The sequence below is a fragment of the Diceros bicornis genome, chromosome 15 (genome assembly GCF_020826845.1).
Source record: "Diceros bicornis minor isolate mBicDic1 chromosome 15, mDicBic1.mat.cur, whole genome shotgun sequence".
Taxonomy (NCBI): Eukaryota; Metazoa; Chordata; class Mammalia; order Perissodactyla; family Rhinocerotidae; genus Diceros; species Diceros bicornis.
Window position 1 is genome coordinate 31548265 of NC_080754.1, and position 131521 is coordinate 31679785.

The 131521-nt window shown below is 39.6% G+C and overlaps 1 protein-coding gene across 1 annotated transcript; it reads left to right on the top strand.

Moving 5' to 3' along the window:
- Positions 1-2426: 2426 nt before the first annotated feature.
- ATP13A4 (ATPase 13A4) lies at positions 2427-119630 on the top strand. The gene is made up of 30 exons (XM_058555563.1): positions 2427-2489; positions 37617-37790; positions 48220-48366; positions 52343-52413; positions 52509-52589; positions 54109-54178; positions 55923-56057; positions 59697-59766; positions 66057-66191; positions 68582-68752; positions 69596-69753; positions 70337-70549; positions 73044-73105; positions 76743-76893; positions 78912-78998; positions 79229-79382; positions 80543-80654; positions 84979-85103; positions 90053-90216; positions 91283-91405; positions 92653-92732; positions 94702-94744; positions 95147-95256; positions 97156-97252; positions 98975-99047; positions 107949-108120; positions 108800-108993; positions 110101-110189; positions 113747-113827; positions 119418-119630. The coding sequence occupies exons 1-30, from the start codon at positions 2427-2429 to the stop codon at positions 119628-119630; spliced, it is 3618 nt and encodes a 1205-aa protein (XP_058411546.1).
- The last annotated feature ends 11891 nt before the right edge of the window (positions 119631-131521 follow it).

Genomic DNA, 131521 nt, shown 5'->3' on the forward strand with positions numbered 1-131521 from the left:
ACGTCATGCTGCCACAGAGCAGCTGGATGTTTCACCATTAGAACTCCTTGAGAGACATGAGGAAACTCTTTCACTACATATTTCAAACTCCTCCGTTCTACTGGACCATGTTGTTGAAAATGATTTTCTATGGACTCTGAGTTTTTACAAAAGTTTATGTTCTTAGGGACTTATTTTGCTATTCAAGTTTAGCTTAAATATTGTTATGGCATAACCAGATTTGTATAATGGGGTAAGTTTGTGTGCAGTTTTTCCTGTAACTCTAAGTCAGTTACACACTCATCTTAACCCCACAATGGTGCATGAATTGCCAAATGTATTCAGGAACCTAGCCAGAAGGAAACAGTACAAGTATCGCCAATTATAGACAATAGAATGAAAGACTTCTGTCTCACCTGCATGCCAGCAGTGGTATAGTTTTACCACTTCACATACTAACACCCTTCAACCTCTGACAGTTGAGATAATGTTTGAAATTTTCTTGTTTTATTTTTTTTCTGCTAAATATTTAAATGACTGCCTGCTAGATCTCTAAAATGTTCACTTACTTTTTTTGAAGTATAGTTTTTTATTGAGACATAATTCACATTCATAAAATTCACCCTTTAAAAAATATACAATTCACTGAATTTTAGTATAATCACAATGTTGTGCAACCATAACCACTAATTCCAGAAATTTTCATCCCCCTCAAAGGAAATCCCATACTCTTCATCTTTCAATCTTGTGATAAAATGTTCATTTTATTTTTATTTATTTGGTTAAATTGTGCTAACAATTTTTAGAAATTCAGAGAACAGCACATATATAGTTTTTAATTACCATTACAATAGCTTACTATTTTTTATGTTTGTCTTATACTTTACCATTTGCTCATTGTTTTACATACACACCGCACATACACACTTTATTCTTGGTCTTGTTAGGGTTACTAGTGTCAGGTTGGGGATATCAATGCCAACAGTGTACACAGCTTGAAGGAGAGTGGGTGACCACAATGAATGGAAAAATAACTCATTTATTGAACACACACTTTTTCCCAGGTGCTATTCTTCACACAACAGGAGTTTTAGGAGGTAAGTTCTATTATTCTAACCTTTTTTTACATGTGAGCAAATGGAGGCTTATGAAGTTTATGAAAATTGTTGTCTTAAGGTGGCATAGCTAGTAAAGCCCAGATGTGAACACAGGCCCTCCAAATTCACAGCACATACCGTTGACCACTATGGTCAACCGCCTGCTGTTCAATTGGACATTTAGCTTAATTATACCAACAGCATTTGATCAGTGCTGTACGATACACTTTCATGAGTCCACATTCAATTCCTTCGATTACTGAACGAGAAGGGCTAGCTCCTGCAGGTTAAATGATCACACAGCTTGACCAGTGCAGATGGGCAGCTGGAATCCAGGTTTTTTCCAGAGCCAAGGTGGATGTGTGTTCCCCTCCACCACATTGGGATTTCTGCCATTTATCTTGGACTTCTGTTCCAGCTTTCATAATAACAAACCACCTTCTATCATATTTGTTTGCATATTTGGATCCCCATATCCGCAAATATGGCTTGATTTATATATGCCATCCCTGTGCTCAAACAATGTGTATTGAATGAATGTGTGAAAAAATAAAAAAAGGAGTCTTACCATACAGTCATTTGAATATTTTATTTCTGGACCCTCTTAAGAATTTAACCACCAATATTTTAGTGCAAGAAGACTACATAAAATAGTTTGATTATACCTTTGTTCTTTCCCTACATGTTTTTAAAAAAAGTAAACTTAATTCCATGTATACATTAAGTAGAAAGTTTTTTGCATACACAAAGAAATGTGATTACAAATACCTTTTGAAGAGGATTAGTCATAATTTGTACCTTTTGCAAGCAAAAGGAATGAGCAAAACTATGACAAGCCGATGGATTGGGGCTTTCAGTAACCAAATCTGCAGCTCTGTTATCCTCCCCCGACCCCAGTTCCTCAGCCTCTGGGAATGAAGCAGTGACCTGGGAATTCTTGTGCCTGCTCCCCGCTCTTCAGTAGGGTCCTGCCAACTCTGCATTGTCCTGTTGGATTTGCAGTCAGATGTCTCACGCTGGCAGGCACTGGGAACGCAATGAGTTCTGTCCCTGTAAGTTGGGCACAAAAAGATCAGCATGGGAGCAGCCTCCTTTGGGACAGCTGCTCTGAGAAAATACAGTAAGCAAGGGGCAGGCAGAAATTCCTCTGAGCAGAGGGTGACTCGTGGGAGGAGTTCAGTTTGCTAAGTATTGTCATTTGCTGAGAGAAGGTGTGTGCTCAAGAAGGAGTTTTAACCTGGAGGATCATTAACTCTTTCAGTCAGCTGGCGAGCGGTGGTGGCTCAGCGAGTTCGTCCTGGAAGCGTCTGCTCGGGGAAAGTCAGGGAGGAGGCGTGGAATCACTTTTTCATGGGGGAGCACTTTGAGAAGGGCCAGCACGCTTTGCTCAATGAAGGAGAAGAGAATGAGATGGTAAGATTCTAGCCACCTTCCCCTCTTCTCGTTCCCGTTCCCCAGCCTCCAACACACGCACACATTCTCAGACACACACTCACATACTTCTCTGCAATTTGCTTCTGGTATTAGGTGAGAAAAGATAAGGTCCAAGAAATCTCTCTGTCCCACAAATGTGACCTCCAACAGCAGAAATTTGCTAGAATGAAAATATTGTTTTAATTTTATCAAGAATGTTTTCTTTTTAAGTAAAACAGAAAGGGAGAGAAGCACAGTGCCACTTCATGATGTGTTTTTGAGCCTCACCACATAGCACGTTCTGTTCAAAACTTCTAACAACTTCAGCAAATCCCTCAAGGTGGGAGCAGTGTATTCCCTGATAGGATGAGGCAGAACATTAACAGTGGAGGAGTGCGCCTGGATCTTTGACCTTCTTCTCTTCTCACATATCTGTGTTCACAAAGACCATCGGACAGGGAAAACATAAAATATTAACAATTATCAGCCTACACACACATTTCTGTTTACTTCTAGAATTTTACTTGTAGCTCCCTAGTTATAGAGATTGGTTACAGAAAACTTTCTGTAGTTCACTGTCTCCTTTATTTTAGATGTGTTCCCATCTGGGGAACTGTAGGAAATTCAAAGATGATTCTTATGCTCTTGCTGAATTTAAAGCTGTATTTGTCAATTACAATGTAATCAAGAGAGAGTTAGAAATGTGTACTCTGTTTAATAAGGCCTTTCTGCTAATTGTATAAGCGTAGTCTTTTACGCCAGTAATGGTCTAATTAAAATGTTAAAATGTGATGCTATCATTCTATAATAGCATTTTATCTTCCTGGAATTAATATATAAATAACAAACCTAAAAGATATTTACTTAAAATGTTTTCTTGGTTAATTGTGTTAGCCTGACTATTAAATCTTTGTTCCTAAACTGGTCTTTCAAGTCTAATCTGCTTACCTGTTCCTATAGCAACAACATATTTTGGACCTTCAAGAGTAGAGCCCTTCTGCTATCAAAGCAGAAAAAATTATAGGGGAATAAAAGGCATCCAAATTTAAGTGGCTTTCTTAACCAAATGACAATTGCCTTCAGGCCTTACACAAATGTCACCAGAAATGACCTTCCGACCTCATGCTCAATATCATCCTTATTTCTCCAAAGTGTTTTCTTTAGAGAGTGAATATTCCATTACTTTTTATATTAAGTTGAAAATTTGATTCTCATCTTGAATACTCTTCACCAGAAGGCAGGGTCTCCTTCCTTCCAATGGTTTTTTATTCTCCCTCAAATCCTCAGATCGAAATACACCTACTCTTTTCTCGTACACTCATTTCTGCTCTTCAACAATTTGTCATTCGAGAATTGAGAGTCGTTAAGAGTCATCTACTTGCTAGCAGATGTTCTTAGGTCTAGGGAAACTACTATCCCTTCTTCAGCCTACACATTCTAGCGAAGCAATTTTGTTAATAGTTCATCTGCATCATAGCACCATCCAATGCATCAGGGTGTCAACTTAGTTTTGTACGCAGCTGAAAGCCTGGTTAGGAGAGGGCCTGCGATATGGGAAGGTACACTGTGTTTTCTTTTCTGGAGAGGAGTCATTTGGCCACTCGCCTCTGAGGAGGTGCAGCCATTAGTATGCACTCTTGAGCTCTCCATCCTGCTCCGCCTGGACAAACCTGGCCACCTGCCTGCTGCTATGTCTGACACTCTGTTCCTTTTCAACTCACTACTCCCTCCCCCTCGCCCAGAGCAGTAAACTTATCTTAAATGTATTCCACATATTTTCATAGTGATTCTTACTTTACAAAATATTTCCTTGGCCACTAGCTACTTTAATTTCCACTACACCCTGTGTGGCATGTGCTATGATTCCCACTTTAAGGATGAGGAAATGGATGCACCTAGAATTTGCTTGTCTAACGTTACATAAGTCCAGGAGCTCAGGCGGCAGGCATGTAGGTTAGTTTAAGTTGGTAGCTCTTTTATCTCTGAATCTGAACGTAGCCCACTGATACCTTTTTCAGTTCTTGGGGAGGAGAGTTTACTCTTAACAGGAGAACACACTTCCTCCCTTAATAAAACAAAGCTAAGGAGATTATCTGCTCTTCTTAGATTCCCCAGGATCTGTTCTGTTATATATGATTTGTATTTCCTGAGTAAGTCTGTCTCCTCTCACTTCAATGTGAATCCCTTTTAGAATACCAAGATTCTCTAGAAATGTGTCACACCACAGTGTTTACAGTATCTTGCTTTATAATATATACCGTTGGGACCTTTGCAGAAGTCATTCCTCCGATGGCAGGGATGACTTCAAATTTCAAGAGAAAACAACATTTTAGCATTTAACCCTCACGTCAAATAAAGAAAAAGGAATATTTCCAGGCCTAAAGATGTCTGGGACTATATTCCATTCTAGAATCAAAGAAATCAGAACTAAAGAGCAATTCTAAGTGATCTGAAAGTAATATCTTTACGTGTAAAATGAGATTGGAGCCAATGGAAGAAAGAACGTGTTGGAAGGCCAAGGAAGGAAAGGGGAGGAGAGACCTTCACAGAAGTTCACCCAGATGACTGCTTCAGAAAGGCCTCAAAAAGGAGACTGACTCCCTCCCATACAACACCATGACCGGACCAGATGCCCGGCTCTCAGTAGCCACTTGCCTGCTCTAGCCTCAGTTTTCATAGCTATAAAATAGGAGTAGTCTTTCTTACCCTGCGTGTCTCACAGGACTCTTATGAGAATCAGCTGAGATAATCTGTGTGGTAGTGTTTTGGGAAGTATAAAATTCTGGAGAAGTGTGAGCTGCTATTATCTAAACAAAGATAGGAGTCAGGGCTTTGGCAATTAACCAATTGAATGAATACCGGCCCCCCGAAATGAAGTCATCGCTTCTCATTAAATAATGACAAGTGAGGAATATATACTTTCATTCACAAGCTATAGAGACGATTTACAAATGGAGAGGAGCTGAGTTATCTTATACCCTGCCTTGTAGTGCTTACTTGGAGAAAACGTCTACCTGTCTTGGCACTCAGTTTCCTTATTTGTGAAGTGAGAGTATCAGATGGCCTGGGAGCTTAAATTCCTTTGAATTCTGATGTTACCTCTTTGTATTTTGAAAGGCCTTAGAAACACCGAGTGCTCATTTCCTTACACTGTGACTGATCAAAGATATCATGGTTTAATTGATTCCGACATTGCTCACCATCATCTTACTTACACCCTAATGAAATCATACTCTTTTGGGGAAGTGTTTTGTTCCAGTGAGACTTTTTTACAAGTAATGTGCCCTGATTTTTCTTATTTCCTAGGTTTTAGCAAATGATTATAAAGGTAACATGTTTATTATAAAAACATTGAAATGATATATAAAGGTCTAAAGAATGAAGTAAATATGATTTATGAACTTTCCATTCCGACTCCTTCCAGACTTACAAAAAATGCATACACAAAACTCGTTACTTTCTAATTATTTACTACATTTTAATATTATCTATACTCTTGCAATCACTTACATCTAATGTGTCTGCATCGAGGAAATACTATGTAATGGTGTGCTACTGTACATCTCATCCCAACTCTGCATTCAGTGATGTCACATTATTAGCTGGAAATGAATAATGTTGGGAGTATTTATGCCACAGAAATTGGTACATGCTACACAGGACTTCCACCCTGCCCCACCTGAAGGCTGGTTGTTAAATATTTACCAGCATACCATTGAGCATATTTCTTTAAGATTTCCCTTTTCTTTCCCCTATACATTTCCAAATATAATATCCTTATTGTATTTGGATATCATTCATTTGTTTGCACTATGCATCATGCCAAAACAAAATAAAATCAATCGCAATCTATTCTTTTTCTTTTCCTTATTATTATTATTTTTTTTTGGTGAGGAAGATTGGCCCAGAGCTAACATCTGTTGCCAATCTTCCTCTTTCTGCTTGAGGAAGATGGTCCCTGAGTTAACATCTGTGCCAATCCTCCTCTGCTTTGTAGGTGGGATGCTGCCACGGCATGGCTTGACAAGCAGAGTGTAGGTGTGTGCCGGGATCTGAACCCAGGAACCCCAGGCCACCAAAGGGGAGCAAGCAAACTTAACCACTACACCACCAGGCCAGCCCCAATCACCATCTACTCTTCAAAGAATGCACACACATACTTGTAAATGTTTTTTTTTTTTTTAACAAAAAATGGAGTCATTTCATCTATACTCTTTTTTTAAGCTGACCTTTTCATGACACCTAAAAATATATTATGGATTTATTTCCCTTTTGATAATTGTAACTCCACATAGTTATTTTAATGTGTAAATTGTGTTTAGATGAATTGTGCTATATTAAGCAAATCTCTCATGTTGCACACTTATGTTATTTCTAAATTTTTATTGGCTATGATGGACAACTTTGTGCATGTATTTTTACATATTTGTCAGATTACTTCTTTAGGATAAAGTTCTAGAAATAGCATCACTGCATCAAAGGGGATGTGCTGTTTTAAATTTTGATTGATACATAATGCCAAATTTCCCTCTATAAGATTGTGGTGGTACCAGTTTATACTCTGACTAGCAATCTTTTGAGAATACTTGCTTTCTCTACTAAACTTACCAATGTTGAGCATTATCCATCTTTTTAACTTTGGCTCATCTGGCATGTGAAAATGATACTTTATGGCCATATTATTTTTGTATTTCCCTAATTTCAAGTTGAACAGATCTCTTTATATGTTTATTGGCATTTATATTTTTTTCAACTAAAATCTCTTAATGTTATCACTGATGTTATATCAACTAGTAGACTGGGTCACTAACAGTTAGTGAATGTAGAAAAGCAAGCAAAACTCTTTTTGAACTTCCACGTCATTTCTGAGAACAGCAAGATATTAGTACTGCAATGGGCCCTCTAACATGGCAGGAGGCTGGTGTGTAGTCTTTACCACATTGGAAGTCCTGTCGCGCCTTCAGCATGAGCCAGGGACATCTGTCCTCACCGATTATTTGGCTCACTTTGATAGCTGATGTTTATCTTTTCTTCTCTAACACCAGGGAGCAGAAACACCTCCCCCACCTCAATAGCCACTTATTTATTATGCTCCATGAGCACCTCCGAGTTGGTTGCCAATGTTAACTAGTGAACCCACAGATCTCATAGTGGAGGAATTGTGTTCAGACTGAGACATTTTGTCAGTTGAAATGTTCAGGAAGCTGGGCCACTGGCCAAGTCTAGTGTCTTTATTCTGGATTCATTGCTACAGAACTCCCATGAAGTCAACTCATCTTTGATAATAACTCTTGAAGAGTAAGATTTAATTGTTCTGGAGGACAGGGCCACCTCTTGGTTCACCTTTCTATGGCCTCCCCCTCTCCTTTCCCCAGAATTTAGCACAGTGCTTGGCACAAACACTCAGGGCGTATTTGATAGTGCAATCGCAAGCTCCGTTAACCTGCAATTTTCCATTCTGAGAAGAATAGAGAGATAGCAGAGCTCAAAGAAAAAAAACAGTTTGAGCAATTTAAAGAGAAACCTAGGAAATTTTATGTTTATTTGGAATGGCCAATCATCTTGTGAATTTTATCAACTGACTCTTCCCTCCCTCAAGCATAAACAGACCTTATTCTTCAGAGTTAATTAGCTATATTACACTATTTTTGCACGAGATACCTTATTGTCTCCTTTCATCCGTTCATGTATAAATTCAACAAATGTTTACCAAACCCTTACTCTGTGCCAAGAGTCCTCTGTGCTAACCAAGGAGGATTTCAAGTGAATAGCAAACAGCTTCTGTTTTCAAGAAGTTCACAGTCGAGTGGGCAGGACCGAGTACATAATTTGTGGGGCCCAGTGCAAAATGAAAATGAGGTGCCCGTTGTTCAACAATTGTTAAGAATTTCAGGATGGCTCTAGCAGAGCATTAAACCAAGTTCGGGACCCTTCCCAACTGCACAGGCTGCACACTCATGAAGCTGGCTGTACAAATGGAGGAACGAAGCATGCAAACATAATGAAAGTATGATGAAACAGGTGTCATTGTGGGAGTCATGCAGACAGAGCTGTGGGAGCACAGAGGAAGGAGCAACTCAGTCAAAGAAAACTTCAAGGGGAAGGATGGCATTTAATTTCCCTGGAGGGGTAGGTGACGGCCAGATTGTGAAGGACTTTATAAGACATCCTAATGAGTGTACATTTTATCCTTTCCAGTGATTCCCAAACATTGGTCCATGAATAACCGTACTAGAATCAAATTGGGGAGTATATAAAAAATAGATTCCTAGGTCCAGTTCCTGACTTACTGAATTCAAATCTTTGATGGTGGAGCTGGACTTGGTCGGAATGATTGTGATGCCAGGCTGGAGGACACAATGGGGAAGGCACTGGAAGATTTGAAAGAGGGAATGATATGGTAGGATTTGCCTTTCCAAAGGATGTTACATCATGGGGTGAAGAAGGTTGGTTGAAAGAGGAGAGACTAGGAAGAAGGTGTTCGAAATAGTCCGGGTGAGAGATTCAGGATGAAACTACAGCCTTGTCAGAGAGGATGCTGAGTGGAGAATGGATTTAAAAGATATTTAGAAATTAGAATTAAAAAGACTTCGTAATCCATAGACTGTGGGGTAAGAGAGAAGGGTGAACAGGATGAGTGGTTATTAAGGATGTCTTTAAGGTTCCTAGTTTGTCCAGTGGGAGAAGATGATGCTACCACTTAATCCCATAGGGAAAAATAGGAAGAGGTTGGGAGTGGGAATCGCTATAGTCATGGTAAATACTTATATGGTGGTTGCTCTGGACTAAGAACTTTACACATGGTAATTTATTTAATCCTCTCAGCAACCCTATGAGGAATTATCATTCTCCTCTGTAAATGAGGAAACTGAGGCATAGAGAGGTTAAGTGACATGCCCAGGTTCATTGGCTAAGTAAATGATAGGCTATGGTTTAAGTCCCTGCTTTAAACATAGTGGTTTACTTCCTCATGGTTTTGCTAAATTCTGGATGCACTACTTTGGTTGTTAATGGTGGCTAAAACAGCAGGAAGTAATTGAAAGGAATACAACATTAGGAGGCTGGAGACCAGGGTTGTAGTGTTGGCTCTGCCCTTATTTATTCTTATAACCTTAAAGCAAATCCTGGTCCTCTCTCTTTGACTTCATCTCATTTACCAGGTGGAGATAATAATACCTTATTGGTTTGAAACAGAGACAAATGCAGATAGTTTCTTGAGGTCCTCTCCAACACACACAAAAAATATGATTTAAAAAGTTTTAAAACAGGTGGATAAAATCGCTGTGAAACATCTTAAGAAATTTAAGTGATACTCTTGATTTTTCCAAAGCACTGAGATTTTTTTAGTCAAAGAAAGGAGAACATACCTGGTGACATAACATTAAGTGTGAACTGGAAATTTATGGCAGTTGCTCTGTGAATTAGTCATGAATTAAGGAATAAAGAGTAAATCTATCAGTAAATGATCAACCAATGCTGAAGCCTATATGGTCCTCAGGCCCACAGAAGACAGAGAGCACAGAGACTTGGCCTTCAAAAGATTTAGTTGGTGATTTGGTGACAGATCCAGAGGAGATTCATTCCTGGGTGCCAGTTTCAAGGCTTTGCGGCTATTTCAAAGCTTTGTGAAGACTAGCCAGAGTGGGACCACCTACCTAAATGGCCTACAGCTATTTCTGGATGCCCATCATGTAAACCTTGGTGAGTTGCCTGAAACCACCACCTGGGCAGAGCTGAAAGGCAGCTCAGAACACTGCCTCCTCAACTCCCTCCTCAGCCTAAGGCTATTCTTATGGACAATGAGCACAGCTGTGCCCTAGATGCCCCCTCAGAAAAAGAACAGAGAGGAGACCCAAATGTGCTATGTGCTTTCCAGAGAAAAATTATGTCCCCCAGGCCAGAACACTTTCTGATTTAGTGCTTACACACACAGGGCCCTGGCTGAGACTATAATTATCTTAGCATTTGCAGAATCTATAAGCTTCTTGGGGAAACCACGGCTGCAGGATTCTGAAACTCTGGTTCTCAAGTCTCAGAAACCATACAGAGAAGATGATGTTGTGAGGAAAGATCAATATTTTGAGGCCAGTTCGAAAACACAAGTATCCAAGAGTTAAGTTTAGGTAGATAAGTGGTTACTTCGACTTGCTTTTTAATGGAAAAATAAGGTTGATTTCTATGGCACATATTTATTTCAACTTTGCTCTCCTTCACTTGGTATCACTAAGCATAATAAGGATCTTTTAGCTTGAAGGCCAAGCCACCCTGTGTAGGTTTTTTCTTTGGTCAATTGTAAGATACAATTTTTTACTTTCCATTTTCTCTGATCATCCAAATGTGGTCTGCTTGCCCTTCTCAGAATAAATTATATACTGTCTTTGCCAGGGACATACCTTCACCCTGATATCTGGCCAACGGACTCCTTTCCATCCGTCAGAACCCATCTCAAATTTGAAATCATACCACACAATTTTATGTTGTTTTTCTTTACTTAATATTATTACATATATATATATTTCCCATGTTATTAAAAATACTTAATAAACACTATTTTAATGGCTATGTAATATTACTTAATGATTACCCTATTCTTATATAAATATACTGCTTTGTATTTACTACTGCTAATAATATTGCGGTAAACATCTATGCATATAAATCTTGTCTACGTTCTGTATAAGTTAGAGGGATTTTTTGTTAAGACAGAGAGTTTTTCTTCGTGGCCTAAAATCATACCCCTTGTGGGTCTGCACATTTGTAAGGCCAGATTTGCCTTTAATACCCCTCTCAGGAGTAGAGATCTATACCAATACGGAACTTCCATGAAGGGATCTGATTTTGATGCTCAGAAATGCCATATTTGCCAATTCTCCATCCCAGAGAACTATGAAGAGGGAGTGTGTAATAGGAAGTTGTGAAGCTTCTATTTATTTAAAGGCTTTTCAGGCAAAAGGCATCATGTGCATATAAAGGATCAATTCTGACCACAGCAGACACAAGTTGCAGAGGTGAATAGGGCTCTAGAAACAAATTGAGGGGCCCTTCGTATTTCATTTCAGAGAAGTTTCTATGTAGATTCCTCCTGCTGTTTCTATCTTAGGAGGAATAAATAAAAGCTAGAATTCCTGTTATCTTGGTATCAAATTCTATTCCCTGTGGTCACAGCTATAGTATCTGTTCTTTAATAAAGGTCTGATTGTGGGGGCTTTCAACCTCATGGAGAGAAAAAACCAATCATCTTCCTTCTGAACTCCTACACAATATCCCAGAACAGAAAACAATTTATTTTTGAGTTTTATCATTATTGAAATAATTGCCTGGAGAATGTCCCTGTATAAATTAATTGGCCAGTTGAAAATAGCAAAAGAATATGCAAATAAAAGTAGAATATTTCATTACCCCAAGGAAGATATACTTTCTATTTAATTTTTAATGGATTATTGATCGACTATTTTAATGGATCGACTACTCACTATTGTATCTCGAATGCTTAGACAAATGCCTGGCACATAGTAAATACACCATATATATTTTTGGAATAAATAAATGGATGAACAATGGATGAATGTAGCTAGTTACAGTTACACTCCAAAATTATATGAAATAGCATACAAATTCAAAGGTAAATAAGGATTAGAATTTAGAGAAATAGATAATTGATTTACTGCACTCCATTTACTCTATTCCACAGAGTCATAGATTCTCAGGTCAGAAGCTTGTTCAAAGTTGCTCTGACCTTCTCCTACCCCTTACCTCACCCATCCGACCTTTCCTTAAAAGCCCTCAGAGAAGGAAACTTACCATAAGACAAATCATTTCGTTGTAAGACAGAGCTGAGTATTAAAAAATTCTCTTCCTTATGTTGAACTAAAATATGGTTCACTCTGAATTCATTAGTCCTACTTCTTTTGCCCTTTGCGGCCACCTGTCAAAAATCAGCTTCCATTTCTACAACTCAGGTATTTAAATCTTGTTCTTCTCCGTCTGTCATCCCCACCATCTCTTCTCCAGTCTAAACACATTCAGTTTCTTCAACCACTCTTCATGTGGCATAGTTCTTTGAAATTGACCTCAGAAAGTCTTGGAAAGTTATCCTTCATGGTGGTTTAAAGAAGCCACCCTTTCTTAGTGTGATTCTGTCTTTGAAATCCACAGAGATTCTGCCATAAAGGGGCATCTAGAAGGAGGATCACAGAGGGACAGCTGCCACTTACTGTGTCACTAAGTTTGTTAAAGATAAGGAGTTCAGACCTGGCTGTTCAGATCCAGACAGGTCTTAGATCAGTACGATTCCTGCCTAACAACAGTAATAGTTAACATTTGTTGACTACCTACTAGGTCCTATGCCCAGTGCTAAGCACTGTCACGTGGTACGTCGTTTTAAATTCACAATACCCCATTAGGTAGGTACTATTACTACAGATGCAAACACTAAATGTTTCTGTTGTTTCTCTATAGCAGGGGTCTGCAAACTATGGATTGTGGGTGAAATCTGGCCCACTGATTGTTTCGTAAATAAAGTTTTATTGGAAAAACAGCTCCTTCCATTTGCCTGCAGACTGTCTCTGCTTTTGCAATACAACAGCAGAACTGAGCAGTTGTGAGAGAGATCGTATGGCCCACAAAACTAAAAATGTTTTCTGATACTTTACAGAAAAAATTGGCTGACTCTTGCTCTTTTCCTTTCCTTTCTGGTCTCATTCCATTTTTTTTTTTTTTTTTTAACTTTTCCTTCATTGCCATAGTAAAATGTTACTTGTTAGGATTGTTCAAGTTTTTTCATCTGTCAGTGCTGGTTTAGTAGAACTCTGAAAAGACTTTGGCTGGGAGGTACTTAAGGGTTTGGACAGGCTGTCAGCGAGGTCAGTAGCTATTTGCTAACTGCTGTGGTGGAAAGCGCCTTGTTTAGAAGCTTGGGTTCTTTCTAAAATATATTCTTCCATTAACCATTCATTCTGTATGGGGAATTTCCCCTTGCCTGGCCTCTGTTTTCTCCATCTCTGATAGATGTAGATCTGTAGGATCTGTCTGATTTAGTTACATACCTGTCCTCATTTTGAGGTTGCCCAGACCCTTACTTACTAGCATGAATATTGGTGTCCAGATCTGTAAGAAGCTTCACCTGCTGGAAATAGTGCAGCCATTTATAACCAAGAGCCCATAGATCCTTAGACACCCCCACCCCACAAATAATGGAATTTCAGATATAGAAAATCACTTAGTGATAATCCAACCCAACATATAAATTTTTTTTAATTTTCTTCTTTTGGTAAAGATAATTGTAGATTCACATGCAGTTTTAAGAAATAATACACAGAGAGTCTGTGTACCCTTCACCCATTTTCTCACATTGGTAACATCTTGCAAAATTATAGTACGATATCACAATCAGGAAACTGACATTGATATGATCAAGGTACAGAACATTTCCATCACCAGAAGGATCCTTTATCTTGCCTTTGTATAGTCACATCATTTTCTCCCTACCTGCACCTCCTCCTTAAGTCCTGGAAATCACTAACCTGCTCCCTATTTATATAATTTTATCATTTCAAGAATATTGTATAAATGTAATCATGCAGTATGAAAACTTTGGGACCGATGTTTTTTACTCAGTGTAAGTCTCTGGAGACTGATGCAGATTGAGTGTGTATCAATAGTTTGTTCTTTTCTATTACTGAGGAGTGTTCCATGGTATTTCATGGTGCCATGGTTTATTTAATCATTCACCCATCAGAGGACATCTGAATTGTTTCCAGTGTTTGGCTATTATGAATAAAGCTGCTGTAAACATTCGTATATAGGTTTTTGTGTAAATGTAAGTTTTCATTTCTCTGGGATAAATGCTCAGGAGAGCAGTTACTGGGTTGTATGGTAGTTACATGTTTTATTTGTAAAGAAACTACCAAACTGTTTTCCAGAGTGGCTGTACCATTTTACATTCCCATCAGCAATGCATGAGTGATGCAACTTCTCTACATCCTCTCCAGCATTTGCTGTCGTGACTATTTTTTATTTTAACCATTCTGATAGGTATGTAGTGATACCTCATTATGGTTTTAGTTTGTGTTTCCCTAATGGCTAATGATTTTGAACATCTTTTTGTGTGCTTATTAGCCATCTGCATCTTCATGTCTTTTGTCAATTATTTAACTGAATTGTTTGTTTTTTAATTGTTGAGTTTTAAAAATTCTTTTTGTATTCCAGATACTTGTCCGTGCAAATATTTTCTCCCAGTCCATAGTTTTTCTTCTCCTCCTCTTAACAAGCTCTTTCACAGAGCAAAAGTTTTAAGTTTTTATGAATTCCAATTTATCAATTTTCCCTTTTATGGATAGTGCTTTTGAAGTCAAGTCGAAGAACTCTTTTTCCAGCCCTAGGTCCCAAGATTTTTTTCTTAAAGTTCTTGTTTTATATATAAGTGTGCTGCTAATTGTAAGTTAGTTTTTGTATAAAGTGTGAGACTTAGGTTTGAGATCCATATTTTTTGTCTGTGGATGTCCAATAGCTCCAGCATGATTTGTTGAAAAGGCTATTTTTTCTCCATTGAAATGTTTTACACATTATTCAAAAGTCGATTGGGCATATTTGTGTAGATCTCTTCTGTGGCTTCTCTTCTGTTCCACTGATCTATTTGCCAATGTTACACAGTCTTGATTAAGGTAGCTATTTGATAAGTCTTGAAATCAGGTAGACTGGTTGCTCCCACTTCATTCCTATTTTTCAAAATAATTTTAACTATTGTAGTTCATTACTTTTCCATATAAATTTTAGAATAATCTTGTTCTAGTCACAAACAAATCTTACTGAGATTTTGATAGGAATTTTGTTAAATTAGTATTTCAATTTGGGAAGGATTAAAATCTTTACTATATTGAGTTTTCCAAATCATGAACAAGGTAATGTCTCTCTGGTTATTTAAATCTTTGATTTCTTTCATCAGCATTTTGTAGTTTTCAACATACAAGTCCTGTATGTGTTTTGTTGGATTTACTCCTAAGTGTTTCATTTTTTGAGTGATTGTAAATAGTCTTGTATTTTTATTTTCAGTATCCCGTGTTTATTACCAGGATATAGAAAGAGAACTGATTTTTGTATGCTTATCTTGTATCTTGTGACCGTGGTGAACTCACTTACTAGTTCAAGAGGCTTTTTTTTTTGTAGATTCCTTGGGATTTTTCTAGATAGAAATCATATCATATGCAAGTAGGAACAATTTTATTTCTGTATGCTATTAATTTCTTTTTCTTGTCTAGCTACAACTCCAGTGCTATATTGAGTAAGAGTGGCAAGGGTAGACATCCTTGTCTTGTCCCTGATCTTACGGGGAAAACATTCAGTCTTAAATGTAATGTTACACATGTGTTTTTAAAGATGCTCTTTAATAAGTTGAGGAAGTTCCGTTTCATTCCTATTTCTTTAAGAGTTTTTATCATGAACAGGTGTGAAATTTTGTCAAATGTTTTTTCTGCATTGATTGATATGGTCGTGTGATTTTTTGTTTTTAGTCTGTTAACGTGGTGGGTTACATTGATGTTTGAATGTTGAAGCAGCTTTGTATCCCTAGAATAAACCCACTTGGTAATGGTGCATAATTCTTTTAACATATTGCTGATTCTATTTGTTAATATTTTGTTGAGGACTTTTGCTTCTGTATTCCCGAGAGATATTGGTCTACAGTTTGCGTGCTTTCTTTTTCCTTCTGTCCTTCCCTCTTTCCTTTGTCCCTTCATTCCTTCGTTCATTCATTCCTTCCTTCTTTTTTTATACTGTTTGTCTAGTTTTTTTATCAGGGTAACATTAGCTTCATAAAATGAATTGGGGAATGTTCCATCCTTTTCTATTTTCTGGAAGAAATTGTGAAGAATTGATGTTAATTCTTTAAATGTTGAGCAGAATTTTTCAGTGAAACCAATTGGGCCTAGGAATTTCTTTTTTGGAAATTTAAAAAGTATGAATTCAATTTTCTTAATACTTATGGGTTTACTTAAATTATCTTTTTCATATGGAATGTGTTGTGGTAGTTCGTGTTTTGTTAGGAACTGGTCTCTGTCAGCTAAGTTGTCAAATTTATGTGTGTAGCATTGTTCATAGTATCCCCTTATGTTTTCTTTTGATGTCTTTGTTCCTGATATTGATAATTTGTATCTTGTCTCTTTTATCTTTCTCAGTCTTCCTAGAGGTTTGTCAATTTTATTGATCTTTACAAAGAACCAGCTTCATTGTTTTTCTGTTTATAATTTTATTGATTTTTATTCTTATCTTTATTATTTCTTTTCTTTTGCTTGCTTTGGGCTATTTTTCTCTTTTTCTAGGTTCTTGAGGTAGGAACTTAGATTATTGTATTGAGAATTTCCTCTTTTGTAATATATGCAGTTAGCGCTATAAATTTCCCTTTCAGTTCCACTTAAGCTGTGTCCCTCAAATCTTGATATGTTGTGCTTTTATTTTCATTCAATTCAATGTATTTTTAAAATTTTTCTTGAGACTTCCTCTTTGGCGTATGAATTATTTAGAAGTGTGTTGTTTAGGTTCCAAGGTTTCCTGCTGTATTTCTGTTAGTAATTTCTGGTTTTATTCCATTGTGATTAAAGAATACTGTGTATGATTTCAATTCTTTTAAATTTGTTTAGGTTTGCTTTATGGCCCAGGATATGGTCTATCTTCATATATGTTTCATGAGCACTTGAAAAGAATGTGTATTTTGCTATTGTGGATGTAGTGTTCTATAAATATCAATTTGACCCTTTTTGTTGATGATGTGCTTGATGTCTTCTATTTCCTCGTTGATTTTCTGTTTAGTTGTTCTATGAATTGAGGGAGAGGTGTTAAAGTTTTTAATTATAATTGTGGATTTGTCTATTTCTCCTTCTAGTTCTATTAGTTTTGTTTTATCTATTTTTCAGCTCCATTGCTGGGTATGTACACAATTTTCTTTGTTCTGAAGTCTACTTATCTGATGTTAATACAGCCACTCCTGCCTTCTTTTGACTAATGTTTGCCTGAAACATTTTTTTCCATTTTTAATTTCAATCTGCCTATATTGTTATATTTGAAGTAAGTTTCTTGTAGACAGCATACAGTTGGATCATATTTTTAATCCACTCAGATGATTTCTGTCTTTTAATTGATATATTTAGACCATTTACATTTAATGTAATTATTGAGATGTTAGAGCCTATATCTGCCCCTTTTTAAATTTGTTTTCTGTTTGTTCTCATTGGCTTTTTTTGTTTGTTTGTTTCTCTGTTTTCTTTTTTTCTGCCTTCTAGTGGGTTACTCAAATAATTTTTAGAATTCCATTTTGAGGTATGTATAATGTTTTTGAGTGTATCTCTTTGTATTGCTTTTTTAGTGGTTGCTGTAGTATTACATTATATATACATAACTTGTCACAGTTTACTGGTGTCATCTCTTTATCAGATCAAGTAAAGTTTAGAAATCCTCACAATCTTTTCACCCTTTACCCACCTCTGTTTATAATATAATTTTCTTAAATATTCTAAATACATTTAGAACCAACATTTAGAATCAAATAGTGTTATAATTTTTGTACAATCATTAAACACAATTTAGAAAACACAAAAGAAGAATAAAAGCCTATTGTATTTACTCTTATTTTTGCTTACCATATTCTCTCTTTTTTCTTGATGTTCCAAGTTTCTTTCTTTTGTTTATTTTCTGTTTAGAGAATATTTCCTTTAGCCACTCTTTTATGGTTGGTCTGCAGGCAACTTATTTTCTTAATTTTCCTTTATCTGAGAATGTCTTGATTTCCTTTTCATCCCTGAAGGATATTTTCACAGGATATAGGATTCTGCATTAACAGTTCTTTTGTTTCATCACTTGAAATGTGTTGTGCTACTTCCTTCTGGCCTTCATGGTTTCTGATGAGAAATCTGCAGTCACTCAAATTCCACCCCCCCCATAGGTAGGTATTATTTTTTTCTGGCTATTTTCAATAAGTATTTCTTGTCTTTAGTTTTTACAAGTTTGACTATTGTGCTTCTTTCTCTGCATTTTTTTGGGTGTATTCTCTTTGGAGTTTGCTCAAATTCTCAAATTTTCAGGTTTATATCTTCTGCCAAATTTTGGAAGTTTCAACCATTATTTCCAGTCATGCCCTCTTTCTCCTCTTGTTCAAGGATTCCAATGATATGAATAATTAATCTCTTATTATAGTCTCATAGGTCCCCAAGGCTGTAGTCACCATTTTTTTAGACTGTTTACTCTCTGTAGTTCAGATTGGACAATTTTTATTGTTCTATCTTGCATTTCACTGATTTTTTCCTGTCCCTCCATTGTACTGTTGAGCCCATTTGTTGAGTTTTTTTTTTTTTTAAATTTCAGATATTGCATTATTCAGCTGTAAAATTTCCATTTGGTTTTACTTTACATCTTCTATTTCTTGCTGAGATAATCTATTTTTTTAATTTTTTTAAGTGTGATTGTAATTGCACGTTAAAGTATTTTTATGATGGCTCCTTTAAAATCTTTATCAGGTAATTCTAACATTTCTGTTATCTTGGTGTTGGCATCTATTGATTGTGTTTCTTCATTCAGTTTGAGATCTTCCTGTTTTGGGTATGACTTTTTAAAAATTAAAACATGGACATTTTAGGTATTATGTTATGGGACTCTGGATCTTATTTAAAACTTGTGTCTTAGTTGGCTTCTGTTGATGCTGCTCCAGTAGGGAAAGAGTAGGGTATCACTTCATTACTAACAGTTGGTGGTGAAAGTCCAGGTTACCTACTCAACCTCCATTGACACTTTAGGAGGAGGAGGCTCCTAATTTTTGCTAGTTGAGAGGGGGAGTTCCAGCTTTCTACTAGGCCTCCACTGATATCTCTCTGGCTTGGAGGATTAGGAGTGCCTCACTACTGCTCCCCACATGGCCGCCACTGATGCCATGAGATGGGGCCTTGTTACTGCTAGATGGTAGCTAAAAGTCTTGACTCTCCACTAGGCTTTCTCTGACAACAGCTCAGCATGGAGGGGGAGGGGAGCCTTATTTCTGCTGGTTGAGAGTGGATTCCAGGCTCCACATGGTTTCCACTGACACCACAGGGGAAAGGGTGCTTGTTAGTACTTTGTGGGGATGAAAGTCCTGGCTGCTGCCTACTTAGCCTTATCTGACATCACCCTGAAGGGGGTTGAGGTGCCTCTTTACAACATGGTGAGGAGAGCAGTCTAGACTCCCCACTTGGCCTCTGCTGGAGTAGGTGAGGTGAGGACACAGCTTTTTTGGTGTGTGTGTGAACTTTGGACAATTTCCCGGTCATTTGGCTAGAGAGATCAAGCTTGTGGGGGGTGTGTGTGTGTGTGTGTGTGTGTGTGTTGTTGTCTTTTGTCTTCTCCCATTTCCAGGTTGCCACCTTCTTTTTCTCTAAGCCATAGATGAAGCAAAAAGAAAACCCAGGGACTCATTACTGTATCATTTGTTCCTTGGTTCTCAAGTTCCCTAGCCAATATGCCTTCTCTTCACCCTTCAGAATCTTCTTATGTTTGTTTTTTATATAATGTCTAGGGATTTTAGTAGAACTTATTGAGAGGAATAGAAAAACATAAGTCTACTCCATGCTTCTATAAGTAAAAGTCTCATTTATTTTTAAAAATAGTATGACTTTGTGACTTTATTTAAAAATATATTTTATAAATTTTCAAAAGCACAGAAAAGTATAAGAAAATAAATAAACATCACCATGGTTCTATCATTGTTAACATTTGGTATATTTTCTGCTAGCTTTTTTTCTATAAATTTCCTTCTACATTATTGGATTCAAACTATAAATGCCTTTGTTCATTTAACACTTTATAAATATCTCCCTATGTCATTAAAAATTTATTGTCAACTTTAGGGGCCAACCCAGTGGTGCAAGCAGTTAAGTGTGCGCACTCTGCTGCGGCGGCCCAGGGTTCGCCAGTTCGGATCCTGGGCGTGCACTGACGCACCGCTTGGCAAGCCATGCTGTGGCGGTGTCCCACATAAGGTGGAGGAAGATGGGCACGGATGTTAGTCCAGGGCCAGTATTCCTCAACAAAAAAACAAACAAACAAACAAAAAAACTAGGAAGATTGGCAGATATTAGCACAGGGCTGATCTTCCTCACACACACAAAAAATTTATTGTCAACTTTAATTTGATGACTGAATAATATTCCATTTTGTGGAGGTGTCATGTTTAACTAACTGTTCTCTTAATGTTGAACATTTAATTTCTTTCTACTGCATTTTATACTCTTGTGTATAAAAATATAGAATTTTACCTTTCACTTCAGATTATTTCCTTAAGACATATTCCTAGAAATAATAAGTGTATTACTGGAGCAAAAATTATGAATACTTTTAAGACTTTTGATGAATTTGCTAAATTGCTTTCCAGAAAGTTTGTGCTACTTTATGAAGGATCCTACCAACTTTGTACAAAAATGCCCTTGTCACTCTCTTTGGTCAGCTTTCAGCACTTTCCAAAAATATCTTGGTCAGTTTAAGTAAAATTGACGTCCTGTTGAAAGTTTTTCCTCCAAGCTTATTCAAGGTTAAAATTTGGTGAAATTCCATTTGTTGGGGGCCTATTACCTGTAAGTTCCTATACTATATACCAAAATACCAAGGTGAATACAAAGATGAATAAAGCATGTTCTTTTCACCAAGGAACTCAAAGTCTAGGAGCAGTACACACTTGCCATATGTCAGGCATTGTGTAAGCACCTTATAGGCAAAATGTTATTTAATTGTCATGTCAACTCTATGACGTAGTTACCATTGTAATATTCATTTGACAAAAGAAATGTTGCTTGTCCAAATGACAGAGTCTCCTTCAACGTATTGCTCAGCAGTTCCCAAATCCCAGTTTGTGTAAGAATTGACTGGGATACTGAGCCGGAAATGCTCTGGCCTCTGGTCCTACCCTCAGAAATTTGGGGTGGTGGCCCAGGAACCTGCATTTTTAAAAAGTGCCCATGTGATTCTGATGTGTGTGGTCAGTAGTCCCACATTTAGGCACACTGGTATATATATTCACTTATGGTTTGGAAATAGGGGCTATCTGATCATTAAGCAAGGAATAATTTTCTCTCAAGAGGCAGAAAACCTAGTTGAGAGTAGAGCTGTTGGAACTATTTCCAGTGCCTAGTTTAGATGGGAGATTCCAATTCTCTACACTCTGATCTATTTATTGAGCAATAAAGAGGTTTCCCCCTCAGAGAAGGAGTGATTGCTGTTAAGGTAAATACATGGCAGCTACACTCAGGAAGGGACGGCACTCAATTACCTTTGGACCACACTTACACATCCCTGCAGTCCCTCTGGACATGTCCTCAGCAAAGACCTTCGTGTCACCCATCTTTTCTCAGGCTTAGACAATAGCCTGGCCGTATCAACCGAGCAAACGTAATGAGCCTCTGCAGTGTGGATGCTGTAGAGATAAACTTGGTTCTTGCCCCCAAGGAGCTAACACTTTATGGGGAGGAGCAAACATTTTACTCAACTAACTCAAACATAAGTTCTATTCCGAAGGCAAAGTGATCTAGGGAAATACGTTTCCTCCCTCCCTTCCTTCCTTCCTCCTTCATTTATTGAGCACTTATTATGCGTAAATCATTGTGCTAGGTATTAGGTACACAAAGAAAAGTCTTAGGTCTGAATATCTGTTGGAGGATAGAGTTCAGTAGGCTACTGTGATGACAGCAGTGTATGCAAAGTGCCATGAGAACATTTAGTAAGCTACAGCCAATTCCTGCATGATTTCAGTGAAAAAGTGCCGATTGAAAAGAATCTAGATGGATGAATAGGAGTTTACCAACAAGCCCAGATAAAGTGAAGGACATTCTAAGTCAAGCAGACACGATGTACAAAGGTACTGAGATGTAAAGGAACAAAGCACATTCCATTCGGAGAACTGAATGTAGCTTGGCAGAGTTGGTGCGCGGGGTGCATGTGTGTGTGTGGTGGAGTGCGACGGGGAGAACAGAGTTGAGGCAGAAAAGATAGCATGGGAAAGATTAGGAAGAGCTTTGCATGTCATTTAAAAGGGATTTAAGGGTTTTAAGTAGGTGACCAACCATCTTGGTTTGCCCGGACTTTCTGGGTGTTAGCACTGAAAGCCCATATCCTAAGGAACCCCTCAGTCTTGGACAAACTGGGACGGTTGGTCTCTCCAGCAAGAATTGAAATCAGATGTCTGTGTTAGGAAGGTAACTTGGTAGCAGTGTGGACAACAGTGTAGACAGGGGTGGCACTGGAAACTGGCTCTTGCAGTGATTCCAGTGAGAGTGCAGATGAACTAATAAGGCAGTAGCATCAGTGGTGGAGCAGAGGAGACCAATTTAAGAAATATCCAGGAGACACAATCAGTAGAGCCTTGACTCATTAGATACTGAGGGAGGAGGAGGAGAATATTAAAGGAAATCCCTAGATTTCTTAGTCATATAACTGGATGTGTAGTGGTTGTGGTGGTGATTCAGAGAGGAGGATGAATAATGAGTTCAGTTTTAAACTTGTGATTAATTCTGATTAAGGAGGCTTCATAGAGATAGTTTTATTTGAATAATACTTTAAAGATTGCTAGGATGTTTTTTTCTGGGAGAGAGAACAATGAGGTTGGGGCAGGCACTTGCAAAACAAAAACAAAAGCAGAAACAAACAAATCTGCTTGAATAAACGCATACTGATGGGTAAGATTGAGTATTTCTAGGAATGGTGAATAGTTATAGGACATAATACTCATTTTAGGTGAAACTTTGGCCAATATGGCTCTGATTAGACTGAGGGAAATAAGAGAAGAGAAAGGTATTATTTTGCTATAAACGTAGGATAAAGCAAGGCTACCCAAGGCGAGCTATGAATGGCACTGGGGTGCTACAGAGGGATTACAAGGGTCCTTACAGGAACCTTGAGATATTGATCCCCTCCAACTTTAAGCAGCCTCATCTTTTTTTCACTTGATCTGCACTGTGTGAATATTGTCATTTTTCTATGGGTGCCATCATACAATAAAGATTCAGAAGCACTGTGCTAAGGAATCCCTTCCTTTGTTTGGTTGAGTCAAACAAATTGACATAAAATTACACCTAAATTTTTATTAGAATGCAAAATGACAAAACAAAAATTAAGTATTTTTTTCTTTCTTGCTCATAGACTTTATTTTTTTTTCAGCTTTATTGAGATATAATTACATATAACATTGTGTAAGTTTAAGATGTACAAGGTGATGATTTGAAATACATATATAGTGTGAAATGATTAAGTTCTTTATAAACAAAAACTTTGGATTTTTTTTTTTCACCATTCCCTTGTGGGATAAATGTTATTTCTTCTGAAACAAAAAAAAAAAAAAAGGAAAAAACATTAAAATAAAAGAAGCTGAAGGTTAGGTTATTTGTCTTTTGTCTTTGCGTAACATCTGAAATCAGTGGGAGTGTAGCTATTAGCATGTCAACTCTTGCAGAACTACTGGCCCTTCCATAAGTCATTATCATGAAATAGAGAAGGATCTAGATTAAAAGAACCAGCAAAAGTATAATGATAATCATCTAAAAGAATGTGACATTTTCCCTTTTCTTTTATTGGGAAATATCTTATTGTATGTATTAATATTACATATTATACCTACATAAAATTGCGCAAAATATTTCTGTGCAGCTTAATGGATAATTATAAGATGAATACTCATTAACTATCATCTAGGTTAGAAAATAGAATAATGCCAAGCCAGTTTGGAAAAACCAGTTGTAGTGAACATTAGTGGGTCTTTTGGTGAAATTTGAATATGGTTTGGGTATTAGTTGAATTAAAAACTCACTGACTTGGAGAAATGGAAGCCATTGAATGAAAAAGCAAATTGTAAAAGAGCATTTACAGCATGGTTTCATTTTGGTAAAAGAAACAAGATGTATGCAGCAAGTTGTTAATTGTAGTGATTTCTGGGTTGTGGGTTTGTAAAGTTTTTGTCTGTATTTTCATTTTCTGATCTTTAAAATGTGCTTGTATTGCTTCTGTAATAATAAAAGCATAAAAAACCCTGAAGTGATGTCATAACTATCTGGGCCAGCATTTCATGTCCTGAATTACCCTGTATCAGTTGGGTGTGGGATCCCAGGATATTTGAAATAGGTAGAAATCCTGGTCTCCCTTATGCCTCACTATTCTCACAAACAATTTTCCATTCTTAGCAAATATTCATTTCCCTATCATCCTGATTTCACCATCTGCCACATCAGTCCATTTGCTTGAAATTCTCCAGCAGATTAGAGGGCCCATTTTCTGTTAGTCAAAACCAGAATCATGCATCATAGCTTGATGATACCATCTTACAGAATTGCGAAAAACCTTCCCCAAGGCCATGCTCAAGTCTGAATACCAGTTACGAAAATGAGTCAGGTAGTCTTGTCAGACTGGTGATTTCTGATGCTCAGTTGATTAATGTGGCACAGTGGTCAGGGAGTCACACAGTGGCATGCTAACTCCCATTCTTAGGGCCAAGCACTGGGCTTCCTGCATATGGCATTCTTCCTTCTCCAGAGGGCTGTCTGATAGTTCTCAGGCAGGTGGTCTGTACAATATGTTGGGGCCAATTTGCACAAATGGCTCAGTAGAAGCCACCCTTTACTGTTCCTTAAAGTGAAGGAAGTGAAGGCCACTTGGGCTGCTTTGAAATGGAGGCAGGCATCTCCACGGAAGGGATTTATGACCTTACATGTGCACATGTAGGGGACTGCAAACTGTCACAGAGGATGGTATTCAGAAGGTTCCTATTATTATAAGAATTACAAGTATTGGGGCCGGCCCGGTGGCGCAAGCGGTTAAGTGCGCGCGCTCCACTGCGGCGGCCCGGGGTTCGCTGGTTCGGATCCCGGGCGCGCACAGACGCACTGCTTGGTAAGCCATGCTGTGGCGGCGTCCCATATAAAGTGGAGGAAGATAGGCACAGATGTTAGCCCAGGGCCGTCTTCCTCAGCAAAAAAAGAGGAGGATTGGCGGATGTTAGCTCAGGGCTGATCTCCTCACAAAAAAAAAAAAAAAAAAAAAGAATTACAAGTATTAAAATTTAGAGGGATTTAAGAGATCATATGATTCAAACCCCTCTGTTACAGATGGAGAAACTGAGGCCCAGAAAGGGGAAAGGGATTATTTAATAGGACCAGAGTTCAGCCTAGAACCCAGGCTTCCCCACCTCCAAACCAATGCTTTTTCCCTCCTACACTAGTGGTTGCAAACCTGTGGGCCACAATTCTTGATATGTCTTAGGGTTATTGCTACAAGTCCAAGGACTCATGCGCCCAACAAGCATTGATATAACCTCCGTTAGCAAAAGTAGAACTCAATCATTTGAGAGTATGGGACATTTGTTTTTTTGAAATGTCATATAAATGTGCAAGAAATGTATACAACCAATTTCATAATAAATTGAAACCTATATGATCATTGCCTAAGTCCCCGCCAGCATTCCAGACGTTCTCCTGGGGCTCTCCCTAACTACACCCATCTCTGTCATCTTCTTCCAAAGCAAAAGTAACCTCTCACCTGACTTTCATAATTATCATTTCCTTGCCTTTAAAAAAATATTTTTTCTAAATTTGTATGCATCCCATAGCAATATTTCTGATATTTATATGATTGAAATCACCCTGATTATGTTCTTTTGTGTTTTTCTTCTTCTGCTTATTATATTTGTGAGATATATACATATTATTGCATAAAATTGTAGTTTATTCATTTTCATTGTGTCAGAATACATCACTGTACGACTATACTTTAAAAAGTCAATTTCATTGTTGATGGACTTCCGGATTGTTTTCAGCTTTAAATTTTTCTTGTTTGCATACCCTGGTGCACATGTGCCAATGTTTCTGTAAAGAACATACTTATGGGCAGCATGCTGGATCACATGGTGTGCATATCTTTAACCTTACCATGGAATGCAAAACTGCTTTCCAAAGTGGTTTCAACAGTTTATCTCTCACCAGCAATGTTAAGAAAGGGCTTCTCGTTCTAAAAAAGGGGGGTAACCACTGTTCTATAGCATGTTTTCCACCCACTTCCGTTATATGGAAAAGATTTCAGGCCGTCTCAACAAGAGAGCTTGGTAATATGGTGATTTTCAAAATGATTTTTAACTACATAGGCCCCTGTTTAGGCATAAACTTATAATGGATGATCAGTAGAGTTATGTTGATTTTATGTTGTTTGAACAGATAGAAATGGAATTGTTCTGGTTGAAAGGGAAGTGTTGTGTGTGTGCATGCTTGTGGTGAGTGGGAGGGAGCTCTGAGTACCACACTCTGGTCTCTAGCCCAATGTCTGGCACATGGTATAATTACTAGCAGGGTTGTCTGAAAATGGAACAGGCTTCCCAGGAAGTAGAGTTTGCTTCATTGGAGATGTGGGAGTTTCACGTTGTGAAAGAAATGCAGGATCAAATCATCTCTGATCCTTCCCTCTCTCAGAGTTCACGATAGCATGCTTCTCTCTCTCTCATTCTCTAAAATCCTATGGAAAGTGACAAATAATAATACCTGGGAATACAGATAAATAACACTTGGGGATGCAACTTATTGTCAAGATAAATTTGCAATTGATCAAAGAGTGGAAGCCTGACTTTGGAAGGAGATCACTGCTTTTCCTATGTTTTCTCTCTCTCTCTATGTCCCTATTTGAGAATTCTCTTAAGACCTCAGGTTTCTTCTCTGAAAAATGATGCTCGCTAAGATTCATCAGGTGCTAACAGTCTATGATTGTCATTTTTGGCCTCTCTGTTTACCAGTCTAGTAATATTCCAATCTACTTCCTTAGATTGGAATCCCTATAATGTAAACTGTGCCATTTGTTCACTCAAAAAATATTTACAGGCTTATTTTGTGCTAGGAACTGTTCTGCTATGTGCCAGGGATCCAGCAATGAACAAGACAGACTGAAGCTCTGCTCTTACGAAACTTACATTCTAGTAACAGATCATAAAAATATCAACAAATAAGAAAAATATCAGATAGACATAAGGGCTTGCAGAGGTTTAAAATAGGATGATGTGCTAGAGAGTGACTGGGTAGCTTCTTTAGACTGTGTGGTTAGGGAAGCTGAGATCCAAATGATAAGGAGGGGCCAGACATGTCAGGTCATCCCTGAGGTTTTATCAATCAGCCTTAAGTCTAATTGCCCTCATAATAAGAACAGCTTGTGTTTGAATAACACTTTCATCACTGTAATCCCATCTTATTGTCATAACAGTTTTGTGAGGTAGGCATTAGTATTCTTATTTTTCAGGTGGGGTAGTGACTTCCAGATGATAAAATTAATAAGTGGCCTTGAACCCAAATGTTTGATCTTTACCTGTGGCCTCTTCCCTTGCTCTGCTCTGTTTTGGGTCTTTATTCTATGCAGTGAGTAGGCTCCCAGGCAGGATGGAAATCTCAGATACTGACCTGTCTGTGCTCTGTCTTACACCACTCAGATGACCCTAGCAAGAGAAGTTTTAATTTCAGCATCACATGAGAACCTAGAAAATGTCTCTTGCCCAAGATTGGTAGACCAAGAGATTAGGATGTTGCCTGCAGAAACCACCATCTGGGTACTGGGTGGAGTCCCTCCTGCCTATTTCCTCTCACTCTGCAGTTTGAAGCTTGTGAGAACTTGCTTAAGGGGAACCCAAGAACTTGTCTGGGCAGCACATCCCTTAGCTCAAATGAGAGCAATCAGCAAGAGTTGAAGCACCCTCCAGATGAGACTATCAGAGAGCTGGGGAGGGAGTGTCTTCATGAGAGGCAGCCTAGCTGGGTGGAAATAACTTTTAAGTAAGAAGGACCTGGCTCTGTTACCTACCAGCTGGGTGACTCTGGGTACACCCCTTAACCTCCTTGAACCTCACCTTATTGCTCACCCACGGCTGAAATTACCTTCCTTATAGGGTTGTGAGGATTAAGGTAGAATATGGAAACATATGTATCTATAGTGACTAGAACATAATAAGACATTATTATTCACCTGAACTGTGTGTTTTCATGAGCTTTGGCTGAGTCTGGGTACACAATTATCCACAGGGCAGGGTGTTACTACTCTGTCTGCCACTAACGGGTAGGACAGGTTGCTTTTCTCCCAGCCAACCGGTGTGACAAGGAAGAGTTTCCATAGTCCAGCTGGCAGCATCCTGGGCTGGAAAAAGGAAACCCTGATTAGTCAAAAGACACTAAAGCTCCCAGCGCGTCTGTTCATCCTGCTTCCATAACCAGCCTGCGGCCCAGCCAGAATGGCCAAAGGCTGAGGCCTCTAACCTGACTTTGCCTGAGGACATCAGTTTTAGGGAAGCCATGAGAGGTCCACCTGCTGCTTGTGGAGGGGGAAAGATGGAGGTGCAGTTTTCAAGGGTTCAGCAAACTGTCTCCTGGCCAATGACTAGCTGGAGTAGAGCACATGTCCTAGAATCCCAAAGCCCCACCCAAAGGTGCGTTATCCTGCCATACATGGCTGGATTAATTGTAACACTGCAGGACACTGACCTAGGATACCTGAAACTGCCATTTTGTCCCTAAATACACTCCATGTTTCCAGTCTCCACACCTTTGCTCAAGGCCAGTTCCTCCACTTGGAGTACATTTTCTCTCACCCTCCTTTCCCAACTAACGAAATTCTAACAGTTCTCTCCAAGTCCACCTCAAGTAATAATTCTCCTGAAAAGCTTTTCCTAATTATCATCTCAGTAGGACATCTTCAGCCAGCCCTGGTGGTCTAGTGGTTAAGATTCTGCACCCTCACTGCTATGGTCCTTGTTGGTTTTCCGGTCAGGGAACCACGCTACCCATCTGTCACACTGTAGTGGCTGTGTGCTGCTGTGATGCTGAAAGCTATGCCATCAGGATTTCAAATACCAGCAGGGTCTCCCATGGTGGACAGGTTTCAGCAGAGCTTCCAGATGGAGATAGACAAGGAAGAAGGACCTGGCCACCCACTTCCAAAAAAATCAGCCATGAAAACCCTATGAATAGCAGTGGAGCATTGTCTGATATGGTGCCAGAAGGTAAGAGGATGGTGCCGAAAGACCAAGCAGGGTTCAGCTCTGCTGTACACAGGGTCACTAGGAGTCAGAATTGACTCGATGGCACTAACAAGAATTTCTTAATCGTTTGAACCTAATAACATTTCCTCCCTTGTACTTTTCATATGATACTTAAGCCCTGAATTATAGTTATTTTTAAATTCACCACCTCCTGTCAGCCTCTTGAGGGTAGAAAATTTATCTCTGGCAGACCTACCTTACCCGTGGCCTTAGACACAGTAGGCAATTTGAATTGACCTGAAGCGAAGACACCTTGAAGACTTTATGCTGGGGATGCAGCACCTACACATTTTTATGATGAGTTGCTCAGTTATGGGGCCTGACGCTGACACAGGTGTCATTCCACTCTTTCCCATAGCAGTCATGTGGGGCAATGCTGTGACAAGAGAACCAGGAGTCAATGGCCAGAGAGGTGGCATTCCAAAGCTAGAATGAGAGAGAAGTGAAATTCCAACACCAGGAATGAAATTGATTTAAGTGACATCTAATTGTCTGCTAAGGGACAGTGGATGGCAGCTAGGTCACTAGACTCCTAAGGATCCCCTCAATGCTCACACTTGCCACCACTCAAATGGATATTGTTCCTGAGGCAGGTTCATTTTTGCCCGTCTCCCAGAAAGCCAAACATGGAGATGAAGAGACTGCAGCAGAGAGTTTTAATCACAAGGCAGCCAAGTGAGGAAATGGAGAGTGAGTCTCAAATCTGCCTCCCCGAAAATGGGGACTCAGGGATATTTATAGGGTAGGAAGCAAGGTGGTCTGAAATGTGGAGATAGATGATTGGAGGTGAGGAGAGGTGAGGTAATTGATGATCTGTACAAGCGTAGTCAAACTTCATGCCTCTTCATAGGACGTGTGTTCAGAAAATGGTGGTGTTAGCATGATCTGAGGGTGGAGTTTTCAGCCTCTTGCCGTCAAAAAGTCACTTATTGGGTATCTGCATGGGTTCAGTTGATGGGATGGTGGTCTCAACTGGCCTGAACTGGACAAGGAGTCTTACTTCCTGAAAAACAGCTCAAATACCCATTACCATGCTGACTCAGGTACCAGGGAGATGTTATCTATAGGAACCTAGTGAGAGTCAGATAGCATATTGCCTAAGCAGGACAGTTAACAATGAGTGGATGAACAACTAAAAGGTATAATCAGTAATTGCAAAAAAGAAAAAACACTTTAGTTACTAGCTACCTAATCATCAATGGCTAACTGTTCACCGGGTTCAATGTTAGGGTTGTTAATGGAAATTGAGACTCAGGTGTTAAGTAGTCATTGTTGGAGAGTATTTCTTTATATATTTTTAAAATAATTTTTCTTGTGAAGTAATTTCCAGGATTGGGAAATAAGCACAGGTCACTCAAAGGTAACTGTGGACACACCTTTTGGTCCAGAGTAGGAGCCTGGGCAGCAGATGTCCACATCAGTTTGTCCCTTCCAACCCAGGCCTTTCCTTGGTTTGGCTCTGTTGAAAGTAAGAAGTTCATGAAACTCAGCCTTACCTTTAGCATCTTTTCAACTCCTGGAGACAGACTATGAGAAAGAAAAAGAAAAATAAAAGCACTTATTCAAGAAACCTAGCCTTAAAGATTAACTTGAGTGTAATGCAGGTGATAAGATAGCTAACATTCCCTAATGACCAAAAGCACAGAGCAGTATCTGCAGGTTGCATATGTTTCCTTTCTTTCCCCCCAAGTGGACTGATTTAATTTTTAGGGTGTCCTAGTTATAGGATATAGTTACACTTGTTGGGCTAGGAACAAGGAAAGTGTTTATTAATTTCCATTCCCTCCCTCCCTCTGTTCTTCCTTCCTTTCCTCTTTCCTTTAGTACAGTCACTCATTTATTCATTCATTCATTCAGCAAATATTTACTGAGTGCTCACTACATGCAGATAATGTACTAGGTGCTCGGTAAACAGTACTGGAGGAAATAAACTTGAATGAATCCTAAACCGACAGAACTTAAAGTCTTGTTGTGGGGAGCAGAAAGGAGGAACAGTTACAAAAGTAAGCAAAAAATACGAATCACAAATTGTGCAAATGCTAAAAAAAGATATTACAAAGGGTATATGAGATCAGGGGCTTATAATTACATAGGAGATTGGCTAAAATCTCTCTGAGAAGGAAACATCTGAAGGATACTTAAAAGGATGAGAAGTAGCCAGCCATAGAAAGACTCTGAGTCAGGAAAGGGCTCAGTAATTTCAAGCAAATGTCCTCGTGGCTGCGGCAGAGTGAGATGTAGGGAGAGTGGCTCAGGTCATGGAGGGAGGCAGAGCATGGACCACATGAGCAATTTGCTTTCTCTCATTTGCAAAATGCGTTGCTGTGACCACTACTGACCTTAGTGATCATTTGGCATTAAGTGCAAATCCTTTTTTACCGTAGATTTCAATATCAAAATGCTCTAGTTCTCCTCTGGGTGCTGAGGATGACCTCCTAGGCACTAGGACCTAAAGACCTGCTTAGGTTAGGTGGGGAAACTCAAATGCCTACAGTGGGTTTAACCTCAGCACTACTTTGGGCCAGATAATTTTTGTGGAGGTTGGAGGGTAGCTGTCCTCTGCATTGTGGGATGTTTAGTAGCATTCCTGGCCTCTACCCATCAGATGTCAGTTGCACCTCTCACCCAGTTAAGAGTGACCAAAAATGTCTCCAGCAATTGCCAAATGTCCCCTGGGGGTCAAAATCACCTTGGTTGAGAAGCATTGGCCTACAGGGTGAGGCTGTAACTCCAATGAGCAGGCCTGGTATGAGATGAGAGATGAAAGCAGACATGTGGCCTCAGTTTTGGGGAAAAAAGAAAGCATGGCAGAGACCACAGAAAATGGGGTGGGGGGGCACCTGCTCATTTGAAGGGGGGCGCATCTCTTAGTCCTTCTGGCTGATTCTTTCTTCCTTTTTTTCCTAAGACTGCCTGTGCTCACAATTAGATTGTCCATAATCCTTGGTTCATGACACACTCTTGCCCATGCATTAATTTAGTTAGTTATTTAATTTGTTCTTTATAATAACATGATGACCCCACCACCCCAAACTAAAGCTACAACCTTAACAATAACCTCCATTTGACAACGTGGTTGCTCATTTCCCTGCCTCATCCTGATGGAGGTAACCATTGCCCTGCAACATGTGTTCATCATTCCCTGGCTTTCTTTTCTATATAGTTTTCTTTTATTTAGTGTATCCTAAAAATATATTTTAAGTTTTGGTTGTTTTTAGCATTATTAAAAGGTTATCATGCTGCTGTAATCCTTTGCACTGACTTTTTTCACTTACTATTACATTGCTGGGAGTCATTCACATTGCCAGCTGTTGCTGGAGTTGATTTGTCTGCAGAGCTCTGTGAGATCCCATTGTGTGAATGCACTGCAGTGCATCACCCTCTGTCTCACTGCACGGCATTGGGTTAGGTCCTGGATTATTTCGTACAGGTCTCTTGGTGCCCTCTCTCCAGCTGAGTCTTACAGTGCAAGAATGTGGGCACAATGTGGTCACAATTTCTGATTTATTTTCAAGAAAAGGTAGAAATCAGAATTTTTACGTGAAAATGATTGTGGGGCTTAAAATTTAAAGGTTAAAAAATACTTAGCAGGCCAAGAAGAAACCTGTCTGCAAGCCATTCTTTCTGAGCCTCCAGTTTAAAGATTTCTGGATTATGTCATTCAGGTTGAGAATTTCTCACCTGGATATGGAAGTCAGATTACTTAGAGGACGCTTAGGAAATCAACCTTTTCCATAAAAGAGAGGCAAACAAGAAACCACTGAGGCAGAAATTTGAATAGAGTTTGGGGTTAGGATAAGCAGTGAGGTAAATTGCATTCATTTAGCACAATTTGTTGTAGTGTGTGGAAATTATAGTGAAACATTCTTTTCACACCCAAAGTTTGGAAATAAGGGAAAAGATTATCTTTAGGGAGGTAAACTTTTAAAAAAGGAATCATTTACACTTTCAAATATTTAATGAATCCAATAGAGAAATGCATCATCTTAAAGAGTATAAATGGCTCCCAGGCCAGCAGGATTTGACTGTAATTTGATTGAATGAATTAATATGTTTAAAGGAGTCATGTCAGTCAAGATGGGAGATGGTCAGAGAAGATTCCAGAGCCCATTTTAAGCACTTTGCTTGCATATGATTCCATTGGCAGGACAATCTTGACTATGGAGATGGTGCTGTTGGGGAAAGTACAAACTGTGAATACCTACCCACGAATTTATCCAGTTGGTGTGACAGTTATACATAATTCACTCTCTCATTACACCTCAGTCTCTGACACCTGGTTAATTTGAGTCTTTCCTGTGAGAGGCGTTCTGCGGGCAGTCTCTAGGACTAAAGGCTGAGAGCCACTCTTAGGACTTGGTGAGCCCCCAGGTGATGATAGCACCCTATGAAGCTTCTTGGAGTAAACCAATGCCCTTCTCTTGTTGTCCCTTCACTTGCATTTCCATGTGCCCCTGTCTTCACAGTTCTCTCTTCACTAAGTGCTTACCTTGTGTCAGGACCTAAGGTAAAGTCCTGAGTGCAAACTCTGAAAGATCAGCCTTGATTCAGCCTTAAGAACCCTCTAGAGCGAGGTCTTACCTACACTCTGGGAACCTCTTGAATCTCTGTGGAGACATTTATGTGTATGTGTTTCTGTGTATTTTTCCCCTTTCTGGGGAGAGGGTCTATAGAGTCGTAACGGGTTCTGTTGGCTGAGGTACTTTAAACCATTGTTTTGGGGAGCACAGTTTGACTTCTTAAGTATAGAGACTCTGCAGGGGAGAAGGCCTGGACACCTAGAAGCCAAAGTTTGAGTCCTTAGAGATGAAAAGGATCTAGATGCCCAGGGCCAGAGGGAGGAGAAGAATCTGTGGGTAGGAGGGGGATAAAGGAAGGGACAGTGTGCTATTCTGTAATGCACGTAGACTGCCATGAGTGTAATATTCTTTTGACGTTTTCCCAAAATTCTTTTTTTGGCTATTTGATTCATTTTTGTGGAAGATGAGGGTGGGTGGAGTGCAGGGTAGCAGGGATAGTTCCCTCAAGCATACTTAGGGACATGGAAGGTACTCCATAATGTAGGAAGTCAATTGCTATGGGGTGATGATAAACAGCACAATGCTAAGTTTTGCAATTTTAAACCCAATATCTATTAACAATCCCTGCAATGCAATTCACTTTAAGTCATACAGTTCAACCCACTTCAACAAGCAATAATTGAACCCTCCTCGTCCATATTACTCCAAACTGAAAGTTTGGCAATGGGTTTTGGGTCATGAGCTACTAACTGGGGTTATAGTGTCCACAGGACTGAGAGCAGGCAAGCTTTTGGAGGAACACTCTGCTATAACTAAGGGGGTATTCACCTGGCTTGCCTGGGACACTTCTGGTCTACCTGTGTTATTCCAGGGTTATTATCAATAGCACCCCATTCAGATGACAATTTACAGAGTCACCCCTCTATATAACCCTTTCATTGCTCTAACCTTGTTTAATCTTATCTGTTTATGTGTCTCTCTTCCTATTAAACTAATGAGCTTCTTGAGGCTAGAGACATTGCTGCATTTGTCTCTGTGGTTAGCACATGTCTGCTCTTTGGTGGACACAAAAAACATTTGGTAAATTGAACCGAAATTAAAGACAGAGAGAAGAGCCTTAGAGTAGAAATGACGAGCTCACATGATCTTCTGTTAGCTGGAAAGGTCTAGACTGGAGGCCCAGTTTTGAGTCGTTGAACTTTGTGCCTTGGGAAACTTTATTTCATGTTTTTCCACTAAAGGAGAGAGTGTGTGTAAAGTGCTTGGTGAAGGGCTTTTAAGTGCTCAATAAATGTTAGCTGCTATTACTGTTACCAAATAGTTAGTTGTTAATAATAACTACTACATATAACTTTAAACTTCAGTTTTCTTAGCTGGAAAATGAAGGTAATAATTCCTCCTTACTTTACTTTGGACACTTTGGAAACTACAGAGGGCTCTCATTGCATAGCCTGTAAAAGAATGCATGGCAATAGGGAGATTTGTGCTATAGAATGAGCATAATTCATGCATAAAGGGAATATAAGGAAGCTTTTAAATATAATATTTTAAAAAGGTGATAAAATGCCTGGGTTGGAGAGTAGAAGTTGATCTATTTCAAAGTATAGGAATATAAAAAGGCACATGGGAAAAGATGGTGGGATGGACTCGGGACAGGTATGGAATTTAGGAAGGTACCCTGCTCAGTGTGGGATCAACAATGCATGGCTTCAGGCATGATGAGGGAACGAGGCCTTTCCAGACCTGGCATTGGGAGAGCTTAAGCTTGGGACAGAAGTGTATTTGTGTCGGGATAGACATTCTACTTCGCAAACTCAGTCAAGAGCTTGTTATGTCTGAGTTAACGTGAACGTTTTATCAAGGGCATATCAAATGTCGACTATACCTAAGGAAGCCTTTCAGCACCTGCATGTGCTACCAATAAGAGGAAGGAACCTAATAACTACACAAGATCAGCTTCTGTGTAGGATCACAGGAACTTTTCTGATAACGTAATCTTTATCCAGTTGGTGGATTTCAAGTTGCATATTTCAGCTCCCTTGTTATCCTAACAGGCAATTCTAACAAGAGCAGAACTATTGACACTAGGAATTCTTAGATCTAAATGCCAGTAAACTGGGGGGTAGAATTTCAGGTCTATGTTCCTAGATATGAATGTTCATTTACAGGGGAAATGGTAAAATAGTAGTAGTAGTAGTAATAGTAGTAGCAACAGCAGTGTAGTAGCAATACTAGTAGTAGTTATTACTACTACTAGTGGCGATAGTAGTAGTAGCAATAGTGGTAGTAATGGTAGTAGTAGTAACAACAGCAGCAGCAGCAGTAGTAGTAAATGCTTATACAGCATTTACATATTTTAACTCATTTAAAACTCACAGCTACCCTGTGAAGTGAGTACTATCACCACCTCCACTTTACAGTTGACAAATTGAGGCATAAAGAGTTTAATAACTTGCTGAAGGCCACGCCCAGTAAGCGGGAGAGCTGGGCTTTGAACCCTAAGTGTCTTGGTCCAGAGAATGTGCTTTTAACCAGGACACTCTACTTCCTCTCAATTTTAGCCATTATAAGCATTTACCTGTGGTTTATAGCCATATCTCTGTGGCTTTGTGGGAGATATCTGTGGGACTGAGGCCGTAAACTTCAGGGATGGTTTTCCATTCTGTCCCAGGCTTTACTTGGACAGAAGACGTTTGTCCAGATTATAAATTTAATAGAGGTAAGACTCTTCTCTTGTTCATATTTGTATCCTGCAGCATCTCGTATCCCCACATGGCACGCAGTAGGTGCTCAGTGAGCATGAGTTGAAATAAATCAAATAGTCTCTATGGTTTTCTCCCTTGACATAAAATTTGTTTTGTTACTGAACCAGAGAGGAGGTGGGAATGCCAAGCTCTACCCCAAACTCCCAAAGGCAAGTTGGCATTTAGTTCATCCTCTTGTGGTCAAACACTTTCACCAAATCCTGAGTCCAAACTCAAGGCCTGGTTCTAGTCCCTCCTGCCCACACCGCTGCTGGTCCCAGCCAAGGGAATCAGTGGTTGCGGCTGTCACCTAGTCTTCCTGTCACGTGGCTCGTGGTCATGTCTGTGAAGGCTGTGGATCAAGCTCAAGATTTGGAGGCTGACAGACCTGAGTTTGAATCTTGGCAGCAGGACTTCCTGGTTCTGTGGCCTTGGACAAATCATTCCATTCAGCCTTTCTGAGTTCAGTCCCATCATTTATGAAATGAGGGTAACATTATCCTATTCAGAGGATGCTTGAGAGACGTAAACAAGAGAACGTACCACCTAGCAGAGTGCTTGGCACAGGGTGACTGGGTGCTCAAATCATAGAAACAGAATTTCCCAGTTAGCTGTGACTTCTTAGAGGCCTGGGATCACGTCTTACAATTTGCCGGGGATCCTTCTCCACTGTCTCAACATCTCATCCTGTTGTCCCCTCATCCTGCTCAACTTCTTCACTTTCTGCCCCTAGTTTCATCACCAAAATCTCAATTTGTTCATTTGTTGTTTATTGTGCTTAACCAACATTCAGGGTCATTTGCTTCTGCCCCAGGAGATATTTGGCTACCGGACTCATGGCTGCCGGAAAACCCTCTGCATTGCTGGATCCATCTTCTCATTTGGAATCCTCCCCTTGGTGTTTTACTGGAGACCTGCCTGGTATGTGTGGGCAAATTGCGTCCCGTGCTCTTTACAAGAAGCAGATGTCGTGTTGCTGAGGACAACAGTAAGTGTGTACCTGGTTTTGTACCTGGTGGCCTTTTCTCTTGGACATCATGTTATGGGATGGCTGCGGGGAGATGTGCACAAGGCAGAGGGCAGGTGGAGGCTCTAGTCTCAGGTTCCATCACAGCCTTGCATTTATTTACCAAGAATTCAATAATTTGTGTATGATGGGATTTGATTAAGAAGACCTATTTCACAGGGTATTCCTTTTAAAATTGTGAGTTTTCTGAATATTAGAGCAGGGAATAACCATGTTAATAGCTAAAAATAACAGCTAGTGCAAAGTAGTTGTCAGGCTACAGGCTACAACATCCAACCCTTCCCCTGCATCCTGACATATCCATACCTATCCCAGCCCCTCTCCACTGGAGTGATCCTGGAGGAAGAGACAGGGAGAGGAAGGGGAGGAGATGGAAAGCACCCCTCTGAGGAGGATGCTGTCTTCCCCTACTCATTTGAGAGAACCACAGTTATTGATGGGAGTGTGTTGCATCCTGCAGTTATGCTAGGGTAAAAAATGCAGCCCTCTCACCCCCAAGGTCATTGCCTCTTTCTGTTAACACAAAGTCCTGGCATTAGGTGAGTTTCCGTAAATTTGCTCCAATACACTTCCTCCTAGCACTCATTATACTTAGGCAATGTGCGTCGTTCCTGCGGGACTGTCAGCTCCACAAGGGTAGGACCATTTCTAACTCGTTAATTGCTGCACCCTCAGTTCCTGCGTGTGGTAGAGATTCCATAAATATGTGGTGGCTGACAGGCTGAAGTGGATATTCCTATTGATGGGAGTCAAAGTACAGTCTCATGGAGGACTCTTTCTAGGCTGACTTGTACTGAGTGTTTCTAACAATGCATCAACCCAAATGACCCAGAATGACAACCAAATTCTTGATAAATTAACCACTGCTGGGCTGTTAGCTTCTTTTTATACAGAGCAATCTCTCTAGATAAACATTCTTTTTAATGCAGCAAGAAGGAAGGATAGCAACATGTCTTATAACTGGCCCCCCCCCCAAAAATATATATATATTCAGGGACCAGCCCCATGGCATAATGATTAAATTGGACACACTCTGCTTCAGTGGCCCAGGTTCATGGGTTTGGATCCCGGGCACGGACCTACACCACTCTTCAGCCATGCTGTGGCAGCAACCCACATATAAAGTGGAGGAGGAATGGCACAGATCTTAGCTCAGGGCTAATCTTCCTCAGCAGATAAATAGATAAATAAATAAATAAATAAATAAAATAAAATAAAATAAAATCCACATTTCAATCTAATAGAGTTGGGGCTGGACCTCAATGAAATTGGGAATTGGATGAAGATTGTTTTTGTTGACTTGCTCCACTGGGGTCAGCCCTACCCTTTGTTTCTGGAGCCTGGTTGCTTCAAGAACCATCTGTTCTATGCTCCAGCTTAGCTGACATGTGAATCATGATACAGGTGATAGCTGAGGCACAACCACTCAAGTTCAACTATAATTTAACTCGAGACTCTTGGAGAATAAACTTGAAGACTTTAAGAAGGCAAGATTATTGTTGAGTAAGAGCAAGTCATATTGATGATGTTGGGTTGGGAACCCTACTCCACTGCTGCCTCAAACCACACTCCATGAAGACTCACACAATATGCATGAGAGAAGAGTGCCTGATGCTCTCCAAGGAACACGTCTTCATTTGATGGGTGAGGAAATGGGGCCTGGAGAGGAGGCACAATTTACCCACACTCCTAGATGAATGAAGGGCCTAACCAGGACTAAGTCTCATGTCTCCTAGCTCCTAGAGCAGAGCTGTTTTCATGGAAGTGTACTTAGACCAGTGGTTCTCAAACTTCAACCAGTATCAGAATCATCTAGAGGACTTATTAATACAGATTGCTGGGCCCTACCCCTAGAATTTCTAATTCATCAGATTTGGATTGGCGCCCAAGAATTTGCATTTTTAACAAGTTCTCAGATGATCCTAATGCTTCTGGTAAGGGACCATACTTTGAGAAACACTGCTGTCAATAGTCATCACTCCCATTTTTGAGCTCACTTCATCCTTGGGAGAGGAATAGAGGCCTGGACCTTTGCGTTACGGCTCAGCCAATATGTATTTATACAGTCTCAAGGGGAATGATCCAGATTTAGCAAAGTGTTCTAAGTGGTCCTCTCATATACAGCCTGAGTGTCTTGCTGGAGCGGGGGTAAAGAGAGGGTGTTTTCTGGGGCTCAGAGTGGGAACATAAAAACTTATAGAAGACCACATCTTTGAGATCCTTTCATAAATCACCCCCCCCATGTGAACTTGAGGACCTGTGAGATCATTATTTTCTGGCATAAAAGGAGGATTTAGAAAAGTACTTAACTCTGCCCTGCAGATACTTCCGTTTCTTCCAACTAGTTCTCAGGCGGCAATGCTTTTGCTGCAGCAGAAACAACCTCAGAAACAGAAAAGCTTCCTGCTTTTCCGAGTGCATCACCAGACTTCAGATCTGACAACATCTGATTGGCTGAGCTATACTCTCTGATGTTGCTGGCAGAGTCAAGGCACAGATAGAACTAGGAGGAAATGAGCAAGAAAATGGCAAAGGAAGTGAGGAAAATGAAAGAAATGGAAAAGGGAGTAGATGAAGGAAAATGAAGAGGGAGAAAAGAGAAAGAAAGATCTAGTAAGAGTGCAGGAAGTAAGAAAATGTCAACCAACAGGGAAATGGTACATTTTGGGATTTGGAGTCAAAAGTGCTAACTTCTAGTTCTAGCGCCATAGGTGTGTTGCACTTTAGGTGTGTTACCTAATCTTTCAGGACCTCGATTTCTCCACTTATAAAATGGGCCTCGTAAAAGTATTTGTTCTTTCTTGGGCTGGTGTGAGGATGAAATGAGAAGCCAATAGCAAACTGTAAAATGCATTTATCAAGGACCATTTTGATTGCATATGTGTATATTATTGCTCAAGCAACTCCACGAGCTTGCTATACAGAAGAACTTGCTATAGACCAGGTGCACTGTATATAATGCCCCACTTACCTGAATACTGTGTCCTCTCCTTATTGGCCAGCAGGACTGGCATTCCCTTTCAGGACATGAGACATGGGGAAGGCATCCTGTGGCTGGGAATCCCAAACACTCATCTGCACTAAATCAAGTCACCTCTCCTAGTTGCATGTGGTCAGCTTTGCAACTGGGCATATACTGGAAAAATTCGAACAGTCATTGGTGCCTTAAGGAGCTGGGTTCCACCATCTTACCTCTTTCTTTGCCTCTTTAAAAGTCTATTAAGCCCCTCTCCCATTTCACTGCCCTTCACAACTCATCAGAGCAGTTGAAACCAGCTTCCATCTTGCCTTTTTCATCTTGATTTCAACTTTAATTTTTAATTACCTGCTCTGTGTGTCATTTTAAATGGATTTGCTATGCCAGAGACTCTCCAAATAAATGAGGCTCTAAATTAGTCGTTATGTAATTAGACAAGAACTCAATTATTTCAAACACTCTTACTATCTGAGCCTTGGATAAAAATAAGCTTTGGGCACCAATAGTTTAAAAGTCTGCTGCTAGGTTATTTGCATTAAAATGACATCTCTAAAGAGATTTTATTTGAGTTATATTATAATAGCTGGGACTGTGAAGTTTCCATTAAGGAGGACTGGCTGACTCCTACCTGAAAATGTGTTGTATATCTGTTTTTCATGTTATTAAAAAATCAGCATTTGGTATTTATCATCAATCCCACACTGGTAAAATTACAGATCATTATCACAGATACTGATTAGGTAGTCATTTCTTAACATTTAAAAAAAAAAAGGCGATGATGTACAGACTGACTTGAGCATCCAATTTATTTTCAATTCCTCTTCTCTTCTTAAATGTCTCAAAGAGTGAGATTTTTCAAAAGGATAAGAGTAATTACACTTTTATTTTATAATTTTAAAAGTGGCATTTTATTCGTCATTCATCTACTTCCAAATTTTAACCAATATCTGTATCGAAGCCACATTTCTATGCAAATGACATGATTTACATTCATTGGCATTTTGAATTCAGATGCTCCTGATGATTTCCATAGTTTTCATCTTTATTATAATTACAAATGCATTTTTTCCTTCACTGCCGTTGTGTGTCACATGTTGTCAAAGACCCACGATGTGCAGAGGAGAACTTTGCGGTGATTGGTTATTAGGCCTGACTCAGGGCATTTCATATCAATGTTTTAATGGGAGCATTTTTCCTTCAGTTTCACCTAAAGATGTCAGCTTTAGGGGCTTTAGTTCGAATACTTAGAAATTCCACAAATCAGCCATGCATATGGCACCGCAAGTCCATGAGCTCACCAGGATACTCATCAGCCACCACTATTTATGTTCGTGTTTCCTGGATCCCTTATTCATCTCTTTCCTCCTCCTTTGCAACCTGGTCTCTCCCTGCCCAGGCTCCCCTCATCAACATTATTTTCTAAGGGAACCAGACACTTTGTTTTTTCTACGCTTTTACTCATAAAATTTCTTCTGATATTCCCTATCTCCTCCATTCATTCATTCATTCACTTATTTATTCATTCAGTAAATATTTACTGAGCACCAATCGTGTGCCAGACATTGTTATAGGCACTGGGAATACAGCTATGAACAAACAAATGGAAATCCCTGTTCTTTACAAAGTGACATCCTGGTGAGGAGTCACCTGATACACACACACACGCACATGCATACACATGCACACACTCACCCACTTCTCTATGGAGTAAATATGGAAAGTATGTGTTCTACCTCTGCTCATTAAAACCTACCCATTCCTCAGCCAAATATCACCTGTCTATTAAGGCTTTGTTGACCCGTTCTGTGGCCCGATTCTAGAGGGAATTAATTACCTTTCATTCATTCTGTTTTAGCGCTGTATTTTCATCTCTGACTGCTATAATGCTTTTTGCAGTCCGCCTTGTATTAAAATGCTTTTCACTTTACATTTTATAAAATAGTGTTTTATCGATTATTTCATTTAATTCTCATAACAACCCTGAAAAAAGGGCATTATTGTCTCTATTGTACAGATGAAGATACAGAGAGAACAAGTAACTTTGCAACCTAGTAAGTGTCAGCCAGGATTTCCCTCCCTCCCTTCCTCCCTCCCTCCTTATCTCCTTCTTTCGCTCTCTTCTTCCTTCATAAATTGGTGAGCACACATTGCGTGCCAGCCACAGCGGTAGCTCATGGGCAGGGGGCAGGGAGTATAACGGTTAGTAAAATCAGGGTTCTTGACCTCATGTAGTTCATTAGATCACTACATAAACACATATAAAAATCAACTATTATAAGTGCTACTTAGGAAAGGTTCATGTTTATGGTCGGATCATAGAATAGGGATTTGATCAAGTCAAGAAAGCCAGGAAAGGCTTTCCCGAGCTCCAAAGGATGACAAGAGTTAAAAGGTGATGGTGGCTGGTGGTATGTGTAAAGTGCTGAGATGAAAACTGTGTCTGGCACGTAGGCGTTCGACGGGCATTGATTACTACGCACGTTCTTAAACCAGTTTAGCTTCTTATTCCTTACTTCTTACTACACACTGCATCTCCAGATATTTCAGACAATGAGCCAGCTGATTCACTGCTCCCTCTCCCCTCAGAAAACTAGTATAAAAACAAACAAACAAAACAACCAATCTCTCCAAAAACATATGCTGAGTTGTTCCGGATTTCCTTGTTTTGTATACAAACATAGGTATAGCCTTTCCTTTGTCATATAACCTCCCCTTTGGGCACTCCCCTCCCCTTCTTTTTTTATTTTGGTCACCATGTCCCAGGAGTACTGAGAGAATAATTAGCGTGAGATTTCTCCAATGCTCAGAACTTTCTATCTATATTCTGTAACTAAATCCCACCTCCAGCCAATGTCAACTTTTTCTAGCTAAGCAACTTTGGGAACAAGGTGTCAAGAGTATCAATGGCTCTGGCCAAGAAGGGGAAAGAGAAAGAATAAGTGGTACTTAAATATAGAAAGGATAGTATTTTGCCAAAGTTATGGGTCTGTAGAGGTAGTGCAATGTTCTAGAAAGAGCATGAGAAAGGTAAGTTATTACTGTATCCATAATCCTCCAAGTACTTCACCTTAGCTAGAGTTCAACTTTTTAGCATTGCAATGTATCCATTTCCAAGTGAAAAGTACTGATTTCCTAATGTCTCTTTGGAACTTTGCAATGGGTTACTTTTTTCTTTTTAAAGCAAGCTCAGAAGTACATTTTTGTGGAGTGAACACCTACACGAGAGGATAAGTCACAGCATTGGCCTGAACTTAAATGGGACTATTGCACAGTTTTTCAATTCCAAGAGATGAGATGCTTATAGCGAAAGGTTGGAAGAAGATAAGCAAGGTCACTCACTTCATTCAAATATAAAAGTTAGCCTGGTATCTCCAGGTTCAGAAAGTGCAAGACCACAGGAAAGAAACACTGCCCAGGTTTCTTCCTCTATTTTCCGTCCACTTCAAACATAGGCCCTCTGTGTACATTCAGTTCTTTGAAACATGGTCTTGAATTATTTTAAATTCTACTCTTTTAGAGTTCAAGGATTGATCTGGTTAATTCTCTTGATAAACAGGAGGTAAAGCTTGCTCCATCACACTTGAGGTGTTAAAAGTCTAGATGTGCTGGGCACACAGTTTGGATGATTTGCATTACAGAGCAATTATTTAAAGTGGACACTCCTCTGGTGCATTTAAGTATTTTACAGATCATTAACTGGTTGAGAGAGCTGGGAAATGCACTGAAGTGGACATAGCCATTTCCAGGTAAAGGCTTCTTTTTCAGAAAGGAAAAATAAATAGAGAGACTCGCAGAGATTCTCAAGTTTCTTCAAAGGGACAATAAGTTCATATCTACAGAAAGATCTTAGGAGCAACAAGTGGTGGAAAACGAGGCACAGAGCTATATCCAACTAGCACTTGCTGCCTCCTGCTATGGGCCAGACCTTGGACCAGGTGCCTTATGTATTATTGCATTTATTCCTTCAAACATCCATGAAATGCGGTATTATCATCGCCACTTGCCAGATAAAGAAAATTAGGCTCAGGGAGTTGCCACGATTTTCAAGATAATTTGGAGCTGAGATATGAACTCAGAGGAGCCTGTGCTCTTTCCATATTGCACAACTCTAACCCCAAAACGGAGAGAAGCTAGCGATGTTACCGAGAGTGACCACTTCACATTGACACACTTTGCCTCCATTTCTTTGCCTTTTATTTCCTGGAAAAGTTGGGCAAATTTCTTTAAAAATATGGATACTTTTACAAGTCTTTAATAGGGTAGTAAACAAGAGAAAAGTCAGCATTATTACCTTATCCAAGAAAAATGGTTGTCTCACTGTAGTGTCTTTTATTAGCCTATAGAATTCTACTTTGTGTTATACAAAATTATGAGTTATAAGGCTTAGGGATAAAGCGGATGACAAGAAATGAACTTGAAGGCAAATATATCCAATCACTTTCGATTTAGTTATGCTACAGGCTATAATAAGATGGAAGCATACAGGTGAATTTCAGTTTTTCACGCTCAGCTAGACTAAAGCATGAAGTTGGTGCAATGGATTAACAGTGGCCTTTGAGAGCTTGGAAGTTCCAATGCTCCACTTTGCCTTTCCCTTTTAGGTGTTACAGTCTAGAGGTCTGCTTGCTGTCACACAGGGCTGAAGGGTGACAGCTTGATTTGGGGAATCAGATTCTCTGCTGCCAAGAGAGTAGGGATTGTGAGAAACTGAATGTTATTTGTCACATGATGCCAAATTCACACACGCGCCTCAAACATCATGGGACAACTTGTTGAAATAAAGAGGAAGGAGCCAAGATTTGGAGTAAGAAGCCCTGGCCTTCTGTCTCAGTTCTCTCTTGCTACCCACACAGCTGGTGTGAGCAATCCATAGCCTTGCTGCCGGAGAGTTTTCTCATTTGCAAAATGGGGATGATGATACCGATTTTGGAGAATCGTGGGCCTAAAATGAGATAACTGACACAAAAAGTTTTTATAAACTGCTAAGTAATCATATGAAAATTAGTAGTTAATATTATTTTAATTCACTTAAGAGGACCAAGATTAGCCGTTTTCCTAATTGTCCTCACATGGTGGCCAGAGGTCTCTGGTACTGATGGCACTTTTATAATTTGTGTTCCTATTTACCGACAAATTACATATTTTCTTACCAAATTTTTCATTGAGACTTTGCTCTTTGGCAGTCCCACTTCAGGCTCGATCTCAAAATGGCAGTCTAATCAAATTGAATTTTTAAACGAAATACAGAATAGAGCTGGGTAAGAGGTAGGTCTGGAGGAGGTCAAATCCCTGCTCTCATAGTTACCAACTGTGCCTCAGTTTCCTCACCTGTAGAATGGGGAGCACAATGATCAGTAACTACCTCGTAGCGTTTTTGAGCATTAAATGAAATCATACACAATATGACACTATGTGCCTAGAACATGGTAAGTGCTAAATAAATATTAACTATTTTTATTATTGTGATTATTAGAACTCGAAGTTCTTCTCATAACAAAGCCCCTTTGATGTGGTCAAAGCAAATCTAATTATGCTGAACTATGTCACGGTGTCTTCTAGGAAGGGGGTTGCTTACTCCACAATACCTAGAACAGGTCCAGCAGTTCAGTGGCTCAGACTTTGGAAATTTAGCCATCTTTGGTAATTCTTAGCCTCTGAAGGTAACTCTATGAAAATCTGATTTGATTTGATTTAGTCATTTTTTTAATGAGATAATACACAATTTTACTGGTTTTTAAAATTAATTCATTAACTTTCAAATTTCTACTAAGGTTTTTTGCCCCTCCCCTCCTCTTCTCTCTCCCTCGTTTCCCTTCTCCTCTCCTTTCTTTTCCTTCTCTTTCCTCTCCTTCCCTACCCTCCACTCCCTTCCTCTCCCCACTTCCTTTACTTTGCTTTTCCCTCTCCTCCCCTCCTCTCCCTTCTCTCTTTGTCTCTCTCTCTCTCTTTCTCTCTCAGAATCTGTGCTAGGCCTGGCTGGAGCACAGACATGCATCCCACACGGTCCCTACCCACAGCCCAAGAGGGGTGATAAGGTGGACAGGCAAAAAATAATGCAGTGAGATAGAATGTGGTATGAACCTCAAGTACTCTAATGGTTTAGAGGAAAGATCACCCAGAGAAATTAAGGAGTTCCCATGATGTGAACTTTGAGCCAGACCCTGAAGGATGGTTAGGATCTAGCCATGTGAAGACTTAAAAAGAGGAGAGAAGGATGTGTATTCCAGACTACGGAAGCAGCAGGAGCAAAGGCATGGAAATGTGCTTCTCTTGAAGAGATCAGTGTAAGAGATTTAGCTACAACAAGTACTATATAATCTCCTCTGCCTTTTGCAGGGTCAGCTACGGCATTCTTCGTGGCAAAAGTGGGTGTGGTGGAGACAATTCCCAGCTCTGACCTACATTCCCCAGGCATCAAATTGTTTCCTAGTCTTGACTTCCCTTGCCATCCTTCCTAGTTCTCGAGGTTTACCAGGCATCCAAGTGGATTTTATGCGTAGCATTTAGCCATTCATATAATAACCACTGTTGCTATCACACAAGTCTCTAAGGGACCACTGTGGTACCTGTTACTCAGTCCAGTGTTGCTCCCTCTAGTTTTATTCTGTGATGAAGTCATCAGTGAACTGCCAAGGGAAGCAGCTTCAATTAGGGTTATGCAAGAGGGTATCTTTTTTAATCCTACCTGTGCCAACATCCTGACAATTACCTGTGGACACGTTCAGTCCATGCGTTCAGTCTTTTTTCCATCCATTTATCAGACTCTTACCAAGCAGGTCGCAGTTCTCCACGTGGATGGGATATAAGGGATCATAAGACATGGTCCCTACCTTCAAGATAGTCTAAAAGAACTAAGAGAATACAAAGCAGAATGTGATTAGGAGCACAAGAGAGGGACAGCAAGATTCTTTTGGAGTTAATACAGTGACAGTGTTTTTCTTTCCCCTGACCAGAGACTGTTAAAGGGGCTGTTCTGGAAGAGGTGGAATTGAAGTTAAGCCTAGAAACATGGGAATGGTTTAGTTACCTGGTTTCCTCAGCCTCAGAGACCTACAGAAACACTTTGGAATGCTTGCTTATTTTTTTTCTGTGAAATTTTGCATCTGGCCGTAGCCTCATGGTTGGAGAGTAACAGGAGAAACTAGCTCTTACCTGAGAATCTGCCTCCCAACTCTCGAGCTTTGTTGTATGTGCCGTGCCTCATATTTACATCCAGATTCCTCAATAAGTGATGGCAAGATGTTTCCCCTTGAGGCTCTGTATCTACCAGCTTTCAAAGGCATATAATTCCATCTAGAATGTTTATTCACTCCATACACTTACAGAACTATATTCAAATGATGTTTTTCAGGTTGAGTTTTAGCCTGATGATTTCTCTTAACTTCATGGGGGTTTTGGTGTCTATTTCCTCAGGATGAATTCCAAACTTACTCTTGGAAAAAGATAATATGGATCCACCTGTCAGCACTAAAGAGCGCATTTGGTCTCACTCCTGACCACCCTCTCATTACAGATGAGGACTATATCATAAATAGAGCCATAAGAAAGCCAGATCTAAAGGTAAGTGAATTTATGGCTACCACTGATACTAGAGAAATGTAATCTTTCCCTCCCCCCACATATAAGGTTAAATTCAGATCCTGCACTCTGCCAATCTTCAATTGACTGTGTAGGACATTTTAAAGAACACGGACTTCGGAGCCAGACAGTTCAAATCTCAGCTTCATCCTTCTAAACTGTGCAATCTTGGGTCAATTACTAAACTCTGCTGAGCCTCAGTTTTCTAATGTATAAAATGATGATAATGCCTATCTCTAATATTAATGGATGAAATTCAATAAATTAAGGAATACAAAGGTCAATATGGCAGCAGGTACATAGTAGATGCTCAGCCCATATGAGCTCTTAGCAGCATCATGCCCTGTATTGTTCTGTGTGTAACAGAGTTTCTCTTTCAGTAAAGATAATCACCCAGGGATAGCCCAGGGAGTTTGCTGATGTCTGCAAAATGAACTTGTTCTGAATTCCGTCATTCAAATATATTTGAATTACTTCACCCTCACCCTATTAAATTAGTACTGCTTGGATTATGACTAGTTAACATTCATATTTATAAGAGACTATTTTCTCTTAAATTTATATGTATGTAGACAGCTGTTTAAATTAGTTTTATGAGCTCAAGGTCATTGACATTGCTTCATCTGCGGCCATGCACCTGGAGAAGCAGGTAGCCCAAATCAGCCTTATGGACATGGCCTCGGAGTATTACTAACCTCCAGGATCTTTCATTGCATCAAACAAATAAGTGGAAGAAATGTTGAAATAAACAAGAAAAGTATGAGGAAAGGGCAGATGTCTTGAAATGGAAAGTTCCGGCACCCAGCTTGATATCTTCCTTTATCAGCATATGGCATTGGAAGTTTGGCTATTTATTGACTCTCTGAGCCTTGAGTTTCTTATTTATAAAATGAGAGTAATAACTCCTTCTTTGACTGTTTCTCAGGGCCGTTGTGAACCTAAAATGAGACGATGGATATTAAGGTGATTTGTGAGCTGTAACGAGCTATATTCATATGAAGGACCAAAACCTTTATTAAAATTGGAGGAAAAAATAAAATAAAATAAAATTGGAGGAGATGTCACAGGCTCAGCCATGACAGCACTGATGGCAGTAACAATAATAACACAATACCAAAATGTTAACCATTCAGGGCCATGTAGGGGGAGTTTGGAGACTACAGCGAAGAACTTTGTCAGGTTTTCAAAGTAGGCTAAGAGGAGACTCTAAGAACCATTTTGTAGAGTTGCATGTAAAACTGAAACCCAACGCTTAACCTGTTAAACAGGACGCTCTTACAACTTGTTCCAACAAGAAATGAAGAGCAGGAAACCTGGGGAGGGGGAAGATTCCTGGTTCTGAAAGGAAAGACGAAAATCACCCCACAGCCGATCCCTCATTTCCTAATTACTGTTTCCTGGTCTGAAGTTCCAGGAAATGAGCAAAGAAACTCCACCTCTTGCAAATATTATGCTTAACATCCTCTTACCACCTTCCAGAGCCTCTGAAGTTGATGAGGAAAGCAGAGACACTCCAGGCAGAGATGTTTCCTGCTAGAGGAATCTCAAACACATTTAAAAGGTCTATGGTGGAGTCATTCTTCTCATTCTGTGATGAATGGCCTCAGAAATTGTCAAGAGATAATGGAATTTTCCATTTTCTAGCCTGAGTAAAACTTATCAGTAACCTATTTATTCCTCATTACTGCTGCCTTCATCTGCTGATGCTTCATACCTATCATGTCTTATAAATTTCTCAATCTCAATTTGTGGTTTCACAGCCTCTTGATCTAGGTTATCTGACTGAGTAGGGGCTCACATTCTACCACAGGTTGTCCTTTAAAATTTTCTCACGTGGAATTTTGAATTTATAGAATTAATAAAGTAGGCAATCCTCACTTTATGCAACTTGAATCCTGGGAGTTATGGGATTTTTCAGACCTTCTTCTAATACCAGCTTGACTGTTAGATCCTTTGAGGGACTAGACTTTGGAGCCAGATGGGCTTGAGTTCAAATTCCAGCCTTGCTTCTTAATAGATGAGATCTTGGGCAAGTTACTTAATCAAAATGAACTTCATGGGTGAAGTGAATGTGAAAATAATATCTGTCCTACCATAGGGTGATGAGAAAGACTAAAGATAATGTGTGAAAAGCCCCACAAAACTCAACAAACAGTAGCTGTGATGACAGTCCAGCTCTATTTGCAAAATTGCAGGAATGACTGAAAAGGAAAGGAAGAGATGAGATGAGAAACCTGCAATTTCAAGATGGGCCATGACAGCTAACACACCCCAGGCTGGTCGCTTTCAAATACTCTTTCCTCACTCTAACAGGCAGCTTGTGAAGGAAGAATCATTCCTAGCAGCAATTCAGTCCAATTTTATACTGAAAATCAGCTAGAATATAAGATTTATTTTTTAAAAAGTTATTTTGCAATCAACCATATTGGAATAAATCCATTCCGTAAAATAAAAAATACAGTATTTAGCACTCTTGGTAATTATGAATGTGTGTGTGTGCATCAGTGTGCACACACATATATTTGTTGAACAGGGTTAAGACTTGTTTGAGGTAATCCAAGCCTTGGATCTTATGGATTTAAACCTTATTTCTAGTTGACATGTGGTTGTCCAAAGTATTCATTCATTTATTTAATAAAAACTGTGTTGAGCAGTTATTATGTACCAGCTATATGCTCTTCCAAGTTTTAGAATTTATCTAATGGTTATACGGACAATACTATTCATAGACACAGAACATATTCAGAGAATATGTTCTTCTTGGAACTTAGAAATAATTTGGCCAATTGCTTCAATTTATCCATGGGGATACCGAGGTGCAAAGAAATTTAGTTTAATTTCTTAAGGACACAATTATCAGAGTAGCTATAAAAGGATGTCTTGAACACTGTTTCTCAACTTTGCACATTAGAATTATCTGAGGAAATTTAAAAATATGTGTGCCCAGGCTGTACCCCAGACAAATGAAATTAGAATCTCTTGGGGGTGGGACTCCGGCGTCAATATTTTTTAAAGTTCCCCAGTTGATTCTAATGGGCAAAATGAGGTTATAACCATTGCTTCATAACAACATGACAGTCTCACTGTTTTTCTTTGTGCTTAATTAGGTCACCACTCAATGGAAATTCAGATTTATATATAAAGATGCTTAAAGAAACCAGAAACAAGAAGGCATAATTGCCATAAGCATTAACCTCTCCTTTTCTTTCCACTGCCAACACCCTCAGACTCTCACTTTCTGGAGCCCATTTTCTCTCGATAACATCCTTAATCTCTTCTAGAACCTGCTGCCAGCCTCATCTTTTTCTGTGTTTCTTCTACAGGTTACCCTGCAAGTCCATTGCCTACAAGATAAAGTCCTAAATACCTCATTTAAGGCTGTATAATCTGATCTTTATTTATCTTCCCAGCCTCATTTTCTATTATGCAGTCAAATAGGCCTACTCACTTGGCCCTCCCCCACAACTAACTAGCACATAATCTCTTTGAAATGCCCTCTTCCCTTCTCACCTGAGCAAAATTCTTCCAGTCTTTCAAGGCTGCAGCTCAGATGTTATCTCCTCTATGATGTCCCTGTTATCTCAATACTATAATTTTTACTTTATTATATTTTTACTTCTTTGACATGTACATATTTGACTGTATGGTATAGTTTTCTTTTTTGTGATATATTTTTTTCCCCTGGTCAGATTATAAAGTAGTAGAATGAAGAGACTGAGTTTTATACATATGCTTATTCATATAGTAGGCCCACGATACACATAGATTGAATGGTGACTTCTAATAAAGAATGCCACTTGTGTAGTAAGAAAGGATAGAATGAGTTAGGAAAGGGTAAAATCTTAAATAAGTATACTAGGGCTCTATCTTTGCTTCTTCCATAAATGCTTTTTTAGCCACTAAACTGCTATGTATTCGCTGATCCTCAAACAAGAGACTTAGTACTTTTCTTTTGCAGGTGAGATGCATAAAAGTGCAAAAGATAAGATATGTTTGGAACAACTTAGAAGGACAGTTCCAGAAAATTGGGTAAGTTGTTTCAACAATTGCATCCAAACAAGAAAAATATTATCTCAAAAATACCATTGCTAAATATCTCTCTCATATTATTATTCTTATTTTAGCTCTTTGGAAGACTGGCTCAGTTCTGCCAAGATACATCTAAAATTTGGATCAGGACTAACAAAAGAAGAACAAGAAATTCGGTACCACGCATATTGTTATCTATGCCAGCTCCAAAGGACCGTTACCAGTTAGTCAAACAAGAGAGACCAGTAAATAGTTATCTTAACTGGTCAATATAAGAAAACATTATAATGCTCTATTTAGTACTGTTAAATTAAATGCTTTCATATATATTATATCACTTCTTCAGAGCAACCTTGTGGGGGAGATAGAACAGACATCCTCATCATCCCAATACAGCAGATGAGAAATCTGAAGCTCAGAGAGGTCTAATGGTGTGAACAAGTCACACAGATGGGAAGTAATACAGGAAGAATTGAGTCTCACGCTTCTGACTATCGGTTTAGTGCTCTTTCTACTCTATACAATGCTTCTCAAGGTTATTATAGTAACAAGGTTGAGCCAGTTTAGATTGTAATCAGGAAATATATATTACACTATGATAAGATAGTTAAATAATAATTGTGGAGCAGCAGGAGAATATCACGCAAGACCTGTAGCTCCACAATTCCAAATCAGTTGCTGGGCGGAGGAGCAAGGTTTAGGAAGGGCACTGGATTGCGTGTCAAGAGGCTGTCACTAATTCACTGTGTGGCTTTGAGCAAATAGTTTCTCCTCTCTGGGTTTTAGTTTCCTAATTGTTGAAAGGGAGCGCTCTATAAAGGCCTTGCTGATCCTAAGTTTCTATGACTCTCACACTCCCTTCCACCCCATTTCCAATAGTTAGAAGAGACCTAGAGCATTGCAGCCCCAGCATCACTGGTGAGCTTGTTAGAAATGCAGAATCTCAGGTCACACCTCATCCCTATTGAATCAGAGTCTTTATATTAACAAGATCACGAAGCCATCTATATGAACACTGAAGTGAAAAGCACTGTGCTAATACATTGGCCAAGCTATTCGATCTGAGCACCTATGTAGAAGGAACAGGGAGAGTAGTTAGTGTTCTCAATAGCAAAATAACTCATAAAGGGTCATTGCTCTCATAATCAAAAAAATACATTTCTGGGTTTTCAATTAAAGGGCTGTATATCTCTGTGTGGAGCTATTTTTGAGAGCCCAACATCTTTTCACTCACATTAAAATAAATTCTGCAGCTTCCCAGAGCTGAATAGGAGTAGGAAAGCAGATACAGTATTCCTTATCGGTAAAACTATTCTCTCCTAATGACCCTTCCCTTCCAGTTCCATGGAGCCAGAGCTGGGGAGAGACAGAGTGAAAAGAGTGCCAATCCTGAAACTAATTGAACAAAACAATGGCTAAAATTAAATACCTAAATTACCATCAGGGAAATATTCAGACCTCAGGAAGGGTTTAGTTCAATAGATGCAATATGATCATGTTTATTGTTTTTGCACCAAGTAATCCTCCCACTCCCCAGTTATTTTGAGAAGGATGGGGATGTTATGCAACAGGGGAGGCTTATGTTGATCCCACAAGTGAGAAAGTGAACATGGAACAGACCTTTTTATGAATGGGTGAGAAATGAGTTTCATTTTTATTGTTAGTAACTGAGTGATCTGTGATCTCTCCCTATAGGAGGTTAATATGTGGACCTAATACTATTGATGTTGAAATCACACCAATTTGGAAACTGCTCATCAAGGAGGTAATCAGTAGTGTCTCTTGGTGCTAGATAGAAAATTAGTAAGTTTGGTTCTAGTCAAATGATCAAGAATGCTGCTCGTTAATAAGTAACTGTAATTTGGGATATTTTAAAAGAATGCAAAGCATATTTTCTTCACATCTCTTTTCTACTCTTTTCCTTGGAGTCTACCTTTTGGACTATGATGCTCATGTGTCTACTTAACCTTAAACGACTGAATAAACACAACACTTCTTTTCTTTCTTTCCTTTTTAATCCTGTGCTCCTTAGTCTGCCTCAACTTTTTGAAACTAAAATAATACTTAAAATTCAAAAAAAAAACCTCAATTCTTTTCTTATGGGTGACATATACAATTTTCACGGCATCAAAATTGTAGGAAGAAAAACATCTGTTCAGCCTTATTAGCTCTATTGATCTCAGTGTGTGTGTGAGAGGGAAAGAAAGACTTGACCATCATTTACTAAGTTGAGTTTTTCCTCTCTGATTCTATCACTGGGCTTATTATTCATTTTACAGTGATTATTACGAAACTATAACCATACAGCTGTACTCAGGGTCTTCTCCTGCACTTCACCTCCACTTCTCCTTGCCTTAAAAAAAAGCTTACTGGGGTCCAGCCCCGTGATGTAGCAGTTAAGTGCATGCGCTCTGCGGTGGCGGCCCAAGGGTTCGCAGGTTCGGATCCCGGGCGCAGACCCATGCGCCGCTTGTCAAGCCATGCTGTGGTGGCGTCCCACATAAAGTGGAGGAAGATGGGCTCAGATGTTAGCCCAGGGCCGGTCTTCCTCAGCAAAAAGAGGAGGATTGGCATGGATGTTAGCTCAAGGCTGATCTTCCTCACACACACACAAAAAACTTACTGAACTCAAGGTACTTTCTCAATATTTCTAGCAAGCTTTCAGGCATGGAGGAAGCAAAAGAAACTGATAGGAAAAGTGTGCTTCTTCCCTAACCAGAGGCAAAATTACTGTTCCTGATTTACAAAGATGGAAATCAACTAGAGGGAATTTGAGTAAAGGCACAAAATGTTTTAAACCAAAGCAAGATTACATCTGTTGGGGTTAATCTCTACTTTCTCCCACAGTGTTCTAGATGCTCACTTACAGCTTACTACTTTCAGCTTGGCTTTCTACTTATGAAAAAAAGTAGTCTTCAAGTCATACATTAATATAAAGTACTTTAATGGCTTCAGACATGGCAGAACTTGTGTCATGGAGGAGAACAATAGACTAGAAAGCATTTTAACTTTGTAAACCTGAAATAATACTTCACCCTTCTGAAGGCCAGTCAGTGTAAACTAGACATGATAATATCTACTCCTTACACAACAGTTGTGCTGGTCAACACGAGGATATATGAGACATTACTTTGTAAATTATAAGGTGCAGCAGTGATTAAAAGTAAGTGCTCTGAGGCTAAATTGCCTAGGTTCAAGTCTTGGTCTGTGACAGAGCTGTGTGAACTTGGGTAAGTTTCTCAAGATGGGGCTCAATTTCTTCATTTTTAACAATGGAGATAAGTAATAACTTCTGGTTAATGAGGTAATTATGGGAATCAAATTCAGGTAAAGTTGCTTAGTGCAGTGTCTGGCACACAGCAACTGCTGAATAAATATAATAAAAATAAGAATATTGTGTGGGATTATTTATGTCATGGAGGCGATTATGAAAACAAACAAGTCAATAAATAGCTAAGTTTGAAGCCTAAATGTCTCCCTTGTCTTCCCGTTGTTATGTCTGCCAACAGGTTTTAAATCCATTTTACATATTTCAACTCTTCAGTGTCTGTTTGTGGTTTAGTGAAGACTATAAGGAATATGCTTTTGCCATCATAATCATGTCCATCATTTCCATTGCTTTGACAGTATACGATCTCAGAGAGGTGAGTTTTTCTACCAATTTTATGGTTTCAGAAAGGGAATAGTGGTGACTTTATTGAAATTTGTTAGAAAGGAGAGTCAGGAAATAGTTATTGACCACTACATAACAAATGAGACCAAGTTTGTAAATATCTAGCACAATAGTTGATGCCCAACCAGTGTTAATCCTTTCCCTTCCCTCACATCCCAATCCCTAACCTTTCAAGTTACCTTACTCAGGCTGATTAGCAAGAAGAATATGCAAATATTTACGAATTGTGAATAAGTGAAAAAATATATAGAGAGAATACCGATGGATGTTGAAGATGGTGGAAGAAGGATGGAAGGTGAAGGGTCTCTGTATAATATTAAATCCTTTGCCCTTTATGTTTGGTTGGTACTCATTTGTCAAACCCCACTCCAACTCTTCACTTTCTTTATGCCTCCACCAGAGGATTTGGTACTGTTGGGAAAAAATCACATAGAACAGATTGGTTCATTGCACTATAAATCCACGAACACCAACCTCATCTGGTCAAGCTTGCTGTAGGTCTCTGGTCAACGTGCTCTCCTATTCTTTGAAATTAAGGTTTCAAACCAAATCTATCTTCAAGTTTCTGAGATCCCAACTGCCCAGATTCCACTTTTCCTCTAATTTAGCAGATGATCTCACCACCTGGTTCACAAAGATAGAAGCCATAAGACAGGAATTTGTTCAACTCCCCACTCTCCAACGGCCAAATGACTCTCGTCTCCACCTCCCTGTTGCTCTGATCTCTCATTACAGAGGAGGAAGTGCCCTCTGCTTATGCTTGCGATAGAATCCTCTCCCATTTTTTCAGGGTGCTTATGCAGTCAGTGAATGACTCCTTTCCACCTTCTCTCCCCAAGAGCCTTCCCATCAGCATTTAAACATGCTTGAGTTTCTCCCAACTTAAAATAACTGAAACAAACAAAACACTCCCTTCTCTTGACCGTGCTTCTACCTTCAGCTACTACTGCACCTCTTGTCTCCCTTTTATAGCAAAAGTTCTTGAGTTCTATGCACTCTGTCTTCATTTACCCATCTCCCTCTCACTTCTCACCTGTACTGACCTGGCTTCCTCTCTCATGACTCCATTTAAACAAGTCTTGTTAAGGTCACCACTATAATCTGAAGGCTCATACATAGTTTTAAAATTTTTTAAAAATTCCTTTTTTAACTAACTAGTTTTTTTCTTTATAAGAGTAATATATGGACATAATAAAAAAAAGTCCAAATAGAACAAAACAGTGTAAATGACAAGTAAAAGTCCCTTCCACCTTAGTTCTCCCAGTGTCTGGGTCCCCTTTCAAGAGACATCCACTGGAAGCAGATGTTCTATATATTTTCAGCAATATTAAACACATGTGCACTAATCTGTTTTACACAAATGGAAGTAGGCTATGAACGCTGCTATGTACTTGCATTTTTCACCTAATATGTCTTAAATATCTTTCCATATCTGCACAAATATATTTTCTCTAGATGTACCATAATTTTTAAACAAATCTTATATTGATGGATACTTAGGTTGTTTCTAGTCTTTTGCTATTAAAACAATGCTGCAATGAGGATTCTTGCACATATATCTTTTCACACATCCACATATATGTATGTTTAGAAATATATATACATATCACAAGTATATATAATTTATATTACATATAAATATGTATCTAACATGTATATATGTATCCTTATTGATAAGGAGATAGAAATTTTCTATACTTGAAACTACTTAATCATAAGCTAGGTATAATATTTTAACAGTTGTTGTCAAAATGCCTATTAAATAAGTAATACCAATATACATCCTCCCAACAGTAGATGAGCACTTGTTTTCCTTATCTTTGTCAAAATAAGTGAAAATAGAATCCCGTAACTTGAATGGCATGTTTTCCAAAACATTATGAGTTGAGCGCTTGCTATTACTTTTCTTTTACTGTGAACAGTATTCGTGTCCTTCATTAATTTTTATTGGGTTTTTGGTCTTTTGCTTGCTGACTTTATGGTCCCCCTCCTACAGCGGACACTTCTTTCGCAGCACAGATTTCATTAAACCTCTCAGCTGCATTGGATACTGTGAACCGCTCCAGTGCTTCTGTCTGAAGCATTCTATCTGACAAATCCTCTCTAGTTGTTCTTTTCCATTCTCTAGAGGAGGAGTTCATCCTCCTCTATTTGGCCCCTTTTTTTTAAAATGGGTGTCTCAAATCAAAGCAACATGAAAATGTGTGCAACATAAAGGCTCCATCTTCCTCTGCCCCTCCGCTTATGCAACCACTTTTAGTAGTTTCTTGTGCATTCTTCCAAAAGAATTTTCTAGGTGAATCAAGCAAAGACAAATACATATATTTTGTTTTTCTTTCTTTCTTATGTAAGAGGTAGCATAATTACATTATTTCCTACCTAGACGTTATTATTAATCATCTGTCTTGGTGGTCTCTTCGTGTGAGTACATTCAGAGATTCTTCATTATTCTCATAGCTGTATATGCCAATGACTTCTAAAGGTATACGCTAGTAACTTTCAAATTTGTATATATCTTAAGTCCAAATATCTCTTTTGAGTTTGAGATTCATAGATTCAACAACCTATTTGATTCAATGTCACTTCTTCAGGGAAGATTTCTATTGGTTCCATTGTCTATATATGCTTCAAAAGCACCTTATTTTTTTTCTTATTATTACTGATTGTAATGGTACACTAATGTGTGTGATTATTTGATTAAATGTATTTCTCCTAGTAAGCTGTAGATTTCTCGATGATAAGAATTTTATCTGTTTTGTTGACCATTCTATCTCCACCTCTTAATATAGTTCTTGGCACATAAAGGTTGTTCAGTAAATGTTGAGTGAATGCATAAATGAGTAAAAGAATAAGTTAATAGCAGAATACTCTGCCTTTCACCTTATATTATTGTTAATCATTCTTAGGACATATTAATCAGATTTGTAAATTATTTGAAGCTAGGAGATTTAGGGGGTGTCTTAAATGACAAAATCAGAATAAAAAAATGAGCACACTAAATGATTGGGACTTTTAACATCCAGAACCAAGCAGAAGGTCTTTCACACAATAGTCTCTTAATAAATATGAAGTCAAATATAATTTTATTATATATTTTTTGTCTCTTATTGATTCATTCTCACAGTCTTATGTATTTTGTATATTAGAACAATATATACTATGAGGAAATTGCAGGAATCATCAACTCCTTATAAAGTTATAGATTAGAAATTCTGATGTGGGATATCCCAAAGCTGAAATAATGCTTACTACTTAAAGATATTTAGGTATAAATACATATCTTGAATGATCAAAATTGTTAACGTCATCTATCTACTTAAGGAACTAAAACATAAATTTATGGTTATCAAAAACTCTTTTGAGTGGACAGAGCATGCTGGGAAATTCCTTTCTACTAAAGAACACATACTTCTTATTGCTGGGTGAAGACCACAACAAATTGGATGCTTTTTCAGTTGAGTAATAGGCTACTCAGTCTTGTTTTTAGACAGTACATTTTGTTAGCAACAAGACAGTGCTCCATCTTTAAACAAGGCTAGGACTTTACTGAATAATACCTGGGACCTATCCTCGATAGAAAAGCTGTTTCTTATTTTTCCTTCTTTTTCAGCAATCTGTAAAGCTCCACCGTCTAGTTGAGTCACATAATAGCATTACAGTCTCAGTATGTGGGAGAAAAGGTAAGTCCCATTATTTTAGATCTATGTACTGTCCATATAGCATCAGAAAAGGATTTAAATTTGTTTTTCTGATTGTTCCTACTACTCTCATCTTCATATGCACCTTTTTCTGTGCATTTACTTAAAGGGATGAGGAACCTGAGATCTTTTCATCTTTAAGAAAAAACAACTTTAATGACATGAAATTGACATACAACAAACTGAAAATATTTAAAGTGTACAATTTGATAGGCTTTAACATATGTACACATGCATGAAACTACCACCATGATAAAGATAATGACTATCCATCACCCCAAAAAGTTGCCTTCTCCCTGTTTGTAATCTTCCCTCTCAACTACTCTCTGCCCATCCCCATCCTCAGGCAACCACTGCATGTTTAGAATTTTATATAAATGGTATGTACAGTATGCATTTTTTGTCTTTTGTAATATATTTTGGGTTAATTTTGTTGGGATCAAAGTTCATAAGCATTTTGAAATCAGGCCATTGTGTTAAGTATAACAATAGTTCATTCCTTTTTATTCCTAAGTAAACTCCCAATGCATGGATAGACCAGTTTGTTCATCCATTCCCTTGTTGATGGAAATCTGGGTTAATTCCAGTTTTCGGCTATTACAAATCATGCCACTATGAACATTTGGGTTCAAGTATTTGTATGGATATACACTTTTATTTCTTGTGGGAAAATACCTAACTGTGGAATGGCTGAACCATATGTTGGATAAATGCTTAATTTTTAAAGAAACTGCGAAACTGTTTTCCAAAGTGGTTATACCATTATACATTTCCACCAGCAGTGTATGAGGTTTCCACTTGCTCCACATTCTTGCCAATATTTGGTATGGTCAGTCTTTTTAATTTTAGCCATTTTAATAAGTATGTGGTAATAGCTCATTGTTTTAATTTGCATTGCCCTAATGACTAATGACATTGAACATCTTTTCAAGTGCTTATTTGATACTTGTATATCTTCTTTGGTGAAGTGTCTGTTCAAATCTTTTGCTTATTAGATTTTCTTATTAAATTTTGGCTGTTATTTCTATATTCTGGATATAAATCCTTTATCAGAAATGATTTGCAAATATTTTCGCTCGATCTATAACTTTTCATTCTCTTCACAGGGTCTTTCAAAGGGCAAATGTTTTTACTTTTGTTCAAGTCCAGTTTATCAATTTTTTCTTTTGGGGATCATGCTTTTGTGTTATGTCTAAGACATCTTTGCCTAATCCAAGGTCATCAAGATTTTCTACGTTTTATACTTTTAGCTTTTACATATAGGTCTATATCGTATTTTGAGGGTTTTTTCCCCAATTGAAGTTCATTTTTTGCAAACAGATATCCAAATATTTCAATAACATTTGTTGAAAAGATTTTCCTTTCTCCACTGAATTGTCTTTGCACCTTTGTCAAAAATCAGTTGTGTATACATGAATCTATTTCTGGACTCCCTATTCTATCCTACTGATCTATTTGCCTCTCTTTATACCAATGCCACACAGCGTGGCTTTATAATAAGTCTTGAAATAGAATAATGTTAGTTCTCCAGCTTTGTTCTTCTTTTGTAGAGTTGTTTCAGCAATATTGGGCCTTTCAAATTTCCATATGACTTTTAGATCAAGCTGTCAGTTTCTACCAAAAAACAGGCTGGGATTTTGATTGGGATTATGTTGAATCTATAGATCAATTTGTGGAAAACTGACATATTAACAAATTTGGGTCTTATGATTTATAAACATGGTTTATCTCTCCATTTATTTACATCTTTGATTTCTCTCAGCAATGTTTTGTAGTTTTCACATTCTTTCACATTCTTTCTTAGATTTATTCCTAAATATTTCATATTTTGATGCTATTGTAAATGATATTTTAAAATGTAAATGGCCAGTTGTTCATTTGCTAGTAGTTCGCTCATATGCTTGTGTTTATTACTAGTCTGCTGAATACTAAAGGGTGAGGAGCCTCTGCAGGTCTTTTATTTTAATGCACACATTCCCTCTTCCATATCTTATTTTTTTCCTTGCAGATTTTTTGTTGAAGAAAGTAAGTGGTTCATCCTGTGGTTCCCACAGCTTAGATTATATTGATTGCATACTCATGGAGTTAGTTAATGTGATTTTTCTGTTCCTTGTACTTCCTGTAAATTGGTAGTTAGATCTGAGGCTTGAGTTTTAGGCAAGAAAACTTCATAGTTGGTATAGTGTACTTCTAATGGGAGGTACATAATATCTAATTGTCTTCTTTTTGTGATATTTGCAGACATAAATGCTCATGAGCTAGATTTATTATTTCAGTAAGAGTTTCAAATTTCTACTTCTATCATGGCATCTTCATAGATTAAGTGGACTATTTCTGTAAAGAGAAACACCTCTCTTCAACTATTTCACTACCATGAGATTCAGTTTGTTTAAGAAAAATAGGATAAATATCTATTTCTCGTTATTTGCCAGCTTTTGAAACAATGGTTTGATCCACTAGCATTTTCCAAAGGCCTTTTTTTTTAAGGGTCATTATGGATGTATATTGTTAACATGGTTGGTATATTTCCATCCATTGCAGTTTTTATTCTTATTGTTGTTCAAATTGTCCCATCTTTGGCCATTCAGAGCTTTTTCAGGTAGGCTCCTGAGTTCTTTTGATGTGACCCCTGTAGTCTGAAAATTTTATTGCTTTCTGGTGTGACAAGATATTCCGAACTCATCTTGGACAATTCTTGCTCCAAACCTGGACACATCCATTTTTCCAATGAGCTGTGAGATATGGTACTAGAGGCCTCAATCAGAGTGTTAGGAGTGCTCATTTCTATGGTATTAGTCATTGTTTCAAGGCTTTTACCCAAGACATACCTAGGAAATAATATTTTAAAGATAACATACATTATGAGTTCATACTGACATTTCCAATTCAAGTTTAGAACTATGGGCTTTTCACTTAACTTCATTGATTGTACTTCTATCTCTCCTTTCTCCACACCAAAAACCCTGATTCTCAATGACAGCAACAAATTATTCATTTGCTTTATCCCATTATATACCATAGTCTCAGAATAACAAAGCAACATACCCAGCAACAATATGATTCCTAGAAACAATGTAAGATTTTTTTAGAGTTCTTCTTTATAGACATATATGTATACACACGCCTGCGCGCACACACACACATATATATATACATTGTATACATATATATACATAATAGGATATATATTTATACTGTTGTTTTTTCAGATAACAAGGGTATTCCATATGCATTTAACTTATATTTCCTGGTATATGTGCTTTACATACTTAATTATGTTTCCCATAATTAAGAACTTTTCATAGCAGTGTATATAGATACTCTTCATTCATTATTTCAGCTGCATAGTACTCTCTTGCGTAACAGAACCATGGTTTATTCAAACAGTTCTCTAATGAAGGATTTTTTTTTCAGTCTTTTACTATTACAAATAGTGCTGTAATAAAAAGCCTTGTGCATATGTCTTTTCATATTTTTACCAGTCTACCTTTGGTATAGATTTTGAGAAGTAAAATTTCTGAGTTAAAGAATAAATGCATATGTACTTTTGATAGCTAGATATTGCCAAATTTCTTTCCATAGACATTGTACCAGTTTGCATTTGCACCAGAAATGTATGAAGGTGATTGTTCCCTCACAGTCTTGCCAACAGAATATGCTGGCAAACTTTTATATTTTTCTAACCAGATAGGTGAGCAGTGTTATCTCACATATATTTCTCTTTCTTTCTTTTCTTTTTTTTTGGGGGGGGGGGAGGGGATAATTTAAAACTTACAGAAAAGTTGCAAGAATAGATCAAATAATTTTCTTCCTGAACCATTTAGAATAAGTTGCTAACATGTAGCTCCATGCCCCCCACATACTGTAGTGTATATTTCTTAAAAACAAGAGCATTCTTCTACATAAATGAGAGTGTAAACCTTAATACCAGGAAGTAAATATTGATATATTAATACCAATGCTTACTCAGACCATTCGAATTTCTCCAATTGTCTCAATAATGTTCTTTACAGGAAAGGATCCAGGATCACACAATACTGTTGTTTGCCACGACTCTTTAATCTTCTTCAATCTTTCCTTGACTATCATGACCTTGACTCTTTCAACTTGGGTTATTTTGGGAGTGTCCCTCAATTTGGATTTATCTGATATTCCCTCATAGTTAAATTCAGGTTATGCATTTTTGGCTGGAAAATCACAGAAGTAACACTGTGTTCTCACTGCCTCCTCTCTGGTGGTACATAATTTAAATTTGTCCTAGTACTGGTGATGTCAACTCGGATTACTTAATTAAATGGTGTCTGCCAGGTTTCTCCATTGTAAATTTACTTTTTTCCTCTTTGCAATTAATAGTTATTTTGTTGAGAGATACTTTGAGACTATATAGATAAACCATCCTCACCAAATTTTCACCCACTAGTGTTAGTATCCATCGACATTTCTTGGCTAGATTAATTATTGTTTTGAGAGTTGCCAGATGGTGATTTTCTAGTTTTATCTTTCCTTCTACATTAACTAATTGCCATTTCACTGTAAGAAAAAGCTATTTTTTCCTCATTTATTTATTCATTTACTTATGTCATTATGGACTCATGAATTCCTATTTTATTTAATGGGTTACAGTTCATTATTGTCATTAATTACTCTGATGCTCAAATTGGTACAGATTTAGTCAGTGAGAGCTCTTTAAGTTGGCTTTAGTATCTTTTTGATATGCCCCCATCATTCTTTGAGCACTTCTTTAATGGCACAAAAAGATGTTCTAACTTATGTTATGCTTTTCTTGGCCCAGCCTTGTAATCAGCCATTTCTCTATAGAACTCTGATTCTTTTTTTGAGGGCAATGGAATTTAGAAACCAGAATTTGGGCACTGGATGTGCACATAATTATTGGGTTTTCACTGCTCCCAAGCTCTCTCAGAGAACAGAATTAGAGAACATACATATAAAAACAGACAAGCAAACATATATATGTATATATTCTTATATACATACATATTTACATCTACATTATTTCTTTATCTATCTATTGAAAATCATCAGGTTACACTGCTGTCTCCAATTCTAACCCAATACCACAGAGTTTATCCTGGTTATATTTCTGACTTTATTTGTAACTTCCTTTCTTAGGGAGAAACCTGGCTGTCATTAGCCTCATTATATCTACTTACTGTATCAATCCCTCTTGGATGTCATCCATTATCCCTCACTGCTGATACCCCCACCATCCCCCACCCTACTCCCACGTAGACACCTCTTTCACTCTGCTTGAACTCCAACATCCCACACCAGGCCATTGCCACCATGGGGACCCTTCTCTCTCTCCTTGGCCTATGACACCCTGCACCAGGCTGTGTAAACATCTGTCCAACCTTCTTAGTCTCTAACATCCACAGCAGGCTGCCACCCTCATCCCCACCCCACGCAATTAATGGTTATTTTATTATTAAAATATTGGCCTTATTTAATATTAGGCATTATTAAAATAATGCCTATCTCACTTAACCCCTTATAGCTTTGGGATTGAATAAGGTAGGAAAGGAGTAGAGGAAGGCAGGAAGGAAGGAATTTTCATTTTTCTTGTTATGAGTAAGAATGAGCATCTTTTCAAATGTTTAACATGCCACTTACATTTTGTGTGTGCGTGTGTGAACTATCGGTTAACATCTCTAGCAATTTTGCTATACAATCTTTTGATATACATCTCTTTTTTAGGAACTCTTTATGTATTAGGAACATTAATTTTTTGTCTATAATGTGAGTTTCAAACATGTTTTCTGAATTTGTCATTAGTTTTTTCTTTGCTTATTTACTTTTTGCCACACAAAGGTTTTTAATGTATATAATTGAATTTATTACATTTTTCTTATTGTTTCCAGATTTTGAATCAATGTTGAGGAATGGCCTCGTTTTTTTTTTTCTTTGAGGAAGATCAGCCCTGAGCTAACATCTGCCAGTCCTCCTCCTTTTGCTGAGGAAGACTGGCCCTGGGCTAACATCCATGCCCATCTTCCTCCACTTTGTACGGGACGCCGCCACAGCATGGCCTGACAAGCGATGCGTCCGTGCGCGCCCAGGGTCCAAACCGGCGAACCCTGGGCCACCGCAGTGGAGGGCGCGCACTTAACCGCTTGCGCCACCGGGCCCGCCCCATGGCCTCCTTTTTTTAAAGTACCTTGGTTGCTTTTTCATTGATTTCCAATTTGGTAGATGTTGGATGGTGTTTTTGTGGGAAAAAAACCTGACTTGACTCTCTCGTCTCACCCTTTCAGCTGGAGTCCAAGAGCTGGAATCACGCTTCCTGGTACCTGGAGATCTATTAATTTTGCCAGGGAACAAAGTGCAAATGCCATGTGATGCCATTCTGATTGATGGCAGCTGTGTGGTAGATGAAGGCATGCTGACAGGTAGGGTTCTAGCTCACGGCTTACAGACTGCCGGCTCTCCCAGGCTCCCCCTCTACCTGAATGACAAGGGCAAAGCATGAGGCTGCTGTGGGACCTTCCTATTCCCACAAATCTTACTTAACATCCTGCTCTGGATGGTTCTGAGAGTTCAAATTAAAGTTGCTTTCCATTATGCTAAATTTGTTACAGTTGTAACTTTTAGAGTGTTTAGCATTTCTTCCCTGAACAAAGAGTTATTACAACCCTGCCATTTTATCTTAAAAGATTGTAGAGATCATTAGATGTTTCAGAAGCATCTGTGATTTTTATGTTTAGTATTTGTATATAAAATATATCTTCAGGTAAACTTGGAGGGTTTGAAAATCATTAATGACATCCTGAAACACACAAAGCCAAGTCCAAGCTCTTCTAGCTTGGCTTGAAAATGTTGAAAAGTTCATGACGCAGGATTTGGCAAATCTGCCACTTTCAAAATACACACTGGGTATTTGGGACTAACTATTTCATTTTTAAAGAGCATGCTGGAGCTGGGAGTGACCTTAGAGGTCATTGCGTCTCATAGATATGGAAACTGAGGTCCAGAGACAAGTGACTTGGTCAAGGTCACAGTGCTTTGAGTTCTTATTTGCATATGCATTTATGAGGAGATGTTGTGCCAAGATCTCTGTAAGATAAAGAAGAATCATAAAGTCTTTCTCAGAGATGAAATGGGAGGCTGCAAGTACACAGTGATGTACTGTGGTTCCCCTTAAATTCCAAATCAAATCCATTTCTCCTGGGCAGACCAGAAAGGCGTGAAATAGAGACAAGAACACACATTTCCTTTGTATGTAACTTTATCAAAAGAAATTAAAAATGCATGGCAGTCAGGTTTCCTTCTCTAAGGAATCCAGAGATTAGTAAAAATCCTTCAGCCCTGGGACTTTTGCAATGGCAAGTACCATTTTCCTAAACAAAGCGGCCCTAATATATCGGAACATATCTCTGACTCTATGCCGCCCAGTCTGCAAAGACCAGTGGAAGGTCTTACAAGCTTGTTTCTCAGAACAGGCCATAGTTACTCTCACAACTTCATTCACCACCTGTATTAGTGTTTCAACCTGCTGCAATCTGCCTCTCCCCCCGCACTGGGAACAGTGACTCATGTCCCAGTTGCCAAATCCAAAGGATTCTTTAAATTTCTCTTCTCATTGACCTTTCTGCTGCTCTTGACTATTCTGACTATCTCTTCCTTCTGAAAATTCTCTTCTCCCTACCTTTCCAAGACGGCATCATCTCTCCAAGTTCTTCTACCACCAACCACACCATTCAGCTTCCTGTGTGGCTCCTCCTCCTCCATCTCCCTGATTGTCGGTGCTGCTCAGGTGTCCTGGTCCTCTCCTCTTCTCACCCTATGCTCGGTCCCTAAATAATCTTGTTTCTTCTCATGGCCTTAATTATCATCTATAAGCTGATGAACTCTAACCAAATATCTCTGGTCAAAGACCCTCCCCTGAGCTCCAGACTCAAATAAATATCTACCTGCCTATAAGGCATCTCAACATGGTCATTCCACAAGGCATCTCCAACTCACAGTGACCAAAAGGCAATTCTTCCTTCCTCCTATAGTCTCTATGTTAATAACTAATGCCACCCTCTGCTCATTCTCCCAAGTCAGAAACCAGGAAGCCAGTTTAAATTCCTCTGTTCCTGTGACTTGCCAATGTAAAGATTTCCCTAAGTCTTGTGACTTCTTACTTTATTTCTCACACTCAGCACTTTCTACTCCCACTGCCTGTTGCCATAGTTCAGACCTCATCTTCTCCAACTAGGGCTCTTGTGAGCATTTCCCACCTGGACGTCCAGCCTCCAACCTCACCAGACTGCAATTCAAGCCCTGTGTTGCAGGCAGAGTATAGTCTCACTTATATAAATATGATTTACTATCCTGAATAAAACAGTTAAATATCTTCCTATCCCCCTTTTGCCACCAGTGCCTATAGAAAAACAGTTACACACTTAAAAATGTGCATTAGGGCCCTCCATGCTTTGGCTCCTACATAGCTCTCACGGCCCCTTATTCCCCACACCCCACATTCCAGACTGTACAACTTGATCTTCTCTAAGTGGTTATTTCCAGCCTATTTTAGCATCCATGTTTGATTTTACAATACTCACAGCATTTATAATATGATATTATACTTATTTGTTTACGTGTCTGTCTCCCGCTCCAGACTACAAACCTCTTAAAAACAAGAACTATGTTTCTCCTTGTATCCCCAATACCCAGGGTTGTCTCTGCTGCATGGCAGGCTTACAACAAATGCCTGCCATATGATGAGTGAGGGTGTGCATGATTTAAATAAGCGAAGTCATCCCGCCTCACAAAATGAGATGCTTGTTTTATGCAGGAGAAAGTATTCCAGTCACTAAAACTCCGTTACCCAAGATGGATGGCTCTGTGCCCTGGAAAACACAGAGTGAAGCGGATTACAAACGGCATGTCCTTTTCTGCGGCACAGAGGTTATCCAGGCCAAAGGAGCTTGCTCCGGGACCGTGAGAGCAGTGGTACTGCAGACTGGTTAGTTAGCATGTCCTCCTTTGTTTTGTTATTTTAATGAAATATCTTCACTCAGTTTGTCTAGTGCCTTAAATTTATTAGGTAAGAAGCAGTCTTCACACAACAAACCAAATGTATTAAATTTAGTATTTTAAATGTGAATTGAACGATGGCATATGCCTTTTAGTAAGAATAACACTGATGACAATAATTACCATTTATGTGCTTTGTAGTTTGTAAACTATTTGCACATATCAAACCAGCAGAACAAAGATGCCTACTGTCCCCACTTTGTGTATGAATAGGCTGGGGCCCAAACAATTCAAGTGAACTTTAAAAAAATCACACAGCCAGTAACTGATAGAGCTGGACCTAGAACTCAGGTCTTCTACCCCCAAATCCCAAGTCCTTTCTAGGCAGGACTAGATACTGAGAACTTGATACTCTACAGTATTAGAAATTGAATCCATCAGTACTTACTGGGCTATTTAAATTTAAATTCAAGTGACTTGTGTGTGTGTGTGTGTGCCCGCGCGTTGTGTGTGCACATTCACGAGTCATTTCCTTAAAATGAAGCTATATTTGGAAAAGCTGTGCTCTACCTCCAGCATGGTGCTTTCCTGTCTCTGGGATGCACTGGAATCGGAAGTAAAGGGAAGGAAAGCCAGAGAGCGATAGGCTCTGAAATACAAGATATTTCCATTCTAGCTCTTAGGTATTTTCCCAGTTATTCTTTAATTGTGTTTGGGCTTAAAGACTGTTTACATATCTCTAGAGAAAACAAAGGCAATATTGAGGCTTAGAAGAATGCTGGCTGTAGGATTTGTCATCCTGAGAGTGCGGGGTGTGTGTTTGCCACTTCAGGATTCAGCACTGCAAAGGGGGACCTCGTGAGATCCATTCTCTACCCTAAGCCGATGAATTTTAAGCTCTACAGGGATGCCATCAGGTTCCTCCTGTGCCTCGTAGGCACAGCCACCATTGGAATGATCTATACTTTGTGTGTCTATGTGCTCAGCGGGGTAAGCTGCATTTGTTCTTTTATTACATGCACACATACACTTATCTATGTATATTTTATACTCTACATGTTGACCTTAGTCTAAGGCATGGTTTACAAACCTGGAAAACAAAGCCAAACACTAAAACTTGCTTATATACTCCCAGCTCCCCAATATAAGCAACTGATCACCAAGTTCTGTAATAACAATCAGATCAAGTGTGATAAAACACTTTGTTGAGATATCAACATGCCTCTACTCTTGCACACTTTTCCTTATACTATTTTTTCATTTTCAATCTGAGAATATATTTATTCCAATCATGTAGTATTTTGTAGCTGTTAAATGAGGAGTTTTAAATAAACCTAGATACCCAGTGTTGGTGAGGTCATGGCAAAGTGGTACATTGTGCTCTGCTGGTAGCTGTGTGAATCGTTACAAGACTTTTCATTGCACTTTGGCAAAATATGTTAAGAGCCATAAACATGTTCATACCCTTTGACCCATTGAGATCATTGCTAGGAATCTGACCTAAAGAAGTAAACAAAAAGAAGGAAAAAATTCACAGGCACAAAGCTGCTCATGACCGATTTATCTGTAATAGCTAAAGAGTGACTTCATTTTCCAGGAACCTCCCGAGGAGGTGGTGAAGAAAGCCCTCGATGTTATCACAATCGCGGTTCCTCCTGCCCTACCCGCTGCTCTGACCACAGGCATTATCTATGCCCAGAGGAGGCTGAAGAAGAGAGGCATCTTCTGCATCAGCCCCCAGAGGATCAATGTATGTGGACAATTAAACCTTGTCTGCTTTGACAAGGTATGTGTGTTTCATCCTCATTCTCATCCCCATTTCTATCATCATTGTTCTCATGTTTAGGTACTTGACACTCTTGTGAGACAGGAAACATAGGTTGTGGGTACCTGACTTCATTTTATCTCTGGTTGGAGTTGTGATCTAGGAAAGATACGTCTCTTGAGCATTCAGATTCTAGTGTTTAGAGAAGGGAGAATAGGTACTGAATAGGTGAATCTTTTAGAGTCCTTCCAACTCCAATATTCTATGAAACACAATTAATTAAAATAGCATTCTGTCCCTCTATAGTCAAAACCCTCATACAAACAACAAAATTTAAACTTTTTTGTTTAGGGATACTGTTATATCCCACATGCTAAGAGTATTGCCTGACATATAGTCAGTGCTCAATAAATATTTATTGAATTAATGAATGAATGAAAAAAGGAAGAGTTTACTTAGTTGTATCTTACTATGAGACTTGGTTACAATAAAGCCCCAGTCAAACCCTTACTGTATTTCCCATCTGCAGTATATTGCTTAAAATTATCCTTGATTCTATGCCAGTTATTCCCAACCAGCCTCTTATTCTACCCTCTCTTGAATGTATTCTTTCAGTCTGCACAATGCTGGGGGTGAAGATGGGAGCTGTATGAGGATATGATGGAAATGAAGGGCTCTTTTGTGCCTGGGTCTTAATTTATAAAAGTGACTGAATGACCACAGGGGGAGATCAATGCCATTGAAAGAAAAGTTTAGTTACCCACAATTCCCCTAGAAAGAAGAGGCATGGCTCACCATGCAGGGCCGCAGGGGGAACGTCAAGTTTGGATCAGGAAGCAAAGCAAGAGCCAGGGGAGTGCTTAGGCCATGGGCTTTATTGGGGTTTCTGCAAGAAAAGGAAGGCAGGGAAGGACGAAGAGCTGATGATTGGCTAGTTTGAGTGATTGCAGTGAGCTTTGAGCTATAGAGGTGGTCTCTAGTCGTCTGATACCTGGCCCTAAGATGTTTAAGGCAGAGGAATACTGTCTCCTGGGGAGTATGGCCAGATAGAGGAGGTATGGCTCTCAACTGGTTAGTTTGTGTATCAGAGACATTGTACTGGCTGAGTCTTGAAGAGGCAGTCTCTCTTTCTGGAGAGGTTTTTTTAAGATGTCAAAACATTATAATATACAGAAAATTCAAAAATATATACAATGCAAGGGCATGGTAGGCAGGTGAATATGGGCAAAATCATGGAGTCAGGAGAGCAATAGTGTGTGGTTTTGACCAGAGCAGGACATTAGTAATGGGAGAGGGTGTTTGCAGACCTTGACGTCTGGCTAAGAAATTTTTACATACTCTTTAGGCAGTGGGGAGCTATTGAAGGTTTTTTTTTTTTTTTTTTTATTGTTGCCTTCCTTTTTCTTAATTTATTTTTTTATTGTAGTAAAATATACATAACATAAAATTTACCATTTTAACTATTTTTAAGTGGCTTTAAGTGCATTCACATTGTTGTGCAACCATCACCACCATCCATCTCCAGAACTTTTTCCATCTTCCCAAACTGAAACTCTGTACCCATTCAACTGTACATTGAAGGTTTTGATAGCAAAGAATTAATAGGATCAGAGCCGTATTTTATAATTACTGCAATATCAGAGAGATCTACCAAGATCAGAAAGTTAACATGGTTCTTGCCACCATTTCAATATTATTTTTTGATCAAACTAGCATCATAAGCAAAGAAACCCTACTTATTATCATCTCATCTTGGACTTGGAAAAAGAAACAGGGCTGAGAGAGATACTTGTGACATAAATTTGAATAAAAATAAGTAATAACTATGAGAATTATCATTATTATCAGCTCTTACTCTATGCCAGACATTAAAGTAAGCACTTTATTTGTATTCCCTCATTTAATCTTCAAAACAACCCTATACGATTATGACCATGTTACAGATAAGGGCTCTGTTATTTAGAGGGATTAAATAATTTGCCAGGTCACTCAGCTGGTGTTTTAACCCAGTCCAAGCTCTTCGTCATTATACTGCACTGAAAGAAATTCCAATAAGCACTTTTTTACCAAATAGGTGTCAGATAGAAAACCATTTCTTTAGAATAGTAAAAAATTCTACTCCCGTTACTTATTTCTGATGACATACTTTAAACTTCTACTATAAAAACTGGGACTCACCCATTTTATAGCTCCTACAGGCTTCCCAAGGACTTTCCCATCCGTTCAGTCTACCATTAGATCCTCAAAAAAAGCCTCTGAAATATGTCAGGCAGATACTGTTTTCTTCCCTCCATCACTCAGAACACTGAAGTTCAAAGGGATTAAGTGCCAGTTTGTCACACAGCTGGTATTCACTCATCAGAGTTTCTTCCCAGGACTCCAGACACCCGCCATATTGTGTCCTTCCTTGAAATGCTGATCTTGATAATATGTTTGTGACACATATTTACCATATTGCTCATCACTATGGGGCCGCTGGATCTTCAGGGTCAACCGAGTGCTCGTTTCTGTTTAGACAGGCACCTTAACACGGGATGGCTTGGATCTCTGGGGAGTCGTGCCCTGTGACAGGAATGGGTGAGTATTTTGGACTAAAGGCATCCTAGTTTCCCTTTTCCCAGAACTCCGTGTTTTCTCCTGAAAACTAATAATGGAGAGGTTTTCCCATTGGCTTTGGTGAGCAGTTGTTGCCAGAGAATCTTCATTTAATCTCTCCTCTTGAATACTTCCAAGTCTCACTAAAATATGCATATTTCCCCCCACTCCAGCTCCTGCCCCACGCCACTCACAAACCCAGGAGATGAAGGAGACATTTTGATGTTGCGTTCAAATCCTTGCTCAAATGTAATTTGCTGTCAGCATATTAGTCAGGGGCCTGATATTGGCCCAGTGTCCCTAATTTGGACCATACCATGACACTGTCCTTCAGGGAGGTAACATTTCTCGTACAAACTGAAGCCTTTCTGTGTGCTGGGGGAAGAACACTGCACTGACTTGTGTACGCTGAATTTCAGGAAGAGGAACATCTGTGGACCCGTAGCTAGTGTCCTCATTTTCCTTGGTATTCTAGTTCTGGGAACTCCACCTTCTGGCAGCTGGAAGTTTCTCTTCTCTGGCCAGAGAAGACTCACTTTTGGGTAGATTTCAGCTTGGTGTGGTGGATTTACATGTCCCTCTCCTGCTGCCCTCTTGTGGCCACGTGTGAGTTTGCTTCTCGGCCTGCTTTTTCTCTCCCCTACAACTTCCAATGTGATCAGAACAGGAAGCATTTGACATTATTTTGGTTTTTTTTTTACAAGTTTTTTTTCTTACAAGTTTTTTTTCTTTTTTTTGTGAGGAAGATCAGCGGTGAGCTAACGTCCGTGCTAATCCTCCTCTTTTTGCTGAGGAAGACCGGCTCTGAGCTGACATCTATTGCCAATCCTCCTCCTTCTTTTTTTCCCCCAAAGCCCCAGTAGACAGTTGTATGTCATAGTTGCACATCCTTCTAGTTGCTGTATATGGGACGCGGCCTCAGCATGGCCGGACAAGCGGTGCGTCTGTGCGCGCCCGGGATCCGAACCCAGGGCCGCCACTAGCGGAGTGTGGGCACTTAACCGCTAAGCCCTTATTTTGTTTTTTTAATGATAATATTTCCCTCTCACACAAGCTAAATCACAAAGCGTCCTATACATAAAAGGTACATTGTGGTTCTTCTGCGTTATGCAGAAGGCATACAATTTATCCATAAAATATTTTAATCACGTGTATTTAATACATTTTCACATTAAAATACTATTTACAAAAATATCTATTTCCTGAGTTAAAAAATTAATCCTGGTGCTTCTAACCAATTTAGTCTACAGAAGAAGCCTCTTACAAGTGTCAAACTTTCTCAAGTTCTTTTCATTTTTCCTTGAAGATAGATTTGGATGTATACCTGGTCTCCTTGTTCATGAGTATTTTTCTGTTTCAGCTTCTACAAAAAGTGTAGGCGTTTATTCCAATATGTGAGCATTCCGGGAGCAGTCCTTGTCTTATTTACACTTGTGTCCCTATGATGTAGCCCGATACGAGATACAAATAGTCGACACACAGTAGATGTTTGCTTGTCTAAAATGAACTAAATATCTTCCATCTTTTGAGTGTTCTTCTACTTATTGAAATGACATCATTATTCACAAGAATTTTGAAACTTTCTATTTCTAAAAGTGACTTGTCAAATTTAAATAAAAACAATTGATACAATATTTAGGTTATTGGCTAATTAATTAATTAGGCCTGCCACTCTCCCTTCCTCTCTCTCTCTCTCCGTTTCTCCCTTCCTTCCTTCAAAGCGGTCAAAGTTGGCTTCAATGACTAGAGGAGCAATTTAAAATTTTTTAAAAATGGAACAAATTTAATTGATAAAATGAGAGAAATCAGATTCAATTCTAGGTAAGAAGTCAGCATCTGACTTGTAGGCTATTAAATAGCTTCTTGTAAAAGGTGAGCCCATCTCTAATAATTCGTATTTTTTCCAAAAATGGCCTGCCCAGTGTGCCAGATACTTCAAGAACCATGGGAAGGCTACCTGGCTACCTGAGCTTGATAAATCATAAATCTTCAAATAAAAATCCAAAGAGAGGGATGATAGAGAGTTCTATTTATTTATTGTGCAAACCAGAGGCTGGCCCAATCTGCAGGAACTGAGAATTACATGATCAGAATTATTACTGATGACAGTGAGTGTGCCATCTTAAAAATAAGATATTTTTTCCCTGATCTGTGTTTGCTTTTCTGTGTGAGCTTAAGTGTCTGTGTTAATCACACCGCAGGTGATCGCTTCCTTTTAGTGTTCACTAAAATACAAGGGGAAACTTTGTAAACCGCTAAGATAACTTGATCTTTTGATATCTAATAATAGATGTGATCAACAGGATCAGTAATCAGCCAAGAGGTTTTTGAACTCCTTTTGAACTTGAGTGGGGCAGCCAGGCAGAAATAAGGCTGAATTATGAGTCAACAGTGTGATGTGTATGCTTTCAAGAACAAAAGACTAGAGCAAACTAAGGCTGTATTTAAAGAAATGCAGCGCCCATATCATGAGAAATAATAGTCTGATCCTGCAGACCACAGTTTAAGACAAGCTATGACAAATAAAAACGTTTCCAAGAAAGAGTAACTAAGAAAGTGAGAGGTCTAGAAACTGCATGTTGGAGGCAAGGCTAGAGGTTCCTATGTAACCTGAGAGAAAAGGAGGATAAAAAGGGGAAACAGCCAAGCTGGTCCACAAATCTGAGGGAAGTGGACATGTGGGGGAGCGAGAGTAAGCAGATTCTGACTAGCTCTAAGGAGCAGATTTTGCTTCAGTTCAGGAAGCACCTTCTGCCACTCAGAGGTCCTCCAAACAAGATGGGCTGCTATGTGAACCACCTACTGTGCTACACATTTAAGAAGGGACTGACAATAAGGTTGCAGAGGACACTCCTCTAGGGGACCCGAGGCCAAACCTGATGACTTCAACTCTGAATTAGTGAAAGAACCCTGACTATGACATTTGAGTTATAGCTCAGTAGGTTTTAGATGAAGCCACTTTCTATAGGAGGTGATGGCAATGATGGCTGCAATAGGGACACTAGATGCCAGGGTGGAGGAGGGGGATGTTGAAAACCATTTTCAAAAATGGTTTTTAGAGTTCATTTCTTTACCATTATGATCTTTCACATTTTCAGAATAAACTCCTTCATTTATTCACTCATACATTTATTGACTGTCTACTGTGGACCGAACATCAGATCTGTTGGAGAGAGAGAGATGGAAGACACAGCCCCGCCCTGAAGGATTGATTGAGGGAGACATAGATACACAAACAGCTGTAGTATGACCTAGCCTGTTCTGTCTCACAGCATTGGAAGTGAAGTGGCCTGGAAGCTGGGGTGGGAAAGGATGTGCTTAGAACTAAGGGTGATACTTCCAGTTCTTTCCATACCTCTGGAATTAAATGATTGCAGAGAGAGGGTAAGGAAAAAGAGGGAAGAAAGAGCTTGAAAGAACCTCAGAGACCTTTCTCATACTCATTGAACTTATGTAAGGACGATGGCTGAATGAAGCACTATTAATATGGGGGGATTAGAGAGTAGGCATGTAGTGTAACAAAGCACATTAAATTACTTTTGAAAAAGAAGGTCACGTCCAGAAGCTCCATTTTGGCATGGAGGAATAGGACTGAAGCTCTTTCTCTTTTCTTCTTTAGCTTCCAGGAAGTCCACAGCTTTGCCTCAGGCAGGGCTTTGCCGTGGGGCCCGCTGTGTGCGGCCATGGCCAGCTGCCACTCTCTGATTTTTCTCGATGAGACCATCCAGGGAGACCCTCTGGACCTCAAAATGTTTGAAGCCACCACCTGGGTAAGCCTCTGCTCTGCAGAAACTCTAAGAAGCTTCTTCAATGCCAGAGCAATGCAGGTTTTATTATAGCTATTCAATACTTATAAAATGTGAGATCTCCAACATAGTGGATATATAGCAGTGAAGGGCAAACTAAACTAAGCCTGGTTTTCTCCTCTGTACAATGTATCTCTATGGTAGGGTTATTGTGAGAATTAAATGGAATGATGCATTAAAGAACTCCCTGATACTGTGCCTGGCACGTATTACAGGCTCAGTAGTATTAATAGAATTATAGTTATTACATAATTATTTTCCACCTCTTTAGACTGTAGTATGAGCAATGTCTGCTCTCCAAATTTTCTAGAACACGAGTATTAGGAAACATTACTGTCACCAGTGCTTAGGATAACTTATTGTTACCAAGCATTTTATTTCTATTAATTTAGTCTTGATTTTGTTTCTAAGGCTGGAAACAATAAAAAGGAAAACAATGAAAGTTTTGTTGAGACTTTGAAGTACATTTAAGAGCAACTGTTGTTGTTCAGGATGAGGACTCTGGCTCTCTTGGTTCTAGTTTTGGCTCTGCTCTAACTGACTGCTTGACCCTGTGAAGTCATCTCTCCTGTTGGGACTTTGACTTCCCAGGCGTTAAAATAATGAGATTGAATTAGACCAGCAGTGGTCACTTAAAACAGAACAAAAAAGCCGGAATCTTTTCTTAAAAGGAAACCTTATTCAGAAGCACCCTATAAAACACAAATAATTGGAGTTGCTCTGGTTGAGATCGAATTTGAGGAAGAAAGGGAAAGCTTCAGGACACACATCCCTACGTATTTAGCCACAAGCCCACCTCCACCCTTGTAGCCAGGTACAGCTCTGGGCCCCTGCGAAATAAGTGTGAGTCCCACTGAAGGAGACCAACTTTAGGGTCCTTTCCAACTCTATGAGCAATGGTTCTGTAGCCATCTGATGTAACTTTGCCATTCTTTCTGGTTACTATTTCTGTGTCCTTAAGTTGGGATTACACTTTCCTCTCTCAGATTTTTTCAGCTGCTCAATGAGGTGATTACAAAGCATTTTGACATCTTTGGGTAAAAGGTTGCTTTGCTTATAATATAGGGTCATTATCATAGCTATTACCCAGCCTTGGTGGTCTAGTGGTTAAGATTCTGCACTCTTACCACTAGGGCCTGGGTTTGTTTCCGAGTCAGGGAATAAACCACCCATCTGTCCATCGTCACACTGTGGTGGCTGTGTGTTTCTGTGATGCTGAAAGCTATGACACCAGTCTTTCAACTACCAGCAGGGTGACCCATGGTGGACAGGTTTCAGCGGAGCTTATAGCCTAGACAGACTAGGAAGAAGGACCTGGCCACCCACTTCTGAAAAAATTGGCCATGAAAACCCTATGAATAGAAACGGAGCATTGTCTGATCCAGAGCTGAAAAGCGAGAGGATGGCACAGAAAAGACCAGGCAGGGTTCTGCTCTGCGGTGCACAGGGTTGCTAGGAGTCAGAATCCACTCGACGGTGCTAACAACAAATTATAGCGATTACTGGGTGTTTACTGAACATTAACTGTGTCCATCACAGTCCCTGCCCTGCTGCACCCTGAGGACCATCAATCCAAATTAGACAGAGAGGGAAGAACGGGAAGAGCTGTGAGCTCCAGGAGAAGAAAGACAGTAAGGTGCTTGCATCACACACCAGAAGTCTGGCTCTGCATGCTCACTATTTTCAAGTTAAGCTCTTCAGAAATGAGAATGAGCCTTTATACAGCACATTCTAAGAGAGAAAGCGGGATAAATTGCATGAATAATTCAGAAGTGTCTGCCCTTTAAGTTCCACAGCATTTCCAATGCATTGTTTTTTTCCATGGTGAAGTAAGTCTGGTTCACCTCCATCCAGCTGAGGGAGGAGACACCGATAAAACATTGATTGGTCTGAGGATTTTCTCAAGGGGAGGGTTTGAGCCTAGTATCAGTGGATGAACAAGGAATAACTCCCTACAATGAAATATCCTATTTGTGAAATAGGAAATGGCTATTTCTGGGGACGATTTCCACGTCAAAGGAGTGCCGGCACATGCTGTGGTAGTTAAACCCTGCAAAACAGCCAGCCAGGTAAGCCTTGCCTCCTGTGTACCCCACAATACCCAAACTCAAAGGGAAGGTTCCATCAGGTCCACTATTTTGAAAGGTCACAGATGTGTTTTCTTTGAATTCCACATGTGAAATTGATGAGACCTTGTTTCCCTTATTTGCTAAAATAAGGATTGAGGGAGGAGTAGTTAATTCCCAGTAGCTAGAAGCTGTGTCTGTGTGTCCTTCTCCATTCGCCATCCCTCAACCAGGTCCCAGTGGAAGGAATTGCAATCCTGCATCAGTACCCATTCTCATCAGCACTGCAGAGGATGACAGTCATTGTCCAAGAGCTGGGGGGTGACCGGATGGCTTTTATGAAAGGTGCACCAGAGAAGGTGGCCAGCTTTTGCCAACCTGAGACAGGTAAGTGAATAGACTTGTATTACAAATGGTAAATCTGTATTTCCATCTCAAATATGTGCCCTCAGCACTTGATCTATGAATCCTATTGCCCACTGTCGTTGCCAATTGGTGACTCATTGGCATCCCAAACTCAATACCAGAATTAAGCCTATCTTTCTCACTTCCTATATTTCCCAGCTTGGTGAATGGTACCAACATCCCCACCCTCACCCCCCCGTTTAGGATTTTTCCCTGATACCTCCCTCTCCCTCAGTGCCTTTATCTTTTCAATTGCTAATCCGTGGCCCTGTCTCCATCAGCTCAGGTTCTCATCATCCTTCCACTGCATCAATTCAACAGTTGATGAATTAACCCCCTGCCCTCAATCTCCCCTAGTCAGATTCACCCTTCATACTGTGGCCAGATTGGTTTTTCCATCACATAGTACAACTATGTTGCCACTTTCCTGCTTTTATTCTTTTGGTTGCTTCCCATAGGCTCCAGGATAATCTCAAACTCCCTTAGGACAATACATAAGGCCTTCATGATCTGACTCCTATCAAACTTTCCAGATATGCCTTCCTATTGTCACAACCTGTGTTTCCCTTGAGCTAAACTAACAAGTCAAGGCTTGCTGTCTCTTCTCTCTGTGCCTATGCACATGATGCTCCCTCAGCCAAAATGCCCATTCCCTTCCTTCATCTAACCACTTCCTACCAGCCTGCTCTATGCACACTCAGTGCTTCCATAGCAGCCATAATTACTCAGATCATAGTTTTGGTCTCATTTGATTGTATTGCTAGCCTTCCAGCCTTTACCCTACTGGACACAGATCCTTAGGGTAGGGCCTGCAGTTCAATCTCTGCAGAGCCAATGCCTGACACAGAGTAGATTCTCAATAAATGTTTGCTGATTAAGCTAGAGAAAAAAGAATTATACCCTTTTCCCATCCTTTTTCCTTTTTTTTTTTTTTGAATGCTTTCTTCCCATTTCAGTTTCACCGGATCCCAAAAGGTCAACCCTGGCAATGTGGTTATATTTACGGTTCCCACTGACGTGTTTGTGTACTTTTTCAGAGAAGTGTTTTCTTGGGCAGGAGTTGGATCTGTTTGTAAAGAATTTCTCTGCCAGTTCCAAGTGAGTAAATATTGCATACTAATCTTGTGTTATTTTCTGAACAGTACCAACTACTTTTGTTAGTGAACTTCAGATTTACACAACACAGGGCTTCCGGGTCATAGCACTGGCCTACAAAAAGCTGGAAATGGACCACCATACCACTGCCTTGATGAGGTAAATGGGGAGGATTTTGGTAAAGCAGAATGGTTTGGTGGGAAGATGCACCAGACTGTGCAGTGAACTCAGCCGCATAGCTTGCTGGATTTGTGTGTGTGGAATGTTTCTGAACTTGGGAAACAAGGATATAGTCATTCTTTCCCATCCTAAATCACAAAGCTGATATGAACAATGACTGAGGGAATTTACGGGAAATAGCTGTATAAACTGTGAAATGTGATTGTACAGCTTGGTGAAAACAGACATATAAATATAACCATGTTTCAGAGAGGTTGAAATTGTGGTCATACCCCCATTTTGAACTAAATACAAACAGCTAATTTTTTATTATAGTTGGTGAATTAGTTGAAAGTTAGAAAACATAACATTTGTCTGAAAAAAATTCTTGATAAGAAATACACAAGTTAATAAAACAAATAAATATAGCTTGGACTTAACACATAGTCTAGGTAATGTTTTTAGAAAAACAAGAAAAGCTTCAGAGGGGCCATTCTAGAGAAAGTTTTGATATGTATAGATTAAAATTGGGATGCTCGAAAGCTAAAATGGAGTGGAGTATTTATTAGTTCAAATTTATTTGTTGTTTTATTTTCCACTGTTTTGAGGCTATTGTGTTTATTTCACAACCAATGCCATGTCCAATGCCCTATGTCAGCCACTATTGGTAACACTACTAGGGAGATTATCAAGGCTTATTTTGTTATTTAGGATTTTAAATATGAAGGTCTAACATATTTATGTTCAACCCTGCCAGACTCAACACTTTCTTATTCTAACTACATTTTTACCACATCCTTTAATATACTAAAATAAAATTCATATGTAACATGATCTGTACATATTCTCTGTAAAAAAACAAATATAATGCCATCCTATATAGTAAAAATAAAAGCAAAAAATACAATGAATTACAAAAGGGAATAGTTCAATAAATGCTCAGCTGACTCCACTAAAAGAAAATGAAGCGATACATTACTTGCACCTGTGTGTAGAGTCATTGCGGCTGCAACAGCTAGAAATGCAGACTGACACAGGTGGGTTAGACTCTGGAGTCTTGAATACTACCTGCAATCTAGCTGTCAGTGGGGTGACTCTGTGAAGTGCTTAAAAACTCTTGGTAAAACTGAATAAAACAGTACAATCTTTTCGCAATTTACATGGTAGTTACACTCCTGGAAAATTCAATAGAATAGTAAAAATGTGCAAAAATACTTTGTGTTTATATGTAAAGCAGAGCTGGGGGAAGTATAAACAATTTTATGTGTGTTTAATATAATATAGTAGTATTAAGTATACTATAATAATACAGTATACTATATAGTATCATCATAGTATAATGTAAACTATATAAGCCTGTACTGGCTTAGAAAGGTATAAACAATTTTTTGTGTCCGTGAATGTCCTGTAAAATATTCAAAAAGCATGTGGGATGCAGGATCACTCTTCATTGTGCATTGGTCAATGCAGAAAATCTTGCATCCATGTCTAAAAAGTTTCCCCAGTGACCTCTAGAGGCAGCACCACCCCTGCTGAGAATCACTGATGAGTCCCAACTCTGTCACTTTGTGCGTGGGCAGTGAGGCCCAGAGGGGGAGGTGGCTCATTGAAGTTGTTGAGTATTGGATTCCTGGGTTTATTGGGCCACTCTCCCTGAGACCAGCTTAATGTGACCCTTAAAACTTTGGCTATTACAACTCTGGATATTTGCTGTAATTTAATCAACTCAGGTCACTCAAGTCAGAGAGCTAACAGTGAACTTTGAGATTGGATCTCACATTTTAAAGAAGAGGAAACTTGGGTCCAGGCAAGGGATGTGGGAATGGAAGGAATTAGGGGTGGAACTTAGTTTCCAGAGAGCCTGTGGACAGGGATGTATCAAGAATCTGGCTACTATGCTGCTGCTTCTGATTATTATCATAAAATATTTGCATATCTACAAGTTTCAGACTCCTGGCTTTCAGGCTGGTGCATGTCACAAGGCACTCCTGGTGGAGGCACATGAGCAATAGGGAATGGTGAGGGCTGCAGCACACAGGAAAGTATGTGACCTGGCCAAAGGCATTGAAATCGCAACTTTTCAAAAATCTGGTAAGGTCTAAACACAAGTTCACTAACAGGATCTGATCTTAGGTTGTCAATTTGGCCCCTCCTGTGTTAAAGCCACATCACCACTGCTTATACTCATGGCTAAGTTAGTTTACCTAACCTTTACTAATCCCTGATTAGAGCAGAACACTCTTTCTTATACTCATGGCTAAGTTAGTTGACCTAACCTTTACTAATCCCTAATTAGAGCAGAACACTCTTTCTGGGGGGTGGGGACGGGGTGTGTGTGTGTGTGTATGTGTGTGTGTGTGTGTGTGTGTGTGGTTACTTAGAGTGCTTCCAGCAACGATATCATAATTTCTTTGAAGGTTCTTGGCCTGCTTTATGCATATTTCATCTTTTAAAAATCACATAGATTTTAAGAACATTAAGAGTAATCACAGGGATGACAATGCTTGTTTGCATTACATGCCCCATTCTGTATTATTTTTGGATGCTTCAGGAGGAGGTATAATGTCTGTGCAGGAAGCAGGAAAGGATAGCATGCTATTCCAAGTTGCAGAGCTTGAGACCCCTAGAGGGACTACTTCTCTTTATTTCCTGGCTCAGATTGAATACTCATGCACTCTCTGCATATTCTCTTCCCCTTTTCCTTAGCCCGGTTCCTTGCACTTCTTTAGATATTCAGCAAATGTCATTGATTTGACAGATTGACCGACTTCAGTTCCCATGAGAACCTTCTGGCAGTAGAATTTCTAAAGGAGGAAATAAATTTCCCCAGGTTCCCTGACAAAAAATGGTCACAGTAGGCATCAGAGCCTTTCAACTAGGTGAACATTTGCCAAACACTTCCTCTGGGGCACCATGTGGGTGTTACTGGACTTGTTGACCCAGGCAGGCTTGCCCTCAATGAGTTGAGACAGACAGATCAGATAGCAAAGAATGATAATATATGGACAAATAAATACAAGCTAAACTGAAGTAGAAGTAACACGCTGAGGGAGCAATTATTTCTATCCAAGGAAGCCTTTATGGAGAGGTGCATGTGAGTTGGGCCTCAAAATATAGGAAGGATTTCAGTACTAGATAATGGGGAACTTATAACTTTTTCTGTGAAATAAGAAAGAATGTCTCATGGCAGTCTAGAGCAAACGTTTAGAGATGGTTGAGTACAGAGCATACCCATGGTGAGTGGTCCAAATTGGCTGGAAGCTAGGGTGGGTGAAGAATTTAGTGATAGATGAAGCTGGAAAGATAGTTTGGAATCAGATTATGGAGAGACTTAAATGCTGGGTTCCGAAGAATAGGAAATGCCATCCTCTTGAGCCTGCTCTGAGGCAAGTCGTCCAGGCTGTGTCCACTTCCTGCCCCTCTGGTGGAGGTGTTAGCAGTGTCCTGGAAGCATCACTAACTTTAGGTGATGCCCCTGACCTATGTGAGGTCCAGCATTGAGATGCACATGGCCAGCAAGGCAAGGTGGCTTTTCTGGGCGCCGTTTTCATCTGTATTTCAGCCAGATTTAGGCGGAGCTGGTGTCTTGCTCTTGTGTCTTCTAGAGATATTTGGGTCTCAGATAAATGAATCATGGAATAATCTTTGAACCCCCAATACCAAGTATACTCCCCTGCACTTGGTCCTGGGGAACATCTTGGAAATATTCTTGTGGTGAACGGGAGCCTCAGAGGCCTCACTTACTTGCAGAAACATTCATACTTTATGCAGAAGGCCAATGCTACCAGCTGTGGGAGAAAGGGAGGGAGGGGCTCAGCCTTAAAAGAGGGGCCATTTATTTTGAGATTATGGCCTCATATCTCCTGGGGCTAAAATGGTATTGATTATAGCCTTGGTTTCTAGAAAATTGGCATTTTATTTTATTTTTCTTGTGCCTCATTTATTTTTCACGATGTTTTGTACCACAGCTAGAACTCCTCTCCGGTGGTTGCTAACAGATGAGGTGATGAAAATCACCACAGCAGATGGAAGAGACCTTTGCAGTCATTTAGTTCATTCTTTACAGAGTTAAAGCAAATCTTTTGCTTAATAAGTACTCTCTCTTCCTCTTGATTCGGTCAAAATAAATGTCTCAGTATCCTTTGTGTCCCCCTCCTGTCTTTCTGGAAAGTTCTTTGGCACATACTCTGTGTGTAAGGAACAGTGCTTAAATGGATGGGTGGGAACCACTCTGACAGGAAGATATTTGTCTTTGTTTTTGTTTTGCTTCCTGTAAAAAAGACTGTAATATGCTATTTCTGTTCAATCGTGTATATACTTCCAGGGACAAGGTAGAATCAGATCTGATATTTCTGGGGTTGTTGATCTTGGAAAATCGATTGAAGGAAGAGACAAAACCTGTCCTGGAAGAGCTCATCTCGGCCCGGATAAGGACCGTAATGATCACAGGTACAGAACAAAGTGTATGTGAAAGCAGTAAGAATTTGATGTAGACAGACAGAGATTCACTCATCTAGCAAATATTTTTGACCACTTACTATGGGCCAGACACACCATTCTAGGTGCTGGAGATGGGCAACAAAAGAGGCAGAGTTCCTGCTCTCACTGAGCTTCCGTTCAGGTGGGATGAGATAGAAAATCGATCCATCCATCAATCCATCCATTAGCCAATCAATCAAATAAATAGCTGGTAATAAGTATTATGACGTATGTGAAACAAAACAGAGTGATGTAGTAAAGTGTATCTGACGGGCTACTTTAGATGAGGCGTCTTCTCTGAGGGGACATGTGAGATATCACTTGAATGAGAAGACGTGAACCATACAAAGAGGATGATTTTTATTGTTAAATGTTAGGAGAAGAAGAACGGTTAGTCACTGTGGTCTATAAACTATGCTTAAGGCCCGTCAATAATGAGATCTACGATTTTGGAGATAAAATTCCTGTCTCCTCTACTTGTATTCCCAAACCCCAAACACACACCCAAGGGAGCAGTGAGAAAGGGTTATGCAAGAGAAACGTGTGAAATTTCTTAATGAATGCTTCTGAATGGAGGGTAGATGATTTCCTAACGCATTCATAGTTTTTGAGTATGTGCCTTCCTTTCCCTGCTCTCATAGGTAGATGCATTCAACTCCATTAATTGTGTTACCAAAAAGATCCAATATTTCCCCACCAAAGCACTTACTACCCATCTCACTTCCCCTGAACCCAGTTCTACGGTTGGGAACTCTAGAATATTTTTACCTCCCCCTCTATCCTTCTCCACCCCCCTAGTCTCCTCCCACAATCCAAGAGACTTTTGTCACTTTTACTCTCTCCACTTCTAGCACCTCCATCCAACATCTAGGTGTTGCTGAGTTAATTTACTACTTATTAGAATTTCCCTTACATTATGAACCTTCTGTTTCAGAATCTCTGTTTAGCACTTACATTACACATTCTCATAATCTATCCTTAACCATTTAGATTTATGCAGAAATAAGAGTTGCTCACTCTTCATCCTCTTTCTTTACTTCTTCCCTCATACTGAAATTTCTGTTCTGTTTCTTTCCTCACTTGGCTATAATTTTTTCTCAAGAATTGTCCTTGGACAAGAAAGAAGGGTGATATGCTCTCTGATTTCTTACATATCCTGGAATATCTTTCTTTGCTCTGACAAGGGAATGATATCTTCCCTGGGTATAGGATTTTGGGGTTAGAGTGTTTTTTTATTAGTGGTCTGTAGGTATTATTCCTTGGTCTTCTGGTTTTTGATATTGTATATTACAAGTGCAATGGCAGTCCGCTGTAGGTAACTTGTTCTTTGCAGCATATAATCCTTTTTCTTTAACTTTGGAGTTTAGAAATATTACCAGAGGGGCCGGCCCCATGGTTTAGCCGTTAAGTGCGCGTGCTCTGCTACTGGCGGCCCGGGTTCGGATTCTGGGCGCACACTGACGCACCGCTTGTTGGGCCATGCTGAAGTGGTATCCCAGATACAGGAACTAGAAGGATGTGCAACTATAACATACAACTATCTACTGGGTCTTTGGGGAAAACAAGGAGGAGGATTGGCAATAGATGTTAGCTCAGGGCCGGTCTTCCTCAGCATAAAGAGGAGGATTGGCATGGATGTTAGCTCAGAGCTGATCTTCCTCACAAAAAAAAAAAAAAAGAAAAAGAAAGAAATATTACCAGGGTATGTCTGTATGTCTGTCTTTTTTCATTAATTTAGCCTGGAACATAGTGAGCACTTGTAATCTGTCTTCTTCCTCTCAGGATAATTTCTTCTATTGGTCTTTTAAGTATTACCTTTGTTCTCTTTCTTTCCTTTTTCCCTTCTGGAATTTCTATTATTCACATGACAGGCCTCCTAGATCTATCCTCTCAGTCTCTTATCTTTTTTCTTGTGACTCTCACATTTTTATGATTTTGCTTTGTGCTTTAAGATTTTTTTTTTTGGTGAGGAAGATCATCCCTGACCTAACATCCGTTGCCAATCTTCCTCTTTTTGCTGAGGAAGATTAGCCCTGAGCTAACACCTGTGCCCATCTTCCTCTATTTTGCATATGAGATGCCACCACAGCATGGCTTGATGAGCAGTGCGTAGGTCCGCACCCAGGATCCGAACCTGCAAACCCTGGGACGCCAAAGAGAAGCTCATGAACTTAACCACCGTGCCACCAGGCCAGCCCTTTAAGATTTTTTTTGCATCCATTTTTTCCAAACCACAAACTCAAGTCTCAAAAATAACCATTATCTCTTTTGAATCACTTATTGAATCGTTAAGTTCTTAAATTATGTTTTGGGGTGGGAGCGGCTCTAGAAACCTTTTCTGTGTGTGTGTGTGTGTGCTGCATTTGAGTTTCGTTAAGTGCACTCATTACTTTTAATGCAGGTTTCATTTCTCTTCAGCAGCTACTCTGCTTCACCAGTCACGCGTTCTCATTGTCCCGCCTGATCTTTTCCTATCTAGCTTCCGGGACTTCTTAAATAAGTTGTTGTATTCCTTCGTCAGATGATTGAGGCTCAGGCCTGGGCTGCATATCCTAAACAGTAGAACTCTCTCGGGCGGTGGGTGCAACATGGGCCTGCGTTGCATGCAAACTGGCTGCTGGTGCCCTGCTGAGGCATGTGGAGGAAGCCTCTCAGCTCTTGGGGCTCCCTGTACTCTTCCAACCTCAAGGTAGAACAGCTCCTTCCCACTAGTTAGCTCTTTTGAGGATCCTCATAAGTATTTTGGTAGAAACCTGGGAGAAGCCGTGTTAGGGATCGCTACCCAGGTGTTATATTATACATTTTTTAATGATTGCTCTGGGAATCACAATATCTGTACCTGCTCTTTCAAGAACGCTTACCACCATAACGTCCCTTACCTTCTCTCCCTTATGTTATAGTTGTCACATGTATGACAGACAATGAAAACTCTACCAGACATTGTTAAAGTTTTTACTTTCAACAGTCAAGAGTTAAAGAACATAAATGAAGAAAAAGAGACTGTAACGTTTACCCAGATCCTCATTATTTCTGTTGCTATGTTTTCATTCCTTATGTCACAAGTTTCCCTCTGGTGTCATTTCCTTTCAGCCTAAAGAACTTGTTTTAGCATTTCTTTTTGAACATGTCTTCTGGCAACAAATTATCTTAGTTTCCTGTCATCTAAGAATGTCTGATTATTGCTCCTTCATTTCTGAAGGATATTTTCGCTAGCTATAGCAGTCTGAACTGACAGTTCTTTTCTCAACACTTTAAAGATGTTTCACTGTCATTTTGCCTTTGTGGTTTTTGATAAGAAATCTTTGATAATTTGAATAATCATGACCTTATATCTAATGTATTGTTTTCTCTAGCTGCTTTTAGGATATTTTCTGTATCTTTGGTTTTTAGAAGTTTGATTATAATGTTCTGGGTGTGGTTCTCACCGAGTTTATCTTGTTTGGGATTCACTGAGCTTCTTGAATCTGTAAATTTAAATCTTTTCCCATATTTGGGAATTTTTCTGCTAGTATTTCTTCAAAATTTTTTTTCCTATTTCAATTTCTTTCTCCTCTCCTTCTTGGACTCTAATGACCTGAATGTGAGCCTTTTGATATTCTTCAGTCACTATTCTTTTGTTTCTTAAATTTTCTCTCTGCTCTTCAGATTGTATAATTTCTATTGATCTATCTTCAAGTTCACTGACTCTTTCTCCTATCATCTTCATTCTACTATTGAGTGCATCCAGTGAATTTTTTTATTTCAGTTATTATATTGTTCAATTCTAAAATAGCCATTTGGTTCTTTTTGTACAGAGTATATTTTTTTCAGCTGAGAACTTCTCTTTTGTCATTTATTTCAAGAGTATTAACCTTTACCACATGGAAGAGGCTTATAATAGCTGCCTTAAAACCGTTGTCTGATAATTCCAACATCTGGGTCATCATGAGATAGGTAACTGTTGATTGTTTTTTCTTGAGACTTGGCCAAATTTGCCTGGTTTTTTGTATGTAGAATGTCCTGAACATTTTGAATATTATAGATGTGAGACTTTGGATGCTGTTGAAATCCTCTGGAGAATGTTGAGTGTTTTTTGTTTTAGTAAACGTAACTCTAGGACATTGGAGGTGATTAACATCATAGCTCAATTCTTGAAACTTTTGCTATCCTTCTTTGGCTTTGTTCTGCACCTGCAGAGGTCTGAGTTGAGCCTGGGACTTACACAGCTCATACACTGAATTAGTCTCCTTGTCTAGCTCTCTCCTTTCTGGGATTTCCCCTATAACTCTTCAGCCCTCAGGTGCCCCTTTTCCTGGTTCCTCTGGCCATACAAACTAGGTTTCTCTGAGTTTGAGCTACCTGCACAGCTCTGGGTACTGGGGCTCACACTCAGGTCAAATATGTGAGAGGAAAGAGAAAAAAAAATTGAGAATCTCACCACCACCTTGTAGACGGTTTCTCCAAATTTGACTCCCTCCCACATTCTGCCTGTTTATGTTTATTTTTCAAAGTCCTTGGGTACTTGCTTTTTATATTTTGTCCAGAGTTTTCCATTGTAATCAGTGGGAGATAGATTGTAGAGGGCTTATTCCGTCTTGGCTGCAAGTGGAACCATCAGATACTATATTAATCTAGTAGGGTTTTGCCAAACATTTACCAAGCTGTTAACAAATGATAGAAATAGGTTTGAATTTCACCTTTTCATTTTGCCTTCCTACTCTGACAAAAATATACCGGTTGTGAAGTAACCAGATGAAAAGAAGCAAGAACCAGAAAAGGGATCATGGAATCATAGAAGGTCAGGGCTGAGTGAGACCTTAGAGATTATTTCTCTTCACACCTAAAATAAGATATGAACTCCTTATCCTAGTTTTCCAGCCTCTGTATGAATTAGTTCTATCTCTTCAATCTCATCTTGGGATACTCTTCCTTTCTTCTAGGTGACAATCTTCAGACTGCAATCACAGTGGCCAGGAAGTCTGGAATGGTGTCTGAAAGCCAGAAAATCATTCTTATCGAAGCAAATGAAACCACTGGGTCCTCATCAGCGTCTATATCTTGGAAATTAGTAGAAGAGAGGAAACATATTGCATATGGGCATCAGGTATGCCTAAAAACAGATCTTCTGCCATATTATCTAACTTGTCTCACAGTTTTGGCACCTGAGCAGCTTCCACCGGCAGAGGTGTACAGGTGACCTAGGGTCAATATACTTCTCTGAATGTCTAACACATATGCGGTTCAATGAACTCAATTATATCAGTTTCCCATACCGTTCCTACTGAGCTTTAAGATGCAGTGCTTTCCTGGGTGCTTTTAAACTTAAAAAAGTCTTTAGCTATTTATGAGAAAGAGTATAGTAAATGAGACTGCAAACCTGATTTTCCATTTTTCCCTTGCTTGCCAGCCATTGCATTGGGTTCAAAGGGGATTTAATCCCTAGGAGAGATACGGCTGTGTACATTGGAAAATCAGACTTTGTCTTCAGGGTGGGAGAAAAAGTTTTATTTGTTTATCTCCAATCTTGTCAGTATCCTATCTCTATTGTGTCCTTGTGGAACAGTACTAATTCTGTAAGAAAAAAATTTGTAAGTTCTCACTTCAGGGAGAGAAGTGTTAAGCTGCAGTGTTTTTGTATTTTACACTTGAAATGTGTGAAATGTGCTGTTCTCTGGGACTCACCGAGATCAAATCAGAATGAGAATAGGACATGAGTAAGTGATATTCTCCTATTCACTAGAGGCTGTGATGTGCAAAGATTGATCCAGCAAAGGGAAAGTGCTTCTCTGAGGAATCAGAGCTGGAGTGTGACTTTTTTTTTATTTTGTGAGGAAGATCAGACCTGAGCTAACATCTGCCAATCCTCCTCTTTTTGCTGAGGAAGACTGGCCCTGGGCTAACATCCATGCCCATCTTCCTCTACTTTATATGGGACACCGCCACAGCATGGCTTGCCAAGCGGTGCGTTGGTGAGCGCCCAGGATCCGGGCCGGCGAACCCCGGGCCGCCGCAGCGGAGCACATGCACTTAACCGCTTGCGCCACCGGGCTGGCCCCTGGAGTGTGACTTTTAAAGAGAGACTCTGGATGGTCATCGTTGCCTTCTTTTAGATGTGCTTAGATATCCTAACCACTCTATCAAATCTAAAATAATTGTTTCTTGCTTTGCAGGACAATTACATTAACATCAGGGAAGAAGTCTCTGATAATAGCAGAGAAGGAAGTTACCATTTTGCCTTAAGTGGAAAATCCTTTCAGGTTATAAGTCAACATTTCAACAGCCTACTGCCAAAGGTAAGGTCTAAGAGGGTACCAATCTCCCAGCAAAGATGCTGACAATGTCACTTACAGAGCATGATCCTTAGTGATTTCAAACCTCTAAATAGGGAAGATATACCTATTGAATGTATCATAAGAGAGGCAGATATTTTTGTAGAGGTTCCTATTGTCTCATTTCCTACTAGATTTAAAGTAAGTAAACTTGATTAGCCAATTTTCTGTCATCTATAGGATTAATGTATCAGTGACTTCTCAAGTCATAAGGATTGCTTTTGGGTAGCTGTTACTATATTGCCATGGTTAGGGGTCTCACAGTAGAGGGGAAATCCAGCAATTATACAGGAAGGCAGGCCAAGAAGAGAGGAATTTCATCAGGTTTTTGTTAGAGGAACTCTATACAGAAGAGGGTCAAACTTAAAACTTTACCGATGAAGATCAAACCCACAGTGGGGACAGGTAAATTATATATATATATAGCATGTGATCAAACTAGAGAAAGACTGTGTCTAGTGTAACCCGAAGATAAATTATTTGTATTCAGTTGCTCATCATCTTAGGCACTGTTTAAGAAAAAAAGAATAAAGACTTTGAGGCTGAGTGAATACTAAGCTGAGTTTACTGCCAAGAAGAGCAGGGAGCACATAGACAGATCTAACAGAGAAGAATTTAGGCTCTGTAGAATGGAGCTCAGGTGGATGGAGCTAGTATAGATTTCTATACCATCAAACCATCAATGTTCCATAGCCCAAATTAGGCTTGGATATCAGCTGAGTTTCACAATTGGTCAAGCCCAGATGTTATGGTTAAGTCAAGGACTGCAAATAGTCACTTCTTCACTGTTAGGCTGTTTTTCTGCTAGTTGTGAAGAATTTTCTGAGATGTAGTTGCCTTCTTTCCTTTTCCTGGGATCCTGATCTCTTATTATCTTCAATTTCTCATACTCTACTGGTTTAAGTTTCCATTAAGCTCAGGGTTTTTTAGTACCACATTCTCTGTAGTAGCTGAGCTAAATTCCTGTAGGTCATCATTTTCATCAAATATTTTTGTTAAGTAGTCATCATTACCGATTTCAGTCTCCCTGGTGACTTTTCTGATGACCAAGTTCTCAGTGTATGTCTTAAAATCCAAAGGAAGACTTCTTGGAAATAAATTTTTTTCTCATTCATGGATATCATTACCCAGTCAGTGTTCTAAGTGTTTTCAATTATTTCATGTATGATCAGCTGACATGATAAGAAATTTCCATTTTGGGTTCCTCACAGATACTAATCAATGGGACCATCTTTGCAAGAATGTCTCCTGGGCAGAAGTCCAGTTTGGTGGAAGAATTTCAGAGACTGGAGTGAGTTCTTTACCAATCCAGGTGGTATGAAGTGCATAGAGGCGTAACAGTCAGGGGGAGTGTAAAAAGAATATGTCACTCAGTTTAGCTAGGGCAGCAGTTGTTAACCTGGCTGCACATAACAGTCACCTCAAGAGCTTTGAAAAAATAGCAATACCAGGACATGACCATACAGAGATTCTGATTTAATTGCTCACGTAGAGCTTGGACATCAGTATTTTTTCAAAGCTCCTCACATAAATCAACTTTGCTTCCAGAGTTGAGGACCACTGAACTAGAACATAAGGGGCATGAAAGGGTATGGTGAGAAATAAGCTGAGAAAAGTAATTTGAGCTCAGATTCTGAAAGTACAATGAAAATTTAGACTTCATTTTTGCAAATTATCATCATGGTTATGATACAGAGAGATTCATGACAAGAGATTCACATAACCCTAAAAATATTAAAACATTCTTATGCCAACACATCCTCTCCATCCTAAATCAGAAAAATACTTCTCTTCTAACACAAAGGGTCTCCGTTGACAGAGTGGGCAGTGCAAACAAACTGCCCATCATTTGAGATCCTTTATTTCTTGTTAATGGGACCCCAGGGACTCCTGGAGGCTTTCTCTACTTCTGGCGCTGGACCACATCAACATTACTCCTACACCTACTCACTCCTACTCCATCCTCCTACTCACTTGATTCACTTACTAGGCAAGCTTCTCAATTCGGAAAACCCTGTCTTCTCAACATGGTTGAAAACCTGGACGGTAAACTAGTTGCCTTCATATAGCAGTGTGGAAGAGAAGTACAACGAATTCTGTAAATGCTGTCAGAGAGCTTCTACCTTATAAAGCAGACTGTCCATAGTCTTTGTCAACAATTCAAGAGAGTAATATTCACCCAGCCTCAGAAAGTGATCCTGAAGTGGGGATGTATTTTCTTTCTTCAACTTCCGGGCCTGGCATTGCATTTTTGATTGAATGACTGCTGACACAGCAGATTTCCTGTCATGTTACTATTAGCAGCACCAACAACTAATTCTTTTTTTTTATCCTCCAAAATAATCAAGTTTTATTGTAGACTGTCCAAATTAGGATGTCCAGATGAGGTCACAGAATAGAAATCTTTTCACATTAAATATTTCTCCCCCATAGAACACTTTGTTTTCTCAGTCCACTGGAGGGGAAAAGAACAAATATAAATTTTGTCAAAAGAAAACAAAATATATCCCTTAAAAGGGGTTAGAAAACTAGAAGGAAGACAGAGGGTTCTACAAACAGTGGATGTATAGTTGATGTTATTAACAATGGATGACAAAGTTAGAGATAATGGAATAAAATTAGGCAAATTGAAGTTAACTCTAACCCTATAAATCAAGATCCAAAGTATGAACAGTCTATGAAGATATTTAAGTCTATTCACCTTCTGAACTACAGAGTGGGCCCCCCACAGATCAAAACCAGTGACTTCCTGTTCATAAATTACTCTCTGGGAGTCAGCCAACAACTAATTCTTATTTATCATTTTAGAATTTATAAGGGCTTTCCCATACAGCACCTCACTGAATACTCATAACACTTTGTAGGGGAGAAAAATGCTAGTCAAAATGGGAAAGTGATCAGATCAAAGATCTGGATCTTCTCCTACAAATCCTGTGCCCTCCCCACTGTGCCGTGCTATCTCACCATCCAATTGTGAGCTTCTCTGTTCTACAGCTGAAAAAACTGCTTCCTAAGCAGTGAAGTGCAGGATCTCCCTGAAACACTTGCAGGCAGGAATGGTGTGCTGGACTTCTTAATCAGTTGTAGGACCTGTTGAGTCACACTTTACTCTTAGTCAAGCCAGACTGTTGGGAAATTCCCTTAAAATACATAATAAGTTTGAAACCCAAGGAATAAAGTTCATTTTATCTTTTTAGTTAGAGAAATTAGCAGGTAAGATTGCTTTGATCTCCTTTACAATTGACATGGTTTCCTTTTAGTTATTTTGTAGGTATGTGTGGTGATGGAGCCAATGACTGTGGGGTAAGTAGCTGCCAACGTGTGGAGCCACAATCACGGACTTCACTGTTCTTGCCCGGAGCCCCTTAGAGATAGGATCTCCTGGAATATACACAACCTCCATTCTTCTTGATGGAAAAACTGATGTCGAGGGTTTGGGAAGGTTTCGACTAAAGCCAAACAATGACTCATTGGTCAATATAGACTAAATGGAGCAGAATTTGGTTCTGAGGTCCCCACTTCTTTGGCTAGGTGTCTTGGTGCTATCTCTTTCTTATGCAGCAGGCACACAAAATCCGATGGTCTCCTGGCTAGTGAGGGGGCCCACCAACCACCTGTGGGCAGCTTAACTAGCCTTTTCTTATGTGGCCCCAAGAGAGATGTATGTGAGTGTGTGTGGACAGTAAGCTGACTCTTTGCTTTCAGGCTTTGAAAATGGCTCACGTGGGCATCTCTTTATCAGAGCAGGAGGCATCTGTGGCCTCGCCTTTCACTTCCAAAACTCCAAACATTGAGTGCGTCCCTCACCTTATCAAGTAAGTAGGCACTTTCCCCCCAGCATTGTTTTACTCTCTCCTGACTTTCAGGAGTAGAGCCCATTGCTCTGCAGGGCAGAGACCAGAGAAACTTTGTGTCCTTGGGAAGGGAGGGTGCTTTGTGGGAGAATGTAGTCAAACATTCTACTCCCCAGTGGACTTGCCAGGAGTTAAAAATAAGCCTGAGAGAGCTGTGGCATTTCTAATGAAAATCATTGAATAGGTTCTTTTAGAAGATTGGAATCTGGAACTTGTTACGCTCTGAAAATGTCAATCATGCTGTTATTATTATTATTTTAAATGTATCTCCTTAGATGCTTTATAATGGGGGATGGACAGAAACTTCCTTTTCTTCACTTGCCTTCCTTTCTTCTTGCCTCTTTATGCCTCCTTGGAATATCCTTTCTATCCTCAGTTTTCGAAATATTTATTTGTCTTTGCTGTTCCTACTAAAATTTTCCTTGGGACATTATTCCCTCCATGCCTCCCTAGAGTATGTACTTCTGCTACATTTTATTGAATGATAGAGGTGGTTAGCATTGTGGCTGCTTTGGGTTATTACAACTAGTACATATTTACAGCTTATAAAGTGCTTTAATGCCTATTATCTTATGCTTCAAAACAGCCTGGAGATGCAGAAATGGTCACTATTTCTTTTACAAATAAAGAAATGGAGGCTCAGACAACTTAGTTGATGTGCCCAAGCTCACACATCCATGTAGGATTGGATTTTGTATTAGAATTGATTTTGTTTAAATGTGTTTTATCTACAAATATTGTACTCTTTCCACCACCATTAAAATAATGACTTGGGCAGCTCCTCCCAGTTGTTTTTTATTCCTTCATGCATTCAGCAAATATTTACAGAGTAGGCCCTTAGTACCAGGAACTGGTGGAGGCTTCTGGAACCCAGAAGCACGTAAATCAAACGTCCTTTGATCTTGTGAAGATTTCTTCTGGTAAACAAGTCAGGCAGTAAACACATACACGGATAAATCAAGAGGAATGTGAAAGGAAGGAGGACGGCTGGGGAGCTGGAATTGGCTGCTTCAGACGAGGTGGTAAGGAAGAGCCTTTCTAAGAAGGAGAGGGATCAGGAGAAACTACCTCCTAGGCAGAGCAAATGGCGGCAGCAAAGCCCTGATACAGGAAAAAGCCTGGTTTGAGGATCAGGTTTTGGAATCTCAGGAAACCATTATGACCAGAAGTAAATTTAAACTCTATTTTTTTCCCAAATGAAAGAGATAAAAATGGCACTTTATAAGTAATCTATTTTGTGCTTTAAATATATACTAGTTACTCAAAGTCAATTAACAGTATCACAAATAAACATGCTCATTGTTTCTGGTCTATTTAAATTAGTCATATATTATGACTACTTTGAGTGTGCATGTTTTTTCAGCCCAGTTTTAGAAAAAGTTGGGACTACCAAATGAAATTTGAATGAAATGTTTGCCAAATTCCTGAAGCACCTGCATGAAAACAGCCTCCAAACCTACAATCTTATTTAAATACCTTAGTTCACAGACAAAGAAACTGTGACCGAGAGAGGGGAAATGACCTTACAAATCACATTAGTGAGTAAGAATGACATCTGGGGCCAGTTCCCAGGTCCTCTGATTCTGAGCTGAGATAATGCCCATAGTAAGGATGGGAGTAACTCTGCATCTGGGCTCCATGGCTGGATCAAGGCCTGTGGACCTTGGCCCGGCATATGCTAAATGTGGTCATCCAGCATCCTGACAGCCAGCTCCCCTGGCTCAAGGCTGTCCAGTCTGTCAGACAAACAATCAAATGATCAGGCCTTAGATCTTTTTCTCCTGAGCTCAGCTGAACAGCACAGAATAACTGACCTCATTTCTTTCCATTACTTTCATGTCAATTTCTTTTCTCACACAGGGAAGGACGTGCAGCTCTTGTGACCTCATTTTGCATGTTTAAGTACATGGCCCTGTACAGCATGATTCAGTATGTTGGTGTTCTGCTGCTCTACTGGGTATGACTTGGAACCTAGCCTCTTGGTTAGTGAGAACTAAAACACATGGTGGTGCACTCTCCATTTGCAATGCCTCTCGGAGAGAGAGTGCAAATGGGATATTCAAGCACCAAGAGCCCCTCTAAAACTTAAAGTTTTTGAAAGTAAATCAGAAATAGACAAAGGTACACAGGAAAAGTTGTTGGTGTCAATTCTCTGACTTTCTGACATAGAAGCTTTTTATCTAGTGGTAGCTGAGGATCAGAACTGAATATATCACTTTCTCTCTCACTGTTGCTTTCACCTGCTTGGACAAGGTCTCTATCTTCCCAATTCCATTGTGGCTCTACCTGAGCATACCATTCATTAAAGAGATGATTCTCTGATTGAGATGCTGGTAAATGTTTCATAACTGGCTCTCCCTGGAAAATCAAGCCCTGATTATTAATGTTTGCCAATTTCAGTGGAGTAAATATTCTCACCATGGCTAGTTTCAAGTTGGCTAGTTTCAGTGACCTGATGTCACTGAACATGGAGTTGGGAAGAGATGTACAGTAGCATACCATTATGTGGTTCTTGTACCATATAGATATAAGAGTTGTAAATAACCTCAAGAGCATAGATAAGAGTAAAATGTAGGAAAATGATTAGGAAGTGCTGTTTTGAGTATTCATTACTTTTGTTTTTAGTATAATTTATTTAATGGCAAATTTATATAATTTAAGTTTTTATATCAGCTATGTTTAAGAACCAGTTCACAAAATTCCTAAAAATTTATCAACTGACTCTCATGAGCCAGCATATCACTGATCCCCTGAATATAGGGATTTAAAAATTATCATATCATACCGCAAATAATACACAGGTCTTGTGATGGTTTTCACTATTTAAAAAAATGTAAAAAGAGAAAAGACATGACCATCGTTTGTGAACTCAGCATGTGAGCTTCTTCTATTAACTAAAACTGAGAAAGTGAATTCTATTTGTGCTGGAGATATCTAGATTCATCTCTCTGTCGTGCCCTCTTGCTCCTGGGTTGAAAGTTTTAGTTCTGTTATTTTCAGATTACCCATGTCTTTTCCCACTCACCAATGAATGAGCTGGAGAAGAAGAAGCTATTTTAGAAATTTGGCCCTATTTTGAAATCATGATAATTCTTGCTCAAAAGTAGAGTCAAACATGGATCATCATTATCTCCTTTCTACTAAGGGGTGTGGGACAAGGAAGCAAGTTATTTGAAATCAGGAAGACCTGACCATTTTTTCCTCAAGAACATCAAAGTGCTTTATCAGGACTTTCTAACAACACCCAAGAATGCAAATAGTGGGTTCAGTTATTCTCATTTTCCATTGGTAAAATTTGGGTAATAGCACACATTTGTCACTTACTACTGTTGGGAATACACTGTTTTATTGTGCCAGATCAAACCCCAACTTTTTTGCTAACAATTAGAAAAGAGAGCAGAGATAAATCTAGTCAAGTGAGATGTTTCCCTCAACGAGGGGTGATATTGATGTGCAAGGGACCCAGCCTCGAAAGCACATGATGGTGGCCCACCCGGTTAGAGAGGACTTCGCAGCCTTGTCTCTGAGTGCTCCCACCAATGTGAACAGGCCCCTGAGCACCCCACCTCCTTGTAATTTACTTGAAAATCGCATGTTGCAGCGAGAAAATGAATGCCATTGATGCAAACTTCACCCAGAAAGACACAACTTTTTTGAGCCACTTTCCTTTTATTTTCAGGAGACGAACAGCCTTTCAAATTACCAGTTTCTGTTCCAGGATCTGGCCATTACAACTCTTATTGGTGTAACAAGTAAGGCATTTTTAAAACTTTCTTCTCAGAGGTGCTTGCCTCTGCTTGCTTCCCCCACCCCAACAGGGTTAGTCTGGGAGAGACAGCAGCTGCAGCAGCAGTGGTGTGGGACTTATTCCCAAAGGCGTGTACAGAGAAAGAGGGAATAGGATCCTCATTTTTTAGTGCTGAAGGAAAGTGTTAGCAAAGGAAAAGCTGGCTAGTTGTTTTGCGGTTTTCCACAAAATATAGGACTTCCCTAAATGGTCACTAAACATTTAAAATGAAAAAAGCACCTTGAAAATCAGGAACACTGACTTCACTGTGCTTTTAGGTGTAGTTACAGTTGAAATGTGCCCAATTTATAGACGCTAATGGCTTTTATGTTTCCCATCTCCAAATCCTAGCCTCTCAGAATTTAGGACGGAGATTAAAGTTAATCTTGCCATTATGCCGCTTCCACCCTTCTCCTCATAACTAATATATGAATTGTCTCCTCGAGTTTCCTGCTATGGGATTTTTTTCCCAACCTACCCACTAACCATCATCTTGATTGTATTCTCTGCTTTTCTCTCTGTTACATATAAATGCCAAGAACTCCACTTGTACTCTTAATTCTACCCCCTCCTACCTTCTCGAGGACTTTGTTCCTGTAATCATCTCTTTCTCCATCATCATCAACTTTTCTCTGGTCTACTGGGTCATTCCCATCAGCATATAAATATATTTTCGTGTCTTCTTTCTTTAAGAATTCTTCCTTGACCCCAAATCCACCCCTAGCTGCTGTCTCCTTTATTCTCAAACTTCCCGAAGGATTGTGCATACCCACTTTCTCCACTCGGCACCTGTAATTCTATTGTCATTTCATTGCAATCAGCTGGATTCTAACATTCAAGGGCATGAATATGGATGCTGGGCCTGTGCTGTTGTTTGGTGGGAGGGAGTGGTATGCTGGCAAATGTTTAACAACTGGTTTTTCAAAAAATAGTTGTATATATATGCACATAAGTTTAGTACTAACTTTACTGAAAAGAAAAATGTGTCATGAGCAATTTTCAAATAATAATAAAATATATACTGCTCTTTCTTGCAAATTCCATTCAGCCAGTTGATTCTCTCAGAATGCTTTCACTGAGTTTTGCCAAACTCTTGTATCCATACACAACCTATGGTTGCAACTGATGACTGAAGTAGTTTCACCATCAATGCTGGTTGATGTTTTTCTTTCCCTGTATGAGCAAAACAACAAGACTCGGGTTGAAAATTTAATCATTCGTCAGCGATGTGAGCAACTTATTTTCTGAATTGGATAATAGTTCTTGAATGCTGGAAGAATATTTCCTCAGTTTTAAACAAAATTATTTATGATGTCATGGCTACAGATGTGACATACTTTTATGTTTAATCTCCATTATTAACTTCTAGAACGTAGGTAATACTAAAACGTAGTAAAATAATTAGAAAGTTATGAGTTTTGAGTATTCATTATCTGTGTTTTTAACATTTTTATTTAATTGTAAGTTTACATAATTTGCTTTCAATGATGGTTATGTTTAATAACTGGCTTGTGTACTTAGCAATAATTGGCCCTTGTGAGCCAGTATGAGCCAGTTGCAGCCACCACTGGCGGGGAGGGTACACATTACCAATGCATTAAAAAGTACTAGTCTTAGATTGCCTCTTCTGCATGTCTCATGGTCTTGCTTTCACACTATTCCTCTTATAGCCTCTCATCATAATCTTAACAGCTATCATGCCACCTTCTCATTTAAAAAACTTGTTCAAAAGCTCTGCTTTTGGAGAACGTGCTCAAGGGGAGCAACTGCTATCTACGCTTCAGCTGCCACCTCCCCGACTCTGCTCTTGTCAAGTCCACCAACGACCTCCTCGCTGTCAACAAGTGACCACTTCTCTTTCCTCTTTGTGCTTGAATCTCTCAACAGCACTCTCCTTCCCCAAAAGGGTTCTCTCTTGGCTTTTGTGATACCACATGCTCCTGGATTATCAACCACTTTAATGAATACAGCTTCCCCATCTCTTTTGCTGGCCTCTCCTCCTTTACCTGTCCTCTAACTTTTAGAATATTTCGAGGTTTGTTCTTGGGTTTTCTTGTCTTTTCAATCTATACCATCTCCCTGAGTGATTTCAACCAATCCTATGACTTTAATGTCATCTGTATGTTGATGACTCCCAAATTTGTATCTTGGGATATCTTGACACATATCCTGAGTTCTGGAAATGCAGCTACTCGGCATCTAATCTTAGATATTTAGCAGGATGCAGACTTAACATGCCCAAACAAAACTCTACTCCGCCAGATCTGATATTTAACAAAATTATTAAGTATTTACTGTGTGCCCACTTTGTACTACTTGCTGTAATAATAAGCGCTTGGAATACGTCAGTGAAAAAAAATAAATTAAAATTCCTTTCCTCATGGAGCATACATTCTGTTAAAATAGCACCACTCTCTACCTGGTTGTTCAAAGACCTAGAGTCACTCTTAATTTTCTCTATTCTTTACCCTTCACATCCAATATATATGAAATTTTTATTGGCTCTACCTCCAAAACATATCCTGCATCCCTTCTCTCCACCTCTACTGTAGCCACTGTCACAAAGTGATGTCACCTCTCTTGTGGATTGCTGTAATAACCTTACAACTGATCTTGTTCCACACTTGCTGCCTTTCCCTCACCCCCCATTTACCTTTCACACAGTAGTGAGAGTGTTATTTTTAAAATATAAATTTTATTGTCATCCTCTTGCTTAAAATGATCCAGTGGCTTCCCATTTCCACTAAATCCAAAGTCGAATATGGTTTGGCTCTTGCCTACTTCTCTATCTTCACCTCTAACCACATTGCTACTCACTTACTTGTTCCTGGCAGCCTCGCGTTTCTGTCACTCAAGCATTGCCAAGCTTGTGGTCACCTCAGTACCTTTGTTTTTGCTATTTTCTTTGCCTAAAATACTCTCCCTTTAGATCTTCATGTGGCTTTGACTTTTTCTTGTTATTCAGACCTTAGCTCAAATGTAACCACATCAGAAAAGTCACTTTAGGTAATGACTAAGCCAATTATTCTCTATCACACAATTTTGCTCTATTCTTTTTTTTTTGAGGTAACATTGGTTTATAACATTATATAAATTTCAGGTGTACATCATTATATTTTCATTTCTGTGTAGACCACATCATGTTCACCACTCAAAGACTAATTATCATCTATCACCACACACATGTGCCCCATTACCCCTTTTGCCTTCCTCCCTCCCCCCTTCCCCTCTGGTAGCCACCAATCTAAACTCTGTATCTATGTGTTTGTTGTTGTTGCTGTTATCTTCCACTTACAAGTGAAACCATATGGTATTTGACTTTCTCCATCTGACTTATTTTGCTTAGCATAATACGCTCAAGGTCCATCTATGTTGTTGCAAATGCCTGGATTTCATCGTTGCTCATGGCTGAGTAGTATTCCATTGTGTATATATACCACATCTTCTTTATCCATTCATCCATTGATGGGCACTTAGGTTGTTGCCAAGTCTTGGCTATTGTGAATAATGCTGCAATGAACATAGGGGTGCAAATATCTTCTCGCATTCGTGTTTTCATGTTCTTTGGATAAATATCCAGAAATGGTATAATTGGATCTGGATCATACAGTAGTTCTATTCTTAATTTTTTGAGGAATCTCCATACCGTTTTCCATAGTGGCTGCACCAGTTTGCATTGCCACCAGCAGTGTATGAGTGTTCCCTTCTCTCCATATCCTTTCCAACACTTGTTATTTCTAGTGTTGTTAATTATAGCCATTCTGATGGGTGTGAGATGCTATGTCATTGTAGTTTTGATTTGCATTTCCCCAATAATTAGTGATGTTGAACATTTTTTCATGTACCTTTTGGCTGTCTGTATATATTCTTTGGAAAAATGTCTGTTCAGATCCTTTGACCATTTTTTAGTTGGGTTGTTCTTATTGTTTTTGTTGAGTTGTGTGAGTTCTTTATATATTTTGGATATTAACCCCTTATCATATATATGATTTGCAGATATCTTCTCCCAATTGTTAGGTTGTCTTTTTGTTTTGTTGATGGTTTCCTTTGCAGTGCAGAAGCTTTTCAGTTTGATGTAGTATCATTTGTTAATTTTTTCTTTTGTTTCCCTTGCATGGTAAGAAATGGTCTTCAAAAAGATACTGCTAAGACCAATGTTTAAGAGTGTACTGCCTATGTTTTCTTCTAGAAGTTTTATGGTTTCAGGTCTTACATTCAAGTCTTTAATCCATTTTTGTTCACAGTACTTTTCACAATCTGAAATTGTGATATTTATGTATGTTTTTATTTGCTTTTGCCTGTCACCCCTCACCTAGAGTGTGTGCTTCATGAGAAAAGTACCTTGTATGTCTCGATTACTGCTGTATTCCCAATACTTCTAACAATGCCTGACATATCAAAGGAGTTCACTAAATGTTTGTTAAATCTATTGAAAGAATACCCTGCGACAGTCCTTACTGATAACAGAGTTCTTCACGTCAAGCCAAATCTATCTCTGTGTAACTTTCACCCATCCCAGTTCTGCTCTTTGGGGTGGCACAGAATAGTCTGGTTTTTCTCTCCAGAACAGTCCTTCACATAGCTAAAAACAGCTCTCATTTCTTCTGTGATTGTTCTCTTCTCCAGAACAAGGATCTCCAGGTTTTTCTCTATTTTTTGATAAATAACTTGATTCTTTTCTGTTTTTATGAATGATTAACATATATTCATTGTGAAAAGAAGATGGAAAACATTGCAATATATAACAAAGAAAAAAACACACTTTTATTCTACTATCCAGAGATAACCAATTAAAACATTATGATATATTTCCTTCTAGTCTTTTTTTTGTATATACAAATTAAGAAATTTGAATTACGTCCTCTATATAGTTGTGCATCTTGTTTTTTTCATTTAACTTTATGACTACTTTTTAATGTCATTAAATATTTTAATTCTTTTTTATTGTGGTATAATATATATAACATAAAATTCTCCATTTTCACCATTTTTTAGTGTACAGTTCAGTGGCATTAATTACATTAAAAATGTTGTGCAACCATCACCACTATCTATTTCCAAAACTTTTTCATCACCCCAAACAGAAACTCGGTACCCATTAAACAATAACTTCCCATTGCCCCTCTTCTCAGCCTCTTGTAACCTCTAATCTACTTTTTGTTTCTATGAATTACTTATTCAAGATGTTTCATATAAGTTGAACCATACAATATTTGTCCCTTTGTATCTGGCTTATTTCAATTAGCATAACGTTTTCAAGGTTCATCTATGTTGTAGCATGTATCAGAACTTCGTTCTTTTTTTTTTTCGTTGAATAATATTCCATTACATGTATATACCACATTTCGTTTATCCATTTATCTGTTGATGGACTTGAGTTGTTTCCATCTTTTGGCTATGGTGAATAATGCTGCAATGAACGGTTGCATAAAGTATCTGACTCCCTGTTTTCAATTCTTTTAGGTATAGGAGTGAAATTGCTGGGTCATATGGTAATCAAAAATTTAACTTTCTGAGAAATCATCAAACTATTTTCCATAGTTACTGTATCATTTTACATTCTCACCAGTAATGTATGAGGGTTCCAATTTCTCTATAGCCTCATCAACACTTGTTATTTAACTTTTTAAAAAAATTATTTTACACATTCTAATACGTATAGAATGGTGTCATATTGTGGTTTAGAATTCATTTCTCTAATGACTAATCACGTTGAGCATCTTTTCATAAGCTTATTGATCATTTGTATGTCTTCTTTGGAGAAATGTTTATTCAAGTCCTTTTCCCATTACTTAACTGGATTTTTTTCTTTTGGTTGTTGAGTTCTGGAGTTCTTCATGTATTGTGGATATTAAAATCTTCTCAGATATATGATTGCAGAAATATTCTTCCATTCTATGTGTCGTTTTTTCACTTTCTTAATGTCCTTGGATGTACAAAAGCTTTAATTTTGATTAAGTCCAATTTATCTATTTTTTCTTTTGATGCTCATGCTTTTGGTGTCATATTTAAGAATCCATTGCCAAATCCTAGGTCATGAAGATTTACCCAATGTTTTCTTTTAAGAATTTTATAGTTTTAAGCTCATGACCCATTTTTGTGCTAATTTCTCTATGTGGTGTGAGATTTGGGGTCCAACTTCACTTTTTTTTTTTTCTGCATGTGGAAATCCAGATGTCTCAGCACCATTTGTTAAAGAGATTGTTCTTTCCCACATTGAATAGTCTTGACACTCATGTTGAAAATCAGTTGGCCATAGATGTATGGGCCATAGGTTTCTGGACCCTCCATTCTATTCCATTTGTCTCTATGTATCCTTATGTCTACATGTATCCTTATGCCAGTACCACACTGTTTTGATTACTGTTTTTGTAGTAAGTTTGAAATCAGGAAGTGTGAGTCTTCTAACGTTGTTCTTCTTTTTCAAGATTTTTGTTGACTATTCAGGGCCCTTTACAATTTCATGTGAATTTGAAGATCACCTTTTCCATTCTGTAATAAAAGCCATTTGAATTTTGATAGGGATTGTGTTGAATCTATAGATTACTTTGGATAGTATTGACATCTTAACAATAAGTCCTCCAATTCATGAACATGGGATGTTTTTCCATTTATTTATGTCTTCTGTAATTTATTTCAGAAAAGTTTTGTTATTTTCAATGTGTGTATCTTTCTCTTTTGTGGTTATTTCCCTTTTTTGGCATTTTATTCCTTTGGATGCTATTAGAAATGGAATTGTTTTCTTAATTTCCTTTTTAAATTGTTCATTGCCAATGTATAGAAACACAACTGATTTTTATACGTTGATCTTGTACCCTGCAACATAGTTGAATTTGTTTACTAACTCTAGTAGCTTTCTTGTGGATTCTTTGGGATTTCCAATATATAAGATAATGTCACTTGCGAATAGAAATAGTTTTACTTCTTCCTTCTGATTTAGATCACTTTTGTTTCTTTTTCTTCTGTAATTGCTCTGGATAGAATGTCCAGTACAATGTCAAATAGCAGTGGTGTAAGTGGGCATCCTTGTCTTGTTCCTAATCTTAGTGGGAAAGCTTTCCGTCTTCCACCCTTGAGTATGATGTTAGCTGTGAGTTTTTCACTGCATAATATATTATCGTGGAGATTATATGTAACATCCTAAATTTATAACAATCTAGTTTGAATTGATACTTTAACTTCAATAGCTTTCAAAAATTCTGCTACTTTACAACTCTGTCTCCCCTTTTATGTTGTTATTGTCACAAATTACATCTTTATCCATTGCGTGCCCAGTAACATAGATATATAATTATTTGTTATGCATTTGTCTTTTAAATCATGTAGGAATAAAAAGTGGAGTTAAAAACCAAAAATATAGTAATACAGGCTTTTATATTTGCCCAAATAATTACTTTTACTGGACAAAATGAAAATGTCAATAAAGAGATAGAAATTATTAAAAGAGTCTTTAAAAAGAATTTTGATCACTTTACTGACATTCTCATTTTGTTCATACATTGTGTTCCTGATTTCCTTGAGTTCTTCGTCCATGATTTACTTTAGTTCTTTGAGCTTATTTAAGGCAGTTGTTTTAAAATCTTCGCCCAGTAAGTCCAATGTCTGGGCTTCCTCAGAGATGATTTTTGTCTATTTATTTTGTTCCATTGAATTTTATAATGTCATCACTCTGGAAATCAGATTCCTCCCCTTTTCTAGGGCTTGATGGTTTTTGAAGGCTGTAGTAATCCCTGTGTTTAATGACTTTCCTAAACTATTTTTGTAAAGACTGTATCAATTGTCATGTGTGGTCACTGAAGTCTATGTTCCTTTAGCTTTTGTTCGGCTAGTGTTTTGACAGAGATTTCCTTGAACTCCATGAGTTTAAAAACATGAACAAAGAAACACTTCTCCTAGTCTTTGCAGATGTTTTCCGTGGGGGGCACTTCAACACTTAGCCAGGTTTGTGCTGAGTCTAGAAATCTTCCAGAGCTGAAAGCTTAGGGTCTTTTCTCATCTTTTCTGAGCATATATCTTGCCCTGGGCACTTGCATGGCTTTCTATATTCCCCAATAGACACAGGTGGTTTTGAATGGTGTAATTTCCCAAAGAAACTTTCTTTAGCTTTTCTTTCCAGACTTTAGGCAGTTATTTTATTTCTCAACTGTAATGTTTCACTCCGGGTGACTGCGGGTAGTTTGTCAAGCAGTGTATGCTGCTTTTCTGCCCTGTATGAGTTTTGCATTAGGTGAAACAGAGATGAGCACCTTGCAACAGTCCTTCAGGTAGCCCCAGACAGGTCAGAACAGACATACAGAATAATTTGTGGATAAAGTCTGGTCTTTCCCATCTGTAACCAGGGACCAGGGTCCCCCACTGGGAATGCAGGCTATCATCTCCAAGATTGCAACTGAGCTGAGAAGCATAATGTGTTGTAGACGATGCTGTGATGAACATCTTTCTACATCTCTGAATTTTTAGCTTAGGAAAAATTTTCAGAAGTGGAATAACTATGTCAAAAGTTATAAACATTTTTCACTCTCTTTATATATGTTGCCAAATTGCCTTGTAGAAGGTTTGTGTCCATTTTTATTCCCACATACAGTGTATGAGGGTATGCATTTTATCACTCTCTCCCCTATAATTTAATAGTCTTTGCCCATTTAATAGGCAAAAAAGGCATCGTGTGTTGTCTTACATCCACTTTCTTAAGAATTCCTCATATGACTTGAATTTGAATCCATTCATAGTTTTGTTCCCTCAGTTTGTGATGCACTTCAATTTGTCAATCTCCTTAGATGTGTGATCATGAGAAGTTACACCATCCTTCTGATGAAGAATACATTTTCCTGTTCTCATAAACATAAAACTTGTATTTATTTTGTAGTGAATTTGAATGGTGCCTACCCCAAGCTGGTGCCTTTCAGACCTGCAGGACGGCTGATCTCCCCACCTCTACTGCTCTCTGTGATTCTCAACATTCTTCTCAGCCTGGCCATGCATATTGTGGGCTTCATTCTAGTTCAGAGGCAGCCTTGGTATTCCGTGAAGACACACAGGTATGATCACAGCCTCGATTTTAGCTTCTCATATTCTAATTTCTATCAAATGTCATCTGGCCCATGTGATGGGAGGCAAATGGGTCTTCATTCTTCCAAAGTTTTTGGCTTCCTTAAGTCCTTCGGATAATTTTCCAGTGATCTTCTCTTCTCTGTGGCACAGTTTGATAGTATCATTTCATTGGCACTTATCTCTGCCTGTCTTATATGATAATAATCTATGACCATCTTTTATATCCAGGGTGACCATGCATTATAGTTTGCCTGGGCAGTTCCAGTTTAAGCCTGATATCCCAATGAAATTATTAATGTCTTTTTCTTTCACATTCAAATCTGTTCTTGTTGGATGATAAATTGTATGATCACCCTACTTATAAATATTCAGAGATCTTAAGCCACCAGAGGGAAGAATCATAGCTTACTCATCTCTTTCTCTCCCACATAGCCTTAATACACATGATTTGTGCCCAGTTTATTGAGTAAATAAGTATTGAATCTCTCTCTTTCTCTCCAAAATAGAGATCTATCTGTGTTGGTTTCTTTCTCCTTATTTTTCAGTATATTCTTTCCCAAAGTGTAGGCAATCATAGAAGCATCGAGAGCATGGGGCCTTGTAGATACAAATGCTCCATAAGGGCCTATCATCTTTCTTCATTAGCTTCTTTGGTTTTCTTTTTAGTGCCTGCACAGTGCAAAATGAAAGCATCTCAAAGTTAACCATTTCTCCAGCTGCTCCAGGAAGAAATGGAAGTAATAGTGACTTCACAAGTTTTGAGAACACTACTATATGGTTCTTGGGAACAATCAACTGTATCATTGTGGCTCTTATCTTCTCTAAAGGAAAACCATTTAGGCAGCCAACCTATACAAACTGTGAGTAGAACTGCACCAGATCAGAGGTGAGAGGTCATCAGAGAGGAGGACAGATACACCCGGGTCACTGAGGGAGCAGCTGAAGAGTTGATGCTTATCTAGGGTGTCCTGACTTCCCATCCAGGGCTCTGTAAAACATATTGTACAGCCTCATTCTCTTGATCCTCTGCTCCTTTCCTTAAAGCTGCACTAAGTACTAAGGATTCTTTCTCCACCTCTTCCCTTCACCAGAAGTTTGTCTCTAGGTGTCTTTTTATGGGATCACTCCAAATTGGGAAGACTCATTTATTTCTCTCCTTGTCAGTACTTGTCAGAATTCATCCAGGAGGAGGTGGAGAGAAGGGTCGTAGCACTCAGCTGGAACACTGTCTTCTCCTGCCATGAAGACAATGGTCAGGGTGGCATTGTGTAGTTTGCAGACTGGGAGCGGGTCCAGCCTGGAGGAAACTGACCATAGATGAGTGTGGAGGCTCTTGGCCAAAGTACCTGCCACCTCCTTAACATTCTAGGCTGGGAGTGGGAATGTGTGTTAGGAGAAATAGGTTACCGAGTTAGCCTTTGGGACGTTTATGTGTATATCATCACTACCCCTCTAACTGGGGAAATTTAGAAGCACAAGTTGAAGAATCAATATCCTCAGAAAACTTGTTTGTTCAGAGACGTTTATTTTGCCCTTCTTCTTGGAATGAGAAAGCAGATGAACGCTGACCTCTACATGATTTCAATGTAAACATTTGTTTATTTACAACCCTCCTTCTTTCCAGAAAAGGATTTGAGCAGACGATTTGCATTAAAGAGATTCAGATACTTGGATGTCTTCAAGACATTTATTGGAAATGTATTTTGTCAATGTTACCCTATATATATTTCCCACTTTTATTAATTGAAACTTATAACATGCTTGTGAAAATTTCCACTTGCCTCAAGGACATGCATAGAAATTGTGGTGGTGAGACTCATTGCATAGGAATGAGTATTTTCTATCTATTATGCTGTGTTTGGATGTGGAAATCAAGTAAATTTAGTCAGTGTTAATCTAGAATATGTCTATCAAGAGGTGTGATATTCTGATTTCTCAAAATGATAGTTGTGTTCTTATTTCCTCAGATATATTTGTCCTTGTGCTGGTCATACAGCTGGGTGTGTGTCTATTCATTCTATTTGCTGATATTCCAGAATTATATAGGCGTCTGGATGTAAGTCTTATCTCTAGGATATGATGATGGTTTACAGTTATATAAAAAAGCAGATCGCAATTGCAATTGACATGGATTCTTGACACTGATTACTCTTTTGGGATGGTGGAGTTAAAAAGAATGCTGAATTTATTCATATTTTTTATTTAAGCTGGGCAGCAAATAAAATTCTATCTAGTCTTGAATTCAAGTTTATTTCAGATAATTGAACATTTTTCTTTAAAAGATCCCTGTGAGACTGGAAAAGCTATTTATACATATTCTCTTTCAAATGTGAGAGAATTTTCCCCTAAATGCTTCTGTTTTGAAGCTGTTTAAAACAGTGTTGCCTATAAACTTTCTCAGTTAATTCTCGAATCTGTATTTACATCTCTTTTTTTTTTTACCTCTTTAAAAATGTGTTTTTCTGTATGTTCATACTTAATGTCAGCAAAACTTACTTTCAAAGAGCCATACCCTACCTCATGAACTCTCTCAGATTTTGAGACAACTTTGAAACTCTATAAGAGACAGAAATTTTTTATATTCGAGCAGGGGAAAACATATTTTGATTCCTTTAACCTATCCTACCTTTGAATTAGAAGTTAATCATGACTAAATGTCCTTTAGACCGATACATAGAACACAGAAGAGATGATGAAAGGAACTGCTTGCGTCTCCATCTCAAAGATAAGTTTCATGAGGGCCAAGATCCTATCTTACTCATTCTTATATTACTAGTGCCCTGCGTAGTGAATGGCACGTAATGGCAATGAATGGTTGACTGGTCATTGCATATCATTGTAGACAAACCTTGGAGCACACAGTGCCTTCCAAACCAGCAATACCTTCATGAATCCACCTAGACATTTGACATATGAGCTAATGTCTACCTTTGGTTTTTATTTTTATAATTGTATTACTGTGGTTAACAGTGCAATTGCCATTGTTGTTAAGTGTCTTCAGGAATTAGATTAAATACTCATGAAGATAAATAGTCTTTGCCCACTAATCTTCTAAGTGGATTAAATTTTTAATCCTGCAAAAGATAAGGTTAAGGCATGTTGGGTTTAGTCACACTCCAATAGTGAAGACTCTTACAGAGAGGCTGGGTCGTCTGGTGTAACAAAATAGGGAACGTATTTGGTTGGCATGGAACCTGTGTGGAGTCATTGCCTGCAGGACTGCAAAGATTCTGCAAAGAAGTATTGTTCAACCCTAAAAATAATTATTTTTCTTCTTATTACATAAAATTATGGGTACATTTTAGAAAATTGTGAATATGCAGGTAAGGAAAATTATAACATTATTCACTATATCTTTGCATCTTTGAAAATTCAGATATTATAAATGTGCATTGACTGATTTATGAAGTTCATTTTATTTTAAATGTAATCATGCTGTTTTACAACCTAGTTATTGCTCATTTTTAAAAAAGCATGATTTTCTTTAATAGAGAATACACTCACATAGTTTAAAATTCAAAAGGTAGAAAAGGTATATAGTGAAAGTCTCCCTCTCATCCTTGTTCTTCAGCTCCACTTCCTGTCTCTGGAGGCAACCAATGACCCAGCTTATTTTACATACTTTCAGACATATTTTATATATATGTACACAAATATACATATATTTCTTATACGTATATTCTGCCACATTTTTACGTAAATAGTAGCAAATTACTACATTTGTCCATGTCTTCTGAGATGGAGATGTCAAGGTGAGATGAGAAGTGTAAGAAAGTTATTGGCGGGCCGGCCCCATGGCTTAGCGGTTAAGTGCGCGTGCTCCACTACTGGTGGCCCCGGTTCGGATCCTGGGCGCGCACAGACGCGCCGCTTCTCCGGCCATGCTGAGGCCGCGTCCCACATACAGCAACTAGAAGGATGTGCAACTATGACATACAACTATCTACTGGGGCTTTGGGGGAAAAAAAAGGCGGAAGATTGGCAATAGATGCTAGCTCAGAGCCGGTCTTCCTCAGCGAAAAGAGGAGGATTAGCACGGATGTTAGCTCAGGGCTGATCTGCCTCACAAAAAAAAAAAAAAAAAGAAAGTTATTGGAGCAATTGCCTGCCAGGGAAAAAAGATTAGAAAGCCAGAGGAGGTGGGGAGGGCACCAGGCTATAACGTGGGTCTGACCCCTGTGAAGAAGAGAGGGAAGGACGGAGGGCTAGATGAGCAGAGTTTTACACTGCAGGGCAGCTCTAAGGAAGTTAAGCCAAAGTCGCCCATCAGAGGTGTCCAGTGTCTTGCAAGAATGAGTGTGGTGAGAAGCCCCACTCACAGTTACTAGCTATGGGCAGCCCACGGGAAATGTGGCCTTAGTGTGAACGTGGTGGTCCGTTCTGAGTGTAGCAGTTGGAGCATCTGCCATTTGTCCTCCCAGCAGCAGGAGACCTGAGTGGAGCATTTTCATGGCTGCCACAACCACACACACAGTCCTTCACGTGTTCTTTCACGTGACAGTATATTATTGTAACTGTTCCATATCAATACATAAAGCTTCCTCATTCTTTTTCTATGTTAATATTGTATTTCATTATATATACATACCATGATTTATATGTAGTCTCTTATTGATAGACATTTATTTTGTTTCCAATCTTTTACTATTACAAACAAAGCTAAAGTAAAATAACCTTGTACATATATCATTTTAGCCATGTACAAGTATACCTCTAAGATAAATTCCTAGAAGTGAATTTGAACTTTTAATTTTAATAGCATTGCCTTCCATAGAGTTGTACCAGTTTTTTACTCCCCCCCAGTGTATAAGGCAGTGCCAGGTACAATGGAGTGCACTTGGCTTCATTTCATTCATTCATTCATTCATCTATCCATTCAACATCCATATGTATCATATATATCATGTGCCTGGAAAAGGGCTGGGGAAGACAGAAAGTAGGGGCAGAGACAGTAGTGACAACTTGATTGCAGCCCCACTTGCTTGGTTGGTGAGCAGCCTTGTGATGGCACAGCCCGTGCAGCTGTACTCACAGTCCTGGCCCCCCCACCCCACACCCTGGGCTCAAAAGCAGGGCTGAGCTGAGGAGAGATACAGCACCAGAGAGAAGAGGACAATGCTGCCCTTGTGGACGTTTGACACATGTAACCTCAGAGCCTCCTGGGGGCAGAGCCACATTCCCGTATTCCCTCCTAAAAATAAAACAACTAAAACATACAAAAAAACCTTTATTATTATTTTTTATTGTAAAGTGACCAAATTTATTTTAGGACGTTTAGAAATTACAGAGGAACTAAAAAAAACAAAGAAGAAGAAAGAAAGATAAAAGAAAAAAAGCAATAGTCATAGTTCCCAAATCATTGGAATCACGAGTTTCATACATACATAGAGATATATATATATAAAATGTATATATGCATATGTGCATACATAATAGGTATATATGTAACATGTATATATGTAATATGTGTATATGGAATATGTATATGTATATATGCATATGTCTATTACATAAGTGATTTATAACCTATGAAAATATACGCTGTGAACATGTGAACATTTTTCCAGCATATATTTGTCTTCAGACTAACTTTGCTTCTTCATCTTTCACCAGCTGCTCTGCACTCCTGTCCTGTGGAGGGTCTACATTGTCATTATGCTCGGCTCCAATTTCATTGTGTCCTTTGTTGTGGAGGTGAGTGTCCTCAGGCTGGTGATCACTGGGCAGGGGCATTCTTTGGGAGTCTGAAATAGGAACAGCTCAACAGTGCAAGGGGCTCCTTTCCTTGGCAACATGAGCAATGGCGATTTTCTCGGGTGAGTTACGAACAAGGCATTACTTTTCCCATCTGTGAGGTGGAGATGGGGAGAATGGATTATGATCTCTAAGGTCCTATTCATTTCTAAAATTCACAAATAGAGACCCAACTCAATTCATTTTTTGAAATTGAGATATGACTCACGTACTACAAAATTCACATTTTTAAAATGTACAATTCAGTAGTTTTTAGTATATTCACTGAGTTGTGCAACCACTATCATTAATTTCAGAACATTCTAATCACCCCAAAAGAAATCCTCTACCCATTAGCAGTCACTCATCATTCCCCTTCCCCCTCCTCTACCCCGTGGCAGCCACTAATCTACTTTCTGTCTCTATGGATTTGCTTATTCTGGACATTTCATATAAAGGGAACATACAATATGTGGCCTTTGTGTCTGGCTTCTTCCACTTAACAACTTGTATCACTTTTACTTTATAAATGGAAAATGAGATTCCTACTGAGCTTTTTCCAGCTTTTATTCTTCAGCTCCCATTTGCTCCATTTCCTCAGTAAAATGAACTTGTGCTCCCCCTTTCTTTCGCTACCTGGTTCACTCTCTCCTCTCCAACACTGTTAGACACAATCTCCATTCTTCAAAGCCCCCTGTTGGGCAGGAGGCGTCGTGGAAAAGGCACCCATTCTGAAGGAGAGGTGAGCTGCAGGATTCCGTGGATCCCCATTCCTGCTCCTAGTTACAAGCCCGGGCTTGTTCCAGTGAGGGGGGATTCATGGTGGGCTGAGAGCACCTGGAGCCTGGCTTCTCTGCAGTATTTTGTAGGCAGGTATTCAATGAACTTTCCTTAGTAAGTGGGCTAACTGCGGCACAGGAGCTGGTAGCAGAACAGGACACAGAATTAGGGTACTGGAGCTTCTCTCCATATGCTAAACCAGGGCTTCTCAAACTTGAGTGGGCATCAGAATTGCCTGGAGGGTGTGTTAAAACATAGATTGTCCAGCCCCGCTCCCAGCATTTCTGATTCAATGGGTCTGGAGTAGGCACAAGTTTTTGTTTCTGACAGGTTGCCAGGTGATCCTGATGTTGGCTCAGGGACCACACTGAGAAGCATTGTGGTAAACCATATGGTCTCCAAAGCCAACAAATTAATGTTACTGCAAAAAGGCCACAATCTGCTTGCCTTGAGACAAAGCCAATTGTCAAGAGGCAAGATGGTGGAAAAGAAAGGGCAGTTTATTACAGCTTGCTAGCAAGGGGACAGAGGGCTGACTAATGTCTCAAAGAATCATCTTAAGGGGGCACAAAATCTTACAGCAGTTATATAGGCCATTGGGTTATAGGGGAGGGGGTTGAGAGTGTTGACTTTCTGGTGTTACAGGCTGGGAGTGCCACACCAGATCTTTCAGTTTTCATTGATGATGGCTATCAGCACAGACTCTCTGTTCGGGGGTCAGCACATTCCTAAGGAGCTCAAAAGAACAAAGTTATCATCTTATCACAGCTGGGAGGTACACGCACAAGCAGGGGTCTTAAAATCTACAAAGCAGTTAGATTTACTGGAGAGTGCATATCCAGCTGGAATAGTTTGTCAGAAGTCATTCAAAGTTACAATAGGGCTTCTTTTCTACAATATGGCTTCCCTCATGTCAACCTTGTGTTGAGCCGGTATCACGAATAAAAGAGCATCGTCATGGCTGTCATACTGATTTGCAGAAAAATGGTCCTTGCCCTTTAAGGGATAATCTTATGGATATATCTTGTCTCTGTCCATGATGACATTATTTCCTCTGTCTAGTACATCTTTCCTCATTTCTGCGTGTTGAAATGCTATCTCATCCTCTATGGCACAGCTTTGGTACTATCCTCTTCACGAATCTTTCCTGATGCTTGGATCAGTTAGGCAAATAACAAACCTCAACTAACAGTGGCTTAAACAATAGAGATATTTATTGACTCACTTATTAAGAAGATTGGAGGTAAGTGGCTTTAGGGCTAGTTTAACAACTCAGTAGCGTTTTTGGAGATCCCATTCTTTTACTTTTCTGTCTCATCATCCTTAGATGTTGGCCTTTCATGATTGTACTAACTGTCTGTGGTGCCCAGATAGCTTCCACATAGCTGGGCATTATGTCTGTTTTGAGTGCAGGAAAAAAAATGGAAGGAGAGGCACCAGCAAGCTTTTCCCTCAAGTATGAACCTTTTATTAGAAAACAGAAAAATTTCCCGCAGCCCACCAGCTGACTTCCTGTTATGCCTTCTTAGTTGGAACTGTTCATTGTCATCCTGAGTAGAAAAGGATTCTGGGAAAGTGGATCTATGCCAAAAAGTTAGATAAGTTGGCTTAGATTATTTATGACTTTTTTCCTTTTAGGCAGGCAAGGGAGAGTCAGGAGGAATGGGCTGTAGGGTAATCAAGCAACAAAGTCTGCCATAATTCCCTAGCAGGAAGCCGTTCTGCTGTCAGTATATTTGCAGTTAAGAGCAAAAGATTCAGAGTCGTCTATCTTGCTTTGAATCCTGGCTCCAACCTTTCTTGTTGTCTGACTTTGGGCAAGTTCTTCCACTTTTCTGTGTCTTTGTTCATCATCTATAAAATGATGATAATAATGGTACCTTACCTCATAGGGTTACTGTGAGCATGAAATGTGAACAGTGAAAAGCATATAGTAAGTGTTTAGTAAATATAAACTATTATTATTATATTATCTCTTGTGGAACTTACCATTTCTTATTTTGTATCTATCAATCATTCAGGCATCCATTTATTCATTTACTCTTTCCACGAACATTTGTTGATCATGTGCTGTGTCCTAGGGCATGATGCCCATCGATAATAATGACATAGGAGTAGAATTCACAATCTACAGGAAGCCAGTGGACAAGGGCTATAGTTACTTGTGTATCAATTTTTTTCACTCACTTGCCATTAAACTACGCTGGCAAGAACTCATCTCAGTAACTATGGCACCTAAAACCCTGCTTTATTCTAACATTAGCTGCGTAAAGGTTTATTCAATTATCAAATGTAAGAAGTGACCCTGCTCACCCCCAGCAGATGGAGAGGGTAATCTGATACTCATGAAAGATAAAGTTTCTCCTTTGTTTCTCATGGTGAATGAGAAATAGAGACACACACATAGATGTTTAGTGTAGGTTCCCAGCAGCTTCTGAGAAATGACATTGCGGGGTTCAAGCTCACACCCCAGGATCCTCCTTGCAGTTAGCCCTTTCTCTGCTGTCAAGGTACTTAGGGACAAACCTGAGTCATTTGAGATGTTGGTGAAGGCAGTTGTAATGGAGAATTGAGGACACTAAGGTTTCCTGCCTCATGAGGTAAGCCTAGCAGAGTAGGTAAAGACTACCTACTTTATTGTGGATGCAGCAAGAGCTTTTCCTCAGGAGGCTCTACGCATGTCTGCCACAAGACACTAAGGGATCCTGCTATGGGCTGTGCTGGCCCATACTACCTGGCCAGCCTGGAGCAGAGATGGTCCAGAAAGGTTCTGAGGAGACAAGCATGGAGGATGGCTGGCCTCCTTTTGCACAGCCCCGAATATTGTCTGCTCTGCCGAGAGGTCTAAACCTAACCTTGGCCGTAGCCCTGATCTTAGAACAGCCCAGAAAACAAACAGTTTTGAGTGAGACCCTATCCTTTCTTTGCTGAGTCTCATGGTCTAACTAACCTCTGACTAACAGGCAGAGGGGCTGCCCGCTCTTTTGAGTTTGTATGTATATGTACGTATGTATATGTATATATGCATGAATTATTTGAGTAGCCAGTCAGAAGAGCTCACGTGGTGAAATTTTTTTTTTTTTTTTAAGAAATGGTATCTCATCAAGCCTTTCCTTTTGTTTCGAGCTCTGCATTTAATTTACAATGTAGAGTGACAGGACAGATCATCTCTCAGAGCTTCTGTTCCCCTTTCCAGAGCAGCAAAGTGATACAGGCCATCATACACCTAGAATTGTAAAAAAATTGTAAAAGAACTCAAGGCAAGGCATAGAGCACTAAAGTTCTTTTGTGTGTGTGCGTACATGTGTGTGTGTTTTGTTTCATTTGTTTTGTCTAAAGCCTGCTAAGATTTCCTGGGGGTAAGTTAGATCTTAAAGCCTTTAATTGGATACCAATGATCCTGCCTTATCCTAGCTCTGAGGAAAACTACTCTCCTCTAGTTAATTAAGAAGGACAAAAATCCTTGCTGTGGGAAAGTGGAATAACAGGTCTGGCAGGGGACCCCTGAGGTTTGCAAGATGCTGATGAGATGGCTGTTTGGGTTTTTAACAGCCTGCCAGCAGATGATCAGTTTTTAGAGAAAGACTTAGACTAGCTGTTCTTTATCATTTCCGCAAGCAATGGGGCTCAAATGTCAAAGAGAGGTGAATTTTAGGAAAACCACTATCTCTGGCAAAGTTCCCTTTAGAATCCTACAGAATTAACCCTTACGGTTTAGCAAAGATACCACTGATAGACACCAAAACCAGTTCTAATTCTGTGGGACAGCTTGGCTTGTCATATTTTTCTCTTTGTTTCTTTCATGATAACTTCTAAGATGATTAACCTCTGTGACCAAATATAATAAAAATGGAAAAATTAACATGATAACCTTTCATCCGTTGTGGATTGTAAGTTATAACCTGGGCTCGATTCAAGGCTCAGCCTAAATCATGAAATAAAATGGCAGTCCAAAGAGTTTCCAAAGAGACATCTTTTGTAATTTTAAGAAATGTATTGCAATGAAATATTTGTGGGTGAAGGTTAGAGACATATGTTTACCTGGCCACAGTGCATAGCATTTGTTAAATGAATAGCTCAGAAAGGCGGCGAAGGGCGGCTCATATTCTGAGCTGTGCCAGCCCTGTGTTGTGAGGAGAGTTATATAATCCGTATGACAAACACAAGAGGAAGGAATTATTATTTCTAATCACTGAGGCTCAGATAGGGTAATTAATTTGCCCATAGTAGGTGTTAGAGCTGGGACTCTAATCCAGATCTGTCCAACTCCAAGACTGTGGCCCATATTTCAATTTTATCGACCTGTATTCATGACTATGCAGTGATGTGCCAGGGTATACCAAACCCACATAGTACGTGTGACACATCTTTCTATAGGGTCAATTTCATTTGGTGGTAAGTAATTTTAAATGTCTTTTTTTAATTAAATCAAATATGAATGTGGTATGGAGTGGACTGCAGAATTTGAATGATTTTAAATTTAATTTATATATAAGATTCAGAAGAAATTTCATCCTTGAGGCTGACTACTTCAAGCTATGTTTCCAGATTCTTGAAACTATGTACTTCTCTCTTCTCCCAGAAGAGTTCTTTAAGAGCGAAAGTTTGAGAGGCTGTGAAACCACCTTGGATTTGTTTGTCCGGGGCTCAAGTTCTTTGTCAAGCTAGATCTAAGTAGACGATGCAGTAGTGCCTCGTTGTGGTCTATGGAGAGCTGTAGCCTGGAAACACTTAACCTCTGATTGTAAACAGTAACTCTTTTATTTTGCAGGAAGCCATTATTGAAAACCGAGCGCTGTGGATAATAATCAAAAGGTGTTTTGGCTATCAATCAAAAAACCAGTATCGGGTATGGCAGAGGGCTTTGGCAAATGACCCCACTTGGCCCCCGATAAACCAAACCTCCTACTCTGACACCCCGGGGTATGGCAGGGAAGTGTCTTACAGCAATCCGGTCTTTGAGAGCAATGAGGAACAACTTTGAAGGCAATGAGATAAACATGTTGATATAATGTAGAAATGACAACAAAAGGGACCAATTTCAGTGATTTTTTTTAAGCAATGAGACTCTTACAATATCAGCTGGAGTTTTTGGAATCAAAAACCTATCAAATCATGGTGACAAATTAAAGTCTGTTTGACAAAATACTTTCTACAGAGCAGAACACTGCCCCAAGAGTGCTTCCGTCTTGGCTGCTGAAAGTATTAGAGGTGTTCAGTGAATCAAGAGTGGACCAAGGATGGCAGTGGACCAAGAGATTGGGAGACTAAAGGAGAAGGAGAATATGCAATCTTTTTTCTTAGATAATATATGTTTTAAGTGAATTGAGGGAAAGTAGCAGTATGTGTAGTCATAGAATTGTAACACGTTAAAGATCATTTTTGAATTCTCATTTCACTGATGGAAAAATGAATGCAAGGGAACTATCACACCAATCTTCACTGTCTGATTTCCTTTCCTTTGTCATATTTATCAAATTTGAGGTATTTCCTTCTCCTTCTGGCCTTCACCTATGTAATAGTGAGAATAGGCTAAGCTGGTGCTGCAATAACAAGCAACTCCCATATCTCAGTGGCTTAACACCTAAGAGCTTCTTTCTTGGTCCAGGTGACTCTTTAGAGTAGCTCTCCTCGGAGTGGTGACTGCTTCAATCTGATGGCTCCACTGACTCAACACAAGGTCTCCATGTTTACTGTGATAAGGGAAGGAAGACTGCAGATCACACAAGGGCTCTTCACTGCCTCACCCCAAAAGTGGCACATATCTCTTCCATCACCCACATCACCTTAACCAGGGATTTGGCAAAGAAGCAGAGAAATGCAGTCTCCTGTATTTAGGGCTGGCTTCGTGGGCCGATGACCTGTGTAGTCACACAGGGCCCCATGCTTAGAAAGGCCCACACTTGGTTTAATGCTCTGCTCCTGCCATCTTGAAATTCTTAATTTTTGAACAAGGATTTCCATGTTTTAATTTTGCGCTGGGACCCACAAATTATGTAGTTGATCTGGCTTGTGTTCCTGGGAAAGAGAGGAAAGCAGCACGTATCAAAGTGTTCTGTCTGCTAACTCTGCGTCTCCCAACCCTGTAAACTCTGTGTTTTAAGAACCTCTCATATCGCATGCCCGACTCTAGAAATTTTCACTCCCCTGCTCTATTATTTTTGAGAAAAGTTAGTCTTGTGCTACAACATCATATGCTATCATCCACGTAAGTCCTCACACAACCTACACATTTCTTAAGTTTGAGGCTTCAGTTTTCACAAAACAAAAATTTTCCTTATTTCATCACTGTTACAGTTTGGTTATATTGGATTCATCTAGCAGAGAAAACACTCGGGATTCTGTTAGCTCAGCAGACAACCCTGAATTCTGGGAGAACATCCACAAATACTATTTTAAAGTAAAAGCAAAATCTTCATTATGAACATCAAGTCACAAGTGAGTGTTCTGGGCAGGGCTGAGTGTCTTGGCCCACGATAAGTGGCTGGCTTTGCTACTTATCAATAGCATCTGCCATCATTCCTTTCCCTGGCTGAACTACTGAGCATGGTTGGTGGCTCTGTAACTAGATAATTCTGGGAACATGGGGTTTCTCAGCCATGATGGTAGCTGGCTGAGGTACCATCGAGCAGTCATGATGGTTGCTTCTGGCTTTAAAATACGATGTGAAGAATCATTAAAATAGGCTGCAGAATCATTGTCTTTTTTGATATAGAAAGAAATGTTTTCTTTTACAAAGTCAACCTCAGCAGAGATGCGGCAGCTCTGAATGTCTTTTTCTAAAACTTATAGTTTTTCTCATCTTTCAAAAGTGGAGGGTGATGAGCAGGGGCAAATTGGCGATGGTCTACAACCTAGTGACCAGCAAGAGCAATGTGCACGATTAGTTAGAAAAGCCCTGCACCAAGGGCTGTCACCTCCACTAGCTTATTTGAGTTGCACAATTCTCCTGGGACTCAGGCAAGGAAGGGCTTATCATCCCCACTGTACAGATGAGAAAACTGAGATTCAGGGTGAGGAGAGCAGACCAGGCCTCAGACACAGATCTTCTGAGGGAACCTTCTGTTGCTTCCAAATACCACCTAATTACAAAGCTCCAGCAGAGCAGGGCGTTTGGTGTCATCTGACAGTCAAACAAAGGGTGCGTTTCTTATTTGCCAGGTGGAAGGAGGCACTCTTTTGTTAATGCCAGGGCTTCCTGTTCAAATGAATTCCAGGCATCCTGCCAGACTTGGGCTAGAGGTATGTTCAAAACAAAATGAAACCCAAACCCACAGGGTCTGTTTGTCTTTCTGAGACTCTGAGTTGCTCTTGTCTTGGTCCTAAGTGAGTCCATCCCCAGCAATTGGTGCACGGCTGGCAGGGAACAGGGATGGAGAACTCTGGTTCGCCACCAGCCAAACAGTCCTAAAATCTTTTCCAAAAGGGACTTATTCTGAAGACTATGCTTGAGACCAGCTACATCTTAGAGGCAGGAAGTGACAGGGTAAGGGGTGCTTAGCCTGGAGAGACAGAAAGTCAGGGGAATTGTGAGAACTGTATTAAAATGCTTGAAGGGTTACTGTGAGAGAGAAGGCTCCTACCTGTGCTGATAAAGAGCGTGGTGGGAATGGCTTCGGGCTGACACGAAGACCGCTATCCTAACAGCACTGACGGAAGTAGAGGCTGGTGACTTCACGAGGTGTGTGCTCTGTGATGTTGGAGGTGCCAGTGTCACCTCTGGTGACTCCAGTGGATATTCAAAGACCAATTAGAGAAGGAAGTGAAGTATCAGATGAAACTCAGGTACCTGCAAGATCCCTTCTAGGCTCGATACACCCAGTGTCTCAGTCTTATGCAGTGAAGTGAAGCATTTACTGCTGCTGCCCACACAGAATATCAACCTGACCCTCGTGGGGAGATGGGCTGGGAGGATGGGCTCTGGCCCTGTGAGGTCCCACGGTGGGGACAAACAGACTTGACTGCTCTGTACCTTGGAAGGTGGCTTCTAATGGGAAGAAGAGCCTAGAAAAGAGGGTGCACAGTGAGGGGTCCTGACTGCCAAGTTGACAGCTGGGGAATACTTCTGATGTGTGTATATTCTTAGAAAGAGGTGATTGAAAATTTTGAGTAAAAGAACGTGAGAGAGTGCCCCAAACCCGAGGGCAGAGCTACCTGCACCCAATACACTTTCCTGACTAGGACTCGGAGGAGAAAAGGACACAGTCACCTGCTCCAAATCATTTGAGAGGGTCCCCTGTATGTTCCCTCCAAGGTATACGGCTCTTACTTGCAGAGAAGAACGCTGACTCCAGGCTCTCCTCACTAAATATGAGAATGGAAATATGTCTGTGCCCTCTGTGTCCTTATGTGCTCACGGAAGTGTGCATGGGCACACTTGTAGATGCAATGACTGGGAAAAGTGATTATTTATTTAGAGCCTTGTATTTAGTTTATGCTATAATAAATTATTCTGTACAAAAGAGGCAAGTAAAATCTATAATTCTGTTGTTCTAAAAATCAATGTCTCTCTCTTTCTCTCCCTCTCTGCAGTGGAGTCTTTCACTCTGGCTAATAAAATGGTGTGGTCTACTCCAGTAATGTTGAATCAAAGAAACATCTTTACAAAGTTCCAGGTGTTTCGTAATACTGCAGATGCTATTATTTTCTGCTTCATACACATGGCATTACAGTGTACAAAATACTTTCATATTTGATCTCTCATTTAAGTCTTATAATGATCTTAGGAGGAAGGCAGGGAAAGGATTATTATCTTCCTTCTGGTGATGAGGAACCAGACTCTCCAAAAGGCTCAAACTTGTCCAAGGCACACAGTGAGTTGAGGAAGGAGTTGAAGGAGGAGGAGCTGGATTCAGATGCAGGACCTCTGCCAGTGAGTTCCCTGCTCTTTCGCTTTCCCACATTGTTTTCTCCTGGTTGAAATGTGCATAATATGTGCAACATATTGAAAAACAAGAAGGAAGCAAGGCCACTATCCAATGGATTGCCATCATGAGTATAATTTCCTCCAGAGAGAGTTTTTAGTTTTCGTAGACCTTCTCTTGAACCTGACCATCAATCACAGAAAAGGTCAACTCCCACAGCCAAGAGAGTAAAATCATAAAACGAGAGCCCTGTGAGCCTATTTCATGTGATCAGATAAAGCTCTAGTCCCTGACTTCAGTCTCCAGGAGCAGAAACTTCTATCTCTGCTTGAACTTTGCTCAACCCCTGCTTTGTACAGCTTTTTAGGGTCATATGGGTTCGCTCTCGGCTTTGTACTATGCTCACTTTTTTAGGCATTAAAAAGCTTGAAACCTGCTGCCACACAACATTCTGTCTGACTTCTAGTTTCTATTAGACTTGTTAAAATGACTCTCTAAACTTTATCACAAAATAACTTCCTTCAAAATTAAACAAACACACAAATAACAACAACAAAATACACCTCCCCTGCAGCCGTTGAGAGAGGGTTAGGAGTGAGCCAGCCCGGCCTTCTCAAACACACCACGCTTGTTCCTTCCCCAGGAAGACTGCATTTGCCATCCTTTCTGCCTTGGATGCTCCCTGCCCCCAAACTCCCCACCTTCTTTGCTGACTCCTTCTCCTTCAGGTTTCAGCTCACTTGTCCTTTCTTTCAAGAAGCCTCCCCTGACCACTTTATCTAATGTTGTCCTCACCCCACTAGCTTGATTTGTTTTCTATAGAGTACCTCTTCAGGGGTTTGAAATTGAAAGAGCACTACTTGTTCAACATCACACACCTAGGAAATGAGTGACCTGAGTCTAAACACCCAAGTCCACTGACTTTCAAATCAAAGTCTTTTATGTTCTTCACACCCAGCCAGATTCTGGTAATCAGATGAGCTAATCCACTGGGAAAAAGAATGTAGGTTGAATGAACAGCACTCAAAGGCTCATCTGGATTTTCCCAGCTCTATTTCCTTGCTGTCTCTTCCCGACTCTCTCTTGTTAGTGTTTCAATTCCGTGAGAAATCTGACGAAGCATTGGCCTGTGATAAAGGCTGCACACATATCGACTATGGAAACTGTTGAGTTTGAGTTGTGGATGAGGGTGACTATGCTGCTGAAAGGTCTCACATATGTTGCATGTATTATGCACTGCACAACTCAAGGGGCACCGTTCACGTTGTGTTGCAAGCCAAAAATGGTGGCTCTGTGTAATGTCAAGAAAGCTTTGTGGGTAAGCGAGGACTTTTACTTTTGTAACCACAATCACAGGTATGCAATGAAGAGTCCCACCTGTCCCTCCTCCAATCAGTTCCTAAGTCCTTGCACTCTTTCTTGGCTGTGTCTCTCGTGCAGAACCTCCTCTTCTCCAGGCCCTTTGCCACCACCTGCCTGATTATAAGAGCCTCTTAATTGGTCTCCCCGATTGAGGTCTCTCTTCTACCTTTGCTTCTCAAGGTCTCTATGAATTCTATTGCCCAACTCTGATCATGTCATGTCAATTGTCAGAAACCCTTCATAGTCTAAATTATCTACCAAATAAAGTACACATTGCTTAGTAAGGAATTCAAGGCCCTTTGCGTTGGCCACATCAGGCCTCACCTCAGACATTTCTCCTTCTTATGCCCAATAATGCAGCAAATTATTATTCCCAGCATTCCGTAACTCACTTATTCCCAACGTACGGTAACTTACTTCCCCACCCCAATACGTTTCTCATGCTCTTTCCTCTTTTGGAGCGTCAATAATTCCTACTCGTATCTTCACACATCCAAATCCCACCCATTTCTCAAGATCCAATTAGAATGCCACCTGATCTGCCAAGCCAGACGGCAGATCTCTTTTATCTGCACACCCATCACACTCTACGTACCCATTCTTTGTGTGGTATGCAGATCTCTTTACCTTGGATTATGGTCCTGTAGTGTTTCAACTTCCTCCAACCCCCACACAACCCCACTTTAACTAGAGAGCACATTCTCTGAGGGTAGGGACCAAGCCTGATTCATCTCATCTTCCCACTAGCACAGGGCAATGGTTGGGCTCAGCAAGCAGCTGTGGCACGAATGAATAAAAAAAATACAATCACTGGAACATTCTGTTGATTTATTTCTCCTCCTTTGTCTGTAAACATCTGCTTTCCATTCAGTACGATGAAGCTTATCTAAAACAATAGGGCTATGAATGAAAACAACCAAAAGTACAAAGTATAGTGATTCCAATGTTGTGCTTAATAAGTTTGGCTGTCCATTTATATGGTGGGCGTGTGGAGGTGTGCCATGGAATTAGAATGACTAGGTATATGCTGCACAGACTATCTCAATATATAGAGGACGCTAGAGGTTTATTTGTATGCGAGTGCAAAGACTCTCCTAGGAAGATACTCAACCCAAGGGAAGAGAGAATTGAGGCAAGCAAATTTGTTTAAAAACCAAACATTGTGGGTCTGCCCAGTGGCATAGAGGTTAAGTGCGTGCGCTCTGCTTCAGCGGCCAGGAGTTCGCGGGTTCGGATCCTGGGTGCGCACCAACGCACCGCTTGTCAAGCCATGCTGTGGCGGCGTCCCATATAAAGTAGAGGAAGATGGGCATGGATGTTAGCCCAGGGCCAGTATTCCTCAGAAAGAAGAGGAGGATTGGCATTGGATGTTAGCTCAGGGCTAATCTTCCTCACATACACACAGAAAAAAACCCCACACGTCGGATATTAGGCTGCAAGGGCAAAGTTTGAATACAACTGGGTGTGTGTTTTTCAATCTGTTCTCTGGTTTCACCCTACCTTTAGGAACTTTTGCAAGAGCCTGAGGAAGAGAAAGCTATGATGGAAAGAGAAATAGAGACAGAGATAGAAAGAGAGAGAGAGAGGCCCACTCAGTGGACTGTGTGTTAGAGTGTTAAAAAAGCAGAGCAAAGGGAATCCACCTGTGGCCTCTGTCACGTGGCAGTGATGTGACTGTGGGAGCACAATGGAAGATGCATGTTGCTAGTGGCTGATGGTATCATACAGAGACACATAGGTGACGTAGTCTGACCATGTCTCCAAATGGCTGACGGAGATAGAAAGTGGCTAATAGAGATGGAGAATGGCCAGGGGTGACACAGAGTGACTGTGCAATTGCAGAGGCCTGGGGTCCCCCACAACCAATCTTAGGGTCAAGTAACGCCCACAGACGCCTCATAAAGGTGGTAGAGATCATCTGAGAGTGGTGGCCTATGGCCGATGGAGCCAACACAAGTTGGGCAAGGGGAGAGCATGCTGCAACCAGGAGCCTTGCAGGCAGCATCACATGCAAGGGGCTTCTGTGGACCGTCTCAGTGCCTTAGGAGGGACTTCAGAGTGGTGGGGCTTTTGTGATTCTGTTTTTGACTGCTGTCCAGGCTTATGTGACTAGGGAAACATCGATTATAAAGATAGGAAAGATCCCTCCCCACTCGGTGAACACCTGTTTGGTGAAAGTCCATGCAGGACCACTCAGGGGAAAGCATTCTAAGAAAGCACTGCAGAGCCCAAAGTTCACTCTGTTCCTGGTCTCCTCGGGAACTGAGCAAAGTACAAGATGAGGTAACTCAATAGCTGGCTGGATGCTCTTTCCTGAAAGCTGAGCCAGTTCTCTCTTGACCCAGCCCCAGGTTAGCCTTGAGAATTTGATGAAGGCTTAAATAGCGTCAAGATTTCAGCATAATCCATGACTAACAGGAAACCAGTTTGATCTGAGGACAATTTTGTACGTTTGGATTCTCTCTGGGTGAATCTCGGAATCTGATTTGGTCTGGATGCCAAGAATCATACTTGGAAAAAGCCCAATCTTTGTAGCTGCCCACACCTCACCCTGGCACAGCAGACGGGAAGATTCACAGGTTTCACAGGCAGGGTGAGTGGCTTGGGCCAGTGGCAGTTGGGTCTGCACCTGGAGCCTGTGTGAGGGCTTGGGGCACACAGGAGCAGCCACATTAGCTGAAGTCATGGACTCTTGACCAGTACCCTATGTCTGACCACATCATCAGGGGCCACACAGCACATGGATAGATAAAGTCAGTCTCAAAACTGTCTCTTTTGGGCAATGGCATTTGGCAGTTAAGAGTATAAGCCTAGGAATCAGACAGGTCTGAGTTCTAATCCAGACTTCTCTGATTTGTGATTTTGAGAAAATTGGTCATTCTGTCTACATCTTGGTTTCCTTATCAATTGGCATAGGAATATTATTTATTATCTCAATCATAACTGCCAAAACCAAAAGAGATGTGGCACATAATTTCTTCCCCTTCATCTCCCAAGCTTTAAGGAGGATTCTTAAGTCTTATCCTTGCACACAGTATAGCTATTTAATGTGCTGTGAATCAGGAAAGGAGTAAATAAAAGAAGGCGTGAGTGAAGAATGAATGAACTAAAGAACACACTCCAAACTACTAGAAATTGAAGGAATACAATTCTATTTTAATTAAAATGTAACTATCCATGATTTACTAATTGTTTAACATTATTCTTTTTTATTTATTCTCTCTATTCTTGTTTATTTAAAATAAGATACAGAGTGACCTACTTCCAGCCTTTGTTCACATGATCTATTACTTCCACCTCAAAAGAGTCACCTTTCTTCTTAGATTTCATTTTGCAGCCCTTCTCATCCCATCATTGGACTATTCTGAAGGATTGCTTTTTTAAATTGGCCCTTCTTCAGTGATTTGCAAGTCTACAAGATCTCCCAGGAGATGCAAAGACCTGTACAAAACAGTCCAGATTCAGACACATTTGGAGGTAGTCTTCAGTTGGTCACTTTGCTGCCACATCACGTGTTAGCCCACTCTCTCCACGGAACAGTCCACAGCAATTCGTAGGCTTCTCTTTGGGACATGGTTCTCAAACTTGATGCATCATGAAAATCCCCAAAGAGCTTATTAGAAATAAAGTCCTGGGCCCAAACTCAGACATTCTCAATCAGAATCTCTGGGGTGGGTCCTGGTGAGCTGTAGCTTTATGAAGCTCTCCAGGTGATTCTGATAATGAATCAGGTTTAGGAACTGTAATTCTAAAAGAATAGCTTAGATTATTTTTCCCTAAATGTGCTTTCACTTGTCCCTGTAGAGACTCATCTACAGCTTTTCCTATCGACTCCCGAAATGTTGGGCCAACATCTTGTGGTATATTACCTTTGGAAATGCTATGTTTGTCACTGTGCATTCTCCACTCCATATTATAAAAGCAGCCCCTGGTGGGAAGAAACCCCGCTGGTGGACTTTGCTCCCTTGAGAGGAGCCCACTTATCCCTGCTCTTTGTTAGACCTCCACGTACTCCGTTCTGGACAAAATGATCACCTGCTGGCTAAGTTCAGTGGGGAAAGCATTGCCATGAGCCAAAGGCAAAAACATTAGAGTGGTATTTAATATCTTGTATCCTTTATGCTAGTTGAAAATTAATGCAAAAACTCCATTCCTCAAGATATGCAATCTAATTTACCCTTTAGATAAGAGAAAAAAAGAGTAACTTATCCTAGACCATGCTCGGGTCTGAATATCTCAAATGAATCCTCATCCCTCCAACCAGGTTAGATCATCTGGAATTGATTAATAGGAAATCAGTCTGCTTCAGGACATCAATTTAGAGGTTTATATTCTCCTTAGGATAGGTCTTGGAATCCAGCTCACTCTGGAACACCTAAGTCCATTCCCCATCTTTTCAACCATTCCCTCATCTCAGCTATTTTCTTCCTGGGAAAGCCTCTTGGATTGACAAATGTAATTGAACACCTGTTCTTCGAGCAAAGACAACACCAATTTCACAACTGCCGGTGCCCTTCTGTTCAGCATCCTTCACTCATCTCAATGGTCATCAGCCTTTTTATTAGCAGTGAGGGGAGCAAAGATGTGAGATTAGTGTTCACTAAAGGTATTGATCTGACATCACTGGGCATCCTTTTGGCCACTAGTCAGATTCTAGTTGGTGACTTACCTGACAAACAGTTAACGCTTGACTATCGTTTTCATTGGCGTTTACGGTGCTCGGCAGACAAGCCGAGCAACTGACGGTCTGTGTAGATTTGTTTTTGTGGCCAGTCATCTGGAAAGCCCTCCAGAATATTAAATTAAACAGGCATTCTACCCCTGTGTAGCTACTACACACACAGAGTACTGGGCAATGTGGCATAAGCTTTGGCAAGCCTAAAGTCCTTGACAACAGTCAATATATTTCCAGCAACATAAAATGAGCTATTAAAGTCTCCTGGAACAATCTTAATACCTTAGGCAGAAAAAATGGTTAGACCAAACTCAGAGTAGTTGCATGAAAAGTTTTAAATTAGGGAGAGAAGAAACCGCAGGCTTTGGAGTGAGGGAGCTGAGTAAGAGGCAGGTGGGAGAACGGAAAGATAAAATCCGCTTATACAGCAGGTGGTTCCCCTTTCCCCCAAAAAAGAAATAAGTTGATGGTGCCTATATAGATTCAGGGGGTAGGTACAAATATTAGGAACCCTTAGTTCTTTTCTGAAGTTGGATTCCCAGAAGCGGACACTAAGACATGGATTTACATGCAAATATTTTCAGGACATGTTCCTAGGAGAAACTGGTAAGAGAGTGGAAGAGAAGACAAATATGAATGTGATTTCAGCCAAAGTCTTAACCTCAACTCAGTGCTTCTGGGAAGCTTTGGAATGCAGACTTCACCTCAGTGTCCCAACTTTTGGCAAGAGAGAAGGGCTTCAGACTCCAGCCTTAGTCATCGGTTCAGCCTGCTTGGGCAGGGTGGGTGTGGGGAGTAAACTCCAGGCACTTTCGAGTCTTTGCTAGGACTCGCAAAGGGGCTCAAGGGCACTCCTCTGCAGAGAGTTGCAGGTACAGGTCATTAGAAGAAAACACACGCGTGCCCGTGGAGTCAACGAAGGCAAACAATGGGATCTGAACAGACCACGGAAGATAGCCTGTAGTTCTATTTTCCAGTCTGCCACTGACCGAAAGGAAAAACTCTGTAAGCATCCACCTAATCTGAAAAACAGAATATTGTAAAACAGATTCCCTAGGTGGGGAAAGAGGGATTTATTGAGCACCTACCATATCTGCCACTCCCTGAGCTAAATGCTTGAATTTGAAGATGAATTGTTCTTTCCCTTGAGGGTGATAAGAGTCATCACTGACTTATGTATAAAATGCTATGGGAATGGTCCCCAAAGCAAAGTTGGTGGACACAAGGGCAGTGAGGGCCACCAAGCCTGGGATATATAAATCAATTAGAAAATAGAATTGACTCCATAATACAGTAAATCAATTAACACTTATTTAATGACTGAAGAGACAACATTGTTTAAATCCCAAACAGAAGCAATTAAATAAAAAAGAATAATTGCTTCAATGGTCCACACCAAATTACAGTATCTACAATACATAAAGCCAATTTTACAATAAAAACCAAGTAGAGCCTAGGATTTGATCCAAGTTCTGGTACGTGACTCCCATGAGGGCTGTGGAAGAGCTTCCCCAATGGAGGGCAGCTAGAGGGACAGCCATGTCTAGAATAGGAGCAGAAATGACAGCCCCAGAGAAAAGTCATTAGCAGAAGAGGAGGAACCTTTTCCTCATTGATCAGCTGTAATTGAATCAAGTGGAATATTTCTTTCCCTTTGCTTCACATGCTCTTATCTGAAGTCCCTGGGCTGCCTTGTTTTCTATTACAAGTTCAGATATTCCAACAATCACTTACTTTCAAACATCATAACTTGTGCCAACAGATTCTGAACCATTCAGTTTCTATAGGAGGAAGATACTTCAAAGGATCCAGCTAAGCAATGAATGGTGTGACAAGCTGAACCTGAACCTGTCAATGAGAGAGGAACTTGTCAAAGCCCTTTTGTAATGATGTGGGTCACAAGAGCAGCTGGAGGAAAGTAGAGAATACAGAAGATTTAGATTTTGGAGCACAGCTCCCATAGACTGAGCTCGA

Excerpts from the sequence above, each read along its gene's own strand:
- ATP13A4 (XM_058555563.1), top strand. The coding sequence starts at position 2,427 with ATGGGGGAGCACTTTGAGAAGGGCCAGCACGCTTTGCTCAATGAAGGA. Across the intron at positions 92,733-94,701 it reads GAAGAATTTCAGAGACTGGA|TTATTTTGTAGGTATGTGTG; the intron begins GTGAGTTCTTTA and ends GTTTCCTTTTAG. Across the intron at positions 95,257-97,155 it reads TGCGTCCCTCACCTTATCAA|GGAAGGACGTGCAGCTCTTG; the intron begins GTAAGTAGGCAC and ends TTTCTCACACAG.